The sequence below is a fragment of the Scyliorhinus torazame genome, chromosome 13 (genome assembly GCF_047496885.1).
Source record: "Scyliorhinus torazame isolate Kashiwa2021f chromosome 13, sScyTor2.1, whole genome shotgun sequence".
Taxonomy (NCBI): domain Eukaryota; kingdom Metazoa; phylum Chordata; class Chondrichthyes; order Carcharhiniformes; family Scyliorhinidae; genus Scyliorhinus; species Scyliorhinus torazame.
In genome coordinates this window covers 179,419,594-179,552,747 of record NC_092719.1, presented here as the reverse complement: position 1 = coordinate 179,552,747, position 133,154 = coordinate 179,419,594, and the positions used below count along the sequence as shown (strand labels likewise).

At 47.2% G+C, this 133,154-nt stretch overlaps 1 protein-coding gene across 2 annotated transcripts; it reads right to left on the bottom strand.

The window, feature by feature from the left end:
* Positions 1 to 27,890: 27,890 nt before the first annotated feature.
* On the bottom strand, positions 27,891 to 116,473 carry LOC140388400 (caspase recruitment domain-containing protein 19-like). 2 transcript variants are annotated; one of them, XM_072472509.1, is made up of 8 exons: positions 116,291 to 116,473; positions 101,987 to 102,056; positions 69,064 to 69,200; positions 51,729 to 51,882; positions 50,974 to 51,033; positions 39,862 to 39,933; positions 36,992 to 37,064; positions 27,891 to 36,327 (listed from the first exon to the last, which is right to left on the bottom strand). In XM_072472509.1, the coding sequence occupies exons 2-8, from the start codon at positions 102,048 to 102,050 to the stop codon at positions 36,315 to 36,317; spliced, it is 573 nt and encodes a 190-aa protein (XP_072328610.1). In that variant the 5' UTR covers positions 102,051 to 102,056; positions 116,291 to 116,473; the 3' UTR covers positions 27,891 to 36,314. The 2 variants fall into 2 exon arrangements, with proteins under 2 accessions (XP_072328610.1, XP_072328609.1); XM_072472508.1 differs by having other exon boundaries at positions 27,891 to 37,064.
* Positions 116,474 to 133,154: the final 16,681 nt, after the last annotated feature.

Sequence of the window (133,154 nt, the reverse complement as noted above, 5' to 3'; positions counted from 1 at the left end):
CTAATTGATTGCACACACCGGGCAACAGGGAATGCCCTTTATCAACATAAGGGGTTCCACTCCCTGAATGTTCAACACGTGTGTGACCACCACCTCCAGATCACGCACCCGTGTACACGCTTCACAGGGAGTGTGCACGACAGCTCCACCCTGTCGTGATGGGCCTGTATCGGCACTAAGTGGCTGAATATACAAGGCAGCAAGGTGATGATAACCCGTTGTGAGAAAAGCTCTGGTGCTCCTCAATCTGTGCCATAGTCTGACTCCTGTTATTTCTGCTCACAGCGTGCTCACACCCATCACCTGACCATGGGTCTAGGACAACTGTGCCCCCCGCCCCCCCCATGGGCCCACTCAGTGATCCTCTACCGTCTTAGCCTTCCTTGCTCTGCGGCTACATCTAGCTGTGTCTGCAGGATGCACATCAGAGGTGGAGGCATCACGTCGCTTTCTGTGTCCGGTAGCCTTTGATGCTTTTAGCATGCGTCTTCTGGAGGGTGGGGGTGCTAAAGTGGGAGACAGGTATGGGCACCACTGCATGCTGGAAGACCGGTGCGGTATTGCGCAGGGGGTCGTGCGTGCCAACCACCGGCTTGAGGGTGGCAGGTTGGATCAATGCCGGGGGGCCGATGCCAACTCACCCATGCGGCTGGGTGAAAGTTGTTGAGATTCTTATGGCACTGGATGGCAGTCTTCCTGGTTACGCTCCCTGAGCTGCCGGCTGCTGCCATGCCTCCCAGGTGGCAGCGACTGACCTGTGGCTGACCCTCCGACCCCCTTGGAGGAACAAGGTGTCCTGTCACAATTCCACCGTATCCAGCAGTCTGGCCAGGTTGGCATCATCGAAACGTGGAGCTGGTTTGCGAGGTGGCATGGCTGCGTGTTTGGGGTTTGCTCGGAGGGAGCGATCTAAGAGTTGCTCTCCCTCGTTAGCGTGGAACTGCCGGTCCCGGCGAATCAGCTGGTGGGACAGCAATTTCTGCCATGAAGCCTGTGGGGCATCATTACCGGCCCTAATTGACGTTAGATACCGGTTGTGATCTTGCTGGGTCGGCCTTCGGGAAGCACGCGGCAAGCCCCGCTCGCTACCGCACTTAATTCTTCTCCCGTTAGATCATGTCCTATATATTCATTGAGGTTGTTTTCTGCACGTATAGGGCCCTCCCTCACTTTCCAGGATCAGGTCAAACCCCGCAATGATAGTAAAACTGCAGTATAACATGAAATCTTTAATTATTTCAATTGACTAAACAAAAATAAGAAATAACTTGCATTCGGCACCATTCACATCATCAGGCTGCGACAAAGTATTTCACAGCCAATTAATTATGGTTGTATTTGGCTGATGGGCTGGGTACCCTTTTCTTGGTCAGAATATCATTATTATTAATTCTTAATTTAAAAAAAATCTTCACGATGTGGGCAGCATCTATTGCTTATTCCTAATTGCCCTTGCAAAGGTGGCGATGAGCCGTCTTGTTGATTCACTGGAGTCCATGTGGTGCGAGTGGAGGGAGTTCTAGGATTTTGACCCAGCGACAGTGAAGGAACATTGATACCCGTACCAGCCTCCCCGAACAGGCGCCGGAATGTGGCGACTAGGGGCTTTTCACAGTAACTCATTTGAAGCCTACTTGTGACAATAAGCGATTTTCATTATAGTTCCAAGTCAGTGTGCGGAGGGAACTTGCAGATGGTGGTGTTCCCATGTGTCTGCTGCCCTTCGAGGTGGTAGAGGTTGTTAGTTTGGACGGTGCTGTCAAGGGAGCCTTGGTGAGTTCTTGCAGTGCACTCCGTAGATGATACATATTGCTGCCACTGTGTCAGAGATGGAGGGAGTGAATGTTGAAGGTGGTAGCTGGGTTCCAATTGAGCGGGCTGCTTTGTACTGGATGGTGCCAAGATTCTTGGGTTGTTGGAGCTGCACTCCAGGCAAATGATAATAATAATAATAATTGTGATAAAGCCAGGGGAGTCCTACGAGCTTCTTAAAAGTCCTTTATTTCAGCAACAGCATCATACATACACAGGGCCCGGTTCCCTTTCACCGGGTCCTCATTCCTTTTTAGCTGGCTCTACAGCTGCCTGCCTTTTATGCTAGTGCTAGGTTAACTCAGTCCAATTGAACACAGGGAACAATCATCCCCAGGTGGATGAGTCCTGTGCAGGTTATTACATCCCTCCCCCCCCAAAGCCCGAAACCCCTCACAAGGACGGCCATTTAGGAGGAGTGGATAGGAGAGGACCAAACGGGTGCTAACCCCACAGTGACCAGACAACAAACCTAAAAAAAATTAGTTCGGATAAGGCTCCACCGAACGGGGAAGCACGCCGGGCAGGCGTGTACTCCACTTACCATTACGTCCGGCCCAACACCCTCACCAGTCACACAGGGGGCGAAGCTGCCAACAGCCGAACCCAGGGACGGCGCGCGCCACAGCATCGGACCCATCAACCCAAGGCCCAATCGGTGTGGCATGCCTTCCAGCCACAGAGGGAACAGGGGGGGGGGGGGGGAAACATCAGACAACGTCCACCTCAACGTCCCGCAACTCCCCTTAATTTTTAATATTGGGCACTCTTAAATTCTACCCAAAAAAAAACACCTACCAAAATGCCCAGGGAGCTGTCGCCCCAACATTCTTACAGTACACAGGCAAATAAACACACAGTGCAAATAAAAAAAAACAGCAGGGTTCCATGCAAGCTTCCACAGGACCAGAAGTCACATATGGAATGTCCAGTCAACTCCACACCAGAGTCTCAAGGCACAAAACCTGCAGTCGTACAATAACTGTCAGGTCGCAGGCAAAACATCACTGTTGCAAATCCCACAGTCCAAGCTGCCGTAGAACAGTCTTCCAAACACAACGCTGCACTCACGACCAGAATGACGTTCCAAAACGGTGGCGGCAACTCGAGAACGGACTCCCTGATGCACCACTCTGCCAGCATCGGGAAACAACAGCAGACAGAGATGGACGAAATGCTACGCGGCCCACACCCGAATGATACCGCATCTGGTACTGCCGGACACATCAGACTCCAGATCACTCCCAGCGGACACACTCCACAAGCCGGCAGCAAAAAAAAAAAAACTCGACCCGGCTCTCGCCTTCCATAACATGAGAGGCTCTAAAAATAACTCGGTACCGTAGTCCACTCTTTTTAAAAAAAAATTCCCGGGAGGTAGCTCAGCCGAACAAGCAGCACGTCGACAGCTCCAATTCATCATCGCCAATGTGATAAAGCCAGGGGAGTCCAACGAGCTTCTTAAAAGTCTTTTATTTTAGCAACAGCATCATACATACACAGGGCCCGGTTCCCTTTCACCGGGTCCTCATTCCTTTTTAGCTGGCTCTACAGCTGCCTGCCTTTTATGCTAGTGCTAGGTTAACTCAGTCCAATTGAACACAGGGAACAATCATTCCCAGGTGGATGAGTCCTGTGCAGGTTATTACAATAATAATCTTTACTGTCACAAGTAGGCTTACATTAACACGGCAATGAAGTTACTGTGTAAATCCCCTAGTCGCCACACTCCGGCGAGAATTCAGAATGTCCAAATTACCTAACAGCACATCTTTCGGTACTTGTGGGAGGAAACCGGAGCACCCGGCGGAAACCCACGCAAACACAGGGAGAACGTGCAGATCCCGCACAGAGAATGACCTAAGATGGGAATCGAACCTGGGACCCTGGCGCTGTGAAGCAACAGTGCTAACCACGGTGCTACTGTGCCGCCCAATATATGGCTGGTCCAGTTCAGTTTCTGGTCAATGATAACTCCCAGGATGTCTGTAACGGGATTCATTAATGGTCATGTCATTAACTATCAAGAGGAGATGGTTGGATTCTCTCTTGCTGGAAATAGTCATTCGCTGGCAATTGTGTGGTGTAAATGTCACTTGCCACTTCCCAGTGCAAGCCTGAATGTTGGCCAGCTCTTCCTGCATATGGGCACAGGCTGCGTCAGTATCTGAGCAGATACAAATGGTGTTGAATATTTTGTAATCATCACCGAACATCCCCACTTAGGATGGAGGAAGGGTGGGTGATTGGTGAAGCAGCTCAAGATGGTTGGGCCTCGGACACTTACCTGAGCAACTCTTTCAACGATGTATCGGGACTGCCCTTTGTGCTAGATATGACTCTAAACAATGGAGAATCTCCCCTCCCCAATATACAATTGACTCCAGATTTGTTAAGGCTCCTTGATGCCATACTCGGTCAAATGCTGACTTGATGTACGGGTTAGGTGGATTGGCCATGCTATATTGCCCATAGTGACCAAAAAGGTTAGGTGGGGCTACTGGGTTACGGGGATAGAGTGGAGGTGTGAGCTCGAGTAGGGTGCTCTTTCCAAGGGTTGTTGCAGTCACGATGGGCCGAATGGCCTCCTTCTGCACTGTAAATTCTATGATAATTCTATGATACTATGTGAGCCTACTTGTGACAATAATAAAGATGATTGTTATTACCATGAAGTAGCCGAGTAAACTACTGAGTTGTGCTACCCCATTACAAAGAATAATGCAAAGAATAAAGAAAGAAACCAAAAGCAATTTCTCAGGGCAACTGGGAATGCATAAAAATGCCAGCATTCCCACTGAAGCCAACAGAGTGGGAATTAACTAAAAGATTGAGAGAACTTTCTCACTCTTAAATCCCTGCTTTTCAAGATTCTTACTATCAGGTTCCCTTCCCATACAACCGAAGGATACTTACGAACTGTGTATTTAACATTCACCATAAATATCACAACCAGGAATCAGTTTGTTCTCACCATGAATAATCGGCTACAAGACATTGTAATTTCCAACAGCCTGCAAAATGCAAATCAGGAAGATTTGATTATTGATGTTAACCAAGCCTGATACTGTTGCTGTGTCAAAAACACAATCCAAAAGGCAGCACGGTGGTGCAATGGTTAGCACTGCTGCCTCACGGCGCCGAGGTCCCAGGTTCGATCCCGGCTCTGGGTCACTGTCCGTGTAGGGTTTGCACATTCTCCCCGTGTTTGCGTGGGTTTCACCCCCACAACCCAAAGATGTGCAGGGTAGGTGGATTGGCCACGCTAAATTGCCCCTTAATTGGAAAAATTAAATTGGGTACTCTAAATTTATTTTTAAAAACACAATCCAAAATTCACCTGGGTTTTGGTGTACATCTGGCAGCAAATTCCTAATCTATCATAGGGTGTATGAGAATTTTCCCCATTTCCTTTTCTTCTACAAGCAAAAATGAGGCCCCAAGTTCACCTTCAAATGATGCCAACTATATGCAGGAGCTGGAACTGGCATATATCAATGGAATACTCTCAATCTTGTGGTCTGTTGTGTTAACCTCACGTTGGTGCTGGTAGAGTGAGATGACAAAGTAGTTCTGTATATCGTCAGGGATAGCAAAGAGCACAAAACATGCTGTTGTTCTGTTAATTGCATAATTGTAATCATAAATTTAGAGTAAAATTCAAAGCATTTTAAGCTGCATGTAGCAGATAAAATAAAGCAACACGGTTTTAACAGTCATTTCTTGGAAGCGATGCTGTGATTCTGTTGTTGCATTGTAACAAACACATAAATGTCTTTTGAGTCCATGATTCATACAAAGACTCAAGTAAGAAATGGAACATTCGAGTGCCAATGCTGTCAAACCTGAAATCATTAATTTGTTAAAATGTTAGCAGGGAAAGGTTAGCAACAATAGGCACAGGGGACCCTTTTGTGATTCAAAGAACTGATTTACAGTATTTAATGGAATAGTATAACCTGCAGATCTTTCTTTCACTGTAATGGCTACAGATTTTCTCCAACAAATGTGAACCATTTGCAACATGGTCACCATGTGAATAATATTGTAATTTTGTGTTTTGAATTAACTGTCCATTGAGAAGAAATTTGCATTTAATTGCATTTTGTTAAAAAAAACAATGGGCACGATTCAATGGAAATATTTCAAAGGCCAGTTTTGGACGCGTTTTATAAGGTGTTTCACAATGGCTGCATTGGCAAGATGGCGGCCCGTATTCAACGGCACTTAGTGCCACAAATGAGTCCCCACAAGATTCTCAACATTACTGGCACCCTCACCATATGATTCACCCAACTCACGCCTCAACTGTGTTAGACGTTTTAGTTGCTGTGAAATGAAGAGTCTAAAGTTCTTGTTCCTTTTCACCAAACACCATTTATTTCACTTCAGAGCCTCTGCACAAAACTCTTAACAACACACCACCTGACAGAGGCCACCTGAAGCCCCTTTGCATAGCAATGTCAATTAATGGACACTTAACATAAATGAGACAACTAATTGCAATGTCTCTTAACCCATTACTTAACAGTCTCCCCTTCCTTGGAGAAAAAAAATAATCAGGTGAAAACAAAACTTCAAGAAACTCAAAAACACACACATGATGTCCCCCCCTTTTTTTTTTGTTTGGACGAGAAAGAGGAAAAAAAAGTCACAGAAACAAGCACCCTTCATTAACAATATCCAAAAGTTTCTGTGAACTCGCCCCTCTTTTCGTAAAACAGTCTGACAGTTGATAGCTCCTGTCGACCCATTTAGTTTTTGTTATTTCCCCTCTGTCCAACATCTGTTTCAAACTTGCGATGTCTATCCGTAACCTCTTTTCATTGACACTTTTTGTAGAGTGCACATTTTCCCACAGGGATTTATTGCCAATGTGACAGTCAATAGGTATATTACCCAAATCCCCTAATCCCAGGATTTCTGTCAATATCATACTTATATAAAAAGCCATATCCACCGCCTCTACAAGGCTTAATGTCTCAGCAGTCAAAGTGCTTTTTACCACTCTCCTTATTTTCTTTGTTTCCCACACACGTGGGCAACATTTACCATTGTTCCCCAAAAGGAAAATTATAAAACCTCCTGCACTTGAAACCCCATCACATAAGTTTGCGTAGGACGCATCACTATAAACTATGAGTTTCAAGTGCTTAAGATCACCTAAAACCGGGAACTTCAAAACACACTCCTGCATTTTTAGTTTGGCCAACGCTTTATTTGCTCTTATTATGTCTTCCACTTTGGGATCATTCATTTTTGTACTCAACTCTAAGACATCAAAACTCACGTCCGGTCTAGTCTGTCTACCTAACCAGTTCAGTTGCCCAATTAAACTTCGCAGTTGCTCTTTTTCTATCTTTGAAACCATTGCGTCTTTTTGTGAAACTCGGCCACGACTAATTGCTATTGGGGTGATGCTTTCCAAATAAGATTGCTGACGTAAAGTTGCCCCTAACTTAGTCTGTCCAATTTCCAGTCCAATATATTTAAATGCACCGGGAGCCTGACTTCCAACCCTGAATTCTTTCCTCAAACCAGAGATTACAATAGCTTCAAAATCACTAGTCCCACCCCACAGAAAATAATCGACATGCATCATAAAAATGCCAGAAAGATTTCCTTTATAGTGCCAGTAAAACATTGCAGGATCTGCTTTCAACTGGCAACAGCCTAACTTTAACAAAACTGACCTTACCAAAAAATACCAGACTCTCGATGCATCATTTAATCCATATACACATTTGTTCACATTCCAGAGTACCCCTTCTGTGTTAGCTGCTTCTTTAGGAGGACAGAGAAAAATGTCTCTCTGGAGCTGATGCCCCTGCAAAAAGGCAGCTTTTATATCTATAGATTTGCATTCCCATGCCTTTGTGGTTAATAGAGCCAAGAAGATCTTTGAAATAACCTTTCCTGCTGTAGGTGAATCTACCCTTAAATCCTGATCTTCTAACTTTTCTTCAAATCCCCTTGCCACGAGCCTGGCCTTTGCCTTATAAGCTCCATCCGGAAGAACCTTTTCCGTGCAAATCCATCTGTGGGATCCTATCCAGTACTTCCGTGTATACCCTAAATTCACTCCAACTATGCAATTCTTGCTGTTTAGCTTCTTTAACAACTTTTTCATCTAATTTATTTGAAGCCACCAAAATCTCACATGCATGTGGGCTTCTACTCCTGTTAGTATTCGTAGTCTTACTCATGTTCCGAGATCTTGACAAACTACCGCCTCGTATCTCGTTCTGTACTGCTACTGCTTGATCTTTCCCTTCTGCTGTGGGATGTCCTTTCAATAGTTCTCGACCTTTTCCTGCGGACCTGTTCACTATCCGATGTACTACCTGAACTGTCACTGCGTTTCTGTGCCCTCCATTTTTGAACTTCATTTTCCCAATCCATTGTCTTGACTCCTTCCCCTGAATGCTGTACATTCAACCAATGTTTATACTTTCCAGTGGCCTTCCCTGCTCTACTAATAACAGTTGCATCTTTCCATTGACTAGACCCTTCAGGCAAGTATGTCACTTTTGTACCAACTTTTGGCAGTTGCCCTTTCAGAAAAATGGCCTGTTTTAATTCACCAGAAGTGTTGTGTTCCTCCACAGAAACTCTGTCTATATCAGTTAATTGGTCCTCATAGTTCTGTAACACATGCGTACCAGATGACTCTGGTTCCTCGTCATGTCTGTCTGCTCTGTCTAAATTTGAAAATTTGTAATCTGTACCCATTATCCTTGATGAATGGACCCTAACAGTTTGATTACCATGTTGCAAAATAATTGTTTTGCCATCTATGCCTATGATCTTCCCTGGGCCTTTCCATTCATTAGAATTGTCTCTCTTATAGTATACCATGTCTCCTTGCTGAAAAACGGCATCTGATGGCCGTACGTTATGTCTTAAAGCTCTGCGAATTCTTTCAGAGACTTCTGCTTCCAAAAAAGTTTTTCTATTGCTATGTAATGCATTTAAATGTTCAGCAAAGCCAGAGCTAATTGTAGTCCCCTCCCAAGCTGGAGGCTGGTCATCCAAAATGGATGAAATTTTAGGATTTCTACCAAACACTAATTGATAAGGACTATAGCCCCCAACCATCTGCAATGAATTCTTTGCATGTACTGCCCATGCGAAAGTTGAATTTAGCCTGCAATTTGGTCGATCTGCCAAAATTTTCCAAAGCATGTCATCGATGACAGCATGATTTCTTTCACAGACGCCATTACTAAATGGGCTTTCTGCAGCCGTATTCATAACTCTGATATTCATGTTTTCACATATATCCCTAAACTCATCATTAGCAAATTCTCCCCCATTGTCAGTAAGGAATTTTGCCGGTGGACCCATTCCTGTCCCTATCCATTTTTCCACGATTTGATCCAGAATTACTCTCTTTTCTTTACTTCGTACAATCGTTGATTGACTAAATCTGGTTGCTAAATCTACAAAATGCAAAATAAATATATTATTTGCTTTATCCCAGATCTTAAGGTCCATCCATGGCCACAATGTCGTTAAAATCCCTGGCCAAAGGTAGGGCTACTATCGGTCGTGCTGGTGTCCTTCTGTACTTTCTACAAACTTCACAGCGGTCACTAACCTGTTCTATCAGTTTAGTATAGTCGTCATCCCTTACCCCTGCATCCTTTAATACATTTTTCAGCCTCCGAGGAGACGGATGTGCAAATTGCCTATGCAATTTTAATACCACAAGCTTTTTATCAGCTAAAGTCCCATTTTCAACTGCCATTTAACACATCCTTAACCACTCTACTTGAAATATTATTTGCCAGTAATGGAATACAATAGCGTCCCGACTGTGTAAATTGCAAGTCCACAGTCTTTCCAAAAACTGTTGCCTTATCCTGTTCCATATCCAGTTTCATGTGTGCTTTCGTCATTGACGGTCTGCTCAGAAGCAAAGGTATCTCACTTGATACAACATCCGTGCTAATGAAATGATTCACTCCGGCAATATTGCAAGGGATCTTTTCAGCGACTTCAGAGTATTATCATCCCCAAACCTGAAACTTGTGGAACTTTCAAATTCCTTAACCTTGTTACGATTTTCAGCATTCAAAGAGTCCAGGTAACATTTTAACCAGTCAATTCCACACACAGTAGATGTGCAGCCACTGTCCAATACAGCAGTTGAAGGATTCTGCAACCAACACCCTCATTACCGGCGTAAAACTGCTTGTCAATAGGACAATGCCTTCTTTCTGGTCACTATCTTTTTCCTCTTCTGACTCTTCCGTGTCATGTGTCGCTTCAAACACTCTATCATAACGAGTTGGACAGTTGAAAGCATAATGGTATTGAGAGTCACATCGAAAACATCGATTTATCATGCCCCGTGCATTTCTGGGGTTCATCTTCCTATTGTAGGTTCTAACTGACTTTCTGTCTTCATAATTTCCTTGTCTCGGTCTCCGTTTATAGTCTTGAGCGCTGTTCGTAGCCATACGATTTTGCCATCCTGTTACTAGTGTATATCTTCCACATTCTGCCTTATTGCAGCCTGACCTATTTGGGTCATCAGAGCCATCGGAATCGAATGTTTCCCCAGAAACATTTGTAAAACTTTTGTCATCTGTTCGAATAAGGTATCCTTATCAGTAAACTGAATTCCTGTCAAAACCAGGAGCCTATCCATGTTACTCACTCTAGCACAGTCAAGTAATTTAAAAGCCAACACAGACTGTGGAAATTCCAGATTGTGTTTCTGCAGCCTTTCATATAGTCTGCCAAATTCCATTATATAGTCTTCCATGGAGATATCCTCCATTTTCCAGAACTTATCAAAATCCGACCATGCTTCATCCGCACTTAACAAGTCATCTTTCTTATAAATCTTATCCATATAATGTAATAAAGTCTCCAGATCTTCTTCTGAGTCTAACTCTTCCAATTCCAGCTCAGAAAGCACTTTGTTTCGGATTTTACTGTCATAAGGTAGAGAAAGAGCCAATGCCATACCTTGTTTTCTCTTTCCCAAAGCAGTTACTTTAGTCCACATAACTACTGCACTCCTCCATTGGTCGTACGATTCCCTTTCAGAAAATAAGAGAGGATAGTCATATCCAGCCGTCTTTATCCTGGGTTCAGCCATGTATCTTTTTTTTTTTCCTTCTCACTCACTCCTTGGTTTGATCAGGAAAAGTTGTATCTTTCAAACCTTCACATTTGCACAGCAACCATCCTCTGCTACCATTGTTATACGTTTTAGTTGCTGTGAAATGAAGAGTCTAAAGTTCTTGTTCCTTTTCACCAAACACCATTTATTTCACTTCAGAGCCTCTGTACAAAACTCTTAACAACACATCACCCGAGACAGGCCACCTGAAGCCCCTTTACATATCAGTGTCAATTAATGGATACTTAACATAAATGAGACAACTAATTGCAATATCTCTTAACCCATTACTTAACAAACTGCTCAGCGCCAACAAGAGGGAAAATGCTTTTAAACCCTCACTCACCATTCACTCCCAGTAAACACACAAGCACGGCAGCACGCAGACCTGATCCTTGCTTTAATGATGCCAACCTGGCTGGGCTTCTCAAAGCTGTGGATGAGAGGCGGGCCACCCTGTTACCCCGAGGGGGTCGGAGGGCCAGCGGCAGGGTTAGCAATGCCGCCTGGGAGGCAGTTGCAGCAGCTGTCAGTGTGGGCAGCATGACCAGGAGAACCTCAGTCCAATGTAAGAAGAAGTCAAATGACCTCAGATCTGCAAGGATCTCTCCTGACATCAGTTCTGCCTCCCACCTCTCAAATTCCCAAAACCTCACCCCAAATCACTGCCTTACCCTCCCCACATCTGATCTTCATGCTTGTTCCTCAGAACCTCCTGGCAGTCACCAGCACAACCTCTTCATGTTCAGGTGCGGTGCCCACACATGCCAGCTGCTATAGACCACCTGACCCATGAAGCGTGTGACTCACACTGCCCTGTCTCTTGTCCCCGCAGGAGAAGATAGCCTATAATATACAGGACGGGAGGGGGGGGGGGGGGGGGGGGGTGGAGTCCCAGAGATTTGAGTTCTCACCCCCTTTGAGGAACTGACCCTGGAAAACGCAGGTTTGCCCGAGGAGAGAGCAGTCATCAACAGCGAGGTTGGCTTGTGCCAGAGAGCTGAGGATCCACTTCTCCTTCACCCTGATGACCTGTCTCAGGTGAGCTGTTCATGTCAGACAAAATAATCCTTCCCTCTCACTGACCACATGTTCATTGTCATGAGATGAGGTCAAGCCACTCTGAGTCATTTCCCCTCCCCCATCGGCACTACCCAAGAGACCACGTCTGAGGAGAGCTCCGAGGAGATCACCATCGAGATGTCACAGCTATCATCTGCACCTTCCACGAGCGCAGAGACACACATCGGTGGGTGGCATTAGTGTACAGGCCTCTGAGGCACAGTCAGGTGAACACCACAGAGTTGCTGATGCATATCAGATGGAGGCAGGAACATTCAAGTGTCAGCGGTCTGCTGGATCCCAGGACTCAGCTGGGTCCCAGCCAGATGCAGAGCCTGTGGATAAGGTTCTCCCAGAGCTGATGTAGATGATAGGACACAGTCGTGATATTCAGGAGGGTGTCAGTGACACTCCCGCGATTGTAGGGCTGATTGGAGAAGTCCCAAAGGTTGCAGGCTCAGGAAATGGTGCCGACAATGTGTGGCACCGAAGCCAACACTGCTAGAGTAGCGACCACAGTGAAAACCTGGAGCATGACATCCGGGTCTTGAATGGTGGTGTCCAGGTCTGTGACGATCATAGTTGAGGGCCTTGACATCATGTCCCAGTCACTGAGGGACATGTCCCAGATGCAGGTGGACATTGCCGAGGAACTCCAGAGCATGGCCCAGTCATGGAGGACCATCGCTGAGGGCATTGACACCATGGTGCAGACAAATGGGAACCTCCAGCACTGGTAGAGCCAGATGGCTCAGAGACCTCTTGAGCCCGCTCCAGCTGCCCCACCATCTCATGGAGTCCCCCAGGGCCCTGCAGCACCGTCAGGGAGGAGGAAGCGCTGGAGACCAACCCGGGGCCTGCCACCAAGCAGACAACTTGTCTCCTGTTCTTCCGAATCCCCTCCTCCAGACACTGACGCACCTCAAGGGCAGCGGGCAGAACAGGGTGGCCGGCAACGCCAGTGACTCCGATAAGTTGGACCAGTCCTTGGTGCTAGGACCTCCAGAGGATGTCCGCCAAGGGCATCAAAAGCCACAGGGCCCGGAAGGCAGCGGGCTGCATCCACCTCTGATGCACAACCTGGGGACACTAGATGTAGCACTTGGCCATGAAACATCAAGAGATTGAGCCACACTCAGTGGGCACTGGTGACGTCACTATCTGCAGCGAGGGGGAATGGAAATCTGTCACAATAAATTGTTCACGAGTAAAATATGTCACACGTGAAGTGTCTGTCACATTGATCTTCATACCGGGCCTGCCTGCAGCCCCAACCTTGTTCTCCTGCCCCCTGTTCTCCACATCCCCCCCCCCCCCCCGACACAGTGGTCCAAGATATCAAGCCCCTGATGCAGGCCCTGTTCAGAGGATAGGTGTGAGAGTGCTGTCAGCAGAAAGACAGGAGTAAAAGCATGTTATCATCGCTCCTGTCTTTTATGGAGAGCCGCTGACAGTGCTGACACACGGCTATCACCCTGGAGTGATGTTTCGCAGACCCTTGGAGGGGGGAACATGGTGGTCGGGTAGGTGTGATGTGAGGGGCGGAATGGAGGGAGGGAAATAGGAGAGCGGGGGGGGGGGCGTTGAGCTGACGGACGCAGCCTTGTTCTTGGAGAATCTGGAGACAATGAGGGCCTCCCTGGTCCTCCTCACATGTCGGACCTTATCTCCGCCTGTCCTCCATCCTGCGGCTCCCCCTCGGGCTCGTCCTTCAGCCCTTCCTGGGCCTCCTCCTCAGATGAGACCACATGTCCCACCTCCTCCAATACGTCACTCCACTGCTATACCAGATTATGGAGGGCACAGAAACCACCACAAAGCGGGAGACCCTCTGAGGGGTGTACTGTAGTGCACCACCAAAGGAGTCCAGGCATCGGAATTGCATTTTCAGCAGTCCGAGGCACTGCTCAATGACAGCACAGGTGGCAGCTTGGGCCTCATTATAAAGGGTCTCCGCCTCAGTCTCAGGCCTCCACACGCAGGTCATCAGCCACAACCTCAGCGGGTATCCCTTGACCCCCACGAGCCAATTTTCATCCTGAGGTGGTCCTCGAAGATACCGTAGATCTCCAAGTGCCCCAGAATGTAGCTATCATGCAGGCTCCCAAGGTGGTGGGCACACATGTGTATGAGTCGGAGATGGTGGAAGTGTCTGGTAGGACAGACAGGCTGCAGCTGTGGTTACCCCTGTTATGGGTCTCCACAATATATAAAGATGGCTTGAAGGCCTCTCAGACGCAAAGACCATCAACCCCCCAGGTCAGGAATGACTCCAACCTCGAATGCTTTAGCCCCATGACCAAGTCCAACCTCTTTGAAGGCCCGAACCTGACTGAGCACTGGGGCATCAGCTCTAGTGCTCTTGAGCTGCATACTGGTAAATGGATAGGGCTATTCACCTCCTCACTTCCCCTCAGTAGCCATTGCACCAGGTTCCCGTTTTGAAAAGGAGTATTAAAAGACGGCCGCATGACTTCCTGCTGAGGAGACCGGTAATTCCAGAGAGGCCCCTGCATTGGACTTCAAACTCGTTAATGAGATTGAAATGACTGCAAATGAAGGTTAATGATACTCAGGCCATTTTTGGGTGAGATCCGGAACTCACCATAGAGAGCGGGTCGGGTGAATTGCAAAATGGTTCGCACCTGGCACAAACCAGATTCGTGCCCAGATTAGCGCTGGGCACAATTTCTCCCAGTGTCTGCGTGGGTTTCCTCCGGGTGCTCCGGTTTCCTCGTACAGTCCAAAGATGTGCAGGTTAGGTGGACTGGCCATGCTAAATTGCCCTTTGTGTCCAAAAATGTTAGGTGGGGTTACTGGGTAACAGGCATAGGTTTGAAGTGTGGGCTTAAGTGGGGTGCTCTTTCCAAGGGCCGGTGCAGACTCGATGGGCCGAGTGGCCTCCTTCTGCACTGTAAATTCTATGATTCTATGATCTCTGGTGGCCGTCTCTGCAATTGGGGCATCTCTGGTGGGGATCTCTGTATTTGGGGGTCACTGGCAGGGGGGCGGTGGGGGCACCAGGGTGGGGGTGGGCAGGATTGGTATTCTGGGGGGCAGGGTGAGCGCAGTTCTGAAGGACTTTGGGGAAACTACCTTAAAGAGTTAGCCCCTTGGCCTGCCACGAGGTCCAGCCCGTCGGGGCCATATTTGTAAATACCCGCACCAATTCTCTCCCATGTGACCGGAGAATCATGCAGGCTTGGAGAATATGGTTCCTGGCCTGTTAATAGGATGTAAATTGGTCATTAACAACCATGATCCCGCCACTGGCAGGGGCCGGAAGCATTGGAATGTTTTTTTGCCCGACACAGGATTCTCCGCCCGATTGTGAATCTCCTTTCCGGTGTCGCGAAATGGAGAATCCAGCCCTGGATAGAGGTGTACAAGATTACAACAGATTTAGAAAAGGTAGAGAAAGAAAAGCTGTTCCCATTAGCTGATGGCAAAGGACCAGGGGACACAGATTTAGGGGTTTAGGCAAGAAATTTGTGGAGAATATGAGGAAGTACTTTTATTTTACACAGTGATAATGACCTAGAACTTGCTATCTGTGAGAGTGGTGGAAGGGGAGACGCATAACAATTTCAAGAGACAATTGGATAGGCACTTAAAGGAATTGAACTTGCAGGGCTACAGGGATAGAGCAGGGAATGGAATTGACTGGATTCCTCCACAGAGAGCTAGCATGGACTCAATGGCCCAAATAGTCTCTTTCTCTGGTGTTGTGACTCTATGGGCAGAATCCTATGCTGCCCCCAGGAGCAGGAAGCGAGGCAGGCAGGGGAACCTAATTGAACAGGAGGTCGAAAATCAGCTTTCTGATGGCAATAATACATTTTTGCAGTTAGGTTCTCAGAATTTGAAAGGCAGCAGAGCTTCCCGATGGCAAGCATTGAAAATAACTAATTAAAGGTCTGTTAGAGCTGGCGAGGAAGGACGATGGTGGAGGGAAGGGCATGTCGTGCATGGGAGTCCTGTCAATGAATTAGGGATGAGGTGGTTTTCCGGGCAGGGATGGTGGGAAAGGCAAGACAGTGCTGCTTATGGTGGGGTCCTGGGATTGAACTGAGGGTACTGTGCAGCAGAGGGAACAGTCCCTATGATAGTGTGCAATGGGATGTGTTAGGGTGGCAGGTCAAGGTTAGTTATTGGTTGTTCTCATGGGAGGGGGCGATCACAGAAATGGAGAAAACAGGTGGTGCAGATAATGGGAGATGTCAGGATGGGCATGGGGACAGTAAGGGGTGTAGGCTTAGATGGGAGAGAAAGTTTATAGAAAGTGATGCATATAGACTCTTAATAGGGAGAGGTTCAAGAGTAACAGGGACAAGAGGAATGGTTATATTGGATAGGTCAGGGGTGATGATGGATGCGGGGGGGGGGGTGGGTAGAGTTGGTGGGTTACAGGAGGAGGATGGAGCATATCTAGAAAGTTACACACACCATTCTCTCAAGGCCTTTCTTCACAACACAGTTCTGCACATGTGAACCCTCAAAGGGGAGGTGGGTAGTTTTGGCTGAGTGGAGTTAAAGCTGAGCACAATTAGCTGACCAAAGGGAAACCCTACTAATCATGAGCCAACTGGATTGGATTGGATTTGGATTTATTGTTATGTGTACCGAGGTACAGTGAAAAGTATTGTTCTGCGTACAGTCCAGACACATCATTCCATACATGAAGAACATAGGACATATGATAAATACTTAAAGTAAATACATAGACGTGGCTGGATGAGAACCATTCTCAGATGTATTCCCCTCTCTATGGTTCATGGGTTTCATAACATTGAGATCCCAACAAGGTCCAGAGCTGCAGTAAAGTTAGCGCTGAAGGAAAACTCAAGCTGAATAAAACAGGGAGGGGAGAGTGGGGATGATGTAGGAAGGAAGGGGTTCGCTCCCTGAAAAGGGTTGTTGCAAGTGGGGGTAGCAACAATATGCTGGTTTAAAACCTCGAGAGACCCAGATAGATGATCATGGCTGCTAATGGGGTGGGTGGTAAATCTTAGTCGGCAAAGAAAGGGTCCCTCAAATGTGCCTCGAGGGTGATGGAGGAAAGCCCAATAGTATTTGAGGGAGGGTATATGGACATGGCTTTCATTACCCCAGTCAACACTGTAGTCTCCATGCACATGGATGTGAACAAGAGGAGAACTCATCTGTGGTCCTCCAGGATGGGCTTGCAATCATTCCCATTTCCTCGCGGACCTCCCAAATATTACTTCATTCCGGAAGACTCCACCCAAGGCTTTATGAACACTGACAGACAGGATATGACTCAGTGGTTCATTTAGCCATTCCATATAACGTGATAACTTATACATCACAATGTTTGGACTCCCAGCGCCATCCAAAAACTGCGTAATCTGCTGGAAGATGCAAAAACCTAGATTCAAAAACCCAAGCCAACTAGGAAGTTTAAACATTTGGAAAATTTGTCTTTGACCCATTTATATTATTGAAATGAGTCCAAGAGTGTTCTCTGGCCCTCATTAATGCTATACAATACCTAGCTCTTATATGTGGGAATCTCTGCCCCTTCCAGAAACAAGTTCAGTTTGTGCTTGAAGGAATTCTGTGAATCAGCATTCCCAGAAGGGCCAACAGCCTGTTTCACAGACCCAACATTCTCTAGGAAAATAGGTACCTTCGAACATCTAACCTAGCTTTAGCTCTAAATAATTTGAGACCTCTGGACCCTCCTAACTTATTTTTTAAAATTAATTTATGTGATGTAGGTGTTGCTGGCTAGGCAAACATTTATTATCCATCCCTAATTGCCCTTGAGAAGGTGGTGGTGAGCTGCCTTCTTGAACCGCTGCAGTCCATGTCATGTAGGTACACCCAGAGTGCTGTTGCGGAAGGAATGCCAGGATATTAACCCAGGAACAGTGATATATTTCATGTCAGGAACATGAGTGGTTTGGAGGAACTTGCAGTGGTGGAGTTCCCATGCACCTGCTGCTCTTGTCCTTCTAGCTGGCGAGAGTTGTGGGTTTGGAAGATGCTGCCGAAGAAATCTTGGTAAGTTCATACAGTGCATCTTGTAGATGGCACACACGGCTGCCATTGTTCATCAGTGGTTGAGGGAGTGAATGTTTCTGGAAGGGATGCCATGACGCAGGCTGTTTTGTCCTGATGGTGGCAAGCTTCTTGAGTGTTGTTGGAGCTGCACTCATTCAGGCAAGCGGAGAGTATTCCATCACACTCCTGACTTGTGCCCTTGTAGATGGTGGACAGGCTTTGGGGAGTCAGAGGTTACTCACTGCAAGATTTCAGGCTCTGACCTGTTCTTGTAGCTACAGTATTTGTATTGCTAGCCCAGTTCAGTTCAGTCAATGCTAACCCCCAGTATGCTAACAGTGGAGGATTCAGGGATGGCAGTATAAAAGGGCAATGGTTAGAGTTGGACTTGGTCATGTGTGGCGTGCAGATTACTTATCACTTGTCAGCCCAAGCCTGGATGTTGTCCAGGTCTTGCTGCATTTGGACATAGACTGTTTCAGTGTCTGAGGAGTGATGAATGGTATTGAACATTGTGCAGTCACATCAGCGAACATCCCCACTTCTGACCTTGATGGAAGCTGATTGTGCCTAGGACACTCCACTGAGGATACAAACTGCTGTTTGCAAAAACATATCGGAAAACTTTTGATTAGGTATGAAAATTAAATATCAAGCAAATTACCCAATGATGGGAATTTTTCACCTAAATCTAGAGGTTGGGGTGGAATGCTTGAAGGAAGGAAGTTTTACTCAGGTAGAAGTGACATAGATGGAATAAAAACCCATAGCAGGAAAGATTTAAAAAATAGTCCAACCCTCTGCACATTCCACCACGATTTATCATTTCCTCTTTTAAAAATTCAACCAAAATAATTTGCTCAAAATTTTAATTAAAAATTATCATTTGTGTATTAAAATGTTCAATTTCCAATTGAAGGAAGCATTATTTTCTTGGCAATATGTGGTTAGCACTATTGCTTCACAGCGCCAGGGAGCCAGGTTCGATTCCCGACTTGGGTCACTGTCTGTGCGGAGTCTGCACGTTCTCCGGGTGCTCCGGTTTCCTCCCACAAGTCCCGAAAGCCCTGCCTGTTAGGTGAATTGGACATTTTGAAATCTCCCTCAGTGTACCCGAACAGGCGCCGGACTGTGGCGACTAAGGCCTACTTGTGACACTAATAAAGATTATAGTATAGAAGGAGAAAAAAAATCAACAGTAAGGAGAGGCTGCAATCACAATGGCATTTATATAGGCAGAAAGATAGGTATGTGCCTGTCGCCAATGTTATTAGTTATATTAGTTATATCCCTTGACACGTATTTAACCAACATAAAATATACCATTGCTCAGCACTCAGAATCATTGAATGTGGAACAGATATATTAGTCCGTAAAAATGTTTCTCGCCCTCAACCCCACCTCAAATGCTTTGGATTGATCAAGTTAACAGATGGCGAGTAGAACAATTTTGCATGCAAGCATTGATTGGCTATCCCAAGAAAGCAAATAGTTGTCTCCCAGAAGATTCCAGATAGCAGATGTTGCAATTGAGGTTACAAAAATAATAAATGGCCATAAAAAAAATCTCAGTCTGCTTTGCTGCTTCTTTTAAACATCAACTTATTACACTTTTCTTATTTTGCAATCTAACTCTTTTTCAGGTGTTTGATTCTTAACTGGTGTACTGCTGAAAAGGCACTGGCATCAGCTGATACCTTACCAGAGCCACCACAGGGGAAGAAGTAGAAGTGTGACCAGAACCATTGCAGCTTTTCGCTTCCTTAATCTTGGGCACTAAATTCAACTGCTTCACCCTCTACTGCTGCCTGGTTGAAATAAGCTAACTCACCTGTCAGGCAGCTTTCATGCCTTGAGGGCACCTTTGATTGGAAGATGTGTGTCACATGATGGTGACCGTTATCTTGGTCAGACTTTGACTAGATCGAACTTTTGTACATTATCAAAACTCTTTCATCAAATCCCGGTGATAAACTTAAAAAAAAAAAGGCGTTTATAGTGAGATTAGTAGTGTGTTACGATCCCTGTTGATGTTCTAATTGGACGGGAAGATCCCGGAATGGAATCCTAGCTCAAAATACCATGTGCGGGATTCTCCAGTCGCTGACGCCGAAATCGCGTTCGGCGATCGGCTTGAGAATCTCCATTCACGAATCGGCGCTTATGCAATGCTCCACCCCCTCCAAAGCGGCATACTGGGAGAGTATGCCACGCGCCGTATCGACGGCCTCAGGAAATTGCCTGAGGCCCACCCCCTCGATGCTCCGCCCCCGACCGGCCGAGTTCCCGATGGCATCGGTCGCGTGTGGTCTCATCCGTCGGGAACTCGGCGTGGTGGCTGCAGACTCAGTCCAGTGTCGCCAGTCACTGGGGAGGGCCGATCTGCGGTCATGGAGGACTTTGCCTGGGGCTGGGGGCACTCGAGCCGGCCAATTTTGCAGTGGGGGAGGGGAAACTCCATGAGGGGGCGCATGCGTTCAGGACCTGGGCCTATAACTCCATTATGCACTATGTAGCCGAGGAACTATTTTGCAGTCTGGGTCTGCGAACGCCCGGCTCCATGTTGCAGGGCACGGCCGCTGTAGGCTGCCGCTGTGTTCATGCGCGGTCACAGACCCGGCAATTCTCCGGGCCATATTGACAGCTAGAGCTGGGTGCTCTTAAGCTGCCGTGATGCTAGCCCCCAGCCAAACAGAGAATCGGTGGCCGTTTTAAGCCATTTTTTCTGTCGTTAAAAAGCCACCGTTCCCACGCTGGCGTGGGGACATAGCCTTAAAATCGGAGAATCCAGCCCCATGACTTTTATTTATTTAATCAAATGTGGAAGAGCAGAGTCACAGGACCGTTAATTTATTTTAACAAGGAAAACATTAAACATGAAAAAAATGAGTTACAAAACAATTCTCCTTTACTCCCCCTGTAGGTTAACAATTACACACAGGTTTTGAGATCAACACGGATGAGACAGTACATTTGAAGCTACACTGGTCTCATTGACACAAAGTCCCTTTTAAGGTACAACAATTGGCTGTGGTCAAATACACACATACATATTGATGCTTGATCAATAACTCCAGAAGCGAGATTGGAGACAATTGAAGGCTTTATTACACTATATTAACCAATGAAAACAGTACCTCCAACACCAATGGCCTTACAGCATTACAGGTTACCATAATACCTCTAATACCGACTACCACATTCACCCCCTGTTTAAAAAAGAGTCTGGCGGTCATGGTGGCCTCGCATTACACAGTGGTAGAGGTTAAGGTTATGGAGGTACCCGGTATACATCAGAATAGTGGTTTTGCCTCGTTACATCTCAACTATTTACAAAATTTATTTACAGTTCAGAATGAAGCAATTAGTCGATCGGGGGCCCTGGTCGTCCTCTGCGTTTGTCGTAGCTTCGGTGGTGATTCAGGCGCCGGCTCAGGCATCTGTGGCTCCGGGAGTGTGGCTTTGGCTTCTTCATCACCTCTAGACGGGACCGATACACCTGGGAAGGGGGCGGCTGTGGGGTGCGCCGGTGGGAGGCAGGGTGGGATTGGTGGTGGGGGTGTGTGGGGGGATCCAGCGGGCGCCTGATCCCGTAGGGAGACCCTATCCTGTCGGCCGTCACGGTACGCCATGTAGGCGTACTGAGGGTTAGCGTGGAGGAGAAGGACCCTCTCGACCAATGGGTCCGACTTGTGCGCCCGCACGTGTTTGCGGAGCTGGATGGGTCCAGGGGCTGCCAGCCAGTTTGGGAGCGAGATCCTGGAGGAGGACTTCCTAGGGAAGGCAAGGAGACGTTCGTGAGGTGTTTGGTTGGTTGTGGTACACAGCAGTGGCCGGATGGAGTGGAGGGTATCCGGGAGGACCTCCTGCCAGCGGGAGACTGGGAGATTCCTGGACCGTAGGGCCAGTAGGACGGTCTTCCAGACTGTTCTGTTCTACCTCTCTACCTGTCCATTTCCCCGGGGGTTGTATCTGGTTGTCCTGCTCGATGCAATGCCCGTGCTGAGCAGGAATTGATGCAGTTCGTTGCTCATAAAAGGAGGACCCCCTATCGCTGTGTATGTAGGCGGGGAAACCGAACAGCGTAAAGATACTGTGGAGGGCTTTTATGACAGTGGCTGCGGTCATGTCGGGGCAGGGAATGGCGAATGGGAACCGGGAGTACTCGTCAATCACGTTCAGGAAGTATGTGTTGCGGTTGGTGGAGGGGAGGAGCCCTTTGAAGTCCATACTGAGGCGTTCAAAGGGACGGGAAGCCTTTATCAGGTGCGCTTTCTCTGGTCTGTAGAAGTGCCGCTTGCACTCCACGCAGATTTGGCAGTTCCTGGTGGCTGTCCTGACTTCCTCGATGGAGTAGGGCAGGTTGCGGGTTTTAGCGAAATGGAAGAATCGAGTGACCCCCGGGTGGCAGAGGTCCTCGTGGAGGGCTTGGAGGCGGTCCACTTGTTCGTTGGCACATGTGCCGCGGGATAGGGCATCAGGAGGCTCGTTTAGCTTCCCGGGACGATATAAGATCTCATAGTTGTAGGTGGAGAGTTCGATCCTCCACCGTAAGATCTTGTCGTTCTTTATCTTGCCCCGCTGTGCATTATCGAACATGAAGGTCACTGACTGTTGATCAGTGAGGAGAGTGAATCTCCTGCCGGCCAGGTAATGCCTCTAATGCTGCACAGCTTGTACTATGGCTTGGGCCTCCTTTTCAACTGAGGAATGGCAGATTTCTGAAGCATGGAGGGTACGTGAAAAGGCCACGGGTCTGCCCGCTTGGTTGAGGGTGGCCGCCAGAGCTACGTCGGACGTGTCGCTCTCGACTTGGAAGGGGAGGGACTCGTCGATGGCGTGCATCGTGGCCTTTGCGATGTCTGCTTTGACGCGGCTGAAGGCCTGGCAGGCCTCTGTCAACAGGGGAAAACCTGTGGATTGGATTAGCGGGCAGGCCTTGCCCGCATAGTTGGGAACCCACTGGGCATAATAAGAGAAAAATCTCAGGCAGCGTTTCAGGGCCTTGGAGCAGTGGGGGAGGGGAAACTCCATGAGGGGGCGCATGCGTTCAGGACCTGGGCCTATAACTCCATTATGCACTATGTAGCCGAGGATGGCTAGACGGTCGGTGCTGAACACGCATTTATCCTTGTTATATGTGAGATTAAGGATTTTTGCGGTATGGAGGAAATTTCGGAGGCTGGTGTCGTGGTCCTGCTGGTTGTGGCCGCAGATGGTGACATTATTGAGGTACGGAAACGTGGCCCGCAAACCGTACCGGTCAACCATTCGGTCCATCTCTCATTGGAAGACCGAGACTCCATTCGTGACACCAAAGGGAACCCTTAGGAAGTGGTAGAGCCGCCCATCTGCTTCGAAAGCAGTGTATTTGCGGTCGCTAGGGCGGATGGGGAGCTGGTGGTAGGCAGACTTTAGATCCATCGTGGAAAAGACCTTGTATTGTCCGATCCTGTTGACCAGATCGGATATGCGGGGGAGAGGGTACGCGTCAAGCTGCGTATACCTGTTGATGGTCTGGCTATAATTGATGACCATCCTATGCTTCTCCCCGGTCTTTACAACCACTACTTGAGCTCTCCAGAGACTGTTGCTAGACTCAATGACACCATCCCTCAGTAATCGCTGGACCACTGACCTAATAAAGGTCCGGTCCTGGGCACTGTACCGTCTGCTCCTGGTGGCGACGGGTTTGCAATCCGGGATGAGGTTCGCAAACAGGGAAGGTGGATCGACCTTGAGGGTCGCGAGCTGCAGACAGTGAGGGGGGGGGGGTATAGGGCCACCGAATTTAAAGGTTAAGCTTTGGAGGTTGCATTGAAAATCTAACCCTAGGAGCGCAGAGGTGGGAAGGACGTAGAGCCGGTAATTTTTATACTCCCTTCCCTGGACCGTGAGGTTTGCTATGCAGAACCCTTTGATCTCCACTGAATAAGACCCGGAGGCCAGTGAGATTTTTTGTTTAACTGGGTGAACGGGGAGAGAACAGCGCCTTACCGTGTTGGGGTGTATGAAGCTCTTCGTGCTCCCAGAGACGATCAGACAGGATGTTTCATGCCCAATGGTGAGCACGGTCGTCGTTGCAGTCGAGAGTGTTCGGGGCCGAGACTGGTCCAGGGTCACCGAGGCTAGTCGTGGCAGAAGTTGGATGTTCTCCTCAGGTAGTGAGTGGTCATACGAGTCGGGGTCCTGTGAGTCCAGCCAAGATGGCGGCACCCACTGGTCGCACATGGCAGGGGGTGCACAAGGTCGCGGCGCCCATCCATCACAGGTGGTGTCCGAGAGACAAGATGGCGGCGCCCGGACGCCACACGTGGCCCTGAAGGACGAAGATGGCGGCACCCGCTGGCCACATATGGCCCGTGGAGAGGGTTGTGGTGGCGGTCCCGATTCACCTCCGGAGACCGCAGCGACCGCCCGGGCCTGGCATACTGCCACAAAGTGGCCCTTTTTGCTGCATCCTTTGCAGAGGGATGAGCGGGCCGGACAGCGCTGTCGGGGTTGCTTGGCGTGCCCGCAAAAATAGCAACAGGCCCCCCCGGGGTTGCCTGGCAGTCTCGCAGCACAAGCTTGTGGGGGGATGGGGGATGCATCGGAGTCGGTTGCGGGGGGGGGGGGGGTCCACGCTGCCCAATGAGCTGTTGCGCGGTCGGGGACGTAAGCGCGGGCATTTCGGGAGGCAACATCCAGGGAGCTAGCAAGGGCCCGTGCCTCCTTGAGGCCTAGTGTCACTTTCTCCAGCAATTGCTGGCGGATTTGGGAGGACAGCATACCTGCAACAAATGCGTCCCGGATCAAAAGTTGTGTGTGGTCGCTGGCCGAAACCTGCGGGCAGTTACAGTTCCTCCCCAACACCAGGAGCGCACGGTAGAACTCCTCCAGCGATTCCCCGGGGATTTGTCGCCTCATCGCTAGTAGATGTCGGGCGTAGACCTGGTTTACAGGGCAAATATAGTGTCCTTTCAGCAGATTCATTGCGGCCTCAAAATTGTCCGCGTCCTCGATGAGAGTGTAGATCTCTGGGCTCACCCTCGAGTGCAGAACTTGCATTTTCTGATCCTCCGTGGGTGTAATTGTGGCTGTCCTGAGATATCCATTGAAGCACGCCAGCCAGTGTTTGAAGGTTGCCGCTGAGTTTGCCGCGTGGGGGCTGAGGTGCAGACACTCCGGCTTGATTCGGAGCTCCATTCTTTAAAATCTGGTGTAATAAATTGATGCTCGATCAATAACTCCAGAAGCGAGATTGGAGACAATTGAAGGCTTTATTACACTAGATGTTTCCCCCAGCAGCGCAGGTACAGAAGGCAGCTGCTGGCGAGACACGGGCTCTTATACTCCGCCTTGCTGGGCGGAACCAGCAGGCAGGCTTAACCAATGAAAACAGTACCTCCTACACCAATGGTCTTACAGCATTACAGGGTACCATAATACCTCTAATACCGACTACCACACATATATGCTCTGAAACCAAGTTAATGCCTGTGGATTTCTTCCTCAGAATTCCCCCAGATGATTATGATATGAGAGTTTCCAAACTGCACTTCCAAAACTTGGCTTTCAAACCTTCTCTCATAAATCATGCTTTCCGTTAGCAGTTTGCGTTCTGAAATCCAGTCCATGTTTTCCAAAAGACTTGTGAATAGAGCTTCCACTCCACTTCTACCAGCAAATCCCCTCCAGGTTTGACACCAACCCCTCTCAGGATTTCTTTGTCTTGACTGACTTACACACAAACTCTAATCCAGCCAACACGGTCTTCCCAATTAGTTTAAAATTGTTTTATAGACAAGATAGCCCAAAAACCTCAGGTTTCTTTTTTTTTAAATTTAGAGTACCAATTTTTTTTTTCCAATTAAGGGGCAATTTAGCATGTCCAATCCACCTAACCTGTACATCTTTGGGTTGTGGGGGTGAAACCCACACAGACATGGGGAGAATGTGCAATCTCCACTCAGACAGTGACCCAGGGCCGTGATTCGAACCCGGGCCCTCAGCGTCGCTGTCCCAGTGCTAACCACTGCGCCACACGTCGCCCTAAAAACCTCAGGTTTCTAAAGTAATCCTTTAGGATTAGTTCTCCCCAGCTCTGACAAAGAGTTATCCAGATACAGAACTGACTCGGTCACAGAAGGCAAATGGTAGCAGTAGAAGGGTGTTTTTCGGAATGGAAGGTTGTGACTAGTGATGTTCCACAGGGATCCATGCTGTGGCCTCTGTTGTTTGTAGTATACATAAACAATTTGGAGGAAAACGTGGGCAGCACAAGTGATTAGCACTGTGGCTTCACAGCGCCAGGGTCCCAGGTTCGATTCCCTGCTGGGTCACTGTCTGTGCAGACTCTGCACGTTCTTCCAGAGTCTGCGTGGGTTTCCTCCGGGTGCTCCGGTTTCCTCCCATAGACGTGCGGGTTAGGTGGATTGGCCATGATAAATTGCCCTTAGTGACCAAAAAAGCTTAGGTGGGGTTATTGGGTTACAGGGATAGGGTGGAAGTGAGGGCTTAAATGGGTCGCTGCAGACTCGGTGGGCCAAATGGTCTCCTTCTGCACTGTATGTTCTATGAAAACGTAGCTGGTCTGATCAGTAAGTTTGCGGATGACACCAAGGTTGGTGGAGTGGCAGATAATGTTCAGGATTGTCAGAGGATACAGCAGGACATGGAAAGGTTGGAGACTTGGGCAGAGAAATGGCAAATGGAGTTTAATCCAGACAAATGTGAGGTAATGCATTTTGGTAGGTCTAACAGAGGGGGAATATACCGTAAATGGCAAAACTCTCAGGAATATAGAAAGTCAGAGAGATCTGGGCGTGCAGGTCCACCGATCTTTGAAAGTGGCAACACAAGTGGACAAGGTAGTCAAGAAAGCATACGGAATGCTTGCCTTCATTGGACGGGGCATCGAGTATAAAAACTGGCAAGTCATGCTACAGTTGTATAGAACCTTGGTTCGGCCGCACTTGGAATATTGTGCACAATTCTGGTCACCACACTACCAGAAGGATGTGGAGGCTTTGGAGAGGGTGCAGTGGAGATTTACCAGGACGTTGGCTGGTCTGAAAGGTGTTAGCTATGCAGAGCGGCTGGATAGACTGGGACTGTTTTCATTAGAAAGCTGGAGGTTGAGGGGTGACCTGATAGAGGTCGACAAGATTATGAGGAGCATGGATAGAGTGGATGGGCAGGCACTCTTTCCTAGCGTGGAGGGGCCAGTCACCAGGGGGCATAGGTTTAAGGTCTGTGGGACAAAGTTTAGAGAAAATGTACGAGGCACGTTTTTTTACGCAGAGGGTGGAGAGCGCCTAGAACACGTTGCCAGGGGAGGTTGTGGAAGCAGATACATTAACAGCGTTCACAAGGCATCCTGACAAATACATGTATAGGATGGATATAGAGAGATACAAAACAAGGAAGTGCTGAGGGTGTTGGCAAAGGTTGGTATCATGACCGGTACAGGCTTGGAGGACCGAAGGGCCTGTTCCTGTGCTGTACTGTTCTTTGTTCAGACTCAAAACGTTAGCTCTGTTCTCCCTCCACAGATGCTATCAGACACGCTGAGATTGTCCAGTATTTTCTGTTCTAGTTTCAGATTCCAGCATCCACAGTAATTTGCTTTTACCTCATTTCTAATGCTTACCACTAGAAACATAAATCCCTTGAAACTATCTTTATTTTCCCAACAAGTATGACAGGACTAAGTTTTTGTCAGCTCAGTCGTTTCTACTTGATTGGTGGAGGGAGGTGGCACTTCCACAGCGCAGCCAATGGGAAAATGTGGAGCATTAAAACTGCAGACGTCGCTGTGAGTTTCAGAGTAATAACAGCGAATGCCACAAAATTGGGGACAAAGAAGCCATTTGTTTTGTTTCTTAAACTTTATTCTGCAGTTTTACTCCATACATGATATAAGTACATGAAGAACAAAATACAAAAAATGAATAAACCAACTCAAAATCACACTGTAAAGTATACAAAATTGAAAGAGGTGGACGCCATGCAATCCAGATAGAAAATATCAGCAATACTTGGTCAAGGCCATCACAAACAGAAATAAAAGAAAACTGAGTAAATTGGGATGTTCAACGTTGAGTGGCATTCAACCTATTCCAGGTTATCCTAGACTTCCCTTTAACAAGTGCCACAATATCATTGTACGAAGTCTTACAACACCAGGTTAAAGTCCAACAGGTTTGTTTCGATGTCACTAGCTTTCGGAGCGCTGCTCCTTCCTCAGGTGAAGGAACATACCTGTCATGCTCATTCACCTGAGGAAGGAGCAGTGCTCCGAAAGCTAGTGACATCGAAACAAACCTGTTGGACTTTAACCTGGTGTTGTAAGACTTCGTACTGTGCTCACCCCAGTCCAACGCCGGCATGTCCACATCATCACAATATCATTGGCATAGATCAGGGAAAATACTGATCAGGTGTTCAAAGGAAAAGCAACCAGGAAAGATGCAAATAAATGATGAATGGATGGGCGATGATCTGGCGAGCAGCGTTCCAGTGTTCATTTCCATTGCATAGTTTCTAAGTTATTTACATGCTGAAGAATAGGGAGATAGACGCATTATTAAAATATAAACTTTTGGTGCTGTACTGTGGGGATCAATAGCTGCCAGTAAAAAAAGAAACTTCACATTTCTGTAAACCCAAATAGACCATTGGCATTTTTAACGTGGCACATATTAAGTCCACAAAGGACTAGAAAAGCAAAACAGGAACCCTGAATTTCAATGCTGTGGCAAGACTACACAGTGCCTCCCTGGAATAAATATTATGAGAAATATGGGAGCATTGCACAATTTTCACTTGCTGAATTTTGTGACAAGCATCAAATGATTCCTCTTCATAATTGGGTATCAGATTCATGATGATAAATGTAATGAATTGAACTCAAAGTTTATTGAAGACTGATTAATTCAGCAAATATACTGAGTAATCTGGTAATATTTTTCATCTAATTGTGGGACACTGGAAAAAAGGACGTTGGTACAGAGAATAAGGTGACACAAGGGCAGTTTCCAAAGGGCAAATCACAATGCTATCGACGCTCACATCCCGGGAATGAATAATAAAAAATATGGCATGTTACAGCAAACTTCTCCAGGAGAATTAGTTCCTGGATAAATGTGCATTGTACTGCACAGTTATAGTGGCAGACTCCAGAATCATGCAGTAGGAGGCCATTTGACCCATTGAGTCTACACCGGCCCTTGAAAGAGCACCCTACTCCAACCTATTCCCGTAACCTTTGGACACTAAGGGGAAATTTAGCATGGCCAATCCACCTAAATTGCACATCTTGGACTTGGGAGGAAACCGAAGCACCCAGAGGAAACCCACGCAGACACAGGGAGAAAGTGCAGACAGTCATCTGAGGCTGGAATTGAACCCGAGACCCTGGAGCTGTGAGGCAACAGTGCAAGCACTTGACATTGTAGAAGTTACTGTCAGTTTCAGAGCAGTAATGACGGTGAATCCTAATAGTTTCACCACCATTAAACCCATCAAGCTGTGTTCATTTAATAAAAATTAAAACTCCCAAGTTGAAAATGCCACTTGCATAAAGCCATCTTTTGGACAACAGTATTCATTACAATGTGCATGCTTTTTCAGTTCTATGTTTCTTTGGAATTAGAAAAATATTGGAAATTGCAAGCCAGTCATTTTACGCCTCACTTGTAATGGCAGAGCAAAACTGTCACAAATGAACTACACAAATGCTATACCGTATTATTACAAGCTAATGTAATGAAGTAACAGCAGAATCTAAAGGTGTGCGTTATACAGGGAATACATAGAGGGATATTTCTAATGATTGAAAATGCAATGCTGTTAACTCCCGATTGTATTGCGAAAGTACTTACAAAAAGATGTGCATTTCCTCACCCATTTATTTTCCCTCATACTGCATTTTTGCAGTGACTCTTTTTGGAAAAGCATGGAATTAAATGACTCTCAGCAATGAAACCAGCAGCCGAACCAGTAATTTGTCTCCCTATCAAGTGGCAGAGAATGATTCAGATTACCAGTATATGGTCCCACCTGAATAAACCTGCACTTAATGGACGATCTCAGTTACTTCTACATAAACGTCACAGATGAAAATTTCTAAAATTGTAAAATCATTCGGACATATGAAATGTGAAGCTCATCTCTATTGGTTAGATCTCAGCTGGAATACTGTGGCCACTGTACCTTTGGAAGGATGTCTGGGCCTTAAGAGGCGGGGTTCTCCAGCCTCCCAGCTATGTGTTTCCCAGCAACGGGATTCTCTGCTTCTGCCGCAGTCAATGGGAATTCCCATTGAAGCCACCCTATGCCGCCGGGAAACCCGAGACTGGGTGTGCGCTGTCAGGGCCAGGGGGGTGGGGGAGGACCAGAAAATCATGCCGCCAGCAAACGGCCGGAGAATTCCAGCCAAGCTTTACCAGAATGGTACTAGGACACCAGTTATGTCAAGAAAAGAGAGAGGTTGTGAGTGTTCTTTTCAGAATAGAGCTTAAGGAGTGATTTAATGGAGACAGGGATATGATGAAACAGGAATAACCTACTTACATTTGCTTAAGTTGGTAACCAAAAGACAAAGATTTAAGATAACTGGCACAAGAACCAGGGAAGGGATGAAGAGAATTTCCTTATGCATTCAGTTACAATGATCTGGAATTCATTGCATTACAGAATGGTGGGAGTAGCCATTCAATATTTACTAATATTTACTTGAAAAAAGGGGGAAGGTACTATGAAGAAATAGCCAGTAAAGTTAATTATGTAGTTCTTACAAATGGGCTGCAATGCTGTGCGATTCAATGACAACATAGGAGTTACATAAGGCTGGATTTTTGAAACAGGGTTGGGAGCATGATACTTGATGAATTCTGGATCTCAACCCTGCACCTGAACTGATTGGGCACGAGGTGAGCTCAGCGCTCAATAAGTGGGATCAAGATTTTCCAGGAGGTGGGAGCTGCCTACCTCGTGCCAATGACAAAAGCAGGCAGCAGGCATGCTGGGGCACAGTCCATGAAAGGACCAGGTGGATAAAGATGCACGTAATAACCATGGTCGCGCGAATCTCGGTACAGCACTCAATCCAGTGCTAGTTAACCCCTCACTTTTACATGAAACAAACTTCCTTTTACCAAATACGGTGGTCGTGCGCTAAAGTCAAACAGACTGTTCCACTTTGTCCCAAAGAAAGATTGAAAATCCCAAAGCACCTCAAGGAATTTAAGGGGGTTTTAATTGGGAGCAAGCGGGTTTCCCGTTCCCATTCCACCCCCCACAGTCCATATAAAGATTACAAACTGTCCTGGAGGGAGTGGGACCCATTTCCACCCTCCAGGAATGTGATTTTCAAATTGTGTGTACCTGCTTCTGTCCCCACTGGCAATTGAAAAGCCAGTCCATATAATCTGCAACACATTTGGTCCATCTGGTCTACACTGGTTGAGGCTCCTCCGACTCCAATTTGAGGAGTACAGTGAAAGTAGGAAGGAACTAAAACATTGAATTAGGAGGGCTAAAAAGGGCCATGAAATGTCTTTAGCGAGCATGATCAAGGAGAATCCCAAGGCTTTTTATCCATATTTATTATCCATATATTAGGAGCAAGAGAAAGAGTAGGCCCACTCAAGGACAATGGAAGGAAGTTATGCGTGGAACCACAGGAAATAGGCGCAATCCTTAATGAGTACTTTGTATAGTTATTCACCAGGGAAAAGGAAATGACGGATGTTGAGGTCAGGGATAGGTGTATGAACGCTCTTGCGAACGTTAATATATCAAAGGAGGAAGTGTTGAGTATCCTAAATTGCATTGAGGTAGACAAGCCCCCAGTGCCGGATGGGATCTATCCCAGGTTACTGCGGGAGGCCAGTGGAGAAATACCTGGGGCCTTAACAGATATCTTTACATCTTATTTGACCACTGGGGAGATTCCAAAGGATTGGAGAATAGCCAATGTTGTTCCCTTGATTAAGAAAGGAAGCAAGGATATTCCAGCAAATTGTAGGCCGATGAACCTGACATTAGTGGTGGGAAGCTTTTGGAAAAGATACTGAGGGACAGGATATATGCACATTTGGAGGAAAATGGACTAGTTAGTGACAGGCAGCATGGTTTCGTACGGGAAGGGTCATGTCTCACCAACTTGATTGAGATTTTTGAAGAGGTGACAAAGAAAATTGATGAGGGAAGGGCTGTGGATGCAGTTTGCATAGACTTTAGTAAGGCGTTTGATGAGGTCCCACATGGCAGACTGGTACAAAAACTAAAATCACATGGGATTCGGGGTGGGCTACAGAACTGGCTTGGTTATAGAAGACAGAGTAGTGGCAGAAGGGTGGTTTTCAGAATGGAGACCTGTAGCTAGTGGTGTCCCACAGGGATCAGTACTTGGACCTCTGTTGTTTGTAGTATATATAAATGATCTGGAGGAAAATGTGCATGGTCTGATTAGTAAGTTTGCGGATGACACGAAGATTGGCGGAGTTGCTGATTGTCAGATTGCCGAGGATTGTCAGAGGATACAACAGGTAGATTGGAGACTTTGGCACAGAAATGGCAGCTGGGGTTTAATCCGGACAAATGCCAGGTGTTCCATTTTGGAGGATCAAATCTAGATATGAATTATACTGTAAATGGCAGAACCCTTAGGAACATTAACATACAGAGGGATCTGGGCGTGCAGGTCCACAGTTTCCTAAAAATGGCAACACAGGTGGCCAAAGTGATTAAGAAGGCATTTGGCATGCTTGCCTTCATCAGCCAGGGCATTGAGTGCAGGAGTTGGGAAATCATATTGCAGCTATATAAAATCTTGGTTAGGCCGCATTTGGAGTATTACGTGCAGTTCTGGTCACCACATTATCAGAAGGATGTGGAAGCTTTGGAGAGAGTGCAAAGAAAGTTCACCAGGATGTTCCCTGGTCTCGAGGGTGTTGGCTGTGAGGAGAGGTTGAATAAACTAGGATTGTTTTCACTGGAAAGACGGATGCTGAGGGGAGACCAGATAGAGGTCTACAAAATTATGGGATGCACAGGCAGGGTGGATAGTCAGAGGCTTTTTCCACAGGTCGAAGTTTCAGTTACAAGGGGGCACAGGTTCAAGATGAAAGCTTAAGGGAAATGTACGGGGTAAGTTTTTCACGCAGAGCGGCAGGTGCCTGGAAAGCGCTGCCAGAGGATGTGGTGGAAGCAGGCACATTAGCAACATTTAAGAGGCATCTGGATGGGTACATGAATAAGGAGGAAATAGAGGGATACTGACCGAGTAAAAGCAAAGTTTGTTTTTAGTTATGGCATCATGATCGACACAGGCTTGGAGGGCTGTTCCTGTGCTGTATTTTTCTTTGTTCTTTGTTCAACTACCACTTCCCAACTTGCCCCCTTATCCTCCTGCTCTTTTCTGCCCAGTAATGCATAAGCATCCCATTCAATGCATCAAAGTCACACTGTGTCAACACAGTGACACAGTGGTTAGCACTGCTATCTCAGCACCAGAGACCTGGGTTTGATTCTGGCCTTGGGTGACTGCGTGAAGTTTGCGTGTTCTCCTTTGTTTTACAGTGAGCCAATTAGAAACAACACGAAGAGCCGGAAGTTACTTGCCCGACGGGGAGGTAGCTCAGGGTTCCTTACTCTTCCTTTCCCACCATCGATTGACAACTGACCTTGAGACCTGTCTATATGAGAACATTAGATTGCAACTCGTCGTTTTTCACTGCACAGCGAAGGCAATGTTACACCATGTACCAAGAACAGAGAAAGTTCTTTGATATCACAATCATTCAGGGAGTATTTGATCAAATTGCTATTGCATTCTGCATGCCTGACGTATCAGAATAAGGAAAGGAGCTGAAGGAATTTCATTTTGTTGCAAATGTATTAGTTGGCACAGGCACAAAGGCAAAGTCACAGTGTTATGGAGATTTGTCTCAAAATCTCCACCATGATACTAGTCTCAGGTATGGAGTTTATTGTGGGAATGCTGCAGTGAAGAAACTTGGGAGCAAGACCAAATATGACACACTAATAATGTAATGATTGGTTTATTATGTCATGTTTAATGTTTTTGGAATTAGTTTCGCAATGTTACTGTGTGTCTTTCAAATCCTTTCTATTTGTGTTGCTAGATAGGTTTCCTGCCATGCTACTCTCTGTCCATTTCTTAGCTTGTTCCAATCCTGTGTTCACCATTATTCATTATTAAACACGTCCCATCTATTTCATAATGTCCTTGGGCTGGATAGCGGGTGCCCCTGCCAGGTGCTATGCAACTGGGTGGGCATCAAAATCGGCAGCCTGTCCACCACATCGGAATAACTAATTAAAGGTCTGTCAGGCTGGTTTAAAAAGCCCATTTACCTAATATACTGCCCATACCATAATATGGATGGTATGTGTACATGAGTGGGATTGGACAGGTTATTTTTTGTGCCTTATCTGAAAAATAGCAGGAAGGATGGGAGGGAGGGAGGGAGGGCACCTCATTCAGGTGGTGCCTCCTGTGCCTTGTTTCTTTAGCAGGTTTACTGTCTCACTGTTGCTCTTTGGTCCACTTTCTTTTTTGCCAATCTCAATAATTAACAATGATCTCAATCGAACTCTCTTCTACCTCTGTGGAAGCAAACTTGGGAGACCACACCCTACTGTTAAGCACCTCATATCATATAATAAATTGGAAAAAAGTGACATTAAGAAGGAACCACATTTGACATTTTAAATGTTAAAGAAAGAATTATGCATCGCGATAGCAGTTCTTTATGTCTTAATGATTTCTGTTTCCTGACGTGCATCTCCTGTTCAAGTCAAGAAGTGTTCCATAAGAAATAGCAGGCCGATGAAATATCTGCGAACAGTAGATCTCGCTTTTTCAACGTGATCAACACTATTAACCGTATAAATTCCCTGACGTCACAAAAGCCAATAACCAAAGGTTCTTGCACCTTATAGCTTAGAGTGAGACCAACTTAACCACATCCTTAAACAGGATGTTAGTCAATCTGAACCTTTGGGTTTTATAAACAAAGTTTTATAAACTCTTACAAGTCTACCACATACATGAAATTACAGGTACCACAAAAGAAACATTTCTAACACTGTCATCATGTAAAACAAGGTTGTTTCATTTGAGAACAAGTTATGATTCTGTCCTGAGAATGTTTGCCATAAGATATATTTATAACAGTACTAACATGAAAATTGCTGCATAGTCAAACTCATAATATCCTGCATTTAATTGCAAGAACACAACAGAGATTTTCATCCACAACTTTAAATATTAAATGTTACTAAGGATGTACGTTAGATAGTTGCCCAAATCACTCAAAATCTGTATTAACTTCCTGACGTATATCCTCTGTTCAAAGAATGATGGAAACAGTTTCAAGAAAAACATCTGACAGATGGAGTGTCTACTAGTTCCCAGTCTTTCAGTTCCAAAATGATCAATAATAATTTCTCAGCAGAAAAAACAACTAGCATTTGCAGTTTTATATTAGAAAGCCTCCAATCCTGTTCCTGCTGTGCCTAGCTTGAGGTCGCTGATAAACTGGAAACTGATTGTAAACTAAGCTAATATGCAATATAGCTTTTAAAATCAATCCATTGTAGAATGACAGCAGTTTGGTTGCTGACCTAACGAGTTAACAGTGATAGTAACTCTCAGCAGTCAAATCCTCATTGTATCAGGTGAGGTTTAGTTGCTTTCTAGAAAGGAGAAAATAAGTAACAAAAGGACTTTGGCAACTAGGTGAGAGAGAGCTTTTAGAACTGATAATATACCCGACCATTTGCTAATTTACAGTAGATAGAAAAATGCCTCTTTAAACTATTTATTACTGTCCAGGTTAAAGTTGACAATGGAGAATGGCAATGCCAGGCACACAATCATACAGGTACTGCATGGGCAGATCAACGCTATGTTGCCAGACAACAGACTACATTTTAAATGGCATTCCCATTCTTCATACATTCAATTAAAGCCTCTCGTAGCTGCATCCATTTGGTGGTTATTTGGTGTCTCTTTTCACCAGGGGACTAGCCTCTCATACTATCTGTACAGGGCATTCAATCGCGAGCAAAGTGCCAACATTTGTTTTCCCTGTGCTAAAAGTGCAGCTCAACAATCTTTGGCAATATTGATACAAGTATATAATAAATTGAGTGGTTACCTCACTCCAATGCACTGTAACTGCAATCACTTGAATTTGGTCTTCTACATTTGTTCAAAAAAATCCTGGTTATACAAATGGCTGCTTTCTTTTCCAACGAATTAGGATTCACTGCTATTAAAAAAGAACTAGTAATGGATCACTTTGGCTATCTGAGCAGGTTTGCATGTAGCTCTGCTGCCATTACCTTCACTCATAGATATGCAAATGACAATGTATCTGCAAGCACCATTGTTGCTTTAATAGACCTGTCACTGAATTTACAGCAGCACGAGTGTAACTGCAGTATTTAACTCATCTAAAATAAATTCAAGAGCTCTCAGCAAGACATGGCATTCAATCCTGATATCTGAACACTTAAGAATTTTTTTCTATTGAATGTCAGTGACCTCTCCAAAATGGCTGGCTTAAAGCTTGCAATTAAAGTACTTCCAGTACAGGAGGGACGGATAATTGTATATTAGCTGCCAACAGTGTGTGGCTGCGGAAGGTCAAATCCACATGTCTTTTCTCGATAAAGCAGATATCATTGTCATATTTGAGGCTTGTGGCCCAACACAGTGCTGATAGGCAGCAGCAATATTTCTGGGAAGCACATTTACTTTAAATACAAATAGATAAACATAGCTATCTTTGGTATTGGCAGAAGAACTGTCCTTTAAAATAAAAGTATATATAATCCCAGTCGTTTGTTGACAAGGCGGGCATGCTAGTCGCTGAAGTGCTGCTCTTTCATTAGTTCCTCATTGACTGGTCTTCAAAGTAAGCTAACAAGTACCTTCTGGCCCTTCTTCCAACACCAAGAGAAGAGAAGCCTATGATTTTCTTCGCAGTGCTTTCAAATTTAGTATCTGCAGATAGAATTAGAAATAAAGAAATATGCAAATATACAAATAGCCAATAACTTTGAAATATTAATTTTATGAATCATTGACAAATAAAATTAATAATTTGTACTTATAAATTATAGACCAGAAGAAATTGATTTGCAGTCACAAGAGAAATTACCGAAAGGCCTTGAACAGAATGAATGTGGGTGGGTACATGTTTACTACAACACAAAACTATTGTTATATCATCTTCTTTTCAATCATTTTAGCCTTCAGTAGAATGGTGTGATGTTGCTAATTCATTGATTGAATAGATTTAATTCACACAACTTGCTGAAATATATTCTTGTCACATTTTAGCTGAATTTCTAGGCTTGCTTCTTTATGAGTTACTAAACAAAAACACGTTGCAAAAATGATTGGCAGCTCAATCGATTGATCAAGTTTTGGCCTGGTGTAGCAGCAAGAGAGTTGAAAAAGTAGCCTTCCTGTCTTTTTGAGTTTATGTAGCACCTTCAGGAGGGGTTTGACAGGGTGAACACAGAGACAGTTTCTCAGGAACAACTCAGGGTTAGGGTGGAGATGAGAAAAACTTCTTCAGTCAGTGTGAATCTTTGGAATTCTTTACCCTGGAGGGTTGTGAATGTTCCATTGGTGAATAGGTTTAAAAAAAGAGACGCATTTATATGGTGCTTTTCATGACCGCAGAACTCTCAAAACACTTTACAGCCAAGTGTAGTCACTGTTGTGATGTAGGAAACATGGCGGCCAATTTGCTACACAGCAAACTCCTAAAACCAGCAATGTGGTAATGGCCGATAATCTGTTTTTGTGACATTGATTGAGGCCAGGATATCAGGGATAAAACCCCTGATGTTTTCTGAAACAGTACAACGGGGTTTTTAACATTCCTCTCAGCAGGTAAATGGGGCTCTGGTCAAACGTCTTATCTGAAGGGTGGCACCTTCTAAACTACTGCATCAGAGTATTTTAAGGCAGAGATAGAAAGATTTCTGGGCTCTTAGAGAAGTAGGTGATATGGGGAGTCAGATAGGAAGGAGGAGTTGAGGCAGTTATGATCGTATTGAATGGTGGAGCAGGCTTGAGGGTGGTCTGGTCTACTTATGCTTCTATTTCTAGTGTTAAGCAGCAACCATTGAAATATATGTGTGTCAAGATAACAAGCTGAGCCACTGACCCTTTCTGAACACAGTTCATCAAATTGCATACAATTACTTGTTTCCAACCCTCTTCCGTTATCAGGACAACTTCATTCCACTTTTGTGACATCACTGGTCCCTAATTCTACATCTTCCCACTATTCCAAAACCCCAATTCTAATCGTCAGTTTATGGCTTGCCTACTCGCGTAGTCAGTCTCCAATCTCCACGATTGCAACCAATTCACAAAGTTCTGTGTGCTGATCAGTCATTCTCTTGAAAGGCTTTGGAGTCTCATGCACCCTGGCAAATAGATTTCAAGATCATTTTCCCCTTTTCATGTATCTCCGTAATCTCATCTCACTCTATGTCAGTAATGTACTCAAGTCAAACAAGTTAGTGGCATGCTCTGCTCCTCAAGAACGTGATCTACTTTTCAACCTCCGTTTCCTTACCTACACAGCTGGCAGTTAATCATTTAGTTATCAGGTTGCTGCGCTTTAGAACTCTCTCTTGAATCCTCCAAATATGTCATCTCCATCATTCCCGTCAAAAACCATCTGATTCCTTTTGACCAATCTTTTTGTTCCACCCACAGTCTTTGCGTATTCCCATTTTCCTTTCCTGCTCGCTGTGCTCTGTGGAGTGTTTCACGATTGGCCGGAATTTCTGGCCGTTCCCACCTGCAGGACCTTTCCATCCCACCGACTGCGACCCCCGTCCCTCTTGCCGTGGGTGCCCCGGCGGTGGAGGGCATGAACAACAGGAAACCCTATTGACAGCGGCAGGACTGGAAGATCCCACTGCCCACCAATGGCTGGGGTGGGGGGGGGGGGGCTCTGCCACTGCAAAACATGCCGCTAGCATGGGGGTTGTAAATGCTGCTTGGTGCCTTTCCTTAATTAAGGAACTCCATAAAAATACCGAGTTGTCAGCTACAGGGCATTACTATTCATATTTGCAATGTCACTTAGTGCCCTTTATTGGCAACAGAAACACACATAGCAACCGACTTTGATATTTCAATTGAACTAACTTTCTCAGATGCAAACAGAATCTGCATTAACTTATGATACAGTTAGGGCAGCACGGTGGTGCAGTGGTTAGCCCTGCTGCCTCACGGCGCCGAGGTCCCAGGTTCGATCCGGCTCTGTGTCACTGTCCGTGTGGAGTTTGCACATTCTCCCTGTGTTTGCGTGGTTTTCGCCCCCTAAACCCAAAGATGTGCAGGCTAGGTGAATTGGCCACACTAAATTGCCCCTTAATTGGAAAAAAATTAATTTGGTACATTAAATTTATTTTTAAAATCTTATGATACAGTTAGTGTTTTGATCAATCAGATAATGGATAAATAATGTCCAATGAAAAAAAGTCGACCCTGCAATAATTACTTGGAACATTGGTGTGAAATTAGGAATTCCCTTTATAACATACAAGTGCAGAAAAATACTTAGGGTCAAAGGTTTACCGACACTCATAACTAGAGTGAGTTAACTTTTAGACACTGTAACTGCACAAGAGTTATGCACTCTTCTGTCTTTTCTTCAGTCTTCCTTAACCCAATAATAAAAGTAAAACCTTCACGTCTGCCTAGGGCTGACATAACAATTTAACAAAAGTTTAATTCATCGCTTTCTTTATTCATTATATATTCTTACCTTCTTTGCAGTAATACAGAAGGAAAGCCAACCCTGCTGCCACACTGAAGCAAGCCAGGAAAAACACAGGACCTAGAAATGAATGCAACACTCAATGACGGATTTTAGATTTTGAATTAGATTTTTGGTCTCTTAACGTATGAAGAGGGCTTGAGAAAGGAAACAAGAACTCAAGTCTGAGCCTTGGAGTAAGGAAATTAAGGACAGACAATAAATGCTGGCCACGTCAGCAATGCCGACATATCACTAATGGATAAATGAAAACTTATTGATGCCTTTAGTTCAGGAACCAGAACCATTTAGAAATTCCTGAGCCCACACAAACTTGTTAGAATTGAAAACATTTGAAAAATATTTGCTTATAAATCGGTTTGAATGTTGGAACAGTACGTTGTTGCTTCAACTGTGACGTAGAGCAGTACGGTGTACGCTCACTCTAATCTGTGCACATTGATTTACTAAGCGCAGTGGTGCTCTTGAGAAGGCACGAGCACAGAATAAGGACCACAGTCTGCAAGAAAGGCAAGAACAAGCCCTCACAGGCATCTCACGCCAGAGGCTGACATACAACCAACATTTGTAGAATGGTGAGGGCCTGTTGCTTGACTGTTCTATCAGTTTGAGAACAGTGCAAAGCACAGAGTAGCCCAAAGGGAGGTGGGGTAAACTGATTTTACAATAATGTGGGGTACACACACATGGAAATTGATTTCTCAGCCGAAAATGCCAATAGGGGATGAACATGACCGAGTACATGTAAATACAAGGCTTTTGTTGAATAACACACAAAATTGGCTATAGCATTAATGTATTAAGTATCACATTACTACAAAACATATCATTGTAATTGCAGTGTTTGGTAAAGTTAGATGACAGCTATCTGCAAAACTTTTAACACTTCTTTCCCATCCAGGACAGAAAAGAAAAAGCCAGGAATCACTAATTAGGAAAAAAAGGAGCACACAGGAATGAGTTAACCATTTGTGCATGAGTCAGGTAAAAAAATAGTCTGTTACTTTTATAGCTCGTTCTTTATGCAGACGTGTTAGAATATCCATCGAAGCAAAATTTCCCCAAGAAATCCAGAGTGAGACTCATTCTATATTTAATGCACATATAGCGATACTGAATCAATGTTCTGTTTCAAAGACACCATTGGAAAGGTGGCTCCGAATTCATCCCGGTTCCTTCATTCTTTTTTCGTCATTGAAAGCAGGTTGCAGTTGACTTTTGTGAAACATTCCACCTCTTACAGTGATTCAGAAGAGGTGCACAACATTCCGGACACAGCAGCCAATATTAATCTGAAAACAATGATCAGTAAAACAAGGCGCAGTGGTATTGCCGCTGGACTAGTAATCCAGCGATCCAGGTTAAATGCTCAGGGAACTTGGGTTCGAATCCCACCACGGCAGAAGGTGAAATTTGAATTCAATAAAAATCTGGAATTAAAAGTCTAATGATGACCATAAACCCATTGCCAATTGTTGTAAAAAGCCATCTGGTTCACTAATGTCCTTTAGGGAAGGAAATCGGTCATTCTTACCTGGCCCGACTACATCCCACGAACAATATTTTTAAAAATTGACATATTTGCGATATTTTTAATACCAACCCCTTTATGGAGTACACTTGAAGCATGCAAGAAAAAAAGTCACTCATTCATGAAAGAGTAATTAAACATTTGCGATTTAAAAAAATATATATATTTTTATTCAAAATTTTTACATATTTTCAACAAACCCCCCCTTACAGAAATAAGAAAAATACAAAGAACACATAAATAAACATCTTATAGCTATGTCACGTATTCCCCCAATATACAAGCCCCCCATTAAACGATAATAAACACAGTAGTAAACACAAAGTACCCCCCCCCCCGTGCCCGGGTTGCTGCTGCTGCTGTCCACCTCCTAACGCTCCGCTAGAAAGTCCAGGAACGGTTGCCACCACCTGAAGAACCCTTGCACAGATCTTCTTAAGGCAAATTTTACCCTCTCCAATTTAATGAATCCTGCCACGTCGCTGATCCAGGCTTCCACGCTTGGAGGCCTCGCATCCTTCCACTGTAGCAGAATCCTCCGCCGGGCTACTCAGGGATGCAAAGGCCAGAATACCGGCCTCTTTCGCCTCCTGCACTCCCGGCTCGTCCGATACCCCAAATAGTGTGAGCCCCCAACTCGGCTTAACCCGGTTATTTACCACCTGAGACACCGTCCTCGCAACGCCCCTCCAGAACCCATCCAGCGCTGGACACGCCCAGAACATGTGGGCGTGATTTACTGTGCTCCCCGAACACCTTACACACCTGTCCTCTACTCCAAAAATCCGACTCAGCCTTGCCCCAGTCATGTGCGCCCTGTGCAGAACCTTAAATTGTATCAGGCTAAGCCTGGCAGTAGAGGAGGAAGAATTTGCCCTACCCAGGGCATCCGCCCACGTACCCTCGTCTATCTCCTCCCCCAACTCCCCTCCCTACCTTTCAGCTCCTCCACCGAGACCTCCTCCTCCTCCTGCATCTCCTGGTAGATCGCCGAGACCTTGCCTTCTCCAACCCACCCCCCCGAGAGCACCCTATCCTGGATCCTACGTGCTGGCAGCAGCGGAAATTCCCTCACCTGCCGTCTTACAAACGCCCTTACCTGCATGTACCTGAAGGCATTTCCGGGGGGAGCCCGAATTTTTCCTCCAACGCCCCAAGGCTCGCAAACGTCCCATCTATAAACAGGTCCCCCATCCTTCTAATACCTGCCCTGTGCCAGCTCAGGAACCCCCCATCCATTCTCCCCGGGACAAACCGATGGTTCTCTCAGATCGGGGACTACACCGAAGCCTCTACCTCACCCCTGTGGCGTCTCCACTGCCCCCAAATTTTGAGGGCCGCCGGCATCACTGGACTCGTGGTGTACCTTGTCGGCAGGAGCGGCAGCGGTGCCGTCACCAGCGCTCTCAGGCTCATGCCCACACAGGACGCCATCTCCAGCCTCTTCCACACCGCCCCCTCCCCCTCCATTACCCACTTGCGCATCATCGCCACATTGACAGCCCAGTAGTATCCACACAGATTAGGCAACCCTGCTCCGTTCCAGAAACGCCCTCAGGGTCTTTTTCACCCACACAAACCCCATGATGCTCCTGCTGTCCCGCTTAAAAAAGGTCTTAAGGATCAGGATGGGGAGGCACTGGAATATAAAAAGGAACCTCGGGAGCACCGCCATCTTCACCGACTGTACCCTACCCGCCAGGGAGAGTGGCAGCATATCCCACCTTTTAAACTCCTCCTCCATCTGCTCCACCAGCCTCATCAAGTTGAGCTTGTGTAGGGCTCCCCAGCTCCTGGCCACCTGGATCCCTAGGTACCGAAAACTCCTTTCCGCCCTCTTCAGTGGAAGCTCGTCTATCCCCCTTCCCTGGTCCCCTGGGTGTATCATGAATAGCTCACTCTTCCCCATGTTGAGCTTATACCCGGAAAAGTCTGCAAACTCCCTGAGGATCCGCATCACCTCCGGCATCCCCCTCACCGGGTCCGCCACATACAGTAACAGGTCGGCAGCATACAGCAATACCCGGTGTCGTGTCCCCCACCCCCCGCACCAGCCCCCTCCAGTTCCTGGACTCCCTCAAAGGCTCAATTGCCAACGCAAATAGCAGGGGGGATAGGGGGCACCCCTGCCTCGTCCCCCGGTACAGCCGAAAGTATTCTGACTTCCTCCGATTTGTGGCCACACTCGCCACCGGGGCTTCGTACAGTAACCTAACCCAACTAACGAACCCCTCCCCGAACCCAAACCTCCTCAACACTTCCCACAGGTACCCCCACTCCACCCTATCAAAGGCCTTCTCCGCATCCATAGCCGCCACTATCTCTGCTTCCCCCTCCACTGCAGGCATCATGATTACATTTAGGAGCCTCTGCACATTGGTTTTTAACTGCATTCCCTTCACGAAACCCGTCTGGTCCTCGTAGATCACCCCCGGGACACAGTCCTCAATTCTGGTAGCGCTAACAGCTTCGCATCCAGGTTGAGGAGCGAGATTGGCCTATACGACCCACACTGTAAATGGTCCTTGTCCCGCTTCAAGATCAGCGAGATCAGCGCCCTGGACATCGTCGGGGGTAGGACCTCCCCCCTCTCTCGCCTCATTGAAAGTCCTCACTAGTAGTGGGCCCAACGGGTCCATATACTTACTGGCCCCGGTGCCTTCCCCGCCTACATACTCCCCAGCCCATTAGTCAGCTCCTCCAGGCCTGCCGGTGCCCCAAGCCCCGCCAACTGCCCCTCTTCTACCCTCGGGAACCTCAACCGGTCCAGAAAACAACGCATCCCGCCCCCCTCCGTCGGGGGCTCAGACCGATACAGCCCCTCATAGAAGTCTCTAAATACCCCATTTATTCCCACCACACTCCGCACCATGTTCCCCCCTTTATCCCTGACTCCCCCAATCTCCCTTGCTGCCTCCCGCTTCCGAAGCTGGTGTGCCAGCATTCGGCTAGCCTTCTCCCCGTATTCATACACCGCCCCTTGCGCCTTCCTCCACTGTACCCCCGCCTTCTTGGTAGTCAACAGGTTGAACTCGGCCTGGAGGCTTCATCGCTCCTTGAGTAGTCCCTCCACGGGGACCTCTGCAAAACTCCTATCTACCCTTAAAATCTCCCCCACCAACCTCTCCCTCTCTCTCCTCTCCTTCCCCTCCTTGTGGGCCCTAGTGGAGATTAGCACTCTCCTAATCACCGCCTTCAGCGCCTCCCAGACCACCCCTACCTGCACCTCCATTAACCTCTAGGTATCTTTCAATGCACCCCCAGATCCGCCTGCTCACCTCCTCATCCGCCAGCAAACCCACCTCCAGGCGCCACAGCGGGCGCTGATCCCTCTCCTCCCCTAGCTCGAGCTCCACCCAGTGCGGGGCATGGTCTGAGGTTGCTATGGCCGAATACTCCGTGTCCTCCACCCTCGGGATCAGCGCCCTGCTCAAAACGAAGAAGTCAATCCGGGAGTAGACTTTATGGCCGTGGGAAAAGAAAGAGAATTTCCTGGCCCCCGGCCTAACAAACCTCAATGGGTCCACTCTTCCCATCTGGTCCATAAACCCCCTCAACACCTTGGCCGCCGCCGGCCTCGTACCCGTCCTGGACCTAGAGCGGTCCAATGGTAGATTGAGTACCGTATTAAAGTCCCCCCCCCACCATTGTCAAGCTCCCTGCTTCCAGGTCCGGAATCCGGCCCAACATGCGCCACATAAATCCGGCATCGTCCCAATTCACCAAGACCACCTGCACCCCACCACTCACCATCTCGTAACTATCTCCATTGTCTGCCAGGATGCTCAGCGCCTCAAACGACACCCGCTTCCCCACCAAAATCGCCACCCCTCGATTCTTTACGTCCAACCCCGAATGGAAAACCTGCCCTACCCACCCCTTTCTCTGCCTAACCTGGTCTGCCACAATCAAATGCGTCTCCTGGAGCATGACCACATCTGCCTTCAGTCCCTTCAGGTGCACGAACACATGGGCCCTCTTGACCGGCCCGTTCAGGCCGCTCACATTCCAAGTTATCAGCCCCCACCCCCCGCCGATTAGCTATCTCCCTTTCTAGACCAGCCACGTGCCCGCGTCTCCCGCATTCTCCGTCCTCCCCAGCGGCAGACCCCCACCCCGACTCTCTCTTCAGGCTCCAGCTCCCCTTTGGCCAATGCAGCAGCAACCCAGCAGCCCCCCCCTCCCCCAGCTAGGTCCCCCGCCTAGCTGCGTTGCCCCCCCCCCATTGCACTCCCGTAAGTCAGCTGACTCCTGCTGACCCCGGCCGCCTCCCGCCACTCCATCGACCCCCCCCCCCCCGGTGTGAGAATCTCCCCCCACTCCTGTCCATCAGCGGGTGCTCCTCTCCAGCACCACCCCTCCCCCTGCCCCCTTCCTTCCCTAGCGTGGGAAAAAGCCCGCGCTTTCCACCAAGCCGGCCCCACCCCCTCTGGCGCAGCTCCCTTTCTCTGCCTTCAATTCCGTGAAGCAGCGCTGGAGAAACTCCTGCTGTTCCTGCAACCACTGCGCCCACGCTGCCTGGTCTCCACCCGCCGCCATCTTGGTTTTCCTCCCTCGCACTTTTGCTGCTCCAAAACTACTTTTTTCACCGCTCCACTCCTGGTCCAATCCATACAGTGCCGGGGATATGTTACTGTCACCGTCCCACACTGGGAACCGTTGAACAAATTCCGCTAGGGGCCCTAAAGAGAGCCCAAAAGTCCGTTTCTGGTGGGAGCTGCCGAACTTGCGACTTCGCTCCGCATAGCCGCAACCGGAACCCACATTTGCGATTTATTAACAGACAAAAGTAACACAGAGAAACTGAACACGCACCACCTTCTTTCACCAACAGTTGCCATACAATATGAAATGGAATGGAACTGGGGTACCCCACAGAATGCACTGAAAGACCCCCCTCCCCACCAGATATCCCTGCATAAAGAATGCATGGGAATTGCCCAGAAAGTTTACATTTTTAATGAGAAGTTACCCTACAAAGGAAACCATCTAATACCCCGATTTAAATTGGAGACTTGGGGTGGGTTTGGCTCGCCGAGCACAATAATTACCCAGGAAATGTTAGAAGGATTAAAATCACCTCTAACTCTTGGGTAACTATAGCACCGACCTCATCCCTGAACCTCCTTCCCCCCACCTCACTTACCCTTGCAGCCCTCGGCTACCGTCTCGATCCCCCACGTCTACCCTCCAAACTAATGCCTGCAACCTCCACTGCCCCCTCCCCCAATGACCCACCCCTCCAGACTACCCTGTAAACTCAACTATATTCCCCACTCGCTGATCCCCATTGATTACCTCCACACCCCAGCTACCCTCTGAAACACCCTGATAACCCTCCCAGCCCCCCCTGCAAATCCCTGTTACCCTCTGAACCACCAACCTACTAGCTAACTAAACCCTGTAAAACATTCCAAACTCCCCCCCCCCCCCCTCCCACACGTGACTGCTCCCTAACTACTTGTCTATCTGATCCCCTGACCACTCCTCACCCTTCTGATTACTGCCCACACCAAGACACCAACCAGGCCCCCCTCAGAACCTTACCCTCATCCCTTCCACACTACCCTCCACCCCATTACCAACCTCTTGACTGACGTTCCAAACCCCCATGACTCATGTTATACCCTCCCGACCATCAGAGCACCCCCCCCCCAACCAACCAAATCATCCTACCCACATACCTTATAATAATAATTATTATTATTATTATTCGTGTCACATTAACATTGCAATGAAGTTACTGTGAAAATCCCCTTGTCGCCACACTATGGCACCTGTTCAGGTATACTGAGGGAGAATTCAGAATGCTTAATTCACCTAACAAGCACGTCTTTCGGGACTTGTGGGAGGAAACAGGAGCACTAGGAGGGAACCCGCGCAGACAGAGTTTTCTATAGGCCCCCCAATAGTAGCAGAGATGTGGAGGAACAGATTGGGAAACAGATTTTGGAAAAGTACAGAAGTCACAGGGTAGTAGTCATGGGTGACTTTAACTTCCCAAACATTGAATGGAAACTCTTTAGATCAAATAGTTTGGATGGGGTGGTGTTTGTGCAGTGTGTCCAGGAAGCTTTTCTAACACAGTATGTAGATTGTCCGACCAGAGGAGGGGCAATATTGGATTTAGTACTTGGTAATGAACCAGGGCAAGTGATAGATTTGTTAGTGGGTGAGCATTTTGGAGATAGTGACCACAATTCTGTGACTTTCACTTAGTAATGGAGAGGGATAGGTGCGTGCAACAGGGCAAGGTTTACAATTGGGGGAAGGGTAAATACGATGTTGTCAGACAAGAATTGAAGTGCATAAGTTGGGAACATAGGCTGTCAGGGAAGGACACAAGTGAAATGTGGAACTTGTTCAAGGAACAGGTGCTACGTATCCTTGATATGTATGTCCCTGTCAGGCAGGGAAGAGATGGTCGAGTGAGGGAACCATGGTTGACAAGAGAGGTTGAATGTCTTGTTAAGAGGAAAAAGGAGACTTATGCAAGGCTGAGGAAACAAGGTTCAGACAGGCCGTTGGAGGGATACAAGATAGCCAGGAGGGAACTGAAGAAAGGGATTAGGAGAGCTAAGAGAGGGCATGAACAATCTTTGGCGGGTAGGATCAAGGAAAACCCCAAGGCCTTTTACACATATGTGAGAAATATGAGAATGACTAGAGTGAGGGTAGGTCCGATCAAGGACAGTAGCAGGAGATTGTGTATTGTGTCTGAAGAGATAGGAGAGGTCTTGAATGAGTACTTTTCTTCTGTATTTACAAATGAGAGGGGCCATATTGTTGGAGAGGACAGTGTGAAACAGACTGGTAAGCTCGAGGAAATACTTTTTAGGAAGGAAGATGTGTTGGGCATTTTGAAAAACTTGAGGATAGACAAGTCCCCCGGGCCTGACGGGATATATCCAAGGATTCTATGGGAGGCAAGAAATGAAATTGCAGAGCCGCTGGCAATGATCTTTTCGTCCTCACTGTCAACAGGGGTGGTACCAGGGGATTGGAGAGTGGCGAATGTCGTGCCCCTGTTCAAAAAAGGGACTAGGGATAACCCTGGGAATTACAGGCCAGTTAGTCTTACTTCGGTGGTTGGCAAAGTCATGGAAAGGGTTCTGAAGGATAGGATTTCTGAGCATCTGGAAAGACACTGCTTGATTAGGGATAGTCAGCACGGATTTGTGAGGGGTAGGTCTTGCCTTACAAGTCTTATTGCATTCTTTGAGGAGGTGACCAAGCATGTGGATGAAGGTAAAGCAGTGGATGTAGTATACATGGATTCTAGTAAGGCATTTGATAAGGTTCCCCATGGTAGGCTTATGCAGAAAGTAAGGAGGCATGGGATAGTGGGAAATTTGGCCACTTGGATAACAAACTGGCTAACCGATAGAAGTCAGAGAGTGGTGGTGGATGGCAAATAGTCAGCCTGGATCCCAGTTACCAGTGGCTTACCGCAGGGATCAGTTGTGGGTCCTCTGCTGTTTGTGATTTTCATTAATGACTTGGATGAGGGAGTTGAAGGGTGGGTCAGTAAATTTGCAGACGATACGAAGATTGATGGAGTTGTGGATAGTGAGGAGGGCTGTTGTCGGCTGCAAAGAGACATAGATAGGATGCCGAGCTGGGCTGAGAAGTGGCAGATGGAGTTTAACCCTGAAAAGTGTGAGGTTGTCCATTTTGGATGGACAAATATGAATGCGGAATACAGGGTTAACGGTAGAGTTCTTGGCAATGTGGAGGAGCAGAGAGATCTTGGGGTCTATGTTCATACATCTTTGAAAGTTGCCACTCAAGTGGATAGAGCTGTGAAGAAGGCCTATGGTGTGCTCGCGTTCATTAACAGAGGGGTTGAATTTAAGAGCCGTGAGGTGATGATGCAGCTGTACAAAACTTTGGTAAGGCCACATTTGGAGTACTGTGTACAGTTCTGGTCGCCTCATTTTAGGAAGGATGTGGAAGCTTTGGAAAAGGTGCAAAGGAGATTTACCAGGATGTTGCCTGGAATGGAGAGTAGGTCTTATGAGGAAAGGTTGAGGGTGCTAGGCCTTTTCTCATTAGAACGGAGAAGGATGAGGGGTGACTTGATAGAGGTTTATAAGATGATCAGGGGAATAGATAGAGTAGACAGTCAGAGACTTTTTCCCCGGGTGGAACAAAGCATTACAAGGGGACATAAATTTAAGGTGAATGGTGGAAGATATAGGGGGGATGTCAGAGGTAGGTTCTTTACCCAGAGAGTAGTGGGGGCATGGAATGCACTGCCTGTGGAAGTAGTTGAGTCAGAAACCTTCAAGCAGCTATTGGATAGGTACATGGATTACGGTAAAATGATATAGTGTAGATTTATTTGTTCTTAAGGGCAGCACGGTAGCATTGTGGATAGCACAATTGCTTCACAGCTCCAGGGTCCCAGATTCGATTCCGGCTTGGGTCACTGTCTGTGCGGAGTCTGCACATCCTCCCCGTGTCTGCGTGGGTTTCCTCCGGGTGCTCCGGTTTCCTCCCACAGTCCAAAGATGTGCAGGTTAGGTGGATTGCCCATGATAAATTGCCCTTAGTGTCCAAAATTGCCCTTAGTGTTGGGTGGAGGTGTTGACTTTGGGTAGGGTGCTCTTTCCAAGAGCCGGTGCAGACTCAATGGGCCGAATGGCCTCCTTCTGCACTGTAAATTCAATGATAATCTATGATTAATCTGGGACAAAGGTTCGGCACAACATCGTGGGCCGAAGGGCCTGTTCTGTGCTGTATTTTTCTATGTTCTATGACATGGCGAAAACGTGTAGACTCCGCACAGACAGTGACTCAAGTTGGGCATCGTATCCGGGTCCCTAGTGCTGTGAAGCAACAGTGCTAATCACTGGGCTACCGTACTGCCCATCCTACCACTTACCTTACACATTTACTTGGCTCCCCAAAGTGGCTGGGATCTTTAAGTGTACCCAGTTTAAGGCAGCTGGTGTTGTAAAGGCTTCACGTCCCCCAACGCTGGTGTCCTGCACTGCAAAGCCTCAAGAAACCATTGCATGGAACATTTCTTACCAGGCCTGGAAGGTTAGGCAAGAAATGCGCATCTCCCGACTAAGGTAGGAAAAAAAGGACAGAGTGGCAATCAAACTACGATTGCCACTCCTCGGAAGTTCATAGTTAAAATGAAGCTATAGTTAAATCTAGCGCCAGACTCCATGATGGAATATGAGGGAGTCAGTGTCCATCTCTCCCACATAATCTCACTACATATCAAAACACATTAGCACGCTGAAAGGAAGGGAAAATTTCAACTTCCATGAAGACTTTAATGCTGGAGTAATTGTCGGTGAACTAAAACCTTTGAAAGGACAGAGAGGTAGAGTTACTTTAATTTACATAATTGTAATAATTACATATTGCTAAAGTACATGCTCTCAAAAGTGATTTCTGTGAGCTTTCCCTGGAGTACTTCTTTCCGTGAAACATTCATTGTGACACAATAACAATGTCAATCAAGTGCAGTAATTGTACAAAACAGAAGTTCAGAGTGTTCTGACACATTTTAGTGATATTTTAATATAAAAATGTATTTTAAAATAAATTACCCCTGTCATTGAGCAGATATTTCTCCCTATTGTAGGTATCCATGTTAACTCCCACGGATCCTGTGAAAGAAATTCATGCAGTTTATTTAGTTTCGCTTTCCTGCGCTATTTGTGTTACCCCAATATAAAGGGTTGCATGTTGGAACAGATGAAAACATCATGAACTCCAAAAGGTTGCTTATATTGAACTTGGGAGCAGCCGCACCATGCAAGGCTTTAAAAAGGTGCCTGGTCGTCCCAGCAAAATTAGTGGACAAATTTTATTTTGCTTTCGGGAGGAAAGTAATTAGATGTGCATCACTTTCATCATGATAAAGTCATAGAAAGTGAAATACTAAAAGGTAATTTTCTTTATCATCAGCCGGGTCGGTAATCTTGCCCAATGGATGCATTTCTAAAGAGTCTGCCCAATTTTCATTCCATTATCAGCCAAATCCAATGCTAGGCCCAACCAATATCCAAATCGCCTCACTTGGGAGTCACCGCGTACAGTCACTGCATAGTGATTAAATCTAAACGTAAACCTTCAACTGTATTTGGGTTAAGATTCTTTTTGAATTACAGCACAAGGGCACCAAGTCACCAAAAATGACTGGTTGGGACGCTCCAGTTTACATCAAAATTAACTGCGATGTGGTCCATAGTTTGTGTTATACAGATTATATTGCGTCGTACAATTAACTGTTAACTGCTAGAGCTTACGTAAAATCCTGTATTATAATAAACAAAGTATTTTTATGAAATCAAAAACTTACTGGCCAGATATTTGCTTGGCAAGCTTCTGTATATTTGTGCATCATTTGTCTCCAAAGCATTGTAAAATTCCTTACAGGCTCTGCTGTTCTTGTTCTGTAGATGAAGGAGGAGCTCAGATATTCTTGCGCACACCGGAGTGTTTACATTTCGGAACTGTTGGAAGAAACTGCAGGTTCAGTTTGAATATTGCCAAACGGACAACAGATTAGGACAAGTAATAATTCATCACCATTTGACACTGGACTCTTTATCCTAACAATGCCAACCTTGGCTCAGTAGACAGCACTCTCACCCCAAATCCCACCCCAGAATCGGAGCACAAATCGAGGCTGATACTCCAGTGCAATACTGAGGGAGTACTGCTTTGTCAGAAGTGACATCTTTCAGAAGCAGCATTAAGCATAAAGGCCATCTTCACACCCTTGGCATAAAACAATCTATGACAGTGTGCATGGAAGAACAGGCAACTTCTCCATGGTGTCCTGGACAATATCTAGGTCTTTAAACAATACTAAAACAACAGAGGGCTGGATTCTCCACTGGCGGGATTCTCCGTTGCGCCAGCAGGCACTCACACCTGGGGATTTCCCAACGGCGTGGGGCTTCCCACAATGCGAAACCCCATAGGCCGGCTGGCAGGATGGAGAATCTCGCTGTCGGCGGGGCGGAGAACCCCACCCAGATTATTGGCCTTTGCCATAATGCTGCGTGTGGAACATAGTTGTGTGTAAATTGGCTGCTGGGTGTCCTACATTACAACAATGTCTGCACTTTTAAAAATTTGTTCACAGGCTGTGGACATCATTGGCTCAGCCAACATCTGTTGATCATCCTTACTTGCCCTTGAGAAGATGGCAATGAACCACATTCTTGACCACCTCAGTCCATGTGGTGTAGGTACACCCACATTATAGAACATAGAACATAGAACAATACAGCGCAGTACAGGCCCTTCGGCCCACGATGTTGCACCGAAACAAAAGCCATCTAACCTACACTATGCCATTATCATCCATATGTTTATCCAATAAACTTTTAAATGCCCTCAATGTTGGCGAGTTCACTACTGTAGCAGGTAGGGCATTCCACGGCCTCACTACTCTTTGCGTAAAGAACCAACCTCTGACCTCTGTCCTATATCTATTACCCCTCAGTTTAAAGTTATGTCCCCTCGTGCCAGCCATATCCATCCGCGGGAGAAGGCTCTCACTGTCCACCCTATCCAACCCCCTGATCATTTTGTATGCCTCTATTAAGTCTCCTCTTAACCTTCTTCTCTCCAACGAAAACAACCTCAAGTCCATCAGCCTTTCCTCATAAGATTTTCCCTCCATACCAGGCAACATCCTGGTAAATCTCCTCTGCACCCGCTCCAAAGCCTCCACGTCCTTCCTATAATGCGGTGACCAGAACTGTACGCAATATTCCAAATGCGGCCGTACCAGAGTTCTGTACAGCTGCAACATGACCTCCCGACTCCGGAACTCAATCCCTCTACCAATAAAGGCCAACACTCCATAGGCCTTCTTCACAACCCTATCAACCTGGGTGGCAACTTTCAGGGATCTATGTACATGGACACCTAGATCCCTCTGCTCATCCACACTTTCAAGAACTTTACCATTAGCCAAATATTCCGCATTCCTGTTATTCCTTCCAAAGTGAATCACCTCACACTTCTCTACATTAAACTCCATTTGCCACCTCTCAGCCCAGCTCTGCAGCTTATCTATATCCCTCTGTAACCTGCTACATCCTTCCACACTATCGACAACACCACCGACTTTAGTATCGTCTGCAAATTTACTCACCCACCCTTCTGCGCCTTCCTCTAGGTCATTGATAAAAATGACAAACAGCAACGGCCCCAGAACAGATCCTTGTGGTACTCCACTTGTGACTGTACTCCATTCTGAACATATCCCATCAACCACCACCCTCTGTCTTCTTTCAGCTAGCCAATTTCTGATCCAGATCTCTAAATCATCCTCAATCCCCAGCCTCCGTATTTTTTGCAATAGCCTACCGTGGGGAACCTTATCAAACGCTTTGCTGAAATCCATATACACCACATCAACTGCTCTACCCTCGTCTACCTGTTCAGTCACCTTCTCAAAGAACTCAATAAGGTTTGTGAGGCATGACCTACCCTTCACAAAGCCATGCTGACTATCCCTGATCATATTATTCCTATCTAGATGATTATAAATCTTGTCTCTTATAATCCCCTCCAAGACTTTACCCACTACAGACGTGAGGCTCACCGGTCTATAGTTGCCGGGGTTGTCTCTGCTCCCCTTTTTGAACAAAGGGACCACATTTGCTGTCCTCCAGTCCTCTGGCACTATTCCTGTAGCCAATGATGACATAAAAATCAAAGCCAAAGGTCCAGCAATCTCTTCCCTGGCCTCCCAGAGAATCCTAGGATAAATCCCATCAGGTCCCGGGGACTTATCTATTTTCAGCCTGTCCAGAATTGCCAACACCTCTTCCCTACGTACCTCAATGCCATCTATTCTATTAGCCTGGGGCTCAGCATTCTCCTCCACAACATTATCTTTTTCCTGAGTGAATACTGACGAAAAATATTCATTTAGTATCTCGCCTATCTCTTCAGACTCCACACACAATTTCCCATCCCTGTCCTTGACTGGTCCTACTCTTTCCCTAGTCATTCGCTTATTCCTGACATACCTATAGAAAGCTTTTGGGTTTTCCTTGATCCTTCCTGCCAAATACTTCTCATGTCCCCTCCTTGCTCGTCTTAGCTCTCTCTTTAGATCCTTCCTCGCTACCTTGTAACTATCCATCGCCCCAACTGAAACTTCACACTTCATCTTCACATAGGCCTCCTTCTTCCTCTTAACAAGAGATTCCACTTCCTTGGTAAACCACGGTTCCCTCGCTCGACGCCTTCCTCCCTGTCTGACCGGTACATACTTATCAAGAACACGCAGTAGCTGATCCTTGAACAGGCCCCACTTATCCAGTGTGCCCAACACTTGCAGCCTACTTTTCCACCTTATCCCCCCCAAGTCACGTCTAATGGCATCATAATTGCCCTTCCCCCAGCTATAACTCTTGCCCTGCGGTGTATACTTATCCCTTTCCATCATTAACGTAAACGTCACCGAATTGTGGTCACTGTCCCCAAAGTGCTCTCCTACCTCCAAATCCAACACCTGGCCTGGTTCATTACCCAAAACCAAATCCAACGTGGCCTCGCCTCTTGTTGGCCTGTCAACATATTGTTTCAGGAAACCCTCCTGCACACACTGTACAAAAAACGACCCATCCATTGTACTCGAACTATATCTTTTCCAGTCAATATTTGGAAAGTTAAAGTCTCCCATAATAACTACCCTGTTACTTTCACTCATATCCAGAATCATCTTCGCCATCCTTTCCTCTACATCCCTAGAACTATTAGGAGGCCTATAAAAAACTCCCAACAGGGTGACCTCTCCTTTCCTGTTTCTAACTTCAGCCCATACTACCTTGGAAGAAGAGTCCCCATCTAGCATCCTCTCCGCCACCGTAATACTGCTCTTGACTAGCAGCGCCACACCTCCCCCTCTTTTGCCTCCTTCTCTGAGCTTACTAAAACACCTAAACCCCGGAACCTGCAACATCCATTCCTGTCCCTGCTCTATCCATGTCTCCGAAATGGCCACAACATCGAAGTCCCAGGTACCAACCCATGCTGCCAGTTCCCCTACCTTGTTTCGCATACTCCTGGCATTGAAGTAGACACACTTCAAACCACCTACCTGAACACTGGCCCCCTCCTGCGACGTCAAATCTGTGCTCCTGACCTCTATACTCTCATTCTCCCTTACCCTAAAACTACAATCCAGGTTCCCATGCCCCTGCTGCATTAGTTTAAACCCCCCCAAAGAGCACTAACAAATCTCCCCCCCAGGATATTTGCGCCCCTCAGGTTCAGATGTAGACCATCCTGTCTGTAGAGGTCCCACCTTCCCCAGAAAGAGCCCCAGTTATCCAAAAATCTGAATCCCTCCCGCCTGCACCATCCCTGTAGCCACGTGTTTAAATGCTCTCTCTCCCTATTCCTCATCTCACTATCACGTGGCACGGGCAACAACCCAGAGATAACAACTCTGTTTGTTCTAGTTCTGAGCTTCCATCCTAGCTCCCTGAAAGCCTGCCTGACATCCTTGTCCCCTTTCCTACCTATGTCGTTAGTGCCAATGTGGACCACGACTTGGGGCTGCTCCCCCTCCCCCCTAAGGACCCGGAAAACACGATCCGAGACATCACGTACCCTTGCACCTGGGAGGCAACATACCAAACGCGAGTCTCTCACGCTCCCACAAAATCTCCTATCTGTGCCCCTGACTATAGAGTCCCCAATTACTAATGCTCTGCTCCTCTCCCCCCTTCCCTTCTGAGCAACAGGGACAGACTCCGTGCCAGAGGCCCGTACCCCATGGCTTACCCCTGGTAAGTCGTCCCCCCCACAAGTATCCAAAGCGGTATACTTGTTTCTCAGGGGAACGACCGCAGGGGATCCCTGCACTGACTGCTTTTTCCCAGTCCCTCTTACAGTTACCCACCTATCTCCAATCTTTGGTGTAACTAATTCCCTGAAGCTGCTATCTATGACCCCTTCTGCCTCCCGAATGATCCGAAGTTCTTCCAACTCCAGCTCCAGTTCCCTAACTCGGTCTTGGAGGAGCTGGAGATGGCAGCACTTCCTGCAGGTAAAATCAGCAGGGACACTAACTGCATCCCTCACCTCAAACATTGTTAGTGGGAAACGATTTTGACCCAGCAACAATGAAGGAACGGCGATATATTTTCAATGCAGGATGGTTAGGGGGAGAACTTGCAGGTGGTGGTGTTCCTATGCATTTCCTGCCCTTTTCCTTCTAGGTAGTAGAGGTCACAGGTGTGGGAGCTGCTGTTGAGCCTTGGCAAGTTGCTGCAGTGCATCTTGTAGATTGCACACACTGCTGCCACTGTGTGTCGGTGGTGGAAGGAATGGATGTTGAAGGTGGTGGATAGGGTGCCAATCAAGAGGGCTGCTTTGTCGAGTTCCGGGTGCGGCGATGACCAGCTAAGTCGCACGTTTCGGCAGCTCCCGGTGGAAAGGACTTTAGGGCTCTTGATAGGAGCCCCAACGGCAATTTTAACGGCTAAAAACACCGTGCGGTAAACCAGAAGGGTGTTCCCCCTGGACACGGATGGAAAAAGGAGAGGAAAGTGGCCGGATTGCAGCGGATCCTTTGGAACAACGGCAAGGAAGGCAAGCAGAAACCAAGATGGCGTCGGAAGGTGGCAGTTTCATATGGGGCCCTGAACAACAAGAGTTCTTGAAACGCTGCGTGGAGGAGATAAAAAAGGAAATGAAGAAAGAGTTGTTGGCCCCGATATTACAGGCGATTGAAGGGCTGAAAGAGGAACAAAAGACCCAGGAGCAGGAGCTTCGGGTCGTGAAGGCGAAAGCAGCAGAGAATGAGAACGATATACAGGGCCTGGTGGTGAAGTCGGAGATACAGGAGGCACACCAGAAACGATCTGTGGAGAGGTTGGAGGCACTGGAAAACAACGCAAGGAGGAACAACTTGAGGATTCTTGGCCTTCCTGAAGGTGTGGAGGGGGCGGACGTCGGGGCATATGTGAGCACGATGCTGCACTCGTTAATGGGAGCGGAGGCCCCGACGGGTCCGTTGGAGGTGGAGGGAGCATACCGAGTTATGGTGCGAGGATCGAGAGCAGGAGAAACTCCCAGAGCCATAGTGGTGAGATTCCTCCGTTTTAAGGATAGAGAAATGGTCCTTAGATGGGCGAAGAAAACTCGGTGTAGTAAATGGGAGAACGCGGTGATCCGCGTTTATCAAGATTGGAGTGCGGAGGTGGCGAGAAGGAGGGCGAGCTTTAATCGGGCCAAAGCGGTACTTCACAAAAAGAAGATAAAATTTGGAATGCTGCAACCGGCAAGACTGTGGGTCACATATCAAGGGAGGCACCACTACTTTGAGACGGCGGATGAAGCGTGGACTTTTATTGTAGAAGAAAAATTGGAATGAGTGGACTATGAAAATGAACGTTTGGACAAAGTGGTGGGGCGAATGGGGGGGGGCGAAGAGGGGTTTTTGTTTTAATCCTGCGGTATGGTAACTTTTCTCTCTCCCACAGGTGGTGATGGGGGGAGGTGGGGAGGGAGAGGAGATGGGGCATTGGCCATGGGGGGCGGGGCCAAGGGAGAAGCGCGGGCTTAGTTCCCGCGCTATGATAATTATGGCGGGAATAGAGAAGCAGGAAGGAGGGGGCGTCGCACGGTGCGAGCCGTGATCACGGGGGAAAGCCGAGGTCAGCCAGAGTTTGCTGACTTCTGGGAGCAACATGGGGGGAGTAATTACGCTAGCGGGGGGTCTAGCGGGGGGGGGGGGGGGAGGGGGGAATTACTGGGTTGCTGCTGCTGGGGAAAGGGGAGAGTGGGTACGGGAAAGGATGGGCGGGGGGGCACCGTCTGGGAGAGATACAGCTGCGTGGGAACTGGGTGAGAAGCTGGAAAAAGATGATGGCTAACCGGCAAGGGGGGGGGGGGGGGTGGGAAGCCCCCCAACTCGGCTGATCACGTGGAACGTGAGGGGGCTTAACGGGCCGATAAAGAGGGCACGAGTACTCGCACACCTTAAGAAACTTAAAGCAGATGTGGTTATGTTACAGGAAACGCACCTGAAACTGATAGACCAGGTTAGGTTGCGCAAAGGATGGGTGGGGCAGGTGTTCCATTCGGGGCTGGATGCGAAAAACAGGGGGGTGGCTATATTAGTGGGGAAGCGGGTAATGTTCGAGGCAAAGACTATAGTGGCGGATAACGGGGACAGATACGTGATGGTGAGTGGCAATTTACAGGGAGAGATGGTGGTTTTGGTAAACGTGTATGCCCCGAACTGGGACGATGCCAACTTTATGAGGCGAATGCTAGGACGCATCCCGGACCTAGAGACGGGAAAGCTGATAATGGGGGGAGATTTTAACACGGTGTTGGAACCAAGGCTGGATAGGCCGAAGTCCAGGACTGGTAGGAGGCCGGCAGCAGCCAAGGTGCTTAAGGATTTTATGGAGCAGATGGGAGGGGTGGACCCGTGGAGATTCAGTAGACCTAGGAGTAAGGAGTTCTCGTTTTTCTCCTGTGTCCATAAAGTCTATTCACGCATAGACTTTTTTGTGTTGGGTAGGGCATTGATACCGAGGGTGAGGGGAACGGAATATACGGCTATAGCCATTTCGGATCATGCCCCACACTGGGTAGACTTGAAGATAGGGGAGGAAACAAGAGGGCGCCCACCCTGGAGAATGGACATGGGACTAATGGCAGATGAGGGGCTGTGCCTAAGGGTGAGGGGATGTATTGAAAAGTACTTGGAACTCAATGACAATGGGGAGGTTCAGGTGGGAGTGGTCTGGGAGGCGTTGAAGGCGGTGGTGAGGGGGGAGCTGATATCAATAAGGACACATAAAGGGAAGCAGGAGAGTAAGGAACGGGAGCGGTTGCTGCAAGAACTTTTAAGGGTGGACAGACAATATGCGGAAGCACCGGAGGAGGGACTGTACAGGGAAAGGCAAAGGCTGCATGTGGAATTTGACTTGCTGACTACAGGCACTGCAGAGGCACAATGGAGGAAGGCGCAGGGTGTACAGTATGAATATGGAGAGAAGGCGAGCAGATTGCTGGCACACCAATTGAGGAAAAGGGGAGCAGCGAGGGAAATAGGGGGGGTGAGGGACGAGGAAGGAGAGACGGAGCGGGGAGCAGAGAGAGTGAATGAAGTGTTCAAGACATTTTATAAAAAATTGTATGAAGCTCAACCCCCGGATGGGAGGGAGAGAATGATGGATTTTTTGGATCGGCTGGAAATTCCCAAGGTGGATGAGCAGGAAAGGGTGGGACTGGGAGCACAGATCACGGTAGAAGAAGTGGTGAAAGGAATTAGGAACATGCAGACGGGAAAGGCCCCGGGACCGGACGGATTCCCAGTTGAATTTTACAGAAAATATTTGGATTTGCTCGCCCCGCTACTGACGAGGACCTTTAACGAGGCAAAGGAAAGGGGACAACTGCCCCCGACTATGTCAGAAGCAACGATATCGCTTCTCTTAAAGAAGGAAAAGGATCCGCTACAATGCGTGTCCTACAGACCAATTTCCCTCCTAAATGTGGATGCCAAGGTCCTGGCCAAGGTAATGGCAATGAGAATAGAGGAATGTGTCCCGGGGGTGGTTCATGAGGACCAAACTGGGTTTGTGAAGGGGAGACAGCTGAACACGAATATACGGAGGCTGTTAGGGGTAATGATGATGGCCCCACCAGAGGGTGAAACGGAGATAGTAGTGGCGATGGATGCCGAGAAAGCATTTGATAGAGTGGAATGGGATTATCTGTGGGAGGTGTTGAGGAGATTTGGGTTTGGAGAGGGGTATGTTAGATGGGTGCAGCTGTTGTATAGGGCCCCAGTGGCGAGTGTGGTCACGAATGGACGGGGATCGGCATATTTTCGGCTCCATAGAGGGACAAGGCAGGGATGTCCTCTGTCCCCATTACTGTTTGCACTGGCGATTGAGCCCCTGGCGATAGCGCTGAGAGGTTCCAGGAGATGGAGGGGAATACTTAGGGGAGGAGAAGAACACCGGGTATCTTTATATGCGGATGATCTGCTACTATATGTGGCGGATCCAGCGGAGGGGATGCCAGAAATAATGCGGATACTTGGGGAGTTTGGGGATTTTTCAGGGTATAAATTGAACATGGGGAAGAGTGAGCTGTTTGTGGTGCATCCAGGGGAGCAGAGTAGAGAAATAGAAGACCTACCGTTGAGGAAGGTAACAAGAGACTTTCGTTACCTGGGGATCCAGATAGCTAAGAATTGGGGCACATTGCACAGGCTAAATTTGACGCGGTTGGTGGAACAGATGGAGGAAGATTTCAAGAGATGGGATATGGTAGCATTGTCAATGGCAGGGAGGGTGCAGGCGGTTACGATGGTGGTCCTCCCGAGATTCCTCTTTATGTTTCAGTGCCTCCCGGTGGTGATCACGAAGGCTTTTTTCAAAAGGATAGAAAAGAGTATCATGGGTTTTGTTTGGGCCGGGAAGACTCCGAGAGTGAGGAAGGGATTCTTACAGCGTAGTAGGGATAGGGGGGGGCTGGCACTACCGAGCCTAAGTGAGTATTATTGGGCCGCTAATATTTCAATGGTGAGTAAGTGGATGGGAGAGGAGGAAGGAGCGGCGTGGAAGAGATTAGAGAGGGCGTCCTGTAGGGGGACCAGCCTGCAGGCTATGGTGACAGCCCCATTGCCATTCTCACCAAGGAACTATACCACGAGTCCGGTGGTGGTAGCTACACTGAAGATTTGGGGACAGTGGAGACGACATAGGGGAAAGACCGGAGCATTGGGGGGGGTCCCCGATAAGAAACAACCATAGGTTTGCCCCGGGGGGAATGGATGGGGGATATGGAATGTGGCAAAGAGCAGGAATAACGCAATTGAAAGATCTATTTGTGGATGGGAAGTTCGCGAGTCTGGGAGCGCTGACTGAGAAATATGGGTTGCCCCAAGGGAATGCATTTAGGTACATGCAATTGAGGGCTTTTGCGAGGCAACAGGTGAGGGAATTCCCGCAGCTCCCGACACAAGAGGTGCAGGACAGAGTCATCTCAAAGAAATGGGTGGGGGATGGTAAGGTGTCGGATATATATAGGGAAATGAGGGATGAAGGGGAGACTATGGTGGACGAACTAAAAGGGAAATGGGAAGAAGAGCTAGGGGAGGAGATTGAGGAGGGGCTGTGGGCAGATGCCCTAAACAGGGTAAACTCGTCGTCCTCGTGCGCCAGGCTAAGCCTGATTCAGTTTAAGGTATTACACAGGGCACATATGACTGGAACACGGCTCAGTAAATTTTTTGAGGTGGAGGATAGGTGTGCGAGGTGCTCGAGAAGCCCAGCGAATCATACCCATATGTTCTGGTCATGCCCGGCACTACAGGGGTTTTGGATGGGGGTGACAAAGGTGCTTTTGAAAGTAGTAGGAGTCCGGGTCGAACCAAGCTGGGGGTTGGCTATATTTGGGGTTGCACAAGAGCCGGGAGTGCAGGAGGCGAGAGAGGCCGATGTTTTGGCCTTTGCGTCCCTAGTAGCCCGGCGCAGGATATTGCTAATGTGGAAAGAAGCCAAGCCCCCGGGGGTGGAGACCTGGATAAATGATATGGGGGGGTTCATAAAGTTAGAGCGGATTAAGTTCGTCCTAAGGGGGTCGGCTCAAGGGTTCACCAGGCGGTGGCAACCGTTCGTCGAATATCTTGCGGAAAGATAGATGGGGGAAAAAAGAAGGCAGCAGCAGCAGCCCAGGACTTGGGGTGGGGGGGGGGGGGGGGTATAGCTTGTGACGAGGCAGTTGCCAATTAGGGCTAGTTTCCATTTTTGTTATTTAATATTTATTTATTTGTTGTTTCTTGTTTATATAAAAAAGGTCATTATTATCTGTATTGTTATAATGTTGTGTAAAGGATGCACAATGTACTGTGTTGGTTGACCAAAAATTTTCAATAAAATATTTATTAAAAAAAAAGAGGGCTGCTTTGTCCTGGATGGTGTCAAGCTTCTTGATTGTTGTTGGAGCTGCACTCATCCAGGCAAGTGAAGAGTATTCCACCACAGTCCTGACTTGTGCCTTATAGATGGTGGAATATCTTTGGGGAGTCAGGAGGCGAGTTGCTCGCTGTAGAATTCCCAACCTCTGACATGCTTTCTTGTAGCCATAGTATTTATATGGCTGCTCCCGGGGGAGGGGGGAGGGGGGGGGGGGGGGGGGTGGGGGGGGTGTTCACCAGTACTTGCTGCATACGGACAAGGACTTCTTCAGTATCTGAGGAAATTAAAATTGCACTGGAAATTGTGCAATCATCAGTGAAATCAGTGAACATCCCCACTTCTGAACTTGTATTGGTGGGAAAGTCTTCAATGAAGCAGCTGAAGATGGTTGGGCCTCGGATACTACCTCAAGGAACTCCTACAGTGATGTTGTGGGACTGAGATGATTAACCTCTAACAACCACAACCATCTTCCTTTGTGCCGAGCATGACTTCAACTAGCAGAAAATGTTTCCTCCTGATTCCCACTTCAAAATTGGAGGGGATTATAAGAGACAAGATTTATAATCATCTAGATAGGAATAATATGATCAGGGATAGTCAGCATGGCTTTGTGAAGGGTAGGTCATGCTTCACAAACCTTATCGAGTTCTTTGAGCAGGTGACTGAACAGGTAGACGAGGGTAGAGCAGTTGATGTGGTGTATATGGATTTCAGCAAAGCGTTTGATAAGGTTCCCCACGGTAGGCTATTGCAGAAAATACGGAGGCTGGGGATTGAGGGTGATTTAGAGATGTGGATCAGAAATTGGCTAGCTGAAAGACAGAGGGTGGTGGTTGATGGGAAATGTTCAGAATGGAGTTCAGTTACAAGTGGCGTACCACAGGGATCTGTTCTGGGGCCGTTGCTGTTTGTCATTTTTATCAATGACCTAGAGGAGGGCGCAGAAGGGTGGGTGAGCAAATTTGCAGACGACACTAAAGTCGGTGGAGTTGTCGACAGTGCGGAAGGTAGTAGCAGGTTACAGAGGGACATAGATAAGCTGCAGAGCTGGGCTGAGAGGTGGCAAATGGAGTTTAATGTAGAGAAGTGTGAGGTGATTCACTTTGGAAGGAATAACAGGAATGCGGAATATTTGGCTAATGGTAAAGTTCTTGGAAGTGTGGATGAGCAGAGGGATATAGGTGTCCATGTACATAGATCCCTGAAAGTTGCCACCCAGGTTGATAGGGTTGTGAAGAAGGCCTATGGAGTGTTGGCCTTTATTGGTAGAGGGATTGAGTTCCGGAGTCATGAGGTCATGTTGCAGCTGTACAAAACTCTGGTACAGCCTCATTTGGAGTATTGCGTACAGTTCTGGTCACCGCATTATCGGAAGGACGTGGAGGCTTTGGAGAGGGTGCAGAGGAGATTTACCAGGATGTTGCCTGGTATGGAGGGAAAATCTTATGAGGAAAGGCTGATGGACTGGAGGTTGTTTTCGTTGGAGAGAAGAAGGTTAAGAGGAGACGTAATAGAGGCATACAAAATGATCAGGGGGTTAGATAGGGTGGACAGTGAGAGCCTTCTCCCGCGGATGGAAATGGCTGGCACGAGGGGACATAGCTTTAAACTGAGGGGTAATAGATATCGGACAGAGGTCAGAGGTAGGTTCTTTACGCAAAGAGTGGTGAGGCCGTGGAATGCCCTACCTGCAACAGTAGTGAACTTGCCAACATTGAGGGCATTTAAAAGTTTATTGGATAAGCATATGGATGATAATGGCATAGTGTAGGTTAGATGGCTTTTGTTTCGGTGCAACATCGTGGGCCGGAGGGCCTATACTGCGCTGTATCGTTCTATGTTCTATGTTCTAAAACTGCTGTGAAGCACTTTAGTTGTGAGAAGTGTTTGTTCAAACTCTTGTGACTCCATCATTGATGTTTGCAATGCCATCTCTACGAGAGATAGCCTTGTGGCAGAAGGGGTAGCATCTCTGCCTCTGGGCCAAAGCTCCAGGTTCAAGACTTGATGGCTGAGGAAAATGCAATCACAACTCTGCCAAACAGGTTGAGTATCACTCTACTTACCTTCCCAATACACACCAATAATAGGTGGTAATGGGAGGAGGGATTCCTGATCAGTTATGTGAGGGAAAGAAGTTGGAGTCTCCTCCATCACGATCCATAGCTCCCGACTCCAACAAGCACGTGAATATGCACGATGTCACAACAATGTAAACTCTGAGCGAACTGTAACATACCACTTCCTGTATGAGAAGCTATGCTTCACCTCTATCGTGCAGTTACTTTCTCGATCAATATTTTGCCGACAGACTTTCACAAATCTTGCTGACCTTAATAGAAAAGCCCTCGTAAACAAGGTAATCAATTAAGAACCCCACAACAGAGGATTGCACGGAAGTCAAAAGTTGTTGAAACAAAAGTTTTATTTTGAAAAACAAACAGAGCTTTCACCAGGCAGTTGTCACTGGTTAATGTGTATTTTGGAAGACAACCCGGATTGAAGAATACTGAAAAGATGTTCCTGACACTGATGAGAAATTTTAATTGGGATGATTTACGGTCCTTAATAAGTAAGGTTTGTGCAAATGAAAGTTATGCCCCTTTGGTCATCAATCAAGAGTAGAAAGAGTCAGACAGTTTTAATTCAGAAACTCAAAGTACCAGATAGAAAATAATGATACACACTAGTTGTGTTCAAAACTGAGTAGTCCAACACAAGTAATATGTTACAAGGAACTATACACCAGTAACAAATGTTACCTTTAGAAGAAAGCTAACAAAAGGTAATTAAATTGCACCAAATTATGTGACAATTGCTAAAGGTTTTTCCATTATGAAATTGAACTTCTTGTACCCACGGTAATTCATTTCAAATCAAAAGCTAGATTGCAGAAGTCTGGGCTCAAATGCATTTGTTTTGGAGAGAAAAAGAGCTAAAAGTTAGCCTCAGACAATCCACTTCACAACTGGGGCATTCTAATTTATCCAGTTATTATGTGCTACTTGATTGAGGAAACATTATATAATGGTTTTACTACCGTGGCACTCAGTTGCTCTAAACCGGAGAGAGTTCAGGTGGTTAGCAATGATTGCAAAGGATCTAGGAAGCTATTATAGTAGAGTGAAAAGCAGACATCTCATGAATGAATATTTTCTCAAAGCAGATGACAAAGAACACTGAAGGGGCGCCCAAAGAATATGATTCATGCAATATAATTCGAAAGAGCTGATTTAACCGAGGAACTGTATGCTCACATACATCTCCATTTGTGTCTTCACACAATAACTTAACAATTTAAGGGCAAGGGATCCTAGGCCATATATTCCCTAGTTGCCAGTAGCCGATCTAGAGATGAGGCCTGGCATGGCAGGTCCATTTGCAAAGAGGGGATAAAGATCGTTTGAAAGAGGAAATACTAAGAACAATAACGATTTATACTGATTTCAGATGCTGCAAGGGGTGAGGTTAAGAAGGAGGCCATGCAATAGAATCATAGAATTTACAGTGCAGAAGGAAGCCATTCGGCCCATCGAGTCTGCACCGGCTCTTGGAAAGAGCACCCTACCCAAGCCCACACCCCCACCCTATCCCCATAACCCAGTAACCCCACCCAACACTGAGGGCAATTTTGGACACTAAGGGCAATTTAGCATGGTCAATCCACCTAACCTGCACATCTTTGGACTGTGGGAGGAAACCAGAGCACCCGGAGAAAACCCACGCACACACGGGGAGAACGTGCAGACTCTGCACAGACAGTGACCCAAGCCGGGAATCGAACCTGGGACCCTGGAGCTGTGAAGCAATTGTGCTAATCACTATGCTACCGTGCTGCCTAATAGCCGAGAGCAGCGACAGTAATTTATTTTCCAGCCTTCGGGCAAGTTTTTAAAACATTTTCCTTCCTTTCCAACCTAATCCCGAACAACTGCACTCCTGGCAATATTCACTGTAACAGCTCACAAAGAATGTCACTTGGATAGGGTAACAGTTTCCTCCCTTCAAAATATTTGTTCAGTGCAGATAAATATCAAAGCTACACATTTTGAAAAGTATACACTACAAAGCAGTTCACAAATAAATTCTTGACAGAGTGGAGGAACAGAAAAACTCTTGCAAAGCGGATCAATAAACCTTTCAAAGTGTGCAGGTCGAAAAGACCATTACAAAATGCAAATGGTTTTAGGCATTGTATTGATGGTGAATTCACACAGGGCATTGAGTACTACGTGCAATTATGGATACCACATTATGGGAAGGACGTTAAACTTGTAGGATGTTTACAACAAAACATTCTTAGAATGATACCGGGAAGAAGATTTTATAAAAGCTTGAAACACTGTGGCATTTTGCACTGGATCACAGAAGGTTGGAAAGAAATCATAGAATTTACAGTGCAGAAGGAGGCCATTCGGCCCATCGAGTCTGCACCGGCTCTTGGAAAGAGCACCCTACCCAAGCCCACACCCCCACCCTATCCCCATAACCCAGTAACCCCACCCAACACTAAGGGCAATTTTGGACACTAAGGGCAATTTAGCATGGCCAATCCACCTAACCTGCACATCTTTGGACTGTGGGAGGAAACCGGAGCACCCGGAGGAAACCCACGCACACACGGGGAGAACGTTCAGACTTGAATCAGCCGGGAATCAATCCTGGGACCTTGGAGCTGTGAAGCAATTGTGCTAACCACTATGCTACCGTGCTCAAATTGGAAGTTTTCAAAATTATGAAAGCTTTTGTGAGAATGAATATTAAAAGCAAAAAAACAAATTTGGAAACATTCAACAAGCCAAACAATATTTGTAGAGAGAACAATGAATGTTTTAGAACTTATGTATTTCCTTTGTGTGGGCGACTAAAATGAGAGGACATATTGAGGTCAACCTTTTCTGACTGTGGTGAGGAGAACTTTGTCTCTCAGAGGGTTGTATGTATGTGGAATTCTCTTCATAGAAATCACAGAACCCTCTAACCCTGCAGAAAGAGGTCATTCGGCCCATCGAGTATGCACCAACCTTCCGAAAGAGCACCCTACCTAGGCCCATTCCTCCGCCCTGTCCCTGTAATCCCATAACCCCATCTAACCTTTCGGATACTTAGGAGCAATTTAGCATGACCAATCCACCCAATCTGCACATCTTTGGACTGTGGAAGGAAACCGAAGCATCCGGAGGAAACCCACGCAGACACAGGGAGAACGTGCAAACTCCACACAGAAAGTCGCCCAAGATTAGAATTGAACCCGGGTCCCTGGCGCCATGAGGCAGCAGTGCTAACTACTGTGACGCCCCTGAAAGCAGTGGAGGCTGTGCCTTTAAGACTGAGTTAGATAGAATTTTGATGGGCAAGTGGGTCAAGGGTTATTGGGAGAGGAAAGACCTGCTGTTAGGTAATTTGGACAATCTGAATTCTCCCTCAGTGTCCCCGAACAAGCGCCGGAATGTGGCCACTAGGGGATTTTCACAGTAACTTCATTGCAGTGTTAATGTCAGCCTACTTGTGACAATAGTAAAGATTATTATTATGTTTTTAATGATTGGTCAATCAGTATAAAACAGGTGGGGGAGGTGCAGGATAATGGAGAAGAACAGAAGGGACAGTTAGAAACATTTTTCTGCATGATTTTTAGAACACAGAATGTTCCACGACGGACATGTACTAACATCAATTAAAGCAAAGTCGCTATAGTCCCAGGTGACCATAGGCTGCTTTCCCCATTCACACCATGCCCTAATCCCAGGTACGTTCCTCTCCTATTACAAAGCGGTTTAAAAGCAGGTGGTGGCGACAAAAGGTTCTCTGGCTTAATTCACCTTTCTTCCTCCCTGCATCACCACTCCTGGCAATGTAAGTCTCGGAGATATTAAATTCTTTTACCAACCCCTGCAGCAGGTTTAGCTGTGCCATTGAAATACCCCAATGCTTTTAAACATTTATTGAGCCGTGTCTGCGTGGGTCTCGCTCCCACAACCCAAAGCTATGCAGGGTAGGCGGATTGGCCACGCTAAATTTCCCCTTAGTTGGAATTTTTTTTTAAAAAAAACTATTGCGCTCACAATACACATTCACTAGTTATATAACAAAACAATTTAGAGGGTTGCCAGCCTGCACATTTCATAGAATCCCCACAGTACAAAAGGAGGCCATTCGGCCCATCGAGTCTTCACCGACCTTTCGAAAGACCACCCCTCCCAGGCTCAATTCCCCACCCTATTCCTGCAACCTCACCCTAAGGGGCAATATAGAATGGCCAATTCACCTAACCTGCACATCTTTGGACAGTGGGAGGAAACCAGAACACCGGGAAGAAACCCACGCAGACACGGGGAGAAAGTGCAAACTCCACACAGCTGCCTGAGGTCGGAATCAAACCCGGGACCCTGGCGCTGTGAGGCAGCAATGCTAACCATTGTGCCACCCACATAAGAACTTAACATAAGGGGCTGGCTTAGCTCACTTGACAAGACAGCTGGTTTGTGATGCAGAGCAAGGCCAGCAGCGTGGGTTCAATTCCCGTACAGGCTGAGGTTATTGATGAAGGCCCCACCTTCTCAACCTTGCCCCTCGCCTGAGGTGTGGTGATCCTCAGGTTAAACCACGAGCAGTCAGTTCTACCCCTCAAAGAAAAAAGCAGCCTATGGTCACCTGGGACTATAGCGGCTTTACCTCTTCGCATAACATATACACTTTTCCTACCATTTCAGCTTCTGCATCATTCAGAATTTGGGGATAGATTCTGTACAAGTGAAGAACGATTTTGTCCACCAGCTTCTCATTGAGTGTACCATCATTTGTTAGAAACGCTGTATCCTTTGCCAGCCGCTTGCAGTAATCTGTAAAATACCACAACATCAGCATACATCTGGATGGTATCAGTTAGTAAATCGGAGTCAGATTTAGAATGTTGTTGTTACTGTCTTTTTCCATCCCCGATGAGCTTAGCTAATCGGATGGGAGGGCATGGCAGTGTAGCCACTACACAATCCCCCCCCCCCCCCCCCAGCACAAACCTTGCTGCTTCCTGCGATAAGTAACTACTGAAAATGTTAGACTATTCATTGTTCACTTTTTTAGTGCAGACAAATCTACTTAATTTTAATCACTCGGGATAATCTTGCAGATGGAAACAATAATTGGAGGTTCTATAAAGTGAAAAGAAATTTCACTGCCACATAAGACTCGGAACAAAGTCAAACATTTTTTGGGATGTCTCTGAAGCATGGCCATGTTAACCCACATTGCTACTTTTAACGATTTAGGAACCTATACTCTTACATCTCTTTGCTCTGAAACGTAGCTCCATTCTCCATTCTCCCTCTAGCTTTGCAAAGACTACTACAGCATGTATTCTCATCATAGGTCACCACCTCTACTAGACAAATGGCATTAACCATTTGTCATCACCAGAGGACAAAGACACAGTGTAAAACGTATATAGTGCGCTATTTTGTACAATTCAATTTAGCAGTACCATTTAAAGGTTCTGCTGATACACACAAAGTTAGTTCCAAGACGTTATTTGCGTGGTTAACAATTATGGTCTGATTATTGCCTCAAAGTACATCAATCAAAAATCTCTGACGGGGTTCCTGAAGCATCAATGCAAGACTCAAATATATTTTCCCCTTCTATTTTTTAAAAAATATATATTTTATTCAAGATTTTTTGGCCAAACATAACAGTACATGGTTTTTCTTTTAAACAACAATAAAGCAATATAAATAACAGTGGCCAGTTTTAAACAAGTAAATAAATAATATATAAACAGAAACAAAAACAAAACTAAATGGCAACTGCCTTGTCAAAAATAGTTACTCTCCAAAAATACAATCCAACAGTCCCATATACATTACCTATAACAAATGTCTATACATATACAATGACATCCCTAAGAGCCCGCCCGGATCCACCCCCCGCCCCCCCTTCCCCCCCCTCTCCCCCCTGGGTTGCTGCTGTTGTCTTTCTTTCTTTTCATTCCCTCTATCGTTCTGTGAGGTAGTTGACGAACGGTTGCCACCGCCTGGTGAACCCTTGAGCCGAACCCCTTAATACGAACTTGATCCGTTCTAACTTTATAAACCCTGCCATGTCGTTTATCCAGGTCTCCACGCCCGGGGGTTTGGCTTCCTTCCACATAAGCAATATCCTGCGCCGGGCTACTAGGGACGCAAAGGCCAAAACATCAGCCTCTCTCGCCTCCTGCACTCCCGGCTCTTCTGCAACCCCGAATATAGCCAACCCCCAGCTTGGCTCGACCCGGACCCCCACCACCTTCGAAAGCACCTTCGCCACCCCCACCCAGAACCCCTGTAATGCCGGACATGACCAGAACATGTGGGTGTGATTCGCTGGGCTTCTCGAGCATCTCCCACACCTATCCTTTACCCAGAAAAATTTACTGAGCCGTGCTCCAGTCATATGCGCCCTGTGTAGAACCTTGAATTGTATCAGGCTTAGCCTGGCACATGAGGACGACGAGTTTACCCTACGTAGGGCATCAGCCCATAGCCCCTCCTCAATCTCCTCCCCAGCTCTTCTTCCCATTTCCCTTTCAGCTCATCTACCATGATCTCCCCCTCGTCCCTCATTTCCCTGTATATGTCCGACACCCTACCATCCCCCACCCATGTCTCTGAAATCACTCTATCCTGCACCTCCTGCGTCGGGAGCTGCGGGAATTCCCTCACCTGTTGCCTCGCAAAAGCCCTCAGTTGCATATACCAAAATGCATTCCCTTGGGGCAACCCATATTTTTCCGTCAGCGCTCCCAGACTCGCAAACGTCCCATCTACGAACAGATCTCTCAATTGTACTACCCCAGCTCTTTGCCATGCTCCAAATCCCCCATCCATTCTCCCCGGAACAAACCTATTGTTATTTCTTATTGGGGACCGCACCGAGGCTCCCGTCCTTCCCCCATGCCGTCTCCACTGCCCCCAAATTTTCAATGTTGCCACCACCACCGGGCTTGTAGTGTATTTCTTCGGTGAAAACGGCAATGGTGCCGTCACCATTGCTTGTAAACTGGTCCCCTTGCAGGACGCCCTCTCCAATCTCTTCCACGCCGCTCCCTCCCCTTCTCCCATCCACTTACACATCATTGAAATATTGGCGGCCCAGTAATAATCACTTAGGCTCGGTAGTGCCAGCCCCCCTCCTATCCCTACTACACTGCAAGAACCCCTTCCTCACTCTCAGGGTCTTCCCGGCCCACACCTAACACATAATGCTTTTCTCAATTCTCTTAAAAAAAGCCTTCGTGACCATCACCGGGAGGCACTGAAACACAAAGAGGAATCTCGGAAGAACCACCATTTTAACCGCCTGCACCCTACCCGCCAGTGACAGGGACACCATGTCCCATCTCTTGAAGTCTTCCTCCATCTGTTCCACCAATCGTGTTAAATTAAGCCGGTGCAAGGTTCCCCAATTCTTGGCTATCTGAATCCCCAAGTATCGGAAGTCTCTTGTTACCTTCCTCAGCGGTAAATCCTCTATTTCCCTGCTCTGCTCCCCCGGATGCACCACAAACAACTCACTTTTCCCCATGTTCAATTTATACCCCGAAACATCCCCAAACTCCCCAAGTATCCGCATTATCTCTGGCATCCCCTCCACCGGGTCCGCCACATACAACAACAAATCATCCGCATACAGAGATACCCGGTGTTCTTCTCCTCCCCTAAACACTCCCCTCCACTTCCTGGAACCCCTCAGTGCCATGGCCAGGGGCTCAATCGCCAGTGCAAACAGTAACGGAGATAGGGGACATCCCTGCCTCGTCCCTCTGTAAAGCCGGAAATAATCAGACCTCCGTCCATTCGTAACCACACTCGCCATCGGTGCCCTATACAGCAGCTGTACCCATCCGATATATCCATCTCCGAAGCCAAATCTCCTCAGCACCTCCCACAGATAATCCCACTCCACTCTATCAAATGCTTTCTCGGCATCCATCGCCACCACTATCTCAGCTTCCCCCTCTGGCGGGGGCATCATCATTACCCCGAGCAACCTCCGTATGTTCGTGTTCAGCTGTCTCCCCTTCACAAACCCAGTCTGGTCCTCATGTACCACCCCCGGGACACAGTCCTCTATCCTCGTCGCCATTACCTTGGCCAGAATCTTAGCATCCACATTTAAAAGAGAAATGGGCCTATAGGACCCGCATTGCAGCGGGTCTTTTTCCTTCTTTAGGAGGAGCGATATCTTTGCCTCTGACATAGTCGGGGGCAACTGCCCCCTTTCCCTAGCCTCATTAAAGGTTCTCGTCAGAAGCGGGGCCAGCAAGTCCATATACTTCCTATAAAATTCCACCGGGAATCAGTCTGGTCCCGGGGCCTTCCCCGCCTGTATGCTCCCAATCCCTTTCACTACCTCCTCCATCTCAATCTGTGCTCCCAGTCCCGCCCTCTCCTGCTCCTCCACTTTAGGGAATTCCAGCTGATCCAGAAAGCACATCATTCTCTCCTTCCCTTCCGGGGGCTGAGCTTTATATAATCTTTCGTAGAATACCTTGAACAACCCATTTACTCTCTCCGCTCCCCGCTCCATCTCTCCCTCCTCGTCTCTCACCCCCACTATCTCCCTCGCTGCTCCCCTCTTCCTCAGTTGGTGGGCCAACAACCGGCTCGCCTTCTCCCCATATTCATACTGTACACCTTGTGCCTTCCTCCATTGTGCCTCTGCATTACCCGTAGTCAACAAGTCAAATTCTACATGTAGCCTTTGCCTTTCCCTGTACAGTCCCTCCTCCGGTGCCTCCGCATATTGTCTGTCCACCCTCAAAAGTTCTTTCAGCAACCGCTCCCTTTCCCTACCCTCCTGCTTTCCTTTATGTGCCCTAATAGATATCAGCTCCCCTCTAACCACTGCCTTCAACGCCTCCCAGACCACTCCCACCTGAACCTCCCCATTGTCGTTAAGCTCCAAGTACCTTTCAATACACCCCCTCACCCTTAAACATATCCCCTCATCTGCCAATAGTCCCATGTCCATTCTCCAGGGCGGGTGCTGTTCTTTTTCCTCCCCTATCTCCAGGTCCACCCAATGTGGAGCTTGGTCCGAGATAGCTATTGCCGTGTACTCCGTCCCTGTCACCTTCGGGATCAGCGCCCTTTCCAATACAAAAAAGTCTATCCGTGAATATGCTTTGTGGACAGAGAAGAAAAACGAGAACTCCATACTCCTAGGCCTGCTAAATCTCCAGGGGTCTACTCCTCCCATCTGCTCCATAAAGTCCTTGAGCACCCTAGCTGCAGCCGGCCTCTTCCCGGTCCTGCACCTCGATCTGTCCAGCCCTGGGTCCAGCACCGTATTAAAGTCTCCCCCCATTACCAACTTTCCCGCCTCTAGGTCCGGGATACGTCCCAACATTCGCCTCATAAAATTGGCATCATCCCAGTTCGGGGCATATACGTTCACTAGAACCACCGCCTCCCCTTGCAATCTGCCACTCACCATCACGTATCTACCCCTGCTATCCGCCACTATGGTCTTTGCCTCAAACAGTACCCGTTTCCCCACTAATATAGCCACCCCCCTGTTCTTTGCATCTAACCCCGAATGAAACACCTGCCCCACCCATCCTTTGCGTAGTCTGACCTGGTCGATCAGTTTCAAATGCGTCTCCTGCAACATAACCACATCGGCCTTTAATTTCTTTAGGTGTGCGAGTACCCGTGCCCTTTTAATCGGCCCGTTCAGCCCTCTCACGTTCCACGTGATCAGCCGGGTTGGGGGGCTCTTTACCCCCCCTCCCCTTGTCGACTAGCCATCCCCTTTTTTAATCCAGCTCCTCACCCGGTTCCCACATAGCCGTATCTACCCCCGACGGCGCCCTCCCGCCTCGACCACCCCACCCCGTACCAGCTCCCCCTTCTCCCCAGCAGCAGCAACCCAGTTAATCCCCCCCCCCCCCCAGATCCTCTTCTAGCGTAATTGCACCCCCCATGTTCCTCCCAGAAGTCAGCATACTCTGGCTGACCTCGGCTTCCCCCCGTGACCTCGGCCCCCACTGTGCGAGGCCCCCTCCTTCCTGCTTCCCTGTTCCCGCCATGATTACCATAGCGCGGGAACAAAGCCCGCGTTTCCCACTTGGCCCCACCCCTAATGGCCGGCGCCCACAATTCCTCATCCTTGCCCCCCCCTCCCCCACGACATGGGGAAGAGAGAAAAGTTACAGGGTCGCAAGATTAACAACTTGAGAAATCATCCCTTCCCCCTTTTTCCCCCCCTTCACCCCACGTAATCACACCACCACTTTGTCCCCAACGTTCTTTTTCTGGCCCGCCTATTCCAGCTGCTCCTCCACAATAAATGTCCACGCCTCTTCTGCCGTCTCAAAGTAGTGGTGCTTCCCTTGGTGTGTGACCCACAGTCTTGCCGGTTGCAGCATTCCAAATTCGACCTTCCTTTTGTGAAGCACCGCCTTGGCCCGATTGAAACTCGCCCTCCTTCTCGCCACCTCCGCACTCCAATCTTGATATACGCGGATCACCGCGTTCTCCCACCTACTGTTCCGAGTTTTCTTCGCCCATCTGAGGACCATCTCTCTGTCATTATATCAGAGAAATCTCACCACTATAGCTCGAGGTATTTCTCCAGTCCTCGGTCTTCGCGTCATAACTCGATAAGCTCCCTCCACCTCCAATGGGCCCATCGGGGCCTCCGATCCCATTAACGAGTGAAGCATCGTGCTCACATATGCCCCGACCTTCGGGAAGACCAAGAATCCTTAAATTCTTCCTCCTCGCATTATTCTCCAGCACCTCCAGCCTTTCCACACACCTTTTGTGTTGTGCATCGTGCATCTCTGTCTTCACCACCAGGCCCTGTATTTCGTCTTCATTATCAGCGGCCTTTGCCTTCACGACCCGAAGCTCCTGCTCCTGGGTCTTTTGTTCCTCCTTTAGCCCTTCAATCGCCTGTAATATTGGGGCCAGCAGCTCCTTCTTCATCTCCTTTTTAAGTTCTTCCACACAGCGCCGCAGGAACTCTTGTTGGTCAGGGCCCCATACTAGACGGCCACCTTCCGACGCCATCTTGCTTTGTGCTTGCTTTCCTTGCCGCTGCTCTAGAGGATCCTCCGCAATCCGGCCACCTTCCTCTCCTTTTTCCATCTGTGTCCAGGGGGAATTCCCTACTGGTTTACCGCACAGTGCTTTTAGCCGTTAAAATTGCCGTTGGGGCTCCTATTAAGAGACCAAAATTCCGTTCCACCGGGAGTTGCCCAAACGTGCGACTTAGCTGGTCATCGCCGCACCCGGAAGTCATATTTTCCCCTTCTAGTGCATTGATCAATTGCCGTCAAAGGATCAGAGATACAAAAGTTGGTTTCTAAAAATGTCCCCTGTATTTCCAACACTAATTTTCAACACAGCATTTATTTTTCAGCTCCCATTTTAATTCACCATCTGACGATAACTGCACAAAATTACACTCTTACATTATTTGAAAATGGTGAGTTTTGAAGACTTCCTGCACATGAATTGTAACTTCCTGTGTGTGAATTGTAATGGTTTTGAACTGTAGACCAAAGGTAGGATTAAGTAGTGAGGCGCAGCATAGATCCTCCAGGACAAATCCCACCTTAAGCATGGAAAAGGATCATGAAGCTCTCTTGCTCACCATGTTGCTTAAGGCAATAAATAGCCAAAGCCTGCAGATTAAGTCTGACCTGTGCCAAAGTACTTCATTCCAGTGAGGATGGCAATAGAGCTGATATCATTAGTCAGTACTTTGGGTTAATGAGGAGAGAATTGTCCAGTGATTGTTATCCAGTGACATGGGCGGCACAGTGGCAAGCACTGTTGCCTCACAGGGCCAGGGGCCCAGGTTCAATTCCACCCGTGGGCGACTGATGGAATTTGCACATTCTCCCCGTGACTGCGTGGATTTCCTCCCACAGTCCAAAGATGTGCAGGTCAGGTGGATTGGCCGTGGTGAATTGCCCCGTGGTGTCCAAAGGTTGGGTGGGGTTGCAGGAGTAGGGCAGGGGGTAGACCTGATGGAAGAGTCGGTGCAGATTTGATGGGCCAAATGGCCTTCTTCTGTACTGTAGAGATACGGGCAATGCTCACTAGGACATAAAATAAAGACAGGACTGGATTTAGCTTTTCCCCCCAAAGTAAAATTGCCTCTCAAAATTCACCATTTTCACTCAAGAATAATCATTTGTGTAGTGATTTCTCAATAAATGTCAAGCTGTATATGCTCCCTCCAAACACTGCTCCCCAATACCTGCATTTGTGAAATTACCCAAAACCATGTGCACCAAGAAATATTACATTAAATTGAATATTACATTAAAATAGTGCATTAAGGCTCACTGTATTACATTTACAAAACTTTGCAGTTCATTTATTTTTAATCTATTGAAACATTGAGTAAATTTGCTCAAAGTTGATCACTACAGTACTTTAAATCAGATATTCAGAATCAGAAGAGTAAAAACGTAATAGGGTCACTGCACCTACAAGTACTGTTACAACAAAACTAAGTCTTTTAGTTCAAATTCGGCACGCATTTCACTATTTAATGGGATTTCCGTTGAATGCACCCCTCGTTGCCGGGAAACCCGAGGCACGTGAGTGCTGTCGGTGGGGCTGGAATATCCCACCGGCATGAACAGCCAGTAAATTTTGCTCACATGGTTTAAAATATGCCCCGCTGGTCCAAAATGACTTCTGTTTTCATGGTACAAGCTCTTGGTAATATCCACGGAATCATTCGAGAAACAAACCAACAGCCAATTGCTTCTGGTGCAGAGGCAATGTGGATCACATGTGTTAGCCCACCCACCATAGATAGCGCTGTTCACAAGATCTGTCCGGGTGCAGGATGTGGATCTCACCCTAGGTTGAATCACAGTTCTGACTGAGGAAAAGGGTGTAGAAAAAGGAAGAAATTATAAATTGGTGCGGCCGTTCAGTTGTCAACACCTGCAAAGCAATCTCTCAATACATGAAGTTGGACTTATCTCCACAATAGTCTGCTCCTCCCATCTATCGATTTCCTCTTCCTTTTTTCCTCACCTCATTGTTCTTCTCAGTCTCCCCCACTTACTACCTTGTTTTTATTGGAAGTATTAACAGCTAGTGTTGTAAGGTGTCTCACCAAGAGGTCTGGAAGTTTGTATGTTTGAACATAAAACATTTATTGGTGACCCATAACCAAGGCACAGCCCTATATGGGTGCTGCCTCCACTCGGTCTCTTCTAGTCTCTGTAACACACAGTCCACGACTATGTCACTCGCCTGTGGACGGAACTGTTCTGCAGTCCCACGTTAACCCTGGCTCCACGAGGCACCCTTATACTACAATGGCATGCCAATATCCCTGAAAGGTGTATTACCACAGATATGTGTTAAAAAAAATTGAGACATGAATTGCAGGTGTATAAAATCGCACTGAGCTTTGTATACCTTAGTGTGTTATTTCAAAATGTGATAGTTATCAAACAAAACACAAAATCCTTTCTTCAAATGAGTAAGATTTTTCAAGTTTGATCACTTTCTCACATTTCCTTCCTCCTTTTAATTGCTTCTCCCGTCGCATGTTTACGCTCTCAACATGGCTCCCATTTCATGTTCCCAACTCTGGTTGGAGCCATTCACGGAAATGTCATCAAATGACCTCCAACTGACCTGAAGTCACATCAATATTTGTGGCACACTATCTTCTCTTGCCAAATGAACAGCCTCTGCTTCCTAATTGGATGATTCTTGACAGTCAGTCAAAACAATTGCCCCATCGCCGACTTTTAAAAATATCTCTGTGAGTTTTTCCCCTGGATTGCTTGCAGCAATATAGGGGACCCTTAGCTTCAGTTCCTGAAGACTGCAGGACAATCCTGGAGGGTTAGCAAGGCAACTTCCACGATCAGGTTTCCTCTGCAACCGGATCACAGACCTCCCCCTTCCCAACTCTGAGCAAAGAATGATGCATGAAACATCACAAGTGGGCAGGAATGCCCCGGCTGCCCTCCAGAGTTGTGCCACACTATGTTCATCCTATTTCTGTTGAGGCAGAGGGTGCAATGCTCTCATAGAAAATGGGAGGTCACTAAAAGTCAAGCTTCTTACTTTCCCAAATCTAACCAAACCCAGTCCTTTAATACTGGAATGTCAAATAATCTCTAGGAAACAAGCTCAGTTGTTAAGCCCAGAAAAAAGGTTCAGAAAATTAAAAACCAAGAGCTCCATTAGGTAAAACATTGTCACTTAATTGTTGCTCCACCATTATAAACACAGTCTCCATAATGCCACGGTGGTACAGTCGTCAGCACTGCTGCCTCACAGCACCAGGGACCTGGGTTCAACTCCGGCCTTGGGTCACTGTGTGGAGTTAACACATTCTCCCTGTGTCTGCATGGGTTTCCTCCGGATGCTCCGGTTTCCTCCCACAGTCTAAAGAAGTGCAGGTTAGGTGGATTGACCATGTTAAATTGCACCTTAATATAAAAGGGATGTACAGGTTAGATTCTAGGGATAGGGCTGGGGAGTGGGCATAAGTGGGATTCACTTTCAGAGGGTCGGTGCAGACAAGGGCTGAATTTGCCTCCTTCTGCATTGTAGGAATTCTAAAAAAAAAATGAGTCACACACACAAATAAAAGAGCAAATTTGCATAGTGCAAGATGCTCTGGTATTGGATCAAGGTGCCAGAGAGCGCCTGGCATACATCAACTGTACCCGATCAAGGAGTCGAACCTCTGTCAGAGGAGCAGAAAGGAGAAAACGTACAAAAGAAAACTAAATGTGAAAAATGTAATGTCGCATAATTGGCTGACAACAGGTTTAAAGCACATGAAGTAAGAAACCAGCAATTTGTGACAAGGAAATAATATGTGGAGAGTTGCAAATTGTGAAGGATGATAGTGCTGCTCTGCCACCAGCCTCGTAAAAATAGGAAATCAATCTCCCAAGATTTAAAAAAATTCATTCAGGGGATCTGGATGTCGCTGGCTTGGCCCGCATTTGTTGCCCATCCCCAATTGCCCTTGAACTGAGGGGCCGTTAAGAGTCACATTGCTGTGGATCTGGAGTCACATATAGGCCAGACCGGAGTAAGGATGGCAGATTTCCTTCCCTAAAGGACATTAGTGAACCAGATAGGTTTCTATGACAATTGACAATGGATTCCATGCATCATTGGACTTCTAACTGCAGATTTTTATTGAATTTAAATTTCACCATCTGCCATGGTGAGATTCGAACCCAGGCCCCAGATCATTAAGCTGGGCCGCTGGATTACTGGTCCAGTGACAATGACACTACGACCCCAATATCCCAAGTGCATCTAACAATTGGGCCATTTGGTCTGTTACACAAACTAAACTTGCTACAGAAACTTTGGGCACTTAACAATGTAAGGGGCTTTTTGAAATGAAGAATTTTGTATTTCCATAGTGTCGCACAACCTCTCTGGCCAAAAGCTGCGGAGTCTCATTTCTACAGATAGCAGATGGTTCAAGATACTTACATTTTGATATTTTTCCTTCCTTTTTGTCTTGCTCTTCACAGAATTTAATTTGACTCTAATTCACCCCATTCCTCCTCCATTGTTCCCGTCCTCATCTTTATTCTAAAATCTCATTGATTAAGGGGATAGACTGTTGGGTCCTCTCATCCCCAAGATCGCCTGGTTCACCTTGGAAGATATCAACTCATACCCACAGCAATTAGCAGAACAATTATTTTTCAAGCTGAACGATAAGATGAAAATTCTAACAAACTGGTTTTGTTCCAAATAATTCTGGGCTAATATGTCTCCATCATGGTCTATTTAAATTGTTACTCTCAATTCAGACTGCTTTCCTATCCAATTCACAATCCAATTTTCAGAGGATGGACGAGCCAGTTCAAACTCTTCCTGAATGTGTTTAAACCAATTTTTGTTAGACTCCATTGATTGAGAATCTGTTCTTAATTTGTGGAAACAGTGGATGCTGCGAGGGTATAATTGTACTGCTTTAACAGTTTCTCAGTCCTGGTTTGTGATCGTAATGCTTTCCAGATTACCTGAGCAAACATGATTGCAACTGTGGAATAGCTGGAGGTTTAAGAGAGTATCTTTGAAATAGGAAAATGTGCCAGCTATCCCAAGCTTTCAGTGTCTCCATTCGCAATCTGTAAACACACATTTTGTTATAAAGCATTACATAGGCCCGTAACCTACGGTGGAGTGACAATAGAGTGGTACTGTCACTCCGCTCGTAGTTACTTATCTTGAAAATCAGCTGCTCCTATCTTGCATGACCTTCTGACTCTGGATGAGATCAGTATAATGCAGTGCGTTACCGAGGCCTAAGGTTGAGGGCAGCTCAATGAAAGGTAAGTCCTAACTGCTGTAAAGCAGATTAGCTTAAACGTCCACCTACTTTGACAAGTCAGGGATTTGGAGGGGTTCAGTTTGGGAGTCCAGTGAGGGGGTCAGAGGAGATCAGCACAATAGTTACCCAGCAGCTAGTGGTGGTTACAATTCTTTTAACTATTGCTGTATGACAGCCGAAGTTTGCAATTTAAAACACGTTTTCGAATGGTTCCCAGTGAAGGGAAATTGCCCAAAGGAAGTTTGCATTGCCGGGCAATTGCCGTGCAATCTTTACCCATGAACTTCTAGATGGTGTGGAGGAGTCCCCAGCATATCTTTGGAAGTTACGGCCCATTATTTGCATGATCCACACAGATAAGCACTGCTGCCTCACGACGCAGAGGACCCAGGTTCGACCCCAGCCCGGGGTAACTGTCCGTGTGGAGTTTGCACATTCTCCCCGTGTCTGTGTGGGTCTCACCCCCAGAACCCAAAGATGTGCAGGGTAGGTGGATTGACCACGTTAAATTGCCCATTAATTGGGGAAAAAAAAGAATTGGGTACTCTAAATTTTGGGTGGCACGGTGGTTAACACTGCTGCCTCACAGCTCCAAGGAACCAGATTCAATTCCGACCTCGGGTGACTGTGTGGAGTTTGTACTTTTTCTCCGTGTCTGCGTGGGTTTCCTCCCACAGTCCAAAGATGTGCAGGGTAGGTGGATTGGTCATGCTAAATTTCTCCATAGTGTCCAAAGGTTTAGGTGGGGTTACTGGGTTACAGAGGTAGGGTGGAAGTGTGGGCTTAAGTAGGGTGCTCTTTCCAAGGGCCGATGCAGACTCGATGGGCCAAATGCCCTCCTTCTGCATTGTAAATTCTATGATTCTATGAATCAAGGATAGTCAGCATGACTTTGTCAAGTGGAGATCATGTCTAACAAATTTGATTGAATTTTTGAGGTGACGACTGGGTGTGTAGAAGAGGGAAGTACAGTTCTAGTCTACATGCACTTGAGTAATGATTTTGACAAGGTCCTGCATGGGAGACTGATCAAGAAGGCGAGAGCCCATGGCAATCAGGGTAATTTGGCAAATTGGATCCAAAATTGACTTAGTGGCAGGAGGCAGAGGGTGATGGTCGAAGGTTGGTTTTATGAGTGAAAGCCTGTGTCCAGTAGTGTACCACAGGGATCGGTGCTGGGTCCCTTGCTGTTTGTAGTGTGAACAATAAAATGTCGCCACAGTCCCAGAGGACCACAGACTGCTCTCGTCTATGATAGAGAGCTGACTAGTGGCAATTTAACCTGAGGGTCACCTCACCACAGGCAAGGTTAAGAAGGCAATACCTTCAGCAGGTACAGGAATTGAATTGCGTTGTTGCCATTGCTCCACATCACAAACCAGCCATCCAGCCAACTGAACTAACCAACCCCCTTAGCGTTTGTAGTGGACATTAGTGATTAGTAATTTCACAGGTGACATGAAAATTGCTGGTGTAATAGCGACGAGGAAAACCTTAGATTTCAGGATGATATAGACAGGCTGGTCAGATAGGCAGAACAGTGGCAAATGGAATTTAACCCCGAAAAGTGTGAGGTGATGGATTTTGAGAGGACTGACAAGACAAGGGAATACACAACGAACGGTAGGACTCTAGGAAGTAAAGTGGATCAGAGGGACCTTGGAGTGCATGTCTAACATAGATCCCTGGAGGCAGCAAGGACAAATAGACAAGTTGGTGAAGAAGGCACAGTGCCTTTATTAGCCAAGGCATAGAATATAAGAGCAGGGAGGTTATGATGGAGTTCTTGTTAGGCCACGAGCTAGAGTACTGAGAGCAGTTCTGGTCTCCCCATTATAGGAAGGATTTGATTGGACTAGAAAGGGTGTAGAGGAGATTCACTGGGACCAAAAAGAAAATGCTGGAAAATCTCAGCAGATCTGGCAGCATCTGTAGGGAGAAAAGAGCCAACGTTTCGAGTCCAGGTGACCCTTTGTCAAAGCTTTGGGTGGTTTTCCTTACATCAGAGAAGGCGGAGGTGGGACCTGACAGAGCTGTACAAAATTATGAGGGACATACATCAGGAGATTCTTTTTCCTCCTTGGTAGAGGAGTCAATAACCTGGGGGCATAGATATAAGGTAAAGGAAAAGAGATTTAGGGCGGATTGGGGGAAAACCTTTCCACCCCGAGGGTGGTAGAAATCTGGAGCTCACTGCCAAAAAGGGTATTAGAGGCAGGAACCCTCATTACATTTAAGAAGCATTTAGATGAGCATTGAAATACCACAGCATACTGGGCTGCCAACCAAGTGCTGGAAAATAGGATTAGTATGGATAGGTGTTTGACAGATGGTGCAGACACGATGGGCCGAAGGGCCTCATCCGGTGTTGTAAAACCCCGACTCCAAGAAAATGTTGCTTCCTGCCTGAAGTGGATTTGGTGGAACTGGAATGGCTCCTGAACTGCTAGTCTTCAAACAAATGCAGGGGAGTGTCCGAGTGGTCTAGCCAGGGTGGAAAGTTGCAGGGGAAGGAACCAAGGGTGGGGGGAGGAGTTTTACAAGAGGCAGTGGGCGGGAGGAGCTGGAGACCTGGGGTGGGAGCTGTGTAAGATTAAGGGTGACTACGGGTAATCCCTGATTCCTTTTTGTCATTTGTTTATGTAAACATGCGGGTAGAGGTTTGGGGGTTGGTGGGTAGATGGGATTGTTGTTACTATGGGGACTGACATATCTTGCTGATTATTGTTTATTGTTGATGGATGTAAATGTGGGAGAAAATGTGAAAATGGAGGAGAATAAAAATGTTTTTTCAAAAAACGAATGCAGGGGAGTTATCCTGGTGACCTGGCCAATCCTTCAATCAACATTACAAAAAAAACATCACCACCTTGCTGTTGGTGGGAGTTTGCTGAATGCATATCAGCTGCTGCAACTTCGAATCCCAAAAAGTAAATTGGCTGTCAAGGGACTTTGAGAGGTTCAGTTGTTGTGAAAAGTGACATATATTATATATGGTTGTCCTTTTTATGACATAGGCCGAAATGAAATCCAATCGCTCCGGGGATTGTGAAAATTTAATCCACAAAATAATAAGAAAGGCAGTTTTGAGGTTTGTGACTGTATGGGTAATGTGTAAGCACAAGGCAATGCCAAGGTTAGCTGGGTGACCAGCGCCAAGGTGAACTGACTGCGCCCCGCCGCTTCATGTGGTGTCTGCAAGGACAGGCTTCAGGGGCAGGGGCTGGGGCTCGGGGAGCTCAACACATCGCGCGGAAGTAACGAGGCGGCGCCACGGCTGCAAACTTCTGCCCCACCCACACACACCTTCCGCTGGGTACGGAGCGGAGCCCTGGGCGCAGGGGGTGGGGGCCCAGCGGGAACCCGGGTGGGGGGCTCCTCCCAGCTTTTACCCTTGCTTTTTGCTTCGCCGAGTGACTGGGCGGTGAGCACTGACCTGACATGGCGCTGCCGCTCGATTCTGTCCTCCGCCCAGCTCCCTCACTTCCGCGCTCTCTCCCTCCCCTCTGCCCGAGGCACAGCCCCAGATCAGTCTCAGGTTACAGCTGCAGCGGCCACAGACTTCCCTCTGTCAACGCTCAGCCTCAGCAAGGGCGCGGGGCAAACAACGCCGCCGTTTAAAGATGATCACAGCTCAGAAACAGGGCTGAGATGTGTGTTTAGGAGGAGGGAGAATGAGGAATGTATGTAATAAACTAAGCTGCTGGAGGGCGACTTAGATGCTGCAAGACTGCGGGTGGTGGACTGGGAGTCTGCCTGAAGGAAGACATTAATGCAGTAGTAGGAAGTGAACATTTGAATGAAACGTAAGGGGGAGAGGCAGAGGGATAGCCAGAAAGAGGAAGGATAAGGAATATAAAGATCCAGAAACTAGATGTTGAAACCATAAAGGGCTGGTGGATACTGTTACCGTAGCAGATAGAGAAAACAACAGCGTGACTACGAACAAGGACCCAATATCTCCACGCCCTGTTAACTCAAAAGTAAATGCACAGTTCTCCCTCGAGGCTTTTGCCTGTCGGGTTGATGCTCTAGCCACAAAGCTGAAAAAAGTAAATCATTTTATTCCAAGCTTTCGTCTCACTCAGTGATACACCATCAATAACACACGACGACGAGTGATGCACATGACTTTGATTTTTTTTAAATTCAAAAAAATATACTTTATTCATAAAATTTATACACTAAACAGCAAGCCTGCCTCTGGACCCGAACTGGGTCCAGAGGTAGAAACTTGCCACTTTTATACAGAAGCCCGAGGGGAGGCGCCACAGGCAGAGCCAGCCTGGACAAGCTCAGGCATGCCCAATACAGTACAATACATATAATGCAATAACGTGGTTTACCACATTCACCCCCTGTTTAAAGAAAAGAGTCCGGCGGGGGTGAAATGGTCTTAAAGGTCAAGTCTGTCGGGGGCCATGACATTCAGCCGTAATCGCCTCAGTCCCGGCTGTGGTGTGGGCGTCGAAGCCTGCGCATCCGGGAGCGTGTTGTCTTCTTCACCCAGATGTTGAGTTGGCGAGGGGGGGGGGGGGGGGGGGGGGTTGGTGTGGTGCTTGACGCCGGTGGGCCTGTGGGTGTCAGTTCATGAGGGAGGTGGGGGAAGAAGGTGGGGGGTGGTGGTGCTGGCCAACGGGGAGCTTGCAGGAGCCAAATCCCGTAGGGAGACCGTGTCCTGCCGCCCGACCTGGTGTGTCACGTAGGCATACTGGGGGTTTCCATGGAGTAGCAGGGCCTTCTCGACGAGGGGGTCGGTTTTATGGCCCCTCGCATGCTTGCGGAGAAGGACGGGCACTGGGACTGTCGGCCAGGACGGAAGCGAGACCTGGAGGTGGACTTCCTGGGGAAGGCAAACATACATTCATGAGGAGTCTCGTTGGTGGCTGTACATAGGAGCGACTGGATGGAGTGAAGTGCATCGAGGAGGACCTCCTGCCAGCGGGAGACTGGGAGACTTTTCGACCGTAGGGCCAGGAGGATGGCCTTCCAGGCCATCGCATTCTCCCTCTCCACCTTTCCGTTTCCCCGGGGGTTATAGCTGGTCGTCCTGCTGGAGGCGATGCCTTTGCTGAGCAGGAACTGATGCAACTCGTCGCTCATAAAGGAGGAGCCCCGGTCACTGTGGATGTAGGCGGGGAACCCAAACAGGGTGAAAAGGCTGTGCAGGGCCTTGATAATGGAGGCAGAGGTCATGTCAGAGCAGGGCATGGCGAATGGGAATCTGGAGGACTCGTCAATGATGTTGAGGAAGTTCACGTTACAGTCAGTGGAGGGGACGGGCCCTTTGAAGTCCATGCTGAGGCGCTCAAAGGGGCGGGAGGCCTTTACCAGATGTGCTCTGTCTGGCCGATAGAAGTGCGGTTTGCACTCCGCATAGACCTGGTAGTCCCTGGTCACCGACCTGACCTCCTCGATGGAGTAGGGCAGGTTGTGAGCCTTGATGAAGTGGAAATACCGGTTGACCCCCGGGTGACAGAGGTCGTTGTGGAGGGCCCGGAGTCGGTCTACTTGTGCGCTGGCACATGTCCTGCGGGAGAGGGCATCTGGGGGCTCATTGAGCTTCCCGGGACGATACAAGATATCATAGCTGTTTGTGGAGAGCTCGATCCGCCACCTCAGGATCTTGTCATTCTTGATCTTGCTCCGCTATGTGTTATTAAACATGAAGGCAACCGACCGTTGGTCAGTGAGGAGAGTGAATCGCCTGCCGGCCAGGTAATGCACCCAATGTCGCACAACTTCTACAATGGCATGAGCTTCCTTTTCGACGGAGGAGTGTCGAATGTCGGAGGCATGTAGGGTACGGGAGAAGAAAGCCACGGGCTGCCCGCCTGGTTGAGTGTAGCGGCCAGAGCAAAGTCAGACGCATCGCTCTCCACTTGGAATGGGATGGACTCGTCCAGTGTGCATCGCGGCTTTGGCAATATCTGCCTTGATGCGATTGAAGGCCAGGTGGGCCTCAGCCGTCAGGGGAAAAATGGTGGATTTGATCAGTGGACGGGCCTTGTCCGCATAATTGGGGACCCACTGGGACTAGTAAGAGAAGAATCCCAGGCATCTCTTCAGGGCCTTGGGGCAGTGGGGGAGGGGGAGTTCCAGGAGGGGGCGCATGCTGTCGGGGTCGGGCCCTAGGACTCCGTGTTCCACGACGTAGCCGAGGATGGCCAGGCAGGTTGTGCGGAAGACGCATTTCTCTCTATTATGAGTTAGGTTCAGGAGTTTAGCGGTGTGGAGGAAGCGCCGGAGGTTCTAGTCATGGTCCTGCTGGTCACGGCTGCAAATGGTGACGTTGTCTAGTACAGGAACGTGGCCCGCAGCCCTTATTGGTCAACCATTCGGTTCATTTCCCTTTGGAAGACCGAGACCCCATTGGTGACGCCGCAGTGAATCCTGAGCAAGTGTTAGAGGCGGCCATCTGCCTCGAAGGCAGTGTATTAGCGGTCCTCTGGGCGGATAGGGAGCTGGTGGTATGCAGACTTCAAGTCGACTGTAGAGAAGACTCGACACTGCGCAATCTGATTGACCATGTCAGATATGCGGCGGCGGGGGTACGCACCGAGCTGCGTGTACCGGTTGATGGTCTGGCTATAATCGATGACCATCCGGTGCTTCTCCCCAGTCTTGCCGACCACCACTTGGGCTCTCCAGGGGCTGTTACTAGCCTCAATGATCCCCTCTCGCAGGAGTCGCTGGACCTCTGACCTGATGAAGGCCCTGTCCTGGGCACTGTAGCGTCTGCTTCTGGTAGCGACGGGCTTACAGTCCGGGGTGAGGTTTGCGAAGAGGGAGTGTGGGGCGACCTTAAGGGTAGCGAGGCTATAGAGGGTGAGGGGGGGCAGGGGTCCGTTGAACTTTAAGGTAACACTGGAGATGCCACTGGAAGTCGAGCCCCAGTAATAGGGCAGCGCAGAGATGGGGGAGAACGTAGAGCCTAAAGTTGGTGTACTCTACGCCTTGCACAGTGAGGGTCGCGACACAGTACCCCCGGATTTCTACTGCATGTGATTCGGAAGCCAGGGAGATTTTCTGGGTCGCGGGTAAGATTGGGAGGGAGCAGCGCCTTACCGTATCTGGGTGTTTGAAGTTGTCCGAGCTCCCGGAGTCAAAAAAGCAGGCCGTCTTGTGCCCGTTGATCCGGACGGTTATCGTGGACTTCGCGAGGTGGTGCGGCCGGGACTGGTCGAGTGTGACGGAGGCGAGTGTCAGAAGGCGGTCGGTAGGCCAGTCGGAGGTAGCGGCGGCCGGTGTACGGTCGGATGAGCAGGGCTCCCAGGAGGCTGTGGAGTGGCCCCAAGGTGGCGGCCCCCATGAGTCGCACGTGGCGGGTGAGGTGCAAGATGGCGGCCCCCGTGGGTCGCACGTGGCGGCCAAAAGTAAAGATGGCGGCGCCCACAGGTCGCACATGGTGGGTGGCGCGGCAGTTGGGGGCGGCCCCGACAGGCAGCAGGCAGCGCTGCTGGGCCTAGAGGATTTAGGGGAAGATCGGGCCTGGCAGGCTTTTGCAAAATTGCCCTTCTTCCCACAGCCGTTACAAGTTGCATTCCGTGCCGGGCAGCGTCGTCGGGGTTGATTACTCTGGCTGCAGAAGTAGCACTTTCGGCCTCCGGCGTTGGCGGGCCGCTGCGCGGCGCAGGCTTGCGTCACACCCGGGTCGGTTGATGGCTGCGCCCACAAGACCCACGAGGGTGCCGCGCGGTCGGAGGTGTAGGCCCCCATGTTCTGGGAGGCCAGCTCCAGCGAGCTGGAGAGTTGTACTGTCTCTGGGAGGCCGAGTGTCCCCCCTTCTAGTAACCGCTGGTGGATATAGTTAGAGTTCAAGCCCACGACATAAACGTCCCTGATCAGCAGCTCCGCGTGCTGGGTAGCCGATATCGCCCGACAGTTGCAGTTCCGGCAGAGGATGCGCAGGGCACGCAGAACTTCTGCGAGTGATTCCCCAGGGCGTTGCCATCTCGTGGCGAGGAGGTGCCTGGCATATACTGGTTAATGGATTTCACGTATTGTCCTTTTAGCAGCATTATCGCTTCCGCGTACGAGGGGGCGTCCCTGATGAGGGGGAAAACCCTTGGGCTCACCCATGCGTGGAGGACCTGCTTCTTTTGGAGGTCTGTGAGGTCTTCGTTGAAGGATGCGAGGTACACCTCAAAGCAGCTTAGCCAGTGTTCAAAAGTCTCTGTAGCGTCGACTGCTTGTGGGTCCAGTTCCAAGCGATCAGGCTTGAGTGATGAGTTCACCTTGAGGAGTTTAGTGTATTAAATTGATACACCATCAATAACACACGATGAGTGATGAATGTGACAGAGGCTTTAATACACAAAACAGCAAGCCGCCTGCCTCCGGACTCGAACTGGGTCCGGAGGCGGACTCTTGCCACTTTTATGCAGAAGGCCGGGGGGAGGAGCCACCGGAGGAGCCAGCCTGGACAAGCCCAGGCATGCACTATACAGTACAATACATATCATGCAATAACGTGGTTTACCACACTCAGGCCAATCCACATCCAACAACCTGCTCTGAAAACTCTGCTCACATTTCAACAACTGCGCAAATTGCACCACAGCAACTGAGGTAATCCACACATCCTAAAAACAAACAATAAATAAGTATCTGCGTGGATTTCCTCTGGGTGCTCCGGTTTCCTCCCCCAAGTCCCGAAAGACGTGCTGTTAGGTAATTTGGACATTCTGAATTCTCCCTCTGTGTACCCGAACAGGAGCCGGAATGTGGCGATTAGGGGATTTTCACAGTAACTTCACGGTAGCACGGTAGCATTGTGGATAGCACAATTGCTTCACAGCTCCAGGGTCCCAGGTACGATTCCAGCTTGGGTCACTGTCTGTGCGGAGTCTGCACATCCTCCCCGTGTGTGCGTGGGTTTCCTCCGGGTGCTCCGGTTTCCTCCCACAGTCCAAAGATGTGTGGGTTAGGTGGATTGGCCATGAGAAATTGCCCTTAGTGTCCAAAATTGCCCTTAGTGTCCAAAATTGCCCTTAGTGTCCAAAATTGCCCTTAGTGTTGAGCGGGGTTACTGGGTTATGGGGATAGGGTGGAGGTGTGGACCTTGGGTAGGGTGCTCTTTCCAAGAGCTGGTGCAGACTCGATGGGCCGAATGGCCTCCTTCTGCACTGTAAATTCTATGAAAATTGCAGTGTTAATGTTAAGCCTACTTGTGACAATAAAGATTATTATATTATAGACAATAACATTCTAAGTAAAACAACCCACAATATTCTTTTTTTTAAAAGTCAATTCACCATATCTCCCAATGTTAATGAATCCTTTAAAAAAACTCAGGATCCGCATCTTTGCCAAAAACTAATCAGTTCTTCCTTGGGCCATATCCTGTGTACCAAATTTAGTTGAAATCCACCTGTCAGTTTTTGAGATACATCATTTACAGACCAAAAGATTAACAGGCAAGGTTGATGACATTACTCTGTCCACCTTCAGTGGCAGAGGTAACAAACAGTTCAGTGTTGGATTTTAAGGGAAGTGGATGTCTTAAAGTTTGATAGATGTGAGCAGAGCCAAGAACAAAAGAGGAAACCTGGTGCTTCTCGATAGGTGGAGAAATTTCAATAAGTATCACAAGAACAGGTATAGTTACATAGTGCCTATAAACACAGTGAAATGTCCCTAGATGCTTAACTGGAGCATTATACAACAAAGTAATAATCTTTATTAATGTCACAAGTAGGCTTACAGCTTGGTATGGCAACTGCTCGGCCCAAGATCGCAAGAAACTGCAGAGTGTGGTCAACTCAGCACAACGCATCACACAAGCTTGCCACCCTCACATTGATTCTGTAAACACCTCCCGCTGCCTCAAGAAGGCAGACAATGCCGGCCACCCAGGCATTGCCTTCTTCCAGACCCTTCCCTCCCATCCAGGCTTTGCCTTCTTCCAGACCCTTCCATCAGGCGGAAGGTACAGAAGTCTGAAGACCCGCACATCCAGACATAAGAACAGCTTCTTCCTTCATCTACAACACTCCTCAACAACTCCCCCCTCGGACTGACCTGTTCCCTGCAAGAACACTATTCACGACGCCCTATGCTGCTCTTGCTCATGTATTTGCTGTGGTTGGTCCCTTGTTCCGCACTGTAACCACTCGCTGTTTGTCGATGTACCATTTGTCAACGTACTCTGTCGATTATTCTTTTTTGTCTACTATGTACGTACTGTGTACATTCCCTTGGCCGCAAAAAATTACTTTTCACTGTACTTCGGTGCATGTGACAATAAATCAAATCAAAATGAACACTGCAATGAAATTACTGGAAAAATCCCCTAGTCGCCACATTCCGGCGCCTGTTTGAGTACACAGAGGGAGAATTCAGAATGTCCAATTCACCCAAGAAGCACACCTTTCAGGACTTGTGGGAGGAAACCGGAGCACCCGGAGGAAACACAGCCAGACACGGGGAGAACATGCAGACTCCGCACATTGAGTGACCCAAGCTGGGAATCGAACACAGGTCCCTGGCACGGTGAAGCAAAAGTGCTAACCACTGTGCTACAGTGCAGTCATGTACGACACCGATTCACATTAGGAGATATTAGGTCAGATGACTGTAGTGATCTCTGTATATGTTAATAGATAATTAGTTAATGTGCAGTCAGTACAGACAGATGATCACTAGATGGCAACACTAACCGGACCTATATGAGGAGTTTCTCGCTCTTTCTGTAGGTTAATGTGTGTGTAGTACAGCTAGAGTAAAGACGTGACAGATCAGATTGTAGTGAATTATCATAATTGTTAGTTTAATTTAATTAGTTAATTATATTACTAGTCAAAGTATTAAAGTGAAAGAACTCACAAGTATATTATTTTATTACTCAATAAATAATTTGTCATCAACTGGAAGACTTCCGACTGTTTATCAACAAGTTAAATACAACTCGGCAAGACAAAGGAGCAATACTTATTACATTTCTGTAATATAACAATGACCAAAAGCTTCATCAAAGAGGTAGTGCAAGATCCAGGCAAAGTGACCACAAGGAAGCGATGATGGATGGGATCAAAAAGGTTTTATCTGACTTACTCACTTCACACTTTACTCCCCGATGGGTCTCCCCCGCCCGGCCCACGCTTGGGCCGGTGTATCCTCCTTGCCCAGCACAACCTCGGGCTGGTGTATCTCACTTGCCCTGCCCGATCTCCCCTGCCTGGCCCACATTCGGGCTAGTGTATTTCCCTTGCTCAGCCCACACTCGAGCTGGTGTATCTCCCCTGCCCGGCCCATACCCAGGCCGGTAAATCCCCCTTGCTCGGTCCATGCTCGGGCCGGTGTATCTCCCTTGCTCGGTCCATGCTCGGGCCGGTGTATCTCCCTTGCTCGGTCCATGCTCGGGCTGGTGTATCTCTCTTGCTCGGGCCGGTGTATCTCCCTTGCTCAGCCCACACTCGGGCCGTGTGTCCCCCTTGCTCGGTCCATGCTCGGGCCGGTGTATCTCCCATGCTTGGTCCATGCTCGGGCCGGTGTGTCCCCCTTGCTCGGGCCGGTGTGTCCCCCTTGCTCGGGCCGGTGTATCTCCCTTGCTCGGTCCATGCTCGGGCCGGTGTATCTCCCTTGCTCGGTCCATGCTCGGGCCGGTGTATCCCCCTTGCGCAGCCCACACTCGGGCCGGTGTATCTCTCTTGCTAGGTCCATGCTCGGGCCGGTGTATCTCCCTTGCTCGGTCCATGCTCGGGCCGGTGTATCCCCCTTGCGCAGCCCACACTCGGGCCGGTGTATCTCTCTTGCTAGGTCCATGCTCGGGCCGGTGTATCTCCCTTGCTCGGTCCATGCTCGGGCCGGTGTATCCCCCTTGCTCGGGCCGGTGTATCTCCCTTGCTCGGTCCACACTCGGGCCGGTGTATCTCTCTTGCTAGGTCCATGCTCGGGCCGGTGTATCTCCCTTGCTCGGTCCGGTGTATCTCCCATGCTTGGTCCATGCTCGGGCCGGTGTGTCCCCCTTGCTCGGGCCGGTGTATCTCCCTTGCTCGGTCCATGCTCGGGCCGGTGTATCTCCCTTGCTCGGTCCATGCTTGGGCCGGTGTATCCCCCTTGCTCGGGCCGGTGTATCTCTCTTGCTAGGTCCATGCTCGGGCCGGTGTATCTCTCTTGCTCGGTCCATGCTTGGGCCGGTGTGTCCCCCTTGCTCGGGCCGGTGTGTCTCCCTTGCTCGGTCCATGCTCGGGCCGGTGTATCTCCCTTGCTCGGTCCATGCTTGGGCCGGTGTATCCCCCTTGCTCGGGCCGGTGTATCTCTCTTGCTCGGTCCATGCTCGGGCCGGTGTATCTCCCTTGCTCGGTCCATGCTCGGGCCGGTGTATCTCCCTTGCTCAGTCCACACTCGGGCCGGTGTATCCCCCTTGCTCGGTCCATGCTCGGGCCGGTGTATCTCCCTTGCTCGGTCCATGCTCGGGCCGGTGTATCCCCCTTGCTCGGGCCGGTGTATCTCCCTTGCTCGGTCCATGCTCGGGCCGGTGTATCTCCCTTGCTCGGTCCATGCTCGGGCCGGCGTATCTCCCTTGCTCAGCCCACACTCGGGCCGGTGAATCTCCCTTGCTTGGTCCATGCTCGGGCCGGTGTATCTCCCTTGCTCGGGCCGGTGTATCTCCCTTGCTCAGCCCACACTCGGGCCGGTGGATCTCCCTTGCTAGGTCCATGCTCGGGCCGGCGTATCTCCCTTGCTCAGCCCACACTCGTGCCGGTGAATCTACCTTGCTCGGTCCATGCTCGGGCCGGTGTATCTCCCTTGCTCAGCCCACACTCGGGCCGGTGAATCTCCCTTGCTTGGTCCATGCTCGGGCCGGTGTATCTCCCTTGCTCAGCCCACACTCGGGCCGGTGGATCTCCCTTGCTAGGTCCATGCTCGGGCCGGTGTACCCCCCTTGCTTGGGCCGGTGTCTCTGCCTTTGCCCGGCCCGCATTTGGCCCGGTGTATCTCCCTTGCTCGGTCCAAGCTCGGGCCGGAGTATCTCCCTCGCTCAGCCCACACTCAGGCCGGTGTATGTCCCTTGCTCGGTCCAAGCTCGGGCCGGAGTATCCCCCTTGCTCTGCCCACACTCGGGACGGTATATCCCCTTTGCTCAGCCCACACGCGGGCCGGTGTATCTCCCTTGCTCGGTCCATGCTCGGGCCGGTTTATCTCCCTTGATCGGTCGAAGCTCGGGCCGGAGTATCTCCCTTGCTCAGCCAACACTCGGGACGGTATATCCCCTTTGCTCAGCCCACACTCGGGCCGACGTATCTCTCTTGTTCGGGCCGGTGTATGTCCCTTGCTCAGTCCACACTCGGGCCGGTGTATCTCCCTTGCGCGGGCGGGTGTATCTCTCTTGCTCGGTCCACACTCGGGCCGGTGTATCTCCCTTGCTCAGCCCACACTCGGGCCGGTGTATCTCTCTTGCTCAGCCCACACTCGGGCCGGAGTATCTCCCTTGCTCAGCCCACACTCGGGCCGGAGTATCTCCCTTGCTCAGCTCACACTCAGGCCGGTGTATGTCCCTTGTTCAGTCCACACTTGGGCCGGTTTATCCCCCTTGCTCGGGCCGGTGTATCTCTCTTGCTCGGGCCGGTGTATGTCCCTTGCTCGGGCCGGTGTATGTCCCTTGCTCGGGCCGGTGTATGTCCCTTGCTCGGGCCGGTGTATGTCCCTTGCTCGGGACGGTGTATGTCCCTTGCTCGGGCTGGTGTATCTCTCTTGCTCGGGCTGGTGTATGTCCCTTGCTCGGGCCGGTGTATCTCTCTTGCTCGGGCTGGTGTATGTCCCTTGCTCGGGACGGTGTATCTCTCTTGCTCGGGCCGGTGTATGTCCCTTGCTCGGGCCGGTGTATCTCTCTTGCTCGGGCCGGTGTATGTCCCTTGCTCGGGCCGGTGTATGTCCCTTGCTCGGGCCGGTGTATCTCTCTTGCTCGGGCCGGTGTATCTCTCTTGCTCAGTCCACACTCGGGCAGGTGTATGTCCCTTGCTCAGTCCACACTCGGGCAGGTGTATGTCCCTTGCTCGGGCCGGTGTATCTCTCTTGCTTGGGCCGGTGTATCTGTCTTTGCCCGGCCCACATTTAGGCCGGAGTATCTCCCTTGCTCAGTCTATGCTCGGGCCGGTGTATTCATGTCTCGGAGCGCCCTTGGTTAAGGGTTGAGCTCTACCCCCTCATCTGGGCAGATCATACACAGGTGAGGCCATAGGAAATCTAATGGCACAGACCCCATGTCCTCCGGTCGAGTGATAACACCGCCAACCCCCCCATCCAAGTCCAAACGTTCATCTCGATGGCTGGAGAGGTCTGACCCTTAGCCCACTTTGCCAGGGGCTGCCTTTCAGGCATTCGCTGTGTAGTGAATGTGGAGTGGTGAATTTGGGTGAACAGTCAGAGTGGCACCACCTCACTGGGCCAGCGAATGTCACCGGACCTATGGCCACCTCGGTTGGTTGAGTTGCCATGTCGGACTCCTGGTCCGCAGTTTTAACGGGCCGCGTTTCCAAGTGGTGGAGCAAGTCCCCCTCAAAACATAGCAATGGCAGCTGCGGAGGAACGAGCACCTACGCCCCTGGGATCTCGCCTGCGTGTGGCTCTGGAGGTAGTACGCATGCCTGTTTGACTCTTTCCGTTGTGCTCGCACTGAGTAAGAGAACGGACCCATCTGCTTCACCACAATCCATAAGGTGCCATCACCAAAATTCCACACATAGGCCGCGTCACCTATGCCAAATATCCCGGATGGGTCTGCGTCGTCGCGGCATTTTGCCGCAATGCCAGGCAGGACAAGGCTCAGCCATGTGCACAGCCAACGTCCCATCAACAGCTCAGAAGGTGCTACCTCTGTGGTGGCGCGTGGCATGGTATAGTAATAAATCAAAAACCGAGCCATGCGGTCCTCCGGGGAGCCAAGCGGGGCTCCGGGGAACCTAGGTCTGTTTCCCCATGCCCATCTTGAAAGTCTGCACCCACTACTTGGCCCACTCACTGGGGATGGGTGGTATCAACAGTCTTCATGTGGCAGAAATCAGGTCGTCCTCAGGAAATCCCCGAACTCCAAGCAGGTAAATGCCGTGCCTTTGTCCGGCACTAAAACCTCCGGGATTTTGTGGACACTAAAGGAGCTCCTTGATCATGGCCTGTGACGTGGTTGTTGTCATGAGGTGGACGTCTAACCACTGAGTGGGCATCCACTATTAGTAGAAATGCTAAGCCTTGGAAAGGGCCCGCAAAATCGATGCATAATCGTGACCATGGCCAGCCCGGCCACTCCCATGGGTGGAGGGAGGCTGGTGGTAGTGGCAGCTCGGTGGGTATGGGGGTAGTGCCAGAAGCATATGGGGGTGGAGGGAGTGTCGGTGTGGGCTCCCAATTTGTGGGAACCATCGGTTTGTGCCAGGGAGGCTGGATGGGGGGGGGGGGGGGGGGGGGGGGGTGTTTCGGAGGTGGGAGAGAGCGGGGATTGAGAGGCTGTTTATTGATTGGAGCTTTCCCTGTTTGGAGGATTTGGAGGAGGAGTTTGAACTTCCAGGAGGGAATGGGTTTCGCTATCTGCAGGTGAGGGATTTTGCTCGAAGGCAGGCTTCGACCTTTCTGCTTCTACCGCCACAGGGGATACAGGCCAAGTAGTTTCGAAAATGGGATTGGGGGAGGGGAAGTTCTCGGAAATTTATAAAGAGTTCATGGAGTGTGAGGGAACCCAGATAGGGAGGTTAAGCTGGGCGGAGGAGCTGGGCAAGGTGCTGGAGGCGGTTCAATGGGAGGATGCTCATGAGCAGAGTCAGCACGTCCTCATCATGTGCCAGGCTCAGCCTGATACAATTAAGGTGATTCACCGGGCACACATGACGGTGCCCCAGAAGGTTTTATGAAGGGGTGGACGACAAATGTGGGCGCTGTGCGGGAGGGCCCACAAATCAAATTCACATGTTTTGGGCACGTCCGAAGCTTCGGGGATTCTGGCAGGGATTTGCCGATGTCATGTCCACGGTGCTAAAGACAAGAGTGGCGCCGTGTCCATGGGTGGCGATTTTGAGTGTCAGAAGACCCGGGAGTCCAGGGGGCGAAAGAGGCTGATGTTTTGGCCTTTGCCTCCTTGGTAGCCCGGAGACGGATCTTATTGGCGTGGAGGGACTCGGGGTTAGTGACGTGTCTGGGTTTCTCGGGCTTGAGAAAATCAAGTTCGCCCCAAGAGGATCGACGTTAGGGTTCGTCCAGGAGGTGGCAACCGTTTATCGGCTTCTTTGGGGAAAATTAAACTGTTAGCAGATACAGTAAGCGGGGCGGGGTGGGGTGGTGCGGGGGGGGGGGAAGGGGAAGAGAGACAGCTTAGTTTAGGCGAGTTCAGCAAGTGGAGGAGGGGGGACTGGGGAACAGTGGGTGAAAGCTATGTTGGCTGGGTATTGTTGTTGGCTGGGGGAGGGGGGGGGGTTGTTATTTACTGAGTTATGTTTACATTTGTAATTGTTGTTATAAAATCATAAATGCCTTAATAAAATGCTTTCAAACAAAAAAAAGGTAGACAATAGTGGCAGGGGTTGTGTAAACATGAGGTACAGATCACAAGGTACCGATTAGAGATACAAATGGGTGGTGGGGTGGTGATACAATGTTCTTTGATGTGAAAGGAAACTACATTTATAATTGGAGATTAACCTTTTTGGATCGGCTAGAATCCTTTAGTAGGCTACAAATCTCTATGCGGTTTTACTCAAGTTCAACCAGCCTATCAAGTCTTCAATCATTAGGCCATTTGACTATAATTGGATTTTTCCACGTAAGGTGAATAATAGTGTTTTTCCGAGTACCTGTTCTTAGTTCAATAAACCACCTGTTGGCATGTTTAGCCTAACTCTTGGTGCAACAGACTACACAACCAATCCATAGAAACTCCAGTTTCATTGGGAAGTGCAGTACAGTGGGCAGTGGTTAGCACTGCTGCCTCATGGTGCTGAGGACCCAGGTCCGATCCCAGCCCAGGGTCACTGTCTGTGTGGAGTTTGTACATTCTTCCCGTATTTGCATGGGTTTCACCCCCACAACCCAAAGATGAGCCGGGTAGGTGGATTGGCCATGCTAAATTGCTGCTTAATGGGAAAAAATTATTTGGGTACTCTAAATTTATTTTTTAAAATGAAACTCCATTTAAGTCAGTGTCCATTGGAAAGAATTTAGGAAAGATGATATAATCTGGATCATGAGGGGTGTAAGGTCTGTTCATGATGCAGTACCAAATGTAAAAACATGAAATGAATCTGGAAGAGCAGGGGAATTATTTGACCTGGTATTAAGTAACAACCAATAAATAATAGGAGGTCAAAGTTCACAACAACTAGAATCTGGTAGTGTAAGGATATGCATATAATGGCAAAGAGAATAACTGCAGTAGAACATCATTCGAGGTGGATGCTACAATTAGTTTGAAAACAGTTTTGTAAAGGGACTTATTGAACCTGCGATAAGCAGGACACATAGACAATAAGCAGAAATTAATGAGCAAGGTTTATTATGACACAAATCCAAACACCTTCACTCCCCAAAGGGTCTCCTTCCCTGACCAGCAGGGTTATTGTGTGAGTTCGAGCTCTCCCTGTTAAGGGGAAGCCCCGCCTCCTTAAAGGGACAGTTCATATTCCGTGGAGGTCATGGAAAACCGTATGGTCCTATGAATGAAAATGTAAGTCGCTTATTGTCACGAGTAGGCTTCAATGAAGTTACTGTGAAAAGCCCCTAGTCGCCACATTCCGGCGCCTGTTCGGGGAGGCTGGTAGGGGAATTGAACCATGCTGCTGGCCTGCCTCGATCTGCTTTAAAAGCCAACGATTTAGCCCAGTGTGCTAAACCAGCCCATAATCTCAACCCTTGGATTCTCGACAGCCAGCGGAGTCAGGGGCGGCGGTGGCAACAGGGGCAGCGGTATAGATGGCGGAGCTGGGACATCTGAATCAGCGGTTGGAGTATCCAGCACGTGGCTTCGAACGTGATCCACATGGCGATTAGACTCACAGCCCTGTGCCCATATTCGGTAGGAAATGGGTCCCGTTTTCACGATGCCCGGGATCCAAACGTCTCTGTCGCTGAAATTCCAGACGTGTGCTGCCTCTCCTAAGGCAAACTCACACAGCTGTTTGCGGCAGCGTGCGACTGCCTCCGTTTGGTCCAGGATGCGGCAGACTTTCCCGTCAATATCCAGAGTCATGACTTAACTATGTGCAGAGGCAGTGGGCCATCAACATTTCGGCTAGCACGATGCCTGCCTTGGCATGCGGGTCGTCCGGTAGCAGAATAAGAACCTGGTCAAGCGGGTCTCCCAGGAACCCATTGTCTGCTTCTTCATTCCCAGCTTGAGGGTTTGCACCACCCGCTCGGCCAACCCATTGAAAGCTGGGTGGTACGGGGTGGTCCTCACATGATGGATCCCGTTGGTGGATGGGATCACCGCACATTCTGCATTCGGGAAAGCCGTCCCATTGTCCAACACCACAGGTATGCCGTGCATACTACAAATGTGCCGGAGTTTCTCTATGGTGGCCCTGGCCGTCGCCACCTGTATCTGGAGGACCGCCTTCCACTTGGAGTGGGCATTGATGAGGATGAGAAATATTGAGCCCTGAAAGGGGTGCGCAAAGTCTACATGGAGCCGAGACAACAGATGACCCGACCATTCCCATGGATAGAGCGGGGCTGCAGGAGGCAACTTCTGGTGTGCCTGACACTGGACCCAGTGCTGGGCCACCTGTTTGATGTCCACATTGACGGCAGGCCACCAAACATAGCTGCGACATCCATGGGTGTCCATTGTGAGAAGGCTTCATCCATGCTTGAGGACCACCCTGCAGGTCCCCCAAAGGTGTACTCCATTCTCTATGCTAAGCTCCTGCATCTCCTTGATATAGGCCTTCAGGTCCTGTGGTAAAGCCCGGTGCTGAGCCCCATACTACATCATGTGGCATACATGTGATAGCTGAGGGTCAGCCTGGGTCCACCTGCGAATGTGGGATGTCGTGACCGGTAACAAGCCCATAAAATGGAGGGCGGCAATGACCTCGCCAGTCACCACTGGTGTAAGTGGCCTGATAGGCAGGGGCAGATGGTTTAATCGCATTTGTCGTAAAAAAAATATTCCAAGCTTTCGATGTATTGTCCCCAATCGTCTGCACCTGTATTAAATGGCTCCAGTTTCCCTATGTGTGGCATCAGGGCGGTCAGTAGAGGGGCCTCCCGTGACCTAGACCAGGTGGACCGGGTGTGAAGCAACTGGTGACGACAGCAGCACTACTGAATCCTCGCCGTCAGTGTTTAATTCGGGGTAAGCAGGGCACATAGACGATATATATTATGAACAGGCTTCATTATGACACAAATCCAAACTCTTCCACTCCCCTATGGGTCTCCTTCCCCGACCTGCAGCCAGGCTGGGGTTTTTATGCGAGTTGGGGCTCTCCCAGTTAAGAGGAAGCCTTGCCCCCTTAAAGGGGCAGTTCATATTCCAGGGAGATCATGGGAAACTGTATGGTCCTGATCCCGGAACCTCCATTGGGGTTATAACAGGACTGGAAATGGTTACTTGGACTCAGACCGGCATAGGCCAATTTCAGGCAGGCGACTGGGTCACCTTAACCAATATGGTGCTCATCTGGCATCTCACATGCCTTAGGCCCTTGTACCTTTCTGTGCTTGCTTTTACTTGGAAAATGGGTGTTGCATGATTGAATTTCTAGGCCAAAGGCCCTAAAGTGTAGCATGATGAATTAAGATAAATATAAAATCAAGATAAAAGAGGTCGGATAACAAAGAGTTATCCTGTCTATACATGTATTTGAAGCAAGCAGGTTAAAAAAAGCATTCTGACCGTGAAAGAACCGAAAGATGACTTGATAACGAATTAACAAAATTAACCTGCATACTAAATGATTCCTTATTTTCTGTATCCTTAGAAGAAACTATGGGAAGAGGCTGGCACAGAAACTAAATTTACAGTGGTAACATGATGTATTGGATGTAACAGGGCATGTGTCACTGAACATAATAACATAAGAACTAGGAGCAGGAGTAGGCCACCTGGCCCTTCGAGCCTGCTCCGCCATTCAGCGAGATCTTGGCTGATCTTTTGTGGACTCAGCTCCACTTTTCCCACCGAACACCATAACCCTTAATCCCTTTATTCTTCAAAAAACTATCTATCTTTATCTTGAAAACATTTAATGAAGGAGCCTCAACTGCTTCACTGGGCAGGGAATTCCATAGATTCACAACCCTTTGGATGAAGAAGTTCCTCCTAAGCTCAGTCCTAAGTTGTAACATCTAAGTTGTAGACATCTAATTTACACTGAAGTTGTAAAGAAAAAGATGGGCAGAAGGATAAGAGTACAAATCTGGAGTTGATTGTGAATTTGTGCAAAGCAGCGAATGTTCACAACATATGGATTACATACCATTTTGCTCACCACAATCCTACTTATAAAAAGATTTTTAAAGGAATGGACTAAATAAACTTAGATAAGATACTTCATATAACCACAAACTTTAGGGTTAGAGACATGAATTCAAGCTTAGAAGAGGGAAGGTGTAGACAGCTTTGATTTTATTACTTCACACAAATGGGTGCTGAATATGTCCATGGAAGCAATGGAGATGGATCAACAAAAATGAGCAGAGAGTTGGATCAATTTGAGGAAGCAAACAGTGAGGTTTATTAGTTTTGGAAACAGTTTAATAGACTGCCAGGTATTTTGCTGAATTTGTTTGTATTTTTACACACCATCCAAAACCATAAAATGTTAGGTGAAAATGCACGGACATCTAATTTGCCAATTTAGGGAAGGGAGAGTGTAATGAAAATATTTTTCCAAAATACCCTGACGCTAAATAATATATTCTTTCCAGAAGTTCATTTCATAATTTTTTTCCAACAATGATTTTGTCTTAGAAATGGAGATCCTCAAACAGGGCCTCTCCTGATTGGGTATAGTCAGATTTTCCAGCCTGTAACACGATTTCCAGGCATTTTGGCAGCTTTCAGTCTGGATCCACATGGGCGGCTGCCCATAATTAACATCTGGAACAACTAGAAGGGCGAGATTTCCTCTAGGAAAATCTTGCGAGGGCAGGGTGCAAGACATTCCCAGTGAGTAACCCTTTTTACCTTGAACAGAAGTCTTTATTCCTACAATTTAAAAGAGTCAGACTTATTAGATTAATATTCAGAGCACTTGAACAATTTGTCTGCATGTTTAATCCAGCTCTTGTGAGGATGTGCAGAGCAAAACCCAGAAAATTAAAAATTATCATCTGAAAATAAGGTACTTACTCAATTTCTCCTCGTAGAGACACAAAGCTCTCACTTTCCAGTACAGCAGCTTCCAGGTATTCATCGTCAGCTTTAAACAAAATATCAGATCTCACATTTCAGTTCACTTAATGTTTCAGATATTTCATAACAAACTGCATTTTCATTGAATAAAGAAATTCAGCAGCCAATTACATCATTCAGTTCAGGATGTGAAGAACTCAAAAATGGATTCTTTAGAATAACGCGTTTGTGCTGCCAAATATTCTGTTACCCATTCAGATTGAGACATTGTGGACATTTTGTTGTTTAACAAAGGGAAACTAAACATAGTACAGCGGAGGCAATTTAATAGTAATTCTAATGAATCCAAAGCCTTACTTTAGGTCAATCAGGAGGGGTATTTCTATAAAGCTATTCCCAATGTAAAAATAGTGTTAAAGATCAATTAATTCCATATTAGGCTTTTATGTTTATTTATATTGTAAATATATTAGCAATTGAGCTATTCAAATTAATATTAGAGGATGTGCTACTTTCTGAGCAACAGAACACAATGAAAGTGTACTAATCTTCTGAAGTGTAGCTGTTTGTCTTTCTTTGACTACATGTTAGATATTTTCAGCATTTAAAAAAAAAACTCTCCTGCTTTTAAAAAGTAAAAGAACTTCATTAATTTAAGAAGGGTTTCTGCTTACAGTCAGAAATGTCACTTTACTTTCAGTGTGACAGGATTTCCTCAAGGCGTTCCCACGTTCGGTGACTGGGGAATTCCCTATTCAACATTAAAAAATGAAATTCAAACTGATACGACTGTTTAAACAAACAGATTTTCTACCTTAGTATTGGGAAAAAGCCTTTAAAACATCTTGAGATGAGGCGGCAAAGGATTCAAATCTCTTCTCACTCATTCCAATTCCCATCCACCCGTCTGCTCTCCCCTGCTGTCTCTCGCATCCATCCCGTCAGCTCTGAGCACCCACTTGAAACTACTTTCTGTTGCCTCCGCCATGCAGTCAAATGCCCTTTCCTGGCCCCTTCTTTCCCTGCCCCACTTCCATGCCTTTTGCCCCATCATTACTCCGTCAGTACCCGAGGACTCACCACGCAGCACGGTAGCACAAGTGGTTAGCACTGTGGCTTCACAGTGCCAGGATCCCAGGTTCGATTCCCCGCTGGGTCACTGTTTGTGCGGAGCCTGCACGTTCTCCCCGTGTCTGCGTGGGTTTCCACCGGGTGCTCCGGTTTCCTCCCACAGTCTAAAGACGTGCAGGTTAGGTGGATTGGTCATGATAAATTGCCCTTAGTGTCCAAAACAAAAAGGTTAATAGGGGTTATTGGGTTACGGGGATAGGATGGAAGTGAGGGCTTAAGTGGGCTGGTGCAGACTCGATGGGCCGAATGGCCTCCTTCTGCACTGTATGTTCTATGTACACGCTATTCCTACCTCAGCACATCAGAGCTGTCTTCACCTCATCCACTTGATTACAAAGGCAATAACAAAAGCTATGCTATCTGCTTCCGGTTGATATACAGGGAACCTTAAGAAATGGGATGGATATTCCTGAAAGTTACTCTGTCAGCAAGCTTCCATGCAACAGGCTTGTTCAAAGTCACTGCAGTTGACAGCTGCAAGGTAACCTAATTTGCATTCAATCTTGAATAAAGCAAGTGAGTAACATTGTATTTGCCAAGGGACACAACAAATCATCTTTTTATCTTTTTAGGCAGAACGAAAACACCAGCCGGAGAGGACATAATTCCCCCCCCCCCTCGCAATTGGTTTCCCAAGTCTCATGGGAATTATGCAAGGAACCCATTGCAGTGTTAATGTAAGCCTACTTGTGACACTAATAAAGATTATTATTACATGGAAACCTTAATCCGGACATGGAACAGGAAAGAAGGCCACACCATCAATGTTGAGCTGATGCCACAGGAAAACAGTCACGCACATGATTAATATCCAGGGAACAACCATGATGCTGTCATAATGGAACTGCTTTAGTGTCTGGAAACCAGTGTCCAGTGGCGAACCACAGGGATCTGTACTGGGTCCCCTATTGTTCGTCATTTATATAAATGACATAGATGACTACTCTGGGGGGTAGGATCAGTAAGTTTCGAGGTTGACACAAAGATTGGCTGCTGGGTGGTTAACAGTGAGGTGGAGTGTCTTGGTTTACAGGAAGATAGAGACGGGGTGGTCAAATGGGCAGAAAAATGGCAGATGGAATTTAACCCCGAAAAGTATGAGGGGATAGTATGTGCCAAGGCAGTATTCAATGAATGGCCTGACACGGGGAAGGTCGGAGGAGCAAAGGACCTTGGCGCGTTTGTACACAGATGTTAGTGATAAATATGATCCTGCCAAGCTGTTGCTTGAATAGTTTGTTGGGGTTGCGTCAACACAAGCACAAATCCCCAAATGTTAGAGAGAAGGATTTTGCAGGGTCAGTTTTACTGGGATTGCTCGAGTATTGTTCAGGTCTGATGCCTAGGTTATGGATGATGGGTCCTTATGATATATTTATGGTTGGCTTGTTAGATCACCTTAGAGGACATTAAGAAGCCATCAAATATTGGGGTTACATGCATGTCAGATAAGGTGAGGAATGGCAAGTTTCCATTCCTGAAGGACATTAGTGATCCAGTTGGGTTTTTATGATAACCCAGCAGCTTTTATGATCATTTACCAGATTTTATTTAATTGGATTGGATTTGTTTATTGTCACGTGTACCGAGGTACAGTGAAAAGTATTTTTCTGCAAGCAGCTCAACAGATCATTAAGTACATGAGAAGAAAAGGGAATAAAAGAAAATACATAATAGGGCAACACAACATAATGTTAGGTTTAGAGTTAAATTTTAAAAGATTTGAACGAGTATAAGTTAAGTAAAAAGATCTGTTTGTGAGAGCTCGCAGAGAGTCGCCTAGCTCCGGCGCCATCTTGGTAAGTTCAATTTCACAACTTGCCATGACAGATTTGAATTTTTAATCTCCAAGTTCCTAGCTCAGCACCATAACCAAGTGCTACACAATGTGCAAGTGGATAGCAAAAGTACAATATCATAATTGATTGGAGGGCCAGCGATATCATGCTTTGCTTTAGAATGCTAATGTCACTTGCTCAGCTTTCAGAGGATGATAATGGAGTATCACATTGTTGCTAACTTGCTTTGTCTCTTAATTTGGTTCTGTTTAATTACGTTTGCTCAAGAGTCGGCAGGTATCTTTCGACACCGCCACAAGGTTCATAGCCGAATACTGATCAAAGACTCGATACACCAGTTAGTAAGTTCAAAAGCAATGCTCATTTATTTACACACAGTCAAATCTACTCATGCATAAACTCTACAACCTAAACTATCACTATTACCAAAAGCCTATACTTAGCTTCGGGTGCCCACTCAGTCAGAGGAACAATGGCCGTTGCTCGGTTCTGAAGCTGCTGGGTTGAGCTGTTTACAGGTAGCATCTAGGAGCGTCTATCTCGTAGCGTGTATTGACTTGGAACTTACTTGGTCTGGCGTAGCTGCTAGGCAGGTCTCTCCTCGCTGAGAGCCAAGGCCAAGAGAGAGATCCTCTCTTGGGGAGTCCTTTTTATACCCCAAAAGGACTTTGCTCGCTTTTGGGCGGGCCTTGAACTTGGCCCCAATTAATTGGGCCGTTTCCCAATTGTCCTTATCGATTTTCCTCCAATAGAGGGGTGGGTTCCCTGGTTGCAGGGCGTGTCCTAGGTGGCCGTTGGTTGGCTTTGCTTTAGTCTCCTCTGGCGCCGGGATGTCTGGCTTAGCATTGTTTACCTAAATGTTGCCTTTTGTTCCCGGGGATGGCTCATTAGTATGTAGATGGCTTAGCAGTACCGGTCCTGTCTGAGAGCTAAGGCTCTAATCAACACAGACCTTGCACCTGCTTGCTTTTTCGGTATTGTCCAATTTTCCCTGCATTCTTTGCAAGTGTCCATTTTGTAATTGGGACGTGGCCATCCCAGATGGCTACACCCCCTCCTTGTGCTCCTCAACACGAAGTGTGAAGGATCACATTACTGCGTCGTCTTCATCCTCTGACCAAATGGGGCACCCTTAATCAGGCTCTACTCTGTCCTATCCTATGCAACACAATTTTACCTAAATCATTCTAAATACATACATTATTATAAAACTCTACGGGGCACTATGATAATAATGCATGCATTACAGAAAAATAAAAAAACTGGAACCTCTAACTATCCTCAATAAACTATCCTCATTCAAACAATCAAAAATAATCTACAACATTTTAAATGCACAAAATAGCAGCACACAAATTTCTCTGGCCTGGCAGTCAGACACAAAGGTTTACATCTCTTTATTTCACAGAATACATAATGAGAAATGGATGCTCTTTAATCCGTCTCAATGGGTTCGGGGGTCTGGTGAAATCCGAAAATAGGGGACCTAATCCTGTATACCGGGATGCGAGAGCGGTAGGCTCTCTTTAGCCATTTCCTGACTCTAAGTGTCTGCACGACACTGCAAAGTATCGCCAGTATTAAGAGTGCTTCTATTACATATGATAGTGAGTACCAGGTGATAAACTTATCACACCAGGTCGGGGATTGTTAGCTGTCGCGGGGTTCTGTGTTTTGCAGGGGTGGGAATCATTCATGGCTTGTGTGGTAGGGGTCAGTGGGATAGCGTCCGTGTGCAACTAAAGGGATCCCACTAAGATCCATGTGAAAAAGATGGAGGTCGTCTTCATCTTTCCGTCTTTCTGTCTTCTTCTTTGTCTTCCTCTGGGGTTCCTGAGGTTCCAGTTCTGTGAACACAAGCATAATATCTGTTATTATCTTGCTTAAGATCTCGTATGCCTGTCTGTCTGTCTGTCCTTTGTTGCCAATTTCCCTTTATAATTGGTCACCATCTGTGACTCCGTCATTTAAAAAAACAAAAAAAATATTTGGGGCAAGACATCCGAGAAAAATACTGACATAGTGCGGGCTGTCTCGCAGCCTGTGCGATCTAGCATCCTAGTGTTTTAGGATGTAAATAGCATACGGAAGCAACCGAAGGGTTGCCAAAACCAAACAAAAGAATTTTGAACTGAAAGTGCCAAAATGGGGTGCGTATGGGCCGCGGCGGGTAAGAAATGGGTGGAATCCCCAGGTAGGACGGTGATCAGCGCCGTTTGTGCTCTTCCCGAGCGTAGCTGACCAGAGGGGGGGGGGGGGGGGGGGTGGTCCTCAGGCAGGTTGGGGACCAGTGCCGTTTCTCCACTGCCTGAGCAACCGGCAAGAACGGGTAAGAATGTGGTCGTCGTGGGGGGCTGCCTCTCGTGATTGAATCAGGAGGGTAGCTATGAGTAGTGTCTGTCAACAAACTGGTTCCTCTGAACTGTTGTCTGGGTACAAACTTGTTCCTCTAACAGGCATTGGGAGTCAAAGGAGTGGTGACGTGGGGCCGTGAAAACTTTTGAGTTTACGAACAACACTTAACATTAGCACTAACGAACAAACATACAACAAACATGGTGCAGATTCCATACGAAAGGACACCGTATCTCTCCATCGGTTCCTTTTTTCTCCATCATCTGGACACCTCACTGCTCAATAGCAAACAGGGTCGCAAAGGGATTTGTTTGGTGGGAGCCAGACTCTACGTCATCATCTTCTCCCCGCTGCCAAACTCTTGACTGTAGAAACCGTGCTAAAGCTGCTTGGGGTGAATTGGGGTCCATCTCATCATTCCGGATGAGCCTGAACGAATTGTCTCGGTGCCAGAATCGTGTGTCGAGGTTGGAGCTACTAGGTTTCAAACCGTAATCATCGGGCGGTGGGTCTGGGTCAGGGGCTCTGATATATGTCATCTCGAAGGGGTCAGTGGAATCATGCTCGGAATCGCTGGGAGTGGGGCCTGGTACAGGGGGATAATCGTAACGTGGTGTGCTGTGGCTATCGTCATCATTGTTGGTATCACTGTCGCTGTTGGTTGAAGGAAGGGAGAGGCGGAGTCGTGCCTCTGGGGGTGGAGTTGAATTTGTGTCTGAGGATGGGCTGGACTGGTTGGGGGAGGGTAGGAAAACATCATCCGTGGGCAGGGCGTGCTCGTCTGCTGCTGCAAGCAGGATGTCGTGTGTGGTTATTCTGCAAGCTATAAGCCTTGAGCTGGTTTATGTGAAACCACGCAGACTTTCCATTGGGATATGTAATCTTGTATACCGAGGGGCTGACTTTGTCCGAAATGGGAGTACGGTCCGGAGAATTTGGGGGAAAAGAATGAACTGGGGTTGTAAAGGGAAAGCATCACTTGCTGCCCTACTGCAAACTCAGTGGCGTGTACTGTTTTGTCGAAACAAGCCTTGCTCGGTTTCTTCCTGGTCCCAAGTCTCACAGCTGCTGCGAGCTGGGCTGCCTTTATGTTCTCTATCAATTGTTGAACCGCATTTTCATGCGTGAGGACTGTGACTGCGGGGCTGGCCAAATCCAGTCCGAATAAATACTCAGTGCCTTTCATGGGGCGTCCGGTCATGAGGGTGTGGGGGAGTGTATCCTGTGGACATGGATACCATGTTCCTTAAAAACATCAAAGCAAATGGGAGAACTGAATCCCAGGTGCTGTTATTTTGCTGAACCATTTTTCTGAGGGTGGCTTTTAATGTCCGGTTCATCCTCTCTACAATACCACTTGACTGGGGGTGGTTATGCAATATGAAACTTTTGTCGAATGCCAAAAATCGTGAGGACGTTTTTCATTACACGTCCTGTGAAATGGGAGCCTTGATCGGACTCTATATTGCGGCGGAGTCCCCATCTTGTAAAGATGTGGTGTGTTAATATTTTAGCCGCGGTATGAATAAGTTGAGCCTTTTCCGCATATCTGTCCGGATTGTTCTGGGCACAGATTAAGCAATTCTCTATGTAGTGCGTTACATCGGTTTTTAAATCAGGCCATCAGAAGAGCGGTCGGAGGTGGGCTCGGGTGGTGTCCATGATTGTCATGGAACTGACAAATTATCTGGTTCCTGTACTGGCTGGGAACTATATAAATGCCATCCTTCGTGTGTGGTCATTGCATTCTTGTATTTATCATACGGGGCTGGGAAGGTACCCTTTAAAATTTCGCTGAGTTTCTCGTCCTCTTTCTGTGCCTTCGCTAAATCCTGAATATTGGTCTGTGAGACCTGAACCGCGTGTACTGGGGTGCTTTCGGGGGGGGGGTTCCAAAAATAACCATGCCTGGAGCCAGCCTTCGCTAGGTCGTCTGCTTTAACGTTACGGGGGTAGAAGAACGGTGATGACTGCGAACCTTAATTATTCCATATTTTCTATCCTTCGCTGTCTCTAAGATATGGCAGAGTAATGGGGCTGAGGGTAGGGGTTTACCGTCCGCGGAATAAAATCCTCTCGTTTCCCACAGGTGTAGGAATTCCGTCAAACTGTTGCTTACATACAAGCTGTCTGAATAGATGTCTGCTGGGGTCGGGAACGAGTCGGGGTGGTCTACAATATAAGCGATTGCTGCCAGCTCTGCTGCCTGCGAGCCTAAGTGTCCTGGCAATTTTAATGAAATCTCATCTAGGGCGGGTCCCTGCATGTCCTCTACGTAAATACCGCAACCGGTAATTCTCTTTCCATTTAACACTGTGGAGGAGCCATCCACATAAATCTTCAGGGGTGCGCATGTGTCTGTGGTCTCTGGTGTGTACTACCTGTTTTCCTGGGAGGTGTTTTAGGAATAAATGGGCCTGTGTTCTAATTTGTGGTGAAGACCTCACACTCATGAGGGGTGCCTGCATACTGCAAATTATCGGTAAGGAAGGTATGGGTCTTGGTTCGTTTTACTGTGATGTCCCATCCCTTTAAAAGAAGGGTCCAACGGGCTGCGCAGATTTGGCTGACTGTGCCATCCTTAAGTCGGCCGTCTAACAATAGTTGTGTCGGGGTGTGTTGTGTGAGGATGGTGATGGGTTGGAGTCCTGTAATGTAGTATTGTACTGCCCAAAAAACTGCGAGCAGGTGCCTTTCACAGGCAGAAGGTCCTTGCTCTACGGGGTCTAACACGTGTGAGGCGTATGCTACGGGGCGTAATTGGTCATGGCGTTCCTGGAGGAGTACGGCCGAAAGGGTTCGGTCGGTGCTTGCAACTTTGATTGCGTACGGGGAAAGTGGATCTGGGACCTATAGTGCGGGGGCTGTGCTGAGTGCTCTTTTTAAAGCATTCACAGCATCTGTATGCTGTGGAAGCCATTCCCAAGTTGCCTGCTTCTTGAGAAGTTCGGAAAGGGGCGCTGCTTTAGTGGCGAAACCGTCAATGTGGTTTCGGCAGTAGCCAACCAGTCCTAAAAATGACCGGAAGGCTGAGACATTGTTGGGAAGTGGCAATTTGACGATCAAGTCAATTCTCTTTTGCTCGATCTCACGTTTACCATGAGTGATCACTGTTCCCAAGTAAATCACTTTCTCTTTCAAAATCTGGGCCTTCCTGGGGTTGACTTTAGAACCAATTTCTTTTAGTAGTGCTAGGAGTTCGGCGAGAAGCGAAATGTGCTCTCCAATTGTGTCTGTCTGCAGTAACAAGTCGTCTGCATACTGGACCAGACAATCAGGGCGGGAAAAGTTTGCTGAACCATTTGCCAGCTGTCGGTGGAAAATGGAGGGGGAGTTGTGGTAGCCTTGTGGAAGGCACGTCCATGTGTATTGTTGCCCTTGGAATGTAAAGGCGAATTTGTACTGGCACGCTTTAGCCAATAGAATGGACCAAAAGCCGTTACTAATGTCCAAAACCAAATTTTTTTTTGACTGGAGTCCCTGTTTGAGCATGGTCTCAGGACTCGTGGCTACGGTGGGGGCTGCTGCTGGGGTTACTTTGTTCAGTACCTGGTAATCAATGGTCAGTCGCCATGATCCATCCGGTTTCCTGACAGGCCAAATCGGTGCGTTGTTTGTGGAGGCTACTGATCGGAGTACGCCTTGATCCAACAAACTCTATTACTTTGGAGATTTCTCCCTCTGCTTCCTGGGGAAATCCGTAATGCTTCTGGGGTTTGGGGTCGGGACCTGTAATGTTAACAAAGCCAGTCAAACTGCCACAGTCATGCTTGTGCTGTGCAAATGCTGCTTTGTGTTCCTGCAGGACTGCCCTAACCTGTTTGTCTGCACTAATGGCTCGAGGGTTGAACCAGAAGTCTCCTACTGAGCTAATCCTGTTTACGTACTCTTCTACTGTGAGCGTGGCAGGGTCTCGTGCTGCCTTTGCCATTTTCCAAACATACTTGTTAACTGGGTCAAAAGAAACGTTATGGGAGCTCATGAAATCGATCCCAAGGATATGTTCTGCTGTCTGGGGCAGATCAACTAAAACTACACGGTGCTTAGTTATGTTCCCTATTTGTATTGCTACAGGGACTGTGATGTGTCCCTGTTGTAAATGGCCTGTAAAACCGCTGAGTGGGATGGTGTCTGCTGTGGGCCACATGTCACGTTGAAACATCGTGGAGGAATGGAGTGTGGTGCGGGACCTTCCTGTGTCCCAAAGAAATTCTACGGGGTGTCCCCGGACTTTGCCTGCTACTACCGGTCTACCGGACTTGTCCAAAGGGTGTCGCAGACCCACGTTGGGGAGCCCGAACACAGTCAGTCGGTGCCGTTCATGTCTGTATTCTCTGAACGGGCGCTAATGCTATGGATCGGCTTTGCCCTATTCCTGTTTAGGGTGCCTGTCTGTTGGCTTCTCTGCTGCTTTTGGGGCGCGTTGCACTCTCGTGCATAGTGTCCTAACTGGCCACAGTTGTAACATTCCTGAGCTTTGGGCTGGGGGGGCTGTTCCTGCCCTCATTTACCCATGCGGGGTTCTGGTGTGCTTTAACTGGGTTCATCTCTGCCTGCTCTTCATTGGGTGTTATAAATGCAGTTTTGCCTGCAATTGATTGTCCCGCGCTTGGGAGCAATCTCTTCAAAACCCATTTTTCATTGTGGGCCTCATTTGTGCAAGCTTTTCATCCTGCGTTTGTGGCGTGGGAGACTAGAATTCGGGTCCACTTGGCCATATTATCTGGGGACAAATGGGTGTGGGCTAACTCTCCAGAAAACTGCTGTGAAGTGTATCCACAAGCGTCCAGCAAACGCTGTGGGGTGCTCGGTCTTTGTTTGCCTACACTTGTTTAGGCATTCTACAGGGTCTCCTCTGTTAAAGCCGATTGCATCAAGGATCGCTGTGTGCATCTCTTGGAGTGTGCCTCCTTCTACATTCGGTGGGTCGGGAAGGGCTGCTACGACTAAAGGGTCGAGGCTTAAAACTGTGAGCTTCACTTGCTCCTTTTCGTCCAGGCTGTACATGATAGCCTGCTGTTTGACTTTCGCGAAAAATTGGTGGGTGTCTGATGTGGGAAGGAACGGTGTAATTTTTCCACACGCATCCCGTAATTGGGTCACGGTTAACGGGGTTGTATAAAGGAAATCTGCGTCTCCTTCTGCTGTGGCCCTGCGGTGTGTTGTTACAGGGTTCATGGGGGGGGGGGGGGGGGGGGGGGGGTGTTCTGCCTGTTCGGTTGGGGGTTGGGGCGCTCTCCTTTTCTGGGTTTTTTCCTGCGTACATGTCCCATGTATGTATCTATGGGCAGTCTCGTTCAATTCCTGCCAGTCGGGCCGTTTTCCTGATCTAATTGTGGTCCAAATGTACTTTGAAACCCATTTTGAACGGAAAGCAAAGATTGCAATTCTGCAATTTGCTTCCGGCACTTTGCATGGTCTACTGAGCTCTGCCTTTGTTCCGTCGTGGAAGTATGGAGTGCTCGTAGGGCTGCTTTCAGATCATTGCACTGTTTCTGTAATTTCTCAACTTGTTGCTCGGTCTCTTGTCTTACCAAGACCGCACGTTGCGTGTCCTGGTAGGCCTTATAGTATTGCGTTTGGAAACTACTCAAATGTGCGAAACAAGACTGGTGTGCCCTCTTGACATCATCCACCTCTCTGTCCCTCGCTGCTAACTGCTCTTTTAAATCTCGATTCTCCTTCTCGACTTCGCTCACTACTTCTGTCTCTCTCCTCTATCTCTCTACGGAGCGTCCTAACGACCTCCTCTGTGCCTCGCAATTGTGCCAAGCAGGACACGATTGTCATCGGCTTGCGAACTTTCCCCAAGCTCTTCTTGTGGATCTCTGACAGGTTCTCCCACCAAGTATGTCCTATACTCCCGGGACCGGTTTCCTCATTAGCGCAGAATTCACTCCAAAGGGGCCATCCTTTTCCTTTGAGATATTTCCTGATCTCATCTTCCCAAACGGGACACTGTCCTACTCTACTGGTCGCTGCGACCTCGGATTCCTGGGGGTTCATAAGGCGTTCCATTGCCTTCATTGCCATTTTCTCTATCTAGGTTCTCTACTGAATTTGGAACATGGGGTGATAAAGTGGTGATGTAAACACTGGTACGGCTGACGCTATATTTCCAGCCTACAAAACTCCCAACAGTTTTACACAACAAAATCTCTCAGGTTTACCTTATATCCCTGTTAGTACGCATGCATTAACACACTTCCGAATCTCGGAGGCTTGATCGGTACTGTTCTTACACTTGTGGTTTTTCTGTTTTCAATTGGATTCAAATTTGGGTTCTCTCGGAGTGGTTAGGCCACTTCTAAGTCGAGTCCCGGCAGAGTCACCAGTAAATGTTGCTAACTTGCTTTGTCTCTTAATTTGGCTCTGTTTAATTACATTTGCTCAAGAGTCGCCAGGTATCTTTCGACACCGCCACAAGGTTCAGAACCGAATACTGATCAATGACTCGATACACCAGTTAGTACGTTCAAAAGCAATGCTCATTTATTTACACAGTCAAATCTACTCATGCATAAACTCTACAACCCAAATTATCACTATTACTAAAAGCCTATACTTAGCTTCGGGTGCCCACTTAGTCAGAGGAACAATGGCGGTTGCTCGGTTCTGAAGCTGCTGGGTTGAGCTGTTTACAGGATAGCAACTAGGAGCCTCAATCTCGTAGCGTGCGTTGACTTGGAACTTTGGTCTGGCGTAGCTGCTAGGCAGGTCTCTCCTCGCTGAGAGCCAAGGCCAAGAGAGAGATCTTCTCTTGGGGAGTCCTTTTTATACCCAAAAGGGCTTCGCACGCTTGCACGCTTTTGGCAGGGCCTTGAACTTGGCCCCAATCAATTGGGCCGTTTCCCAATTGTCCTTATCGATTTTTCTCCAATATAGGGGTGGGTTCCCTGGTTGCAGGGCGTGTCCTAGGTGGCCGTTGGTTGGCTTTGTTTTAGTCTCCTCTGGCGCCGGAATGTCTGGCTTAGCATTGTTTACCTAAATGTTGCCTTTTGTTCCCGGGATGGCTCATTAGTATGTAGATGGCTTAGCAGTACCGGTCCTGTCTGAGAGCTACAGCTCTAATCAACAGACAGACCTTGCACCTGCTTGCTTTTTCGGTATTGTCCAATTTTCTCTGCATTCTTTTGTAATCGGGACGTGGCCATCCCAGATGGCTACAACATTCATGTGCACCCACTGTGGAATGTACTTGAACAGCTTTCTCCAGTACATCATTACATAGCTTTGATATATATGGTTTAGCTTTGATTTAGTCACTGGTTTACCAAGTGCAATGCCACTAATATTTTGCATCTAGCGATACTTATCACACTCCAAATGCCACATTTTGGTACAGATAACAATTCAAATAAATCACTGAGCCAAAACATTTATAATTACATTCCAACTTACAAATGCCTCAACAATAAATAAAATCTAATTAATCTGTACACCTTATTGGTTTAAAGAGACACTGATTCAGTTCATCACAAAGTAATATATTATGATTTACAATTCAGCAATGCTGACCTTATTGCGTCATTCAACCAAATTGTGAAAAACTCCAATAATTATAGAAGATTAAGTCTTACTGGGATTAATGTGTTTGGGGCATAATTTGATTTCAATATCATGTTTCATTGAATTCATTTTCATACCACAGGAAACAAAACCAATTTTTACAGCGAATAAGTTAATTTTATTAGGCACTTTGAATTCAATAATTCTATGCATTTAGAATAACATTCATTAGTTTTGGGTGGCTTAATAAATCAGTTTCCACTATCTACATGTGGTTACAAGACCTTCCATGATTTTAGCTGATGACTTGGAGATCACATTGCGAGTCTGTCCATTTCTCTTTGAAATCTCAAATCATTACCTTAAAATAATGTTTATTAATTAATCTATTGTAGGAGTAATAGGTTCAACATTTGAAAAAAATAAATATATCACAGTAACTCAGCTTTTTTCAAAGCTTTCGAAGCCAAAAATCCAAACTAGGATCATGTACTTACCAACCAGTAAATCTATTGAAGATTCTATTTTGAGGTTTGTACATTCACATACCATAGGTCGGAAGTTCCTGAACCAACTATAGCATTGTTTTAACATTGTTCAAATTTGTCAGTCACAGCACTGGCAATATCATCTCGTCCACCCATCCATGATTCACTTTCCCTTTCCAACTGCAATTGACAGGGGCACAACAGGCAACCAGTCCAATACCTACAGTAAAGGTAAACGTTCATCCCAGCATGTTATCTGTGACCGTGTCCAAAAAACTGTTTCTCTATCTGACTGACTGACTTTTGCTGTTGATTAATGTGTGTGTAGTGTTAATGCAGTCGAGTAATTAGAAGAGGAAAGGTCAAACCCGACAATACGAAAGCAGTTATTGCACACAGGACATTTTTCTGTGCCAAGCTACTGACACATTTGGACTTTCGAACGTGGAGTAAAGGTAGTCCGGTGTGAAAATCTTGTTGCACTTTGAAAAACTGTACTCCTGCAGTCAAGTCAGGGATATTCAAACTGAAGTCCCACTGGCTCTGACAGCCAGTTCTCAATGCTGATTTAACTCTGTCCTGATGTTTCTCACTCACGGTTTGGTCTTGTTTGTATTTTATGATTTGAAAGTTTGGAAGTTTGGAAAGAATGGTTCTTACTGCTGTTGCCTCATTTATGGGTAAATCTTAAATTAAACACTAAGATTTTCAGTATCAACAACTTAAAGATCAATGGGGATATTTGATGTAGATGTCATATGTACCGCAAATAAAAAGCTTGGGCATCCAACCCAGGTTATTGACTTCCCAGTGTATTTAAATAGGGATGAGGGATGAGTTCTACACCACTCCCTCACAATTGTTACATTCTTTAGTCTTCGATGTATTTTGTAAAGGAGTTTCATATTTGTCCCCATAACGTGATGATCTTAATCATTAATATTTTAATGACTTTAAAAACACGACTTTAAAAGCTCACTTATCCCCGCACGATATAAATTTCATGATCAAAATCTCACCGTAACAACGTACAGCCTCTAATGATCAAATAAATGGATCGACGTGAAAAATACTGTAGATTCAAAGCACTGAAAAGCAGATCCATGATCGTTTCCCATCAATAAACAGGAAAACCAACTTTCTGTTAAGCACAAACGGAACAGAGTTAAGAAAGGCTTTTCCATTTGTGCGGTACACAGGATTACTGCCTCACCCTGTCAGAATCCTCTGCCTTTCCAACTGGACTCTAATTGGCTAAAGTTTGTCAGAACATTCCACTCCCCACCCATAAAAACTTACATTTGTTGAACCATGGGAACTTTTTATATGAAGAGTTGCTACTGTACATTCAAACAGACACTCAGATAAAATCCAGCAATAATCTAATGTAGCAAAAATCTCAAGGTCATACATTCAACATTTACTTTCATCCATGCTACAGCGACCTTTGGTAAATAAACCCATGATAAACAGCTTATCAATCATTGCCTTCTCCCACTGCATGAAATTTTAACTAGAAAAGTTCACCTAACTGACATAGGAAAATAATTACTCTGGCTTTAACTAGTGTACAGGCCCAACTAATCAAATCTTGTAGCCAATTTATGGCTTGATAATCATCAGCTCATCTAGCCAATTCAATTTTATCTTTCAAAGTTCCATTCTGAAATTGTCTCCCATGGTGACACACCACAGTAATAAATGTAATATGTGTGTACATATTGGTGCTTTTTAATCTAGGGAGGGAATAAATAGCACAAGAGCAGGGAACTCTGTTCATTTGTTGAGGAAATGCAGTATTGTTAAAAAAAAACTCAGCAACTCCTGGGAGCATGTGAAATTAAATGTCACCATCAGTCTCAAATCCAAGGTCAGAACAAATTATCATTAACGACCAATTAATTCTCCTGGTATCGGTTGTCCAACGAGCAGTCGCTGGCAGTATTATTTCGGGAATGGCAACAAGATTTAGCGAGCCTATCATTTGTGCGAGGCGAATTGAAGTAGCTCAGCAATTTGTGCTGGTAACGAGAGAGCCGGTGAGTGGCCACACATTTCTGGATGATTTACGTTGCTCCCCTCCACAGCATTGCAGGCATGGGAGCTCGTATCAACATGCAGCAGAAACCTTCTGGGTTAATAATTAAAGTTAAGAATTACGTTTATTCAGTGACCTACACAGCCCAAGGTTAAAAAAAAAACTCTTCCAAACTAATTACCCCAATTCTAAATTCAAGATTTAAACCCAAATCTTCGTGGCAAGTTAATAGCAATTGAAGTTTAGAAGTTAAAAAGAACGTTGTGAAGTAAACATTCGTTCTCTGTTACACCCATATTGTTAATGCATTAGGATTGTAACCGTTTGCTGCTAGACGGTGCCAACATTATTTAGTATTGGGCTATTTTGCAACCCTTCTGTCAAAGTAGATGGTTTCTTGTTGGAGAAAGTAGCCAACTTGGCAAGGGCAAAATAACTTCTGGTCGTGCACCTGGGCTCTCTAACAAACTATCACTTCCCTATCACCAACTCGGTTCTATGCTGTGAGAACATCATAAGATAAGAGATGCAAGCCTGCTCCGCTATTCAGTTCGACCACGGATGACATTCCACCCTCCAAACTGTCCTGACATCCCATTTTATTCCCTTGTTATCCAAAGATCCACCGTGAACAAAATGAGCTACAAGTCTGGCTAAGTAGCACTGTAGAAACATGGACCACGTCATTAAAAACGGTGCTTACATTAAGTACCAATAACTTCCAGTGTTTGCTTTGCTTTAACAGGGTAACTGCAGCAATTTCTTCAAACCCATGAGCAGATTGAAGGTCATGGCGGTGCTGTGCAAATCCTCCCCAGCACAGTCCTTGCTGAGGCCATGCGAAAGTTAATACGCATGCGTGGCTGTGCAAACAAAAATCTAAAAGGGGCCAAGTAAATTACCCAGACATTCCAAAAACAAAATAACGGGACGTCGCTCATAGGATCTCTTTTTTTCAAACACAAATTGCTGAGCTATTTACACATCAATAATATTACATTCAGTTATATTTTCCTCACTAATTTCTAGCGCATTATCACGGAATACTCTCCATTTCCCCTTCCAATAGACACTGATGTTTCCACATCAATAATGCTCATCGTAATGCATTGAATCAAAAGAATTTGTACTCTGAAAAACATCTTATTACAGAATGTATCCAATAAGGATGCAATTAATATACTCTTAGCTATAAACCTCAAGTCCACTGAGTTAATATAGGTATTTGTTACTTTAAGCAATTCAATAGTTTTACAAAAAAAAACCACTAAAATATATTGATGTTTTATAATTAATAGATATGGTGAAAGGATGAGTGTATGTCAAATTGTCCTCATTCTGCCAATTATTTGCCTTGAAGTAAATGTTTATATTAACCACAAAAATTAATCTGTTCAAAACCAGAAATTATCACATTTGTTAGGTGAATTGGAGATTCTGAATTCTCCCTTTGTACCCAAACAGGCGCCGGAGTGTGGTGACTAGGGGCTTTTCACAGTAACTTCATTGCAGTCTTAATGTAAGCCTATTTATGCCAATAATAAAAATTATTATTATTTAAAACTGACACGCACAAGAATTTGTCTGATGGTGACTTCGTGAAGATAATGAACTGCTTAAGTTAATTAATTTTAATGCTTCATTTTTTCCTCAGATTTTTTCAACCCTCTCTCCTGAAAGCACTGATTTCCTTTTTTCAAAAACTGCAGTGTTTTATCTTGTCAGAACATCTTGAATGCTTCACAAAATACAATGCTTTTGAAATGTAGTCAGATGTTAAGCAAGCAAATGGGAGTCATTCTGCAGAAGTAACATCCAAAACACAACCAAAGGATAAATGATCCGTTAAACTGTTTTGTTGGCAGGGATACACGGGAAACTCTTTGGCTTTTTATTAAATAGTTCCATGAGATCTTCTGCATCACCCGAACGAAAAAAAGGTTAGGCCTTACGTTAATGTTTCATTCAAAGGACTCTATCTCCAGCAATGCATTGTTCCTTCCATTTGCACTCAGGTATGAATTAAGATTGCAACTTGTGGGTCTAGGGACAGATGATAGAGCAAACAAGACATATAGGCCATGTAGCGGATGTCTAGTCAGTGCTCAACAGTGGCTAAGAGGCTGGACCAGTTGCCATAACGTTTTAAAGTTTTAATGCGGTGCGGACAGATCGATTCCTTCCAGCAGTGATAATAAGAAATTACGGCTTGGTTATTTTATAAACAAACTTTATTAAAACAAAAGAAAATAATTTTTAAACTTTTACTTCAGCTGTAACATTAACAGATTACATGCAGTTTCTTAACCGTAACACATTAGCTCCCATTAGCCAACACATCCAATAAACATACAGCTCTTATTCCACTTACATAGTCAGGCAAAGATGATACTTGTATTTACAAGACAATTCTCTGCTATAAGTCACGTTCCTTTCGAACCCTTTTCAAAAGTCTTTATCTGGAGCAGCTTCCTTCATAACCTCTCTGATGACCTCCACAGCCTTCTGCTGTAACTGTTCAAAAAAGGCATTTCTTTTTCTCTAAGCTCTGCCCAAACAAAGGTTCTCCCTGAGGTGGACAGACTTGAATCCCTTATCATTCTCTTAGATGATTGCCCACTCCCATTTATACAAAATAACAGAGCTATGCCATTCACATGCAACTAATCTTCCATTGACGGTCAAATAGGCCATCAGACTCTGTGATGGGCTGATGGCTGGTCAAACAAGGTTGCCCCGAATGACAAGGAATCCTGAGTAGGTCATCCTGGATGAACCGGGACATCTGTGTATTTCCACTAATGAGGTTAAGTCTGAATGGGACAAGGTAACTTAAGTTGTAGCCGTTTCCCTTTGACTCTGTTGCTCACAGTCTTTTCCTTCAGTCTGTTTAACCCGTAAATTGCCTGCTACATCTGGGACTCCATTTCTGGACCCAAGTTCCTGATATCTCCCAATCATGACAGCCGAAAACAAGAACTACCAAATAAGGCCCTGGCTGGAATTGATATTGGCTGTCTACCAGATTACTGAAGTCAGCACAGAAACTCATTATCACTAATTACAGTATTTATCAGGCTAACACAAAAGGACAAAAAGACCATGCTATGAATATGTAACTAACTTCAAGACAGTAGAGATCAACTTTGCAACAGGAAGAACAATAAACAAAGAAGCCATCAGACTCCATAATTGGCTAATAGCTGGTCAGGCATAAATGTTTCAGAGAACAATGGATCTTGATTAAATCACTCCTGTTTATTTCTATTAATGAGTTTAAGTCTTAATGAGACCATTGAACTCAGCCCAGGTGTGTATGTGTATCAAGTCTCAGTACTAACAGAATCTGGATTAAAAAAGGGACATCGAAATACATTGTCAGCGACAACTAAGAACCCTCAGGAGCAACCGGTGCAGGGGAGGAGTCCGGAGCTCAGAGAAGAAGATATTCACACCAAGTGATCGTAGCCAGGCCAGCCTCCTTTACTAGTGCTGGTAATGCCTAGATCTTAGTCAGTCTCTATCATATTCTCAGAAATCACGATTAAGCTAACTCTTCTGAATAAAGTAGAGTTCAGGTCTGGGATTGTCCGAGCCTGCGCCGGGTCGGAGAATCGCCGGCGATGCGGGAAATTCCTGCCACGCTGAGACACGATTCTCCGGCGACCGGAGAATCGGTGCTAATCGCGCCCGCGCGGTTGATACGGTGCCGGTCGGGGGTTGCTGAAAGAAGCTCCTGTGCTGTTTCTCTGTGGGCGACTGGCCAAATTCCCGGTGAGTTGTGGCACGTCCCACCGGCGTGGTACAACCTGGTAGCACCCGGTTGGAGCATGGACCCCTGGCCACGGTGGCCTTCCTGATGGGGGGGCGGGGGGTATCTGACTCCGGGGGGGAGGCCTCCAAGGCATCCAGGCCTGCGATCGGGGGCATCCAATCAGCGGGCGCCCGTGATCTGGAAGGGACGTGCCTCCTTCTGCGTGGGCCCATTGTAGGTCTCCGCCATGTTGCGCAACGCAGGCGTGGAAATGGCCACCACGCACATGCGCTGGCGTGGAGACAGCCGTCACATGCATGCACGGACCCGTGTCGGCCTTGCAGGGCCGCCTTTTGGCGCCGGAGCAGCATGGGGCACTCCGGCGCCGTGCTGGCCCCCTGAGGACCGCAGGAAGCCCATTGACGCCGGCGTACACCACTCCGGTGTTTACACCAGCGTCAACACTTGGCCGGGATTTCGGAGAATCCCGGCCCAGATGTCTTTATTGTGTTTGTCTAAGCCGATGTCTCGGTCAACAAACTCAAAACCATTAATGTTTGCATGGGCCTGTCATTCTCAGTCTATTTTGCTGACCAAACAGGTGGATGAGGGTAAAGCAGTTGATGTGGTGTATATGGATTTCAGTAACACGTTTGATAAGGTTCCCCACGGTAGGCTACTGCAGAAAATACGGAGGCATGGGATTCAGGGTGATTTAGCAGTTTGGATCAGAAATTGGCTAGCTGGAAGAAGACAAAGGGTGGTGGTTGATGGGAATATGTTCAGACTGGAGTCCAGTTACTAGTGGTGTACCACAAGGATCTGTTTTGGGGCCACTGCTGTTTGTCATTTTTATAAATGACCTGGAGGAGGGCGTAGAAGGATGGGTGAGTAAATTTGCAGATGACACTAAAGTCGGTGGAGTTGTGGACAGTGCGGAAGGATGTTAAAAGTTATAGAGGAACATAGATAAGCTGCATCGCTGGGCTGAGAGGTGGCAAATGGAGTTTAATGCAGAAAAGTGTGAGGTGATTCATTTTGGAAGGAATAACAGGAAGACAGAGTACTGGGCTAATGGGAAGATTCTTGGCAGTGTGGATGAGCAGAGAGATCTCGGTGTCCATGTACATAGATCCCTGAAAGTTGCCACCCAGGTTGAGAGGGTTGTTAAGAAGGCGTACGGTGTGTTAGCTTTTATTGGTAGAGGGATTGAGTTTCGGAGCCATGAGGTCATGTTGCAGCTGTACAAAACTCTAGTGCGGCCGCATTTGGAGAATTGCGTGCAATTCTGGTCGCCGCATTATAGGAAGGACGTGGAAGCATTGGAAAGGGTGCAGAGGAGATTTACCAGAATGTTGCCTGGTATGGAGGGAAGATGTTATGAGGAAAGGCTGAGGGACTTGAGGCTGTTTTCGTCAGAGAGAAGAAAGTTAAGAGGTGACTTAATTGAGGCATACAAGATGATCAGAGGATTGGATAGGGTGGACAGTGAGAGGCTTTTTCCTCGGGTGGTGATGTCTTGCACGAGGGGACATAGCTTTAAATTGAGGGGAGATAGACATAGGACAGATGTCAGAGGTAGTTTCTTTACTCAGCCCTGCCTGCAACAGTAGTGGACTCGCCAACACTAAGGGCATTCAAATGGTCATTGGATAGACATATGGATGATAAGGGAATAGTGTACATGGACTTTAGAATGGTTTCACAAGTCGGCGCAACATCGAGGGACGTAATGTTCTATGTTCTATGTTCAGTAAGAAATTATTCATTATTTAAATGTAAACTCTGACAATAAGTGTTGACAGACTATGGCAGTTGTTTTAGTTAAACCCAATCCCGCTCGACCTGATGGCATTGCATGCATTCTACCAGAAGAGGTAGCTTTCAAAAAGCTACATGGGCCGGGCTTCTCAGAAATCCCGGCCAAGTGTTGCTGCCGGCGTAAACATCAGAGTGGTGTACGCCGGCGTCAACCGTCCTCCAGCGATTCAGGGGGCCAGCACGGTGGCGGAGTGCCCCACGCTGCTCCAGCGCCCAAAGGCGGCCCTGCACGGCCAGCATGGGTCCGCGCATGCGCGCGACGGCCGTCTCAGCACCGGCCGTCTCAGTACCTGCGCATGCGCGTGGTGGCCGTCTCTGCGCTGGCGTTGTGCAACATGGTGGAGACCTACAGCGGGCCCGGGAGGGAGGAGGTGGGCCCCTCCAGATCGCGGGTGCCCGCCGATTGGTTGCACCGATCGCGGGCCTGGACGCCGTGGAAGTCCGCCCCGGAGTCAGCTCCCGCCGGGTGGTACCAAGTTGAAACCACGCTGGTGGGATTCGGCCGCTCGGCCATGGAGAATCGCTGCGGGAGCCTCTTTCAGCAGCCCCCGATCGGCGACGCGTTGAACCGTGCATGCGCGATTGGTGGCGATTCTCCGGTCGCCGGAAAATTGCATCCCGGCGTCGGAGCGGTGTGGCGGGAATTTCCCACGTCACCGCCGATTCTCCGACCCGGCGGGGGCTGGGATAATCCCGGCCAATATGTTTCAATGTTCTTTGTTTTCCTACAACCCAGAATTGATTATAGTTGGTGCTCCAGCTAAAACCAGCAGAGAGCAGTTAATAAATGTGCAGCTATTCTGATCTGCATGGTCTAAATGGATCCACTGACCCATCGAGGGTGCCACTGCAGTACAATCCATACCATTTCTACCATACTTGTGTTGGCGTGGCCCCTTTAAAGGGGCGATCCTTTGCGGGTCATGTGATCTGCCTGAAGCATATGGGGTAGGAGTAGGCGAACCTTAGCCTATTAGGTGCCTAGACACCAACTTGGCTGTTGGGGTATCATCAGGGTATGTTTGGGAGTTGAGGGAACTGGACCTGTGTTGGAGTTGTAATGCTCTGTATATAAAGTTCTTGTTTTGTTGATTAAATCTGCATTGCGATTTAACACTGCCTCATCGCTTATCTCGCACTGCCACATTGGCAACGAGAATAAATCAATCCAGTTGAAGGGAAGTTGTCAAAAATTTAAAAGGATGGTGGGGAAAGTGACCTCTTAGAGTCCTGAAAAAGCAAAAGATTGTCAGCAGTCGAATACCTATGCCACTATTTGGGAAAATTGATCTGTTTGATTTGGAGGTTGAAAGCTGGGACCAATATGTCGAAAGGCTTCGATACTTTTTCGCTGCCATTGAAGTCACAGCAGAAGACGAGCAAAAAGTTATATTGTTTACAGCTCATAAACATATAACATCATGAGCAGCCTAACAACTCCGGACTCAAGTCCTTTGATCAATTAGTGCAACAAATGAGGGACCATTACAATCCCCAACCCTCCATTATTATGAGGCAGTATAGATTTCATGCAGCCATTAAAGGTCCCGAAGAAATGGTCTCTGATTTTGTAGCCAAACTTTGACAGGTATGAATTTGATACTTCTCTTAGCAGCGTGTTACGTGACTGGTTGCTCTGCAGGGTCAACAACTTAAATATTCAGAAGATGTTGCTGGCAGAAACCAAGATATCCTTGGACAAGTTGTTACATAAAAGAACAAAGAAAAGTACAGCACAGGAACAGGCCCTTCGGCCCTCCAAGCCTGCGCCGACCATGCTGCCCGTCTAAACTAAAATCTTCTACACTTCCGGGGTCCGTATCCCTCTATTCCCATCCTATTCATGTATTTGTCAAGATGCCCCTTAAATGCCACTATCGTCCCTGCCTCCACCACCTCCTCCGGCAGCGAGTTCCAGGCACCCAATACACTCTGTGTAAAAACCGTGCCTCGTACATCTCCTCTAAACCTTGCCCCTCGCACCTTAAACCTATGCCCCCTAGTAATTGACCCCTCTACTCTGGGAAAAAGCCTCTGACTATCCACTCTGTCTATGACCCTCATAATTTTGTAGACTTCTATCAGGTCGCCCCTCAGCCTCCTTTGTTCCAGCGAGAACAAACCATGTTTATTCAACCTCTCCTCATAACTAATGCCCTCAATACCTGGCAACATCCTGCTAAATCTCTTCTGCACCCTCTAAAGCCTCCACATCCTTCTGGTAGTGTGACAACCAGAATTAAACACCAAGAGTGGCCTAACTAAGGTTCTATACAGCTGCAACATGACTTGCCAATTTTTATACTCAATGCCCCGGCCAATGAAGGCAAGCATGCCATATGCCTTCTTGACTACCTTCTCCACCTGTGTTGCCCCTTTCAGGAACCTGTGGACCTGTACACCTAGATCTCTCTGACTGTCAATACTCTTGAGGGTTCTACCATTCACTGTATATTCCCTACCTGTATTAGACCATTCAAAATGCATTACTTCACATTTGTCCGGATTAAACTCCATCTGCCATCTCTCCACCCAAGTCTCCAAACGATCTAAATCCTGCTGTACCCTCTGACAGTCCTCATCACTATCCGCAATTCCACCAACTTTTGTGTCGTCTGCAAACTTACAAATCAGACCAGTTACACTTTCCTCCAAATCATTGATATATACTACGAACAGCAAAGGTCCTAGCACTGAACCCTGCTGAACACCACTAGTCACAGCCCTCCAATCAGAAAAGCACCCTTCCATTGCTACTCTCTGCCTTCTATGACCTAGCCAGTTCTGTATCTATCTTGCCAGCTCACCTCTGATCCCGTGTGACTTCACCTTTTGTACCAGTCTGCCATGAGGGACTTTGTTAAAGGCCTTCCTGAAGTCCATATAGACAACATCCACTGCCCTACCTGCATCAATCATCTTTGTGACCTCCTCGAAAACCTCTATCAAGTTCGTGAGACACAACCTCCCCTTCACAAAACCATGCTGCTTCTCGCTACGTCCGCTTGCTGGTGCAAGTTATAAGCAACTGAAAGCGCTTTTGAACTATAACCCGGGCAAAGCGAGGTGAATCAGTTGTGGTGGGAAGCAACGGCCGCTCAAAGTTCATGGAGTGAGGGGACAGTGGAGACAGAGAAGAAGAAAAGTGACCGGCAGTAACAAGGTTTAGAGGCTTGTTATCATTGTGGGGGAAAGCATTCTCTGAGACAGATGCAAATGTAAGGAATTCAGATGTAATAATAGAGGCCACATACAAGTGGAAGGCCCCAGCAAGTGGAAGGGGCTGCTGAGTCTGACAATGCTCAGAACAGTTGACCGTACTTTCGCTCTCCTTGTTGATCGTTGGCCACCAAACATAGCTCATGGCCAGCATCCTCATCTTATCAAACTGCCTGCCAGCTAATGAGAACCATCCTTTTTTACCCTTGACAACTCTGGGTCTCTGTTGATCCAAGTCTTGATTTGGGTGGATGAAATAGGTAGAGTGCTGAGAAAATTCAGAGTGAGGACCTGTGGTGTGGGAGGCTCAGATGTCGTCTATGGAAGTGGAAACCAGCTCAGCTTCAGTATTTGATACTAGGGTACCCGGTCTATGCTGAAGGGTATAACAATACACAGCCAAACAGTAATGCATCTTTGCTCACTGGCCGATGCTATTGGCGGGGAACGGTTTATCTTCACAAAAATGCGAAGTAATCATAGAATAGAATTTACAGAGCAGATGGAGCTCATTCGGCCCATCGAGTCTGCATCGGCCCTTGGAAAGAGAACCCCCAAGCCCACACCTCCACCCTATCCCCGTAACCCCACCCAACCCAATCTTTTTGGACACCAAGGGCAATTTAGCATGGTCAATCCACCCAACCTGCACGTCTTTGGACTGTGAGAGGTAGCACAGTGGATAGCACTATGGTTCACAGCACCAGGGTCCCAGGTTCGATTCCCCGCTGGGTCACTGTCTGTGCGGAGTCTGCATGTTCTCCCCGTGTCTGCGTGGGTTTCCTCTGGGTGCTCCGGTTTCCTCCCAAAGTCCAAAGACGTGCAGGCTAGGTGGATTGGACATGCTAAATTGCCCTTCGTGTCCAAAAAGGTTATGAGGGGTTATTGGGTTACGGGGATAGGGTGGAAGTGAGGGCTTAAAGTGGGTCGATGCAGACTCGCTGGGCCGAATGGCCTCCTGCTGCACTGTATGTTCTATGTTTTTGGACATATACCAGCTTCCTTAAATCTCCTGAGGACTTCTATCAAATTGTCTTTGTGTTCCTCCCATCACTAGGGCACATATTTGGAATTCCCTGCAAAACAATTTCTATTGTGAGCTAAAAGATAGCACACACAGATTGATATCAAAGGGCTACCTTGTATATTGGTATAAGCCTTTGTAGTTATTTATGGTTACAAACTTTCTTGACTCATCCTCCAGCTCAAGCTGCTGGTATGCATGGCTTAGATTCAATTTGGTGTACTTAAGGCCCATGTCAATTTAACGTATAAGTCCTCTATCCTGGAAATAGGATATTTATCTACTTTACCATCTCTGTTCACAGTCATCTTGTAATCACTGCAGATTCGGACAGTGCGGTCCAGTTTCAACACTTGGACGATCGCTGCTGCACCTTCTGAAAACTGTTCTGGAATAATTATCCCCAGATCTTCCAGACACTTAAACTTTTTAGTGTAGAGCATAAGGCACTAATCTGGTGCGACAGAATTTTTCCGTTGCTTCTGGCTCTACGTGGATCTGTGCTTTAACTCCTTTTATACATCCCAACTCTCTCTGGAAAACATTGTGGTATTTCCGTAGAAGTTCCTAGAAAACCCTGCCTGTGATGCTGAAGATTTCTAGCCAACTGAGCTTGATTTTCTTCAACCATTCCCGTCCTGTGTAATTGAAAATATGGAAAGATGTGTCATTTGAAACATGGACGCCTGGCAATACCTGATTTAAGAGAAACATGAGAGAATATAGGGAAAAAACTCACGAAGGGTTAACAGCAGCTGCCAGGAGAGGATTGTTTGCTAAGCCTTGGTCAAACAGGCTTAGCAAACAAAACAGCAGATCTTTCAAGTCACAATCGAGTGAATCTTTAGTATAAAGCTAAAAGCAATATTTCACACCTTCATTGAAGTCAAGTAAGCAGCTGGAAAAGAATGGATAAAATTTTCAGTTGAATTAGGTGATAAATGTTTAAAACAGGCAGGTCTTTCAAGTCATAACCAAATGGATTTTAGCATACAGCTAAAAGCAATGTTTCACACCTTCATTGAAATTAACTATCTTAGTAAACAGATGGAAAATAATGGATAAAGGTTCAGTTGAATTAGGTGACAATTATGGTGTGTAATTTTGCTGACATCAGGTAAATTAAAGAAAACTGGAGACAACCTGTCTACAAGAACACAGATTAGACCCAAATCAAAGTCAAAATTATGAGCTGGGGACACAATTCGATAATAAAACTATAGAAATGACAGGAACCAATTTTCTAGAAATGACAGGAACCAAAATTCACACACCTATTGAAATCAAAGCATTTTGAACATCACAAAGGAAACAATGTAATCAGAGATCTATGAGCTGAGGTCATGTCAAAATGAATACTTAGTCGTGTTAGAAAAATTTAGATTAAAGGTACCTTTTACAATCCAAGTAAAATAAAAGTTACATTACAATAAAGTCATAAAAACTTAATAACTGTTAGAAAAATATATAAACCCTGAGAAAGGGGCAGAGAAACAGAGAAGGAACAAGAGAAGCAAGCAGAGTCAGCTTACAGTCAGCTCGGTCATGGGACAGAGCAAAGCAGCCAAGCTAAAACAGCTAATACATCTAAGGAGGACCAGAATTTAAAGAGTAAGCAAAGTCAGCTCAGAGTCAGCCAGCAGAGCCAGCTCTCGCAGCTCGGTACATGGGAAAGACAGAGCATAGCAACCGAGCAGAACAGCGAATATATCTGAGGAAGACCAAAAAAATTTAAAGAAGAGTGATTGTCAAGGTGGGCCTGAAGGTCCCTTCAACCAACCAGAAGGATACAGAAGCAAGATCTTTTTACTTTTCTGTAAAGACAGTGATTGCAGCTTTTAAAAGAAAAAATATAATAATAAAATTTCTTAAAAGTTTTAACCTGAAACAGTGGTTATTCCTAAGCCTACTTTACTTACTTAGCAACGCAGGACCCAAGACATCGATGCTACTAAGTGGTAAGTAGGTAAAATTCTTCTATGAAGATATGGGTTATACCGGGGGATAACTTGAAAATATAGTTTACCTGAAATGCACCCACCTAAGTCTGCATAGGAGTCAGGGAGTGAGAATCCCTGTTCACCGTTTAGAATGTCGGCCCTTTTTGGTATAGGGGGACTTCTAAGAATAGTGGTGAGTTTTCAACAACATGGCACCCAATGTTTAATTAAAACCATGTTAATTACACCTCGCGGGTTGCTTTATTTTCCACATGGCACCCGACGTGTTAACACCATGTTAATTACGCCCAGTCGGTTGTTTTGCTTTCTCCATGGCACCCAGCATGGAGACCTGGGATATTAGAAGTTTCTAGGTAAAGCGAGGCTGAAATATTAGACATTTCTAGCTGAGCAGAGTGGGGGCTAGAATATTAGAAGTTTCTAGTTCCCAAGAAACGGTTGGAATATTAGAAGTTTCTAACCGGCACAAAGGCTAGAATATTAGACATTTCTGGTCTATGTGTGAGTCAGACTATACCTGCCGAGTGTAGTTTGGAAAGTCATGTGTGATTGACTTTTGTGAGGATATTCTGTGGATCGAGGGGACTGAAACTCAGGTTGGGTGTGAAAATCAGCAGACTAGAAGATGCTGACCCTGAGAAAGTCTTCAAGACATCTTGGTGACAGCACTGAAAATCTTGCATCCATTACTGGTAAAAGGAGGCTAAAAAATAAATCATCCTGAGAGTAAGGCAGATTGTGCGGGGAAGCCTAGAGAAATGGAGACACCCAGAATCCTTTAGAGACCAAGAACCAATCGACCCTTAACTAAAACAGGAAGATCGTGCCTTAGTAGCCTTGGATGGGGCCCAGAAAGGGTACTTATCCTTAATTTCAGATTGCAACTGAAAGGGACAACCAGGAACAGAACTTAGAAATCTGAAAAATGGCAATTAGAATAATCCTCTTGCTCCGAAACACGGTCAAGAGAGTTGAAGCAATGAAACAAGAGTGGAAAAGATTAACAGAGGCAAAAAGCTCCTGCATAAGAGAGATTTATCAGCACGGAGGGGGTCTCAATTTTTGTTAAGAGTAACTAAAACCCGACTGAATAGAGGTCCAAGATCTCAGTGGATAAATGAGTGTGTGTTTAATAAGGATTTGTGAAACCCTACAGAGTAGAGATCCAAGATCTGGGTGGATGAATGAGTGTGTGCATGTTTAATAACGATTTGTGAATTTCCTTTGGTATGTTTTAAAATTTTGTGTTTTGCAAAATCGAGTTTCACATCAATTAGAAGTTAGAAATGGCAGGTAGAAATGTGATCAGTATTATGAGGTAGTAAATCAGTATGTTCAGAACTAAATTGGTCTCCGAATAAACAGATAAAGAAGTTTTTACTGGGCAGCAGTCAGCTGTGTGCAAGAAATTACTTTGAAACTAATGTGTTGAAATTGACACGGCATAGCTCCGCAGGGTCCTAGTGCCCGTTGATCGCAAGAATGTTACCAGCAAAACCAAAATGATGTTTATAATGTTAAAAACATGGTAGAAGGAGCTTTAGAGAATAAAGATATTGGACCAAAAATTAGATTAGAAGAATTACTTGCAGTATCAGGAAATGAGAATCTGATGGTAGGAAAGGATTTAATAAAAATAGATGCAGGAAAAATTAAGATGTTAAAACCAATTGATAATACAGAGGAAGTTTGGGTGAAGCTACCAACTAAAACTGCAGGAAAAATAATCAGTGAAGCTGTAAAATGTAAAACAAGATTGTTCAGAATCTTGGCAAACATACAGTTGAGCAAAAGAAATTGTATCACAATTAAAACACATGACCCAATTGGCGGGAAGACAGTGAATTAAAACCCGTTAGCAGCATTGATTGGACAGATGATAAAGTTAAAATGTCATGTTCGGAACTTACCTTTCATAAAAATCCGATCGTAATCAAAATAAAGTAATTAAAGTAAATGCAGTAGCAATATCAGGAATGTATCAGGGTAAGGTTTCGACCAGATTGGATCACTGAGTGAGCAAAAGAGGAGGAGTTTGAGATTCTTTGAATCTCACTCAGGGGTGCAAAGACAGAAGGAAGAGGCTTAACAGGCCTTAATTGTATGATGTACATCAATGATAAGGAAAATAAACCAGTTCAAAAAGAAAAAGGAAAGAAATGGTGGCAAAAGAAATCCGGAAGTCCTGGAGAGGGCACTTCTGGAGTATCCAAATGAAAATAGAAAGTACAAATTAAAGAATAGGGTCAGGACATCGATGCTACTAGTGGTAAGTAGGTAAAATTCTTCTATGAAGATATGGGTTATACCGGGGGATAACGTGAAAATATAGTTTGACCTGAATAGCATCCACCTAAGTCTGCATAGGAGTCAGGGAGTGAGAATCCATGTTCACCATTTAGGATGTTGGCCCTTTTTGGTATAGGGGACTTCTAAGAATAGTGGTGAGTTTTCAAAAACACCTATGTTCCTTATCCTTTCACTACTATTGATGCCAGCTGGGTTGACTGGTGTTGGTACGATACTGGTCTGGATGCCATCCCCAATATCTTCAGAGCCTCCCCATTATAGGTGGCTAAGGTGGTCGATGTACTGCTGAGATTCACAGGCTGCAGCCCTCCCTGCAGATACCAAAATGTTTGCTCACCAACTGCTGTGGCAGAAGTCCCTGTATCGACATCCATCTTTTGTGGACAGTGGTTGAGTTTGTCCTTGTTGTCAATGAGGGGCATTTTGTTTAATCTCACCATGTTGAGCTTATTTACTTCAGACATCACTTCAGGGTCTTCTTCACACTTGTTCATTGGAGTTGCTGACGTTTTTTGGGGAGGGGAACCTGGAGTAGTCAGTCTAACACTTGTGTGGCTGTGGCAACTGTGGACAAGGCTCCACGTCAGTTTTGCAGGCCCTATTATGGGAATGATTTTTCTAATCATTGTAGATCCCCACTCAAAGTGGTTGGATGGGGAGCTCTTATGCTAGACTCTGGCAGCCACCATTGACATGCCGTGCTAAATCTTTGCCATACACGGCCTACCAGAGGTGATCATCTCAGATAATGGCAATGCCTTCACTGCCTCATTTTTCCAAATTTGTCAAGGAGGGTCGAGGCTAAGCAAGCCTCACAGAAAGTCTCCCGCGACACAGCCAAAGGGAACAGATCTTTTGAAACTGAAGATTTTTTTAACGTGTGAAACTTTGTTGGAGGACCAGGATACCTGAGAGGGTTGATGCCAGGATGGGGCCAGTGCCTTACATCGTCGACCAACAGGGCCGTGAAGCAAGAGTACACGTAGATCATTGAGAAGGTGAGAAACTGTCATCCTCGCAACTGGGTGTGTGGACCCAGTCCAAGTTCCCAGTGTACCACTTGCAGAGTCAGTGGTGTGAGAACCAAAATCTTCTCAAGGGCATTCATATGTGGCCGCAGGAAGAGTTGAAGTGATAGTCGGTATGGCGCCTTCTTTTGAATCTAAAAATTTGCCTGCCCATGCTGTGGACTCAGGTGGGTTGGAGAAGCCTTTGCCAAGTTCAGGTACTCGGCGAGAATTAGAAAGTCACCAGATAAAATAGACTTACCGTATCAACTTAGAAAGTCACCAGATAGACTTACCTTATGAACTTTGCTTTGAGATCCCTTACTGTGACTCTCCTTGTCTGTGTATAATTGTAAATAAGATTTTTTGTTTTTGTATTTCAGGGATTTCTAAGGTAACTTAAGGCAGGTGAAATGTGGTAGCCCGTCACTTTTAAGGGGCGATCCTTTGGGGACAACGTGATAGGCCCGAGCCTATGGGGACGGAGTGCGTGAACCATAGTTATTGGTTGCCTAGACATGGATCTGGCTGTTGGGTTATTGTCAGAGTAAGCTTGGTAGTCAAGGGAGCTAGACCTGTATTGGAGTTGTACTGTTCTGTATATAAAACTCTTCTTTTGTTGAACAAGTCACCGTTGTGATTTAACGCTGCCTGTCAACAATACTTCACTGTTGTTATTTGTATTCTGACATGAGAATATTTCCAAAACTTTATTGGTATACTACACTGTATGGGTTACTACCCTGTAT

Bases quoted from the DNA above. Each gene is read 5' to 3' on its own strand.
- LOC140388400 (XM_072472508.1), bottom strand. From the start codon at position 102,050: ATGAATACCTGGAAGCTGCTGTACTGGAAAGTGAGAGCTTTGTGTCTC. The intron at 39,934-50,973 runs GTAATTTATTTT...ATTCATTTCTAG, and splicing joins ATATCTGCTCAATGACAGGG to GTCCTGTGTTTTTCCTGGCT. The intron at 37,065-39,861 runs GTAAGAATATAT...TTCTATCTGCAG, and splicing joins TCTGTATTACTGCAAAGAAG to ATACTAAATTTGAAAGCACT.